We start from the raw sequence: 137,512 nt of genomic DNA, 5'->3' as shown, positions 1-137,512 counted from the left end.
AGGTTCATCAAGCGCCGCGGAGATTAGCATGACAGAGGAGCCGCCTGGCGGGGAGGGGGAGCGGGGCGAGGGGGGGCTCCTCGCGGCTCCAGCTTGTTGCATCTATTAACTGGAGAGCTCTCGAGCTGAGCTCCCGAAGCCCATCAATTATTGACTAATCAGAGGCTCCTTCGCGGCCTCCCGGCCGGCCTACCAAGGCTCTCTAAACAGGCGCTCCGGCGCTCTCTCTCCTTCCCCGGCCTCCCTTGCCTGCTCCGGCCTGCCTCGCCGCCCCCATTCCCCGCTCCCTGCGTTCCTTTCTGCCCCCCCCCCGTCCCTTCCCTTCCCTCCCTCCCGCCCATCGGGCCGTTCCTCGACCCCCATCTTTCCCCATTGCCCCCCACTCGCTCCACTTATCCCCCCCATATCCCTCTGGATCGCCTTCCCGCCGGCCACCCGCTCCCCCCCCATCTTTCCCCCTTGCACCCCATTCCTCCCCGCCCTTTGTCCCGGCCCTCCCCCTCCTCTGGCCCCCTCCCCCCTTTCCCGCCCCCAGGAGGATACATCAGCGAGTACATCACGCCGTCGTCGGTGTATGAGGGCGAGAGCGACAGCGGCCTCAAGGTGCCCTCGCCGTCGGGCGCCATCTACCCCGGGGCGCACGGCGACTACGGCGCGCCGGACTCGGACCAGCCCGACAGCCCGCACTCGGAGTTGGCCGGCGGCTACATCAACGGCGACGCGGCGGTGAGCGAGGGCTACGCCGTCGACGCCTTCTTCATCACCGACGGCCGTTCGCGCCGCAAGGCGGCGGCGGGCGGCGGCGGCGGCGGCGGCGGCGGCGCGGGGGCCCGCCTGGGCCCGCAGCAGCAGCGGCACACGTGCAGCGAGTGCGGCAAGACCTACGCCACCTCGTCCAACCTGAGCCGCCACAAGCAGACGCACCGCAGCCTCGACAGCAAGATGGCCAAGAAGTGCCCGACGTGCGGGAAGGTGTACGTCTCCATGCCGGCCATGGCCATGCACCTGCTCACGCACGACCTCAAGCACAAGTGCGACGTGTGCGGCAAGGCCTTCAGCCGGCCCTGGCTGCTGCAGGGCCACATGCGCTCGCACACGGGCGAGAAGCCCTTCGGCTGCGCGCACTGCGGCAAGGCCTTCGCCGACCGCTCCAACCTGCGCGCCCACATGCAGACGCACTCGGCCTTCAAGCACTTCAAGTGCAAGCGCTGCAGCAAGACCTTCGCCCTCAAGTCCTACCTGAACAAGCACCACGAGTCGGCCTGCTTCAAGGGCGCCGCGCCGCCGCCGCTCAGCCCCCTCCAGGCCTGACCCGCCCGCCCAGCACGGCCCCGGCCCCGGCCCCGGCCCCGGCCCCGGCCCCGGCCCCGGCCCCGGCCCCGGCCCCGGCCCCGGCCCCGGCCCCGGCCCCGGCCCCGGCCCCGGCGGGGGCGGCGGGGAGCGGGGCAGGGGGCCCGCTGCGGCCTTGGCGCGGAGGCCCGAGGGCGCCCCCTGCCCACCCCCTGCCCGCCCCCTGCCCGCCTCCTCCGGGCCTTCGAAAGGGTCGACTGTTTCCAAAAGGCGAAGAGAGATTTGCAAACTCCTCAGCCCAGAGCCACCAAGTGTTCACCTTGACAGGTAAACCGGCGCAGGGCCGGTGCCCGCCCTTGCTCCCGCCTCGAAGGGTCGGAAGGAGAGGAAGCTCACGGGACCCCCGAGGCTGCATTTTTCACCAGGAATTACGCCAGGCGAACGAGTCTCTTTTTTAGTTGGTTGAGTTTCCGAGGCGGTTTGTTTTTTTAACGCGTCTGATTTCTATTTTCTTAAGTATTTGGTTGATTATATATTTATTTCACGGTTTTTTTAAACAAAGGGAAATTAGAGGTATATATTTAAAGTGGAGGCTTTCTTATTTATTTGTGAATGCGCTGGGTTCTCTATTTATTTGTTTATTTATTCGAGGGGGAGCGCCCCCTTCCTTAATAAGTTTACGTTGCAATTTTTTAAAGAAAAGAGCCAACTCTTTTGCACCACTGTTGACTTCCAATCTGAACGATTGTTGCCAAGACCTGCTTTACTATGCCAAAGTCTACGTCACTTTTTGAGGGGGGGGGAACGAGGAAACAACCGCGAGGAAGAAGGACGGACCTTTTTTCCCCTTTCTTTTTCGGGTGGGGGGAGGGGTTGCTGTTGCCATCCTTTCTAACACTCTGGATTTTTTGCATGCAAGAACAAAACGTATTTAAAATCTATGCCAATTTGATGATGCTTTTTTAAATTATTATTATTATTATTATTATTGATTTTCATTTGTAAAACAATTTTACGTCACTTGTTTTATTTGCCAAACTTTTAGATAATAGTCTATTTGAGGGCAATATTCTCCTACTGAACTAATAGAAGCAATAATTAACGTAATGCATGTTATTTTTAAGACAATAGTATTACTGAGAAATCAGGTACATTTTAATCCAATATTCTTAATAGCAACGGATATCAGGGACTTTGCCAATGTAGTAAGCTAGAGTAATACGGCGATTCTTCCTTCTTTTCTCTTCTCTTCTAATGAATGCACACTGCCTGCCTTCTTCGACTTACTTCCGAGTAGCTTAGTCAACTCTCTAGGCTTGTAGCGCTTGCCTGGCCAGGAGAACTACGAGCAATCCCTTTCCCTTGTTTTCTAGAGAAGCTTGCAAGACCGTCCACTCCGGCTCCCACAGACGCCCTCTTCCTTTCCCGCAGAGAGAGAGAGAGAGAGCGAGCGAGCGAGCGAGAGAGAGAGAGCCCCGCCAGCCCCCAGCCCCAGGCGGAGCCCGGGTGGGGGAGGAGTGCGGCTGGAGGCGCTCCGGCGGGCGGGGGCGGGTCGCTTATGCCTCCCCCGCCCCCGCCCCCTCCCCCGGGGCAGCCCCACAAGAGTGCCTCGGGTGCCCAGCAGCGCCCCCTCTTTGCGGGCGGGGGCGTCCAGGTTCGGCCCGGCATCTCTCGGAAAGGTGCTCCGCGAGCAGGCAAGAAAGGGCTCCCTCGAGAGAGCCGGTCCGAGTCGGCCCGCGGGAGAACTGCGGACCGACGGGGTGGGGCTGGGTAACCCCTGAAGCGCGCTCCCCAGCATCCTGGGGTGTGTGTGTGTGTGTGTTGAGGCACACCTGCCGGACTGCCAAAAGCTACCTGGCGGGGCGGGGCGGGGCGGCCGTGCTTCCACCCCCTCCTCACCGCTGAAACTCTGGGGAGGGGGGAGGCGAGGCGGCTGCGCTCTCCAGGAGGCAAAGCCTCCCTCCGAAGGCCACGTGGACGGTCCTCCTCTTTACCTATAAGGCACTTCCTCCTCTTTTAGGTCTTTCCATTTTATGAATAACTTAAGAAAAATAAACAGCACAAAAGAATAAAAAAAACCTTAATAGAATTCAGGTAGAAGGAACTTGTACTAGCTAGGACCTCCTGTTTTGTACTTAAGATAATGAATGATGCTACTAGAACGGTGACTTCTAATACTAATACTGCTACGAATACTCCCGCAGCTAATACTGATTTTTTAAAAAGGGAAACGGACTGCTGTCTATTGCGAGAAACCTGCAAACACCGTTGGGGGATTTACACGCGTTTTTACAAGCTGTAAAGAATTCTAAGCCTGTTTTGTGGAGAACTTTTCCCGGGGAGGAAAGACGTCGGGATTCGCAGGGAGAGGGCGGCGAATCCTTTGAGCCAGTCTTTGAACGATGTACCAGTAAAGCACAAATGAGCACAAGGTGTCCTCGCGCACTTCACAATAAAAAAGAAAAGACGACCTTGCAATAGCCCTCGGCCTCGCCTGTCTTTCTCGCCTCTCAGGACGCGCCGTGGCCCGGGGAGCGCTCTGCACGCGCTCAGAGGATGGCGACGGGCGCCCTGGCAGGGTTGGCAGCCTCGCGTGCTAACGATCCCTGCCAGGGCAGCTCGTCCAGGAGGAGGGGGTGGGAGGTGGGGGTGGGGGTCCTCGCCTGTTGATCATTTCTCGGAGGGTGTGCGTGCGTGTGTGTGTGAAGCTGGCGCTCTGGGGGTGTCTCCTGTTTGTTTGCAAGAGTGCAAAGCCGCGAAAGGGCAGCAGAGGCGGAGAGGGAGGCGCGCGGCCTCCCCCTCCCTCTGCCCGGCTTGCATTCCGCTCACGTCGAGGCTCTCCCCTCCCCCTCCTCTGATTAAAGGCATCGGAGGAGGTACAAAAGGAAGCCCCTTCGCCTTTCATCCTAGTTAACCCGGAGCAGAAAAGCAATTTCCCACAAGACCAAGGAGGGAGGGGAGGGGAGGGGAGGGGAGCTGGGTGGGTGAGTGGAGGGAGGGAAGAAGGGGGGAGGGCGGCGAGCTGAAGCCGCCGGCAGGTCGGTCCCTTCGAGCCCCGCTGCCGCTTTGGAGCCGGTCGGCCTGAGCAGCCGCTGGGAGGCGAAGGAGAGGAATGGCGCGGCCAGGGACCTTCGCGCGGGGGCAGCTGGGGACGGCTGGTTGGGGCGGGCGATGACTGATTCCTTACAGGGGTAGTTTGGGGCTCCCCCACCTTCTAGTTCTGGCTGGAGCTCGAAAAGGAACTTTCTGCACTCGACAGACAGGAGTTGGTTACATCAGCGCTTAGTTCTCCTGGCCACTTCTTACCTGCCCAGGGGAAGGCCGATCGCCACCTTGGGGTCAGGTGGCAGTTTTCCCCAGGCCAGTTTGGCTAGGGGTCCTAATGGTGTTTTGCCATCTTCTGGGCATGGAGCAGGGATCTCTGAAGGAGTGTGTGTGGGGAAGGTAGTTGTGAATTGCCTGCATTTGCACGGGGTTGGACTAGATGACCCTGGATTCCTAGGATCCCTTCCAACCCTAGGATTCTATGAGTGAGAGCAAGTTCAAATCTTAGCAACCCTCAGCCCACCCCTCTATTGAAGTCAGATGCTGAAGCCTTCTACTATAATATAGGCCTATTGCTTTTTTTAAAAAAGGCCAATGAATTCTGGCTGGGATGCCTCCGCGTGCCAGGTTATTATTATTTTTCAAAACCTACCCCTCCTTTCCATGGTGTTCAAGAAGAGTCTGCTCTGGTTGGTGGCCTTCTCCCACAGTTCACTCTGACTGTGCAGTGCCTGTTGCATTGAACATGTGTGCCTGCCCTGCACACGGCTGGTGTGGACTTGTGCCAGTGGGGCCTGTGCAGTAAGGGCACGGCACTAGAAGTGGGAGGGCGAGCTGGTGCCCCCTTCCACTAACAGGTGTCCTTCCGAGCAACCCTCCCTACACCGAAGGGACCCTGCTCTTCTGTAGTCTTGGGCTGGGCACAGAAGGGTCTGCTGAATCGTGTCCCCAGCACAGCACAGACCCGCCTCCCTTAATGGAAACCTTTGAGCACCTTCCCACCTTGCCTCATGTGGCATTCGCTTCCAAAAATGCACACATCTCTCCTTCTGCTAGGCATCAGTGCCATAACAGTCTCTAAAATAGTAAAGATGTATCTGACGAAGAGAGCTGTGGTTCTCAAAATCTTATGCTACGATAAAGTTGGTTAGTCTTAAAGGTGCTACTGGACTCTTGACTATTTTGCAACTACAGACTAACACAGCTAACTCCTCTGGATCTATGAAAGTCTCTGGAGGGCCATTCTATGTGTCAGCAACACCCACCCCCAGGCCATCTTCTGTAGGAAGAAAAAAGCTGTTGGGGGTGGCAAAATCCACCCCAAAGCTCTCCTGAGCAAGCCCTGCTGAAATGAAGAAGGGCTGTGCATACAGTTCAGTGGGCTCACATAAGTGTATTTCCCAGAGCACTGGGGGCCTTTGGAGGCCTGGGCTAAATGGAGTGTTCTTCTCCCCTCAGTGGCTTACAGAGTCATTGGAAAAGAGGTCCATAAATTGGTGGTGGTGGAGAGTGCTATCAAGTCATAGCTGACTTATGGCGACCCACAGTGGAGTTTTCAAGGCATGAGACAAACAGAGCCCATCCAATTACTAACCAAGGTTGACCCTGCTTAGCTTCTGAGATCTAATGAGATCGGGCTTGCCTGGGCCATCCAGGTCAGGGTTGGTCCATAAAATAAAATAGTTCAAATCAATAAACATCTCTGAAGACTGAATAATTTCTTGCAGCATAAGCTAGAGCCCACTTCATCAGATGCATGAACTGTTACACTTTGTTGACAGAGAGATTTATGCCCAAATCAACCAACAGCAGAGGAGGCACAGAGGAGAGCGAGGGAGAGTTAAGACAACGGAAGACTGGAAGGCCCACTTTCCAAAGACTCAGGTGTGTGATGTGGCTTTGTAGAGCACAGTATTTTGACAGCAGGATAACGAAACTCCCTCTCCGGAACTCAAAAAAAGTTAGTGGGTGTCCTTCCATTTGTGGAGGTTTCCAGACTGTGCTACGGCTGTGGATCAAGGGGAAGTCACACCCCCTCTCGCCAGCCTTCCCTGCATTTGGCTGTTCTAGAAGTGCCTAGAGTAGGCTCAGTTACACCGTGAGAAAGACCACACGGGCTTCTCCCTCCGATGCATCCAATATTTGGCCTTGTTTGAAGTCCAGCCTTAGACAGACAAAAGAGAAAGCCAATAGAACGGACTGAACTGGGGCACTGCAGCCAAAGCACCTCTGGAGTAGGGCCACATCTCAGTGCTACCCCCAAACTACACTAGCCAAACAGGCAACCCCATTGCCCAGTGTTTGGGCTCAGTTCCTTTCTTCCTGGTTGAAGAAAACACCAGGCCAAAGGCCAGCAAGGGAACACGCTGATGGCTTGACCAGCTTCAGTTTGCTGGGTTTAAAATTTATGTCGAAGCGGGTAATGGTCTGCAGTGATGCAACCGGCTTGACAGCAAAGTTTGTCTGGGATTCATGAGACAACCCAGAGACATGGAAGGGGAAGGAGTGCCTTCCCATTTCCAGTGTGAAGCAGGTGCCCAAAACTGCAGAAGAGAGTGGACCCTCTTGGGAGTTAGGATGCCGAAAGGCAGCTTGGAAATTCCCGCCAGGCCTTCCAGTCCAGCACTGGTTCTGATGTGATAGAGTGAGTGTAAATAACGCAGCGGAATTACGCTGTGCTGATTAGAGAGGCAAAAAGTTTTATTTGAGGAAGTTACATACTTGATAGGAAAGAGGGGGAGAGATAGATCCTCGCTATCTGACTACATCTTGCAGAGAGAGAGAAGAAGTGTGGCAGGAGAGAGAAGAAGCAGGATATTGCCCTGTTTAGCCCAATAGGAGACAAGACAAGGAAATGACCCCCAGGAAACAAGAGAGGTGCTGCCCTCACTGTCCTGACTGAGTGACCCTTGCTGCCCCCCTGCACGGTAGGCTCTTCTTCCTTCTTGCTGCTGCAGAACACCAGACATTGCTATTTCCAACATGATGAAGATGGATGGGCCGCTGGTCCCATGCCTCCTCCCTTCCTTGCAAGGAGTGCAGAGAGGGGAGCAACAGCGGCTCGACCAGAGCAGCCCTTTCACTGACCGGAAAAGGTCCTGGTGGGCTACTACTTGGAGGGCCGCCACAGGTGGCCAGGAGCAAGAGGAATCAAGGGGCCCCTGCGGTGCCGGCTCTCGGCTTGCATTCAGTCTGCCCAGGGTTAGCAACAAGTGTGGCTCGCCCACAGGCACCCCTGCACCCCCTGGCGCCAAGGCCACGGCCTGGACCCATGTTCCCGGAGTGCTGCCACAGGACGGGACGGTCGGTCTTTTAGGCGCTGCAGGCTCCTGCGTGTCCTTTTGATGCATCCCAGATCTTTTTCGTGATCCAGCACCAGAATACATTTGATCCTCTTATACTTTGTTACATGATTCATGGTAGGAAACTGAAGCTGACTGCGGGGCGTGGGGGGGGGGAGAGAGAGAGCATTTCCTGGGCATGTGCCATTTTCTCCCTAACTCTTCTGATGCCTGCCAAAGAGCTCTGGGTGGGGAACAGGCACCCACCCAGCAGGTTCCCCCCCCCCGGGAAATAAGGGCCCAACGGGACCTTCGGCGGGGAGGTTTGGGGGGTCTGACGCCTGTAGGGGGAGAGTAGCAGCTCCTTGGGTCTGGTCCCGTGTGCCGTGGCATTCATGTCCACGGAGGATGCCAAAGGTCGTGCTGGTCTGCAGTGGAAGCTGAGCACAGAGTGACAGGCAGTGCCTGGGAAGGAAGCCCCTCCGCCCACTCAACACTCAACTGAACGCTCCCGAGATCAGGCCCAGCGCAAGCAATTGCGGATGCGTTTGCTGCGAAGCAAGGGTTTGTTCCCAAATTTAGTCTGAATCAAGGTTCAGTCCAAGAGCCTGTTTTCAGTGGCAGGGCTCAGAACCTGGGAGGCTGCAAAGAAGGGAGTGCTTCTGAGCATGCACAGATTGCAGTTCCCTCACTGCAAGGATTTGTGACCTGCCTCCTTCACTTCTCAATTATCAGGGACTGGGGAGAAGAGAAAGTGGGGCGGGGGGGGCAATCTTTAGGCTGGCTGAGCTCCAGGACTGCTCCTTTCAGAAACCGAGCCCGTGGAGACCCTACATGGATCCGCAAATCTATTTTGATACACAGCATTGTTTGTGGGGGGAGCGCAAGGAGCTGGGGCTGAGAGGGAAGAGACCCATTACTGCAAACCACCAGCAAAACTGCAAGCAAGTAGAACTGGGCGGGGGGCTGGGGACTGCCAAAAATGTAGTGGAAACTGGGTTACTATTAATCTGAACTCTATGGAGACACCAAGCAAATTTGCACATTCCTTTGCAAGGGCGCAATGTGCAGACGCAAGACCAAACAATGTGGAAAGAAGCCAGAAGCTAATGGGAGGGGTGTGGGGTCATCTGGGTTAAGGATTTTGACAGAGAAACCTGCCCCATTGCACTATTGAGCCAGAGGGGCTATCTTGGGCTCCTTGGCTGCTGGGGGAAGGGGAACTGGTGCCGGTCCAGAGAAAGAAAGAAATGGAGTTGAATGTCAGAGGGAGGGAGAGGAGGGGGGGAGAGAGGGAAGGGGCAGTGCAGTGGCCGAGTGTCCAGCCGATGCCAAATATCCCAGCATGATGAAAACCAAGGCGCATTGGGATGCTCCAGGAGGTGCTCTCTGAATTGGGAGAGGGGGCCACCGGGGGCACAGGGAGCAAATGACGTTCTGCCTTGGTACGTGTACTGGGACCAAAACTTTACCTTTAAAGATACTCTGATGGAGTCTGAATCAGCTGATTCCAAAACGGAAAGAGATCTTGGGGCTGTAGCGAACCTCTGAAGCCCAGTGCTGGGAGGCACTATCAGGGGAAGGCCTCTGCCGCTGAGCCCAGGGCAACCTTTTGGCCACGGAGGAAAACAACAAGATTTGAGATGCATCTGACGAAGAGAGCTGTGGTCCTCGAAAGCTTATGCTACAGTAAAGTTGGTTAGTCTTAAAGGTGCTACTGGACTCTTTACTGTTTTATAACTACAGACTAACACGGCTTATTTTTTATTTATTTATTTGTTAATTTGTATTATTGTTTGTATATTGATTTTAGTTCTTGTTTTTATCAATTTTAACTGTTCACCGCCCAGAGCCCCTGGGGATGGGCGGTATATAAATTGAAATATAAATATAAATAAATTTATTTCAAATTTGTATTCCGCCCTCCCCGCAAGCGGGCTCAGGGCGGATACCAACATATTAAAAATACAATTAAAGTACAATAACATGCATGTTCATTAAAACAACATATTTAAAACAAGATGGTGGACAGCCTTCACAGGGAGGGTTTTATACGCCCCTTTTTTCCAAGCTGGCGGAGGAGGCCCAGCCTCAGCCATATGCCTGGCGGAACAACTCTGTCTGGCAGGCCCAGCGATAGTAGGTCCTGCCGGGCCCTGATCTCAGCAGACAGAGCGTTCCACCAGGTGGGAGCCACAACCGAAAAGGCCCTGGCTGTAGTCGAGGCTAGGCCGGCCTCCTTGGGGCCAGGGAGCATCCTCTGGATCTGCGGGAAACAGGAGGCTGGACTGGATGAGCCGCAGGTCTGAGCCGGCAGGGCTCTTCTGCTGTGCTTATCTTTGTGCTGCCCCCCACCCCACCCCCCTGGCTCCAGTTTAAACGTGGGCCCTCCCCAGTGCCGAGTCTGCCCCCTGGGCGTGCCATCCCGTCTGGCACAAGCCACCACATCCCGCTAGGAGAGCCGAGCCCCGGAGGGCAGGGCCGGGCGCTTTATTTTCGCCTCAGCAACAGATGCCAAGGTGGGCCAGCAGCAACGCCGGCGAGCTCCGCCAGGACTTCCCCGGGCCCGGCCGCTCCCCCGCCGCCTCGGGCTTCCCCGTGCAGGACGGAGCCTGAGCGGCGCCCTCGGCCCCCTTCCCCCGGGCCTCTGCCGCGGCCCGCTGCTGGGCCTTTGTCTCTCCCCCCTCCCCTCCCCTCCCCGCCCGCCCAATCGCTGCGCCTGGCTCTGGCTGGCTGCAATCCGGCTGCAGTGGCAGCGAAGCGGCTTCGCCTCCTGCATCTCCGCAGCCGAGGCCAGCCGAGTCGGCACATTCCCTCCCGGGCTGCTGCTGCTGGTGATGATGATGATGATGAGCGCCGCTTTGACGTGCCGGGGGGGGGGGGGCACACACCGGCTCCGGCTTCCCAAGCGAAGGCGCAAACCTGCCTAACTAGTCAAAGTCAAAGCCTCGTCCTTGATCCTGCGGAAGCCTGCGCCAGGGTTGCGTGCTTGGGGGGCGCCCTGGAGCCCCTCGGCGCTGGGGGGCTCTGCTGACTCACGCTCAAGGGGGCAGGAGGGGGCAGCTTACTGCAGGCTGCGGGGAGGGACGAGGCGGACGGAGGGGGGCACCGCGGCCAATCAGCGAGCAGGGCCCCCCTGGAATGCTGCCACCACTGCAGGGCCGCTGTCCTTGGGGCGCAGCACGGGGAGCAGCGCGCAGGGAGGGGCGAGGCGGCACGGGCGGCGGGCGCCAGGCCAGGCCTGGCAGCAGGGGCAGCCTCCCGCTCCCCCCCCCCTGGCTGCAGCGGCCGTCCCGCAGCGGGAGGCGACGCCAGAGCGCGGGGAAGGGCGCGAGCACGCGGGGCAGCCCGGAGCGGGCCCAGGAGCCGGGCCAGGCCTGCTGGGGCTCCGGGGACTACAAGTCCCAGAATGCCTCGTGGGCCGTCGAGCCCCGCCGGCTCGCAACCGACCCACGTTCTGCAGTGGGCCGGATCGGGCCCTCCCGCCGTCGGGCTTCGCGCAGGGGAAGCACGCCCTTTCGCGCCCTTGCCCCAGGACCTGCCCCGGGGCGACCCTGCGCAGCCAGCCGGGCCGAACGGGCTCCGAACCGTGTCCGGGACAGCGGCGGTGGGAGGCAGCCCCCAGGGCTCCGCCTGGGCAGGCCCCGCCCCCGGGGCGCAGGGTCCGGTCCTGTCTTGCAAAATCCACATCCTGCCGAGGGACGGACGGTCTCTGCCCCGCGGGGCTGGGCTTTGTCCCGCGGCGCTCTGCACGCGCCCCGAAGCTTCCTCGCGCCCGGCGCCGCCGGAGAACCCTGGCGCCGAGCGCGCCCCCGCAGCCGGCCCTGGCCCGCGAGCGCGCACTCGGCGGGGGTGAGACACGTCCGCCGCTCTGCCTCCTGCATTGGAGCGCGGGCGGTGGGGGGGGGGGGCTGGCGCGCTCTTTCAGCACTTTCTCCTGCAATCGATCTAACCAGCCCTGGAGGGAGAGCGAGGCGAGCTCAGCACAGGCTGTTCTCCGCAGCCGCGCGCCCCCGCCCCCGCCGCTGCGCCCGGCTGCAGCCGCTTCTCTCCGCCCCTCCGCTCCGCTCCGCTCCAGCCCGGCCGCGGCGGGGGCAGCTTACACGGGAAGGGCCCGGGGCAGGCGGCCGAGCAGCCCCCACCCCACCCCGAGGGTCCCGGCCTGGAAGCCCCGGCGCCTCGCCTCCTTTCCGCAGCCCGGCCTGCCCGTGGCTGAGCAACAGAGGAGGCGCCCTCCTCTTGCCCACAGAGCCGGGTGGTGGGTCAGCGGAGGAGAGCCTGCAGAGGGCGCCTGAGCCCCAGAGACGGGGCGGGGGGGGGGGCGCCCTCTCTGCAGTGCAATTAAAGAACGCAGTTTGCGCTGAGCCGATGCTCTGGGGCAAGGAGCTGCGGGAGGTGACGCGCTCTCGCGGCGGGGCCGCTCCGTTGCATCTCCGTGCCAAACGCAGCGCCCGAGCTGCTGTGCTGCAGAGGACAAGCGAAGGACTCGGGGCCGGTTGCGTTTCCTTCGTCAGAGCCACAGAACCCGCTTTCCGCAGAGCGCGAGCCTGGCTGAAGAAGGTCCCGGTTCTGTGGCAGGTCTGGAGAAGGGAGCCGGTTCCTCCCGCTGCTAAGATCCTGACGATCAGCCACGGGCGACGTGGTAGTCGAGAGGGAGCAGCTCTGGGGGTCCCCTAGTGAGACTGCCGGGCAGCACCTTCAGGGCAGACGAAAGAAAAGTTCGCCACGTAACTGCACCACATAACTGCCATCATGAAATGCGCCGCCTCGGGATGTGCTGAAATGCCCGCGGCAGACTGAGACGTCTTTTAAAGGGATCGGTCAAGTCAGCGGAGGAGGGAGAGGTCTATCGCAGCCATGGTGGCGAACTGGAACCTCCACGTTCAGAGGCAGTGTATCTTGAAGCACTGGTTGCTGCGGGGGAAATGGGGGAGGGTGGCTGCTGGTTTGGTGTCTGGTTGGGAGCGCCCGGAAGTGTCTGAATAGCCCTTGTGGGAAATCGACTGCCGGACTAAAGGGACCCTCTTTGGCCCAGCCCTGTCCTTGGGCGATTATTATTACTATCTACAGTCCGCCTTTCTCACGGAGAACCAAGGCGGATTTCACCAGGGCAAGTGAAAATACAGTCTGATCAGCAGCCAGGACATTCACTAAGCAAGGTGCCATACTGAGCAGTCGGAGAAAGAGATGCAAGAGGGGATGGGAGCAGAAAATTTGAAAACAAGCATAAAGCCAAACACAGAGAAGAAATCCTTCTGAAACAAAGCATCACTACACGGCAAGTTTAGCACCCTGGAAACTCCCTAGAAGGCACATGTGCACATCAGCAGACAGTACCCAACAGCATAGCATACAGTCCCCACCCCTACCAAGGCATCTTTCTGAGCTACTTCTGATGACACAGGCCTATAATCTGGGCAGAAAGCCCTCCTGAATCATTCCGTTTTGCATAGTTGGTGGAAAGCCGGGAGAGAGGGACTTGTCCCGGTCTCATCAGCAGGCCATTCCATAAGGTGGGGGCCACCACAGAGAAAGCCCCTGTGCAGGCAGCTATTGTTTTTGCTCAGCTGCAAGGCAGTATCTGCAGAAGGCCATGCCCAGATAAGTGAAGCTGCCGTGACGGAACATGTACACAGGTCATATTCAGTAATTCCATTTATATATCCATTCTTTCTACAAGAAGCCCAAAATGGTGTATATAGGGCGGGGTAACATCCAGAAGTCCCCCAAGTTCACCCTGAAGCACTTGTGATCGAAAACAGTCCCACGGAAAAGGTGGGCTGTGCCTTTCCCACCAGAGCTATCCTTCCAAGGCAGCCCAGCAAAGAAACCAGGGCCTTCCTCAGTTGGGACTTCTTGCCAAAGTGGTGGTTTGTTGCACTAATGCACATAAATGTTTGTTGGTAAAATAATGAGGCAATATTATTATGACTAATAATAACTCAGACACCTGAAAAGTCATGAATCTGAGAAACTAGAAATCGAGGCAATGTTCTCCACCTGTTTTAAACCCCACCAACGAACGAAAGAATGCAAGAGTTGTGACAGCAAGTTCCTGCTCTAAGCAGAGGTTGGAGGTCATCTGTGACCATGTAAGGAACCCACCCGCTCCCAAGACACTTCCTGTGACGATAGTTTAGATGGCTGGCCGTGTTGGTCTGCAGTAGAACAGCCGGATTTGAGTCCAGTGGTACCTTAGAGACCTAGCTTTAAAGAGTGCAAGCTTTCGAGATTCAGAACTCCCTTTGTCAGACACAAGAGCAGACTCCTCGTGTCTGAAGAAGGGAGCTTTGACTCGCAAAAGCTTACCCTGAAAATCTTGTTGATCTGTAAGGGACCACCAGACTCAATCCTGCTGTCCCTGTGAGGGGAAATATCCCCACACAGGTGGAAACAATGAGGTTTTAGGTGTGCTCTTGGAATAAAGTTGCCAATAAACCAGGAAAAATGGCCAGCTCCGTCCCTCTGACATTAACAGTGGCTAGATATTCATTTATTCTGCTTGGATTTTTCTATTTGGACCCCGTGTGGCTGACCACATTGTTCCCCCCTCCTCCATTTTATCCCTGCAGGTTAGGCTGAGAGGGAGGGAGTCGTACAGGTCAGCCAGGGCGCCTCGATGGCCGAGTGCATTGGGCCTGGGTCTCCAGTACTCTGAGTACGCCACATCGGCTCTTGATAGGCAGAAATCACAAAGTGTGGTCTTTTGAGTGAAAAGAGGGGAGCGTTATCACCTGCTCAAGCTGCGCAAGAACACCGGCCCCTTTGAACGCTGGCAACCCATCTTGGAATCTCTTCTGGGACTCTGATTTGCCAGGGAATCCAGAGTAGACCTTCGAGTTGCCAACATAGTCCAGACTTTACATTTTCTGGCTGCAGCCGCTTGGCCTGGGTCTTGTGGTGTTCTCTAGCCGTTGTCACTGGGATCAACCGTCCACTGTGGCCTGAACGCTTGTGGATACAATGGGGGACCCATTCGGAGGAGGTTGTCACTTGTTCCTCAAACCAACCAGCCCCGTGTCATGTGGACCGGAAGAGAAAGAGTTCCCGGGAGTCCACCGTTGAAAGGGGGCACACCAGCATTCGGTGGCCACTGAAGTGTCCCCCACATCTGATCCCTGCGCCCTGACAGAGTCCTGGCCTTCTCTTGCTCCCCTTTGACGCTCCAAGCTGCAGGACCAAGCTGCTCCCCGGACCAGCAGGGGCCAGCCCCATGAGCCTGGGAATCCCTGCCCCGTCTTTGCCGTCTGGTTCAGTACAGTTCCTCACGGAGGGACCCTTATGAACCCGCAAGCCCCACAGAGCTTCTCCACCTCCTGACAGCACAAGCAGCATTGGACAGGGCCCACCTGGCAGGCCAAGAGAGCAGATGCACTCATGCCCTCTGCATGCTGCCCGGGCACTGTTGTGAGGCCCCCTGACCCCCCCCTGCCGAGTTCCTGGCTTAGTCACGAGAGCGCTCTAAAGCTAAAGCCACGAGGCCTCAGGACCTTGGGGTGTCACCTCCGTCCTCACCTCTTCAGGGGCTGTCCCTGCCACTGAGCTTGGCAGCTTCCTCCCCAGCCAGGCTGTTCAGGACAACCCACCTCTGTCCCTTCTTTGGGCCCTGAAGACTTTTCCCCTGTCTTGGAAGGATGCATGCCCTCCCACCCTCTTGAGGCCAGGACGGGGTCCTCCCCTCCTCTCTGGAGCACCCTGGAGAGGCTCAAGCCAGGGACGGGCTGCTGAGTGGTTTGGGTCTGTCCCGTCTCCACATCTTGGCACAGAAGAAACCTCTCTACAGGGCAAATTGGCTAGTGACCTCCAAAGAGGGGCTTTACCTCCCCCTCTGCCAACCTGAGCCTTCTGAAACCTTGCTGCATCTGTGTGCATGGGAGCGTGGGCGCCCTAGTGCAGTGGGCATTTGCCTCTGCAGTCGAAGTGTCCTTTAGGAAGCTCATGCGCCCCAGCTGGAGCATTTCGCTTTTCCAAAATCAGAGGAGGGGCGGAGCTCCTGCCTCCCATGCAGCAGCCAGGCAGGGAAAGCAGCTGCCAACCAGAGCACACACCACTGGGCTGGAGGAGCCAATCAGAGCACAGCGCATTTAGGCAGCACTTGCCCCGCACTGCTCAGTGAAGCACCTTGCCTCTGCATGGGGAGAGGATGGGGGGGAGGGGGGGTCCTGGCAGGGGCTCTCTTTTAGGGTAAAGGAACAGTGGCGCTTGCTCGGGTAGTGATGCAGTCCCAGGTGGCGGCAACGGCTGCTCCTTCTGTTGGTTTTAAAAGGGGACGGGGCAGAATGAGGAAGCACACGTCCACCGATGGCCACGAGCCGCAAGACCCAATGGAACCTCCCTGCTCAGAAGCAGTAACCCTCTGAACAGCCGGGCCAGGAGACTTCAGCCTTCCTTGTAGGCCTCTGGGGATTACCTGGTTGACCATTGCGTGAAATTGCTTGCCGGCCTAGATGCATTACTGGTTGTGGTTGCCCACAGATGTGAGGCCCATGCTAGGTGGGGGGCCCAGGCAGACCCTGGGCCTAGCACAGCCCTATGACATCATTCCCCTTGAGCTTCTCTCCAGCCGCTGCGGCAGCTGCCCTCCAGCCTGGCACTCGCTTCCTCTGCCGCCAGCACTACTGGGTGCACGAGGGCTCCTTGAAAAGCATTGGGTCTTTCCCATGCAGAAGTGCTAGGGGCAGACAAAAGATGCCGTAAGACCCAAGCCCGGGTCTCCTCTTGCCTCACTAGGCACGACACGTTCTGCCTCAGTTCTCCCATTTGTGATATGGAGAGAACAACACTGCCCTACCTTGCAAGGAGTACTGAAATATCACATGCAATGCTTCAAATACTCCAAGACCCAGGGCTTTTTTCCAGCTGGAACGTGGTGGAACGGAGTTCCGGAATGTCTTGAAAATGGTCACATGGCTGGTGGCCCCGCCCCCTGATCTCCAGACAGAAGGGAGTTGAGATGGCCCTCCGCGCTGCACTCCCCTCTGCCTGGAGATCAGGGGGCGGGGCCACCAGCCATGTGACCATTTTCTCCGAGGGCAACCCAGGGAGTTCCACCACCTCTTTTCCCAGAAAAAAGCCCTGCTGAGACCATTGGACAAGTGTTCAGTGCTGAGACGGGGACTGTGGCCAGCCAGACATGACTTCCTTTTCCTCCAAGGAGCTCTCAGCTTTTCTCCTCCCCTCCTGCCAACAACAAAGAGGGATGGGCCCAGGGCTTCATACCTGTGCAAGGATTTGATCCCAGGTTTCCTGGGTTCTTACCCCACAGCCTGCAGCCCTCTCTCCATTGATGGCTTCGCCTGTTTTAAGCCGTGGTCTGAAAAACAGGAGAGGAGGCCTGTCTCAGATAAAGCCTGGCCTAAAAGCATGAAAGGGAGGGAAGGCAGCAGGGCATAGCCCCATTTTCGCAGGGTGGGGACTTGGATGGGCGACCCCCAAGGAAGACTCCGCAGAGGAAGGCCATGGCAAACCACCTCTGCTTCTCCCTTGCCTTGCTGGGGCTGCCAAAAGACGGCTGTGAATTGAGAGCACATTATGTCCATAAAAACAGGAGAACCCAGAAATCTCGCCGCAGCGTTTGCATGCCCAGGGTTCTCTGCCCGCTCATCGACACCCCGGGGCCTGCCTCTGCCAGGGAAGGGTGGCTGCCCCTGTGCCCCCCTTTCCCTCTCACCAGTCTGTCTGGCCACCTCCAGCTGGTCTTTCCTCCTGGTCTAATGAGCAAACAGGATTACGCTTCTCCCTTTGCATCCATTGCAGATGCTTATTAACTGCCTTAGCCCCGTTACACTTAATCTTATTGCTGTGGCTGCAGAAGAGGAGATAAGACAGGCTTCCCCAGCCTGGGAAAGCCGTGCCACACGGGGAAGGGAGGGGGATGCACCAAGAAGGGGATTGCCAGTTCTAGGCTGGGTAATTCCTGGAGGTTTGGAGTACAGCCCGGGAAGGACAGGGTTTAGGAGGGGAGGGACCTCAGCAGGGTAGAATAAAGCATGCCCCCCCCCCCAGAGCTGCCACTTTGTCCAGGGGAGTTGCAATTCCAGGAATCTCCAGGCCCAACCTGGAGGTGGGCAAACCAAAGAGACATGAGTGGGGCATGGGCTGGCAACTGCATGGAATGGAAGCACATCAGCGAAGGAAGCCCAGCGCCCCTGAGCCAGGCATTGCCCTGCGGCTGCCTAGGAGTGGCAAAGGAGGCATTGCTTGGCTGTCTTCCTGCCCCCCCCAGGCCCCTCCTTGCTTTTTGCAGATGCCAGAGCACCCCTCCTCCCAGTCCCTCTTGAGCTCTCTAGCCAGACTTGTTCTTTGAGCTTGAGGCTGGTGGCAACGTGTCCAGTCCTACATCAAAACTAAAGCTGAATGGCAGCAGGAGAGCAAGTCCAAGGATCTGTCACTACATCATTATAACAACAACAACAACAACATTCGATTTCTATACCACCCTTCAGGATGACTTAACACCCCCTCAAAGCGGTTTACAAAGTATATCATTATTGATGTATTGTCGAAGGCTTTCACGGCCGGAGAACGATGGCTGTTGTGGGTTTTCCGGGCTGTATTGCCGTGGTCTTGGCATTGTAGTTCCTGACGTTTCGCCAGCAGCTGTGGCTGGCATCTTCAGAGGTGTAGCACCAAAAGACAGAGATCTCTCAGTGTCACAGTGAAAAAACAGAGATCTCTCAGTGTCACTGTGACACTGAGAGATCTCTGTCTTTTGGTGCTACACCTCTGAAGATGCCAGCCACAGCTGCTGGCGAAATGTCAGGAACTACAATGCCAAGACCACGGCAATACAGCCCGGAAAACCCACAACAGCCATATATCCTTATTATCCCCACAACAACACGCCCTGTGAGATGGGTGGGGCTGAGAGAGCTCTGAGAGAGCTGTGACTGCCCCAAGGCCACCCAGCTGGCTTCAAGCGGAGGAGTGGGGAATCAAACCCGGCTCTCCAGATGAGAGTCCTGCCACTCCTAACCGCGACACCAGAACACTACATAACAAGACACACAACTCCACCCCCACCCCGCCGAGGTTGCCACCTTTGTTCCCTAGCCCTGTTCCTGTGCTTTCAACTTCGCCAAACACGTGGCCATTCAGCAAGTGACGTTTTCCGCGGGTGCCACCTGCTTCATCGCGGCCTTCCCGGGTGTCGCTGAGAGCAGCGGGGCGTTGAAGCAAAGCCGGGCGGGCTCCTGGTCCCCGCGTCCCTTCCCGCAAGCAGGGCATCTCTCCCCCTTCTTGAGGAGGTGCCCTTGCCGGAAGCGCCCCCCCCCATCTGCTCCGCCTCCCTTTGCGCCCGGTGGCCCTGCGCTCGAGGCGTCCCAAGCCCCCGGAATGGCTGCCCCTCGCACCCCCCAGCCCCACCTTGGCCCTGGCGCCGGAGATCTGGGCTGGCGGCGCTGCCAGGGAGCCGCGTGAGTCAGGCCCGGCACTGCCTGTGCAACGGTGGCGAGCGGCCAGTCACCGCTCGTGGCCGCGGGCGATGCGCGGAGAGCGCAGCCTGCAGCGCCTTCGCAAACGCGCCCCCCCCCCTCCGGGACTCTTCAAGGTCGTCCACGCCACGCTGCAATCGCGTCTACGGCCACTAGATGGCGATGGTTCCCTTTCCGTGAAAGGAAGAGCTGAAAAGGGACGGGCGAGTGTGGTTCGTCGCCTGCGCTGTCTATGGCCCGCCTTTCTCCCGGAGAATCCAGGCGGATTGCACCGGGTCAGCTGGGACCGAGGGAGGCGAAAGGGTGGGGAGCACCTGGCGCGGGGGCGGGGCATCCCTAGGGCCACGTTGGCTCTGCCTGCCTGTGGCTCTCTGGAGTCTCCAGGGGAGAAAGGTGCTTCTCACCCCCTCCTGGCTGAGGGCAGGGCCCACTCCCTGCGTCGCGCTGTTGCGGGCTCGTCTGCTGTGTTTTCAAAAGGGTGGGTGCCCTACGCGGCAGGCAAGGAGAGAGACGGGGAAGTGCTTCATAGAGCGGCTGAAGGCAAAGAAGCGGGGTGTGTGTGTGTGTGCGTCTTGTTTGCTTGTTTGTTTGTTTGTTTAGAATGGCATCTTTCCGGCCAGCCCATCCCAAATGTTCGCGGCAGGGGCCTTCTTCCGTGCTGCCCGCAGACCAATCCGGTGGCCTCGTTTTGCCCTCCTTCCCCCCAATGGAAAGCTCTGCGCAGCCTTTGCAGAGTTCCTGGCTTTTGGGGGAAGGCCTGCTGGAGACTCACAAGGACTGTTTGGGATAGTGCTCGTGAAGCAGGTAGAGAGGAAGCATCAGCCGCCACGTGCCCAGCAACAGAGGCTGTCATTTCTCAACCCCCCACCCCCACCCCCACCCCCCAATGCAACCCAGCAAAAGCCAGCAGTTCTTGGGGGTTCCCAAATGAGAATGTGAAAAGGTTTGGGGCCTTCCCCTTGGGAGGTCGCCACGCATTCCAGGTAGTTTTGGCGACAGAGGTTTTAGACTCTGAAATGAATGACGTTTCCCCCATCCCCGCACTGTTCCAATGAGCTGGGTGTGGAGGAGCTCGCAAGAACTCCTTTGTCGTGGATGGACCATTACCTGGTTGGGTTTCAACTGGAGTAGATTTCTATCCCCTGCAGGGCTGCAGGAGTGCTTAAGATGGTCCCCTGCCCAGAGACTGATGGAGCCAGCGATGCCCTGACCGCTCCAAGAGAATTTCCTGCTTTTAGGCAGCAGCCTGGATTGGTCCCTCCCCCTTGCAAGAGCTCACTCGGCCTGAGAGCCGGGGAGGAAGAGTTACTCAGAGCCAAACTACAAGGGATGCCTGACACAGGTTGGACACTTGTCGGCTTCCCTCAAGTTTTGATGGGAAATGTAGGCAGCTTGGCGGAATGTTGGAAAAGTGACAGTTGAAAAGTCCATTGGACAGCCGTCGGAGAGCCAAGCTGCAAGACCAGGATGCCTACATTTCTCATCAAAACTTGAGGGAAGCTGACAAGCGTCCAACCTGTGTCAGGTGTCACTTGTAGCTTGGCCCTCAGTTACTCAGAAGTGGCCACATGGAGGTGATGGCAGCAGAGAATCTCCCTTCTCCACCAGGACTGCGTCTGCTCAGTGGCCTCCAGCGGTGAGTGCCGAAGGCCCCCAGGAGGAAACAGTGGAGCGCTCAGCGTACAAAATCAATGCTATCCCTTCCACATTAATTGCAGGCCTGATTCATGGTCTCTGCTGGTGCCCCCTGAGGAGGTGGGCAGACCACTGCTGAATGCGAGGCTTACAGTTAGATCCTTGCCTCGCACAAGCACACATTGGCCCTGCTGAGCCCCCGTCGCTTCTGCTTCAAACTGGAAGTGATGTCATCAAGAGACTGCGGAGCACACAGGTGCCATTTTGCTGCATACAATGGCCAGCCTCCCCAGCTGAGCGACAGCTGGAGGTGGCAGCTGGAGGTGGGGGGTCCTCTGCCCCCAGCAGGAGCCTGGCACGCCTATGTCCTGACATGTGACCTATGCCAGTCAGCTGCTGGGGGAGGGTTTCCTTGCTGATTCTCCTAAACCTTTCTACACCATAACGGGGATTGCAAAACAGTAAAGAGTCCAGTAGTACCTTTAAGACTAATCAACTTTATTGTAGCATAAGCTTTCGAGAACCACAGCTCTCTTTGTCAGATGCATCGTCTCATCAGACAAAAAGAGCTGTGGTTCTTGAAAGCTTATGCTACAATAAAGTTGATTAGTCTTAAAGGTACTACTGGACTCTTTACTGTTTTGCAACTACAGACTAACACAGCTGGTTCCTCTGGATAATGAGGGTTGTGGATGACGTGGCTTTGGGGTGGCGCTGAGCCTTCCTGGAGGGCAGGTCCCAGAAGGATGCCTCTGGGACAGATCATTTGGATAGTCAGAGTAAAGCGTTACCTGCACAGGTGCTGATGACACTCAGTTCTCTCTCTGTTTTCCATCAAACTCCAGAGAAGCGTTTGACGTCTCGGATGGGAGTCTGGAATCGGTGAAGGGCTGGACGAGTTTGAACAAACTGAAATGGGATTCAGACATGGGGCTGTGGACTGGGGCTTGAGATGATGTCATGTCTGCTCCCATCCCTGCATTCTCTGATCTGATATATTGATCTCATGCACTGCTCATATAATTGTGCTTTGTTCATATATACTTGTGCTTTGTAATGTAGTCACATAACCAAGATTGGCCTGCCTGAAAATGGAAGTGCCTGGCGCCCAGAGCAAGCAACTGTTATCTCTGAAAGTATACTCATAGACCTTGCAGCCGTAATGTAACTCTTCACAGGGGAGAGAGGGAGTTTGGATTCCTTGTAATCTTCTGCCTTTCTCTGCCCAGGCTAAGCTATTGTGTTCTCATGAAACTTTTTAGGGTTTTCGTGCCTAAATGCAAACTGCTCCAAGGGAGGGGGGAATAGTACTCCCTATATCAATAATGTCTTTGCTTGTATAGCCATTCCTGCCAACTTTCCTATCTATGGATGTACCCATGAACTTAATGGATCTCTGAATGAAAGCCTTTCAACCAATGCACTGGAGTGCTTCCTGTGAGGGGCTCGGGGTTCTATCTGCCATGGACTGCCGTCCCTAGAACAGACAGATGATCTGGGAATACCGTAGATGCAAACTTGCCCTGGGTGGGGTTGCCCCCGCCCCCGAAAGAGCTGCCACTTAGTGTGGAGGTTCATCTGGGCTCCATTACCTTTGACTGGACAGTGTCAAAGGCCGCCAGGAGTGCCTTTTCCCAACTTAGGCTGGTTTGCCAATTCTAGCCACTCCTCCAGAGAGCAATCCTGACCCCCTTCACACATGATCTGGTAGCATCCAGGTTAGATCGCTGTGATGCCTTCAGTATGGGATTGCCTTTGAAGATAGTTCAGAATGACCAATTAGTGCAAAATGCAGTTAGTGCAAAATTACTCTACATAATGAGCATCGAGGTCCCACGTTTCATGAACGGCGCTGGCTCCCAGTTGGTCTCTGGGCCCCCAGTGGCTTGAATCCAAGGACTTCCAGAACCATTTGCACTCACTTGCACAAACTTGCCCAAGATCAGAGGTCCGCAGGTGGGTTTTTGCTGGGAGAACCCATCCTTGGTGGGGGGAGATTAACACAGACCTGAAAAAGTGCTTTCTCTGCCGCTGTCCCTGGGTTGCAGAACTCTCTTGGCTGTCTCTGATGGCCTTCCAGAAAAGTTTTGAAAACTTTCATTAAAACTTATTCATTACCATGAAAACAAACTACTCTGACCTACCACTCCGTATCAGGTTTTTGGTGTATTCTGTGTTCTACCTGGAACTAAGCACGGGATCTCCAGATATCAGCTGAGGCTGGTCCAGGCCCTCCATGTAGGGGCAGGAAATGGCAAGCAGGGGGCTGGGCGGGATGAGCACAACGTAGCTTGTGGAGCAGTGGAACAAGCCAAGGTCAGAGCGCAAGGGGTGGGATCCGGGGACACTCAAGACGGAGTTTGCTGGCCTGCTTGTTCCACTGGCTCACGAGAAGGAATCTGCTCTGGGAGAGAAGGCAGGGGGCCTTCCTCCAGAGGGTGTGAGGTGCCGGGAGTCTCAGGCGGAGAGGGGACCGGAGTGGTGTAGTGGTTAGAGGGTCAGGCTACGGTCTGGGAGACCAGGTTCTAATCCTCCCCCACACACCGTGGAATTTTCTTGGGTGATTTCAGGCTAGTCCATATCCTTCAGCCCCATCTACCTCGCAGAGTTATTGAGAGGATAACATGGAGGGGGGGAGAACAGTGTTGTAAGCTACTTTGTAAGTTCCACTGAGGAGAAAAGCCTGAATGAATGAATGGATGGATGGATGGATGGATGGATGGATGGATGGACGGATGGACGGATGAACGAATGAACGAATGAACGAATGAACGAATGAGAGAGAGATCAGGTGGTGTGTGGACGTGCTCCTCGGCTGTTCTTGAGAAGGAATATTCTTCCAAAGTTGAGGCTAGGCCACTGCAGGTCCAGCCATTTGACTGACTTTCATGGCTGGTTTCTATCTGAGCTCCTGATGGTTCATGTTTTGTTGCCTCCTTATCGTGGTTGCTTTGCTGCTGCTGCTATATTTTTGAGTGGAGTTTTCTTCCTTTTCCTAGAGATTTATTTGTTGATAGATGTTTTCGTTAGTTAATTTGGGTGGAGCATACATGGGGGGGGAGGTGTAACGGGTCGGTTGCCCGTGTCTAAAACTAAGCTTCAACTAGCCAGGAGAAAGATGGATCTCTCTCCAGGGAAGCCGAAAGCAGTTAGTCTTTAGACCTGTCAAACAGATCAGTTCTTTGAACCAGCTGTTTATCAGTACATTTATTTATATAGGGTTTAATATTGCTTTGCAACTCCTTATCAAACACACAGACACCAATCTAGAGTTTATTTCACTTTATTGAAAATACACCCTAGTTTTTTAATGAAGCAAGTAATCAAAATATAAATGGCTATTAATATGAATCCTATAACAACAGAACACAGAAAGGCAATAAGAAATAAGTTCACTAACATTTCTTAATAAATCCTAAGTTTAACATTGCTCAAAGTTTCTATGAAATACATAGGTAGAATAAGTTCTCAGCTAGATTCTCCCAAGAGAGCTCTTCCATCAGTACCCTGCTTATTCTATCTGTGTTTGCAATTATATACCTAACATATGCAAACATTTAGGGTCTATTCACATGATAGCACAAACAAATAATGATTGGTTTGACACTTCACTGAATATTCATAATTTCATAGTACAGCCTTCCAATTAGTTAAAAAATTATGTCATAGTCAGTACTGCAAAAGAAAACTATAAATCTCTGACAAGTGTCAAGAAAAGTTAAGTTGGGCGATCACCATTGGTTGAATCTCTGATAGAGGAACATCAATCTCGGTAGAGCTCACTATTTTAATTGTCAAAGGATGAAAGCACACCTGCTGAATTACCTTACACATAGAAAAAATACGCTGAAAGTTCATGCAAAGTTTAAAAGTTCATCTAGAGAATACAGAAGCTAGGCCTAGGATTGTTCAGTATTGATTATTGACATATGATTTTAATCTATATTAGCATAACAGGGGGGGGGGGGCGGGATGCTCTTGATGACAGTCCCTTGCTAGTGACCTGGTGCCAAAGTTTCCAGTTTTGCTCTGCATGTAGAACACAATAACAGACTCTTAACTTGTTAGTTCGAGCTTTTGGGGCAGCCAGAGCCTGGGCAAAGAGTTGGAGCATACGTAGTTTTTAGTTTTGTTTTTAATGTGTTGTTTTAAAGTTTGTCTTATCTCATAGTTTTATATTGTTTTTGCTTTGTTGTTACCCACCTTGAGTCCTGGAAGACCCAGGAGAACGGTGGGTATATGAAGATTTTGAATAAATAAATAGAAATCTGGATGTTCTTGAAGTCCTCTTTCTCTAAGCAGTGGCACACCAGTTGAGGTTGGTGAAAATCACGTGAGCGCCCACTGAGAAGACATCAAATGCCACAGCGCTCCACATCTCTGTGTTTGCACCCATAGCTATGGATTCCTTCTCGACTACCCCACGCAGCCTACAGGATCCGTGCTTGACTGGATGCCCCTGAGAAGAGGGGCTGCTATCCAGAGCTATCGTGAAGAGGTGGGTTCTGTTGAGGGGCAGAGACAGAAAGATCCCCAGGGGCAGAGACAGGCTCCCCAGGGAAATACTTCTGCGCATACGCACACCCCGACCGGAGTGAACACAAGCTGCACAAGAACACGACAGTTCATTTTTACTATTCCCTGTACTGGTGCACGTGCAAGAGACTTCCCTGGTGGATTGGGCTCCATGCTAATTTGTGGGAGGGGGGAATGCCATTTGGAGTTCATTCCCCCTGTAGACAGCAAAACACATGGCAGCATCCCAAGGCCCTCTGAGTCCATCCGTCACAGCCAGTGCGTGGGGCAAAGACTTTCCATGGAGAAATCTATTTTTAATGCCCCCCCCCTTATCTGTGAGCAGCATCCATCATGGAAGGCTGTTGTCATCTGTGGCTCCAGCCCTGACAGGGCCTTGACACTCTCAAGGCTCAAGGGTGTTCCAGGCTGAATGAAATCCGGGCTGCCTATGTCCGACTTCTGCTCCAGGGCTTCCCGCTGCGGCCAGAAGGGGCTGTCTGCGGCTAAGCCCCTCCATCAGCTTGACTCCCCCTGCAGCCGGAAGCTGTATGGCTGGCCCTCAGCAAGCTCCTTTCTCTTTCTCTCAGCATCCCACCCCCAATATGAGGATTAAGACAATGGTCTGCTTTGCAGGTTGGTTGTAAGCATGATGGAGATAATGCGAGCAAAGGGCATCATGACGACCCCCCTTTTTAAAGTCATCTAAACCAGCAGCAGTGCTCACATCTTCCAGTTGTGACTTCTGTGGTTTGAAAAAGAACTTTCTTTTTCTGTCCTGAATCTAAGGGCAATAACAAATTGTATTAACCACTTATTCCTTTTCCTTCCCACAGCCCCAGTAACCCAAAGGGCCAATAATAAAGAAAACTACAGAGTCTAGCAAGTCTTTCCCCCCCCCCACCACCACCTCTCACTCCTCAAGGAAACCTGATCGGGCTGCAAGCTGATTTAGGGGGAGCTGCCAGGCCAAACGTAGCTGCTAGAGGTTGCTACGGCATTGTATCCCGGACACTGGTGTACATAGGGGCACAGTTTTGCTCTATGTTTTCGTTTTAGCAGGGACCCACCACCTTTGATAATAAACGTGCCAAAAGACATCAAAATTCAGAGCAAAAGATCAACAAAGAGCCACTGTAAGAAAACCCATTGATATAACTGAAGTGAAACTATTCAGCTTAACAGACACGTTGAGGAATGTTTCTGCAGTCCAAGCACCGGCTGTTCCAAGTCCTTTATCAGGAAGTGGCACACATGAGATCTTACCCAGCGTCATAAACATGCACAAAATCACCTTGCACAACTGGTTTGGGGCACAGGCAGAAGTCTGTGCATGGTTCCAGGGGAGGACGGAGTTCGTGAGGGGAGAGACCTCAGCAGGGAATGATCCTGTTAAGCCTGCCCTCCAAAGCTGCTATTTCCTCCAGCAGAACTGAACGCTGAGACCAGCTGTCATTCCAGGAGAACTCCAGGGCCCACCAGGAGGATGGCAGCCCCATACACACTCCCTCTATGGGGCCTGCAGTAGTTGCTCTAGCCCAGCCCACATGCTGGCCTCTTAGAGGGCTGAGGCAGGTGAGCACTAGGCCCCGTGTTCGGAGCTCCCAGCAATTTTTTGAATGGACGTTTTAGGCACATCGGAGCCCCTTGAAGTTTGAGATTGAGGCACATGAAGCGCGGAGAGGTCTGAGCCTTTCCTCTTGTACCTGGGCAGTGCGGCAGCATCCCAAGGCCCTCCGAGTCCATCCGTCACAGCTAGTGCATTGGACAAGGACTTCCCACAGAGAAACCTATTTTCATGCCTCCCCTCCGGTGGGAAGAGGGTCTGCCTTGTGCCCATTGGGCTAAGCTTCTGGGCACACCAGCCCCCGGCAGGACCCCTGTCAGGAACTGGCCAGGGGGGCTTCAAAGGCCACTCAGATGATGAGTGGCCAAGGAAGGAGGGAGGGGGCGTGAGTGATCTGTAGGAATCCTCTTGACTCCGAAATGTTGCATCCTCCTCCCGCTCTCATATCTTGGCCCAGCTGTCCAGTGCTCAGAGGCATGGAGCAGGGGTCACTGGGGATGTGGGAAGGGGAGGCAGTTGTGAGCTTCCTGCATTGTGCAGGGGGTTGGACTAGATGACCCTGGAGGCCCCTTCCAGCCCTGTGATTCTAGGATTCTAAGTGCTTGTGACTCGGCTTGGCTCCCCCCTTCTCGTCAGCCAGGACAGGCCAGCCTTGTTCTTAGCCCAGCTCTTGGCAGGGACGTGGCATTTGCCTGGCACCTGGCTTGCCACCGCTCTGCTAGAAATAGATCAGAGGGGAAAATGCCCTGAGTCCTTGCTCATGTGGGCTTTCAGGATATTTTTAGCTCAGAAGGAAGTTCAGAATGAATTGTGTGGCTGCGGCTGACGTCATTCGACATTCTGCTGATATCTCTGTTTCAAGCCCACCCCCAATGCTGGGCTCCTCCCCACACCGCCCCCCTCTGTCAAACGACAGCGCCTGCTGCAGGGGGTCCCTCTGGAGGAAGAGTTTAACATTAGTAAGCAGGAAGGGTGGCAGCACTGCCCCAATTTGTCCTTTGAGGAGGGCAGGCAGGGGGCACGCGCAAGGACCTGTCGGGTGGGCTAGTTACACTCAAGCACTGGGCATATCTTGGGAAGCTGGCATGCCTGGTGTTGGATGAGAACTGGGATTCAGAGGCCATTTTGGAAACTTGGTGGGATGGCTGCCTGGGGACAGAGACTGGGGAGGGGCCTGGTGGCAGAGCCTCGGCTTGGCATGCGGAAGGCCCCAGGTTCAATCCCCGGCACCTCCAGTGAATAAAGGACCAGGCAGCAGGTGGTGGGAAAGCCTGACCTTAGAGAGCCGCTGCCAGTCTGAGTAGACAAGACTGAACTTGATGGGCCAATGGGATGATGCGATAAAAGGTGGTTTCATGTGCTGCGTTCTTGCCAAGGGGGAGGCCGATCGCCGCTTTGGGATTAGGAAGCAATTTTCTCCAGGTCAGTTTGATCAGGGATCCTGGAGGTTTTTTGCCATCTTCTGGGCATGGAGCAAGTAGTTGTGACATGGTGGGGGAAGGGAAAATGAGACCCCCCCCCCCGCAAGGCCTTGCAGGTACCCACTTGTTTGCTTGGAGTTTCTGAGCTCTTATATAGTCGAAGGTATAGAGCCTAATGAGTTGGTGGGACTGCGGAATACCTGGTCAACAGCAGTTCCGGAGGGAGTGTTTTGCAGCAGGGGTTTCGAGGCGCGTGCTGTGGGCTTGCAGGCAGGGCAGATGCAATTTGGATCTGTTTTCCAGGCTTCCCCTCCCCTCTTTGCTGGTTAAACTCTTTTCTCTTTTTAGGCCAGAAGCTGGGTGGTGGGGCACATGCCCTGTCTTGGGCGGGGGTGGGGGAGCTCCAGCGGTGTCCTCCCATAGACGGCAGTGTGCGGGAATGTTTCCTGTGCTGCTGCTGGGAGGGGGTGGTGCCCTGCCTGGCTGGCCTTGGCTGGGGGCAGCACCAGCGGAGATATAAGAGCCATACCCCCCACTCCTCCTTTGCAGAGGGACGGACGGGCTGAAGCAGGAGATCGCCATGGGAGCCAGCAGTCGGCTGAGCCCCCGGGCGGCCCGCGGTAGCCTGTCTCGCTCCTTCTGGGCAGGGCCGTCCTGCCGCTCGGTGGCCCCGGTGGTGGCTGCTGAGCCAAGCCCGTCCAAGGTGCTGCCCTTCGAGGCCATTCCCCGCAGCGGCCACAATGCCTGGTTCAACCTCTACCGGTTCTGGAGAACCAACAGCTTCCAAAACCTCCACTACATCATGCAAAAGAATTTCCAGCACTTGGGACCCATCTACAGGTGAGCGCCTGCCGGTCGCAGGCTGCGTGTCGGCCCCCGGCTGACTTCTGGGACTCCTGCTCCAGGTGCTGCTCCAGGGAGCGGGGTGGAGCTTGTCCATGTCCAGAATACATGGGCTGGTTGATAGGGCAAGGGGTAGGTGGGTGGCCCGTCTTGGTCCAGATGGCCTTCTGTTCCCCTCTGTGAGCCCGTGAGCCCCAACTGGCAGCTCTGGCACTTCCAAGAGTTTACCTGGCAAAGCCAGAGCAGCTCAGCAGTGAAGAAAGGTGAGCACGGAAGCGCAGGTGCCCAGAAGCGTTCTCCTTTTCAGCCAGAGGGTGTCAAGTCGGGTGAGAGAGGGATGTCATAGATGCCTCCTGATCTTTGAATGGCAAATGACTGCTCTCTGGGCTATGATGCAAATGGGGGCCTGGTGAGGAAGAGAAAGGGGAGCTCAACACCCCACCCTGCACAGTTTAACCAACTGAAACAATAACAACACACTTTGTAAACCGCTCTGAGTGCGCATTCAGTTGTCCTGAAGGGCAGTACAGAAATCAAATGCTGTTGTTATTGAATTTCACAACTGAAACACTTGTTTCAGTTGTGGAATTCATTGCCCAGGGAGGAGACATAATGACAGTCACGAGCACAGATGGCTTTCAAAGAGGTCAAGACAGATTCCTGGAGAAGAGGTCCGTCAGTGGACACACTAGCTATGGGGGACAAATGGGACCCTCCACAATGGAGGAAATTCACAACATGTTCCGAGGCCGTCAACCTCAGGATGCCTGCGCTAAGGGAAGCCTCAAGAGGAATCAATTACGACGAAGGCTCAAACCAAGACAGTTTAACCAACTGAAAGTGGGAGCTCTGAGGTTGTGTAGGGAGAATTCAGCTAATAAAACTGGGTGGGTAGAATGGTTAAGACCCCTCTCCCCTCTGCCATGTATGGTTGAAACTACAGGCCACAGTCATGACTAGTTTGACCGTGTGTCTGTGTGTGTGTGCTTGGAGTGACAAAATAAACTAGCTCTATCTGAAACCACCGTTGTGCTTTCGCATTTGGGGCCCATCTAGGATGCCAAGCCTGATTTAATGTTGGCTCTTCCGCAGTGGGTCAAGGTTGATCCAATCTGGCAGGAAGATGCATTGCTGGAGGAAGGGTACGGCTGGGGCCTGACGAAAGGAGACAGCCTGGAAGGCGGTGAAGAGCTAAAGAGAGCTTTGCGGGATCCAGCTTCCTGTTTGCATTGCAGCAGTGGCCATGAGCCAGTTTAGATGGGAGGGCGTCCAAACCTCTCTACAGGAGACCTCTTACAGGATGACGCTCAAATAAAGGAAGACATAGTGTTAGCTGGGAAGAGTAGTTTAAAAAGACAGAACCAAAGGCTCTGTCAATTTCACCTCTCTACGGAAGGGTAGTTTAAAAAGACAGAGCTGGCGGAGATCGCTCCTCAGAGAGTTTTTGCATTTCTCTTTCGCCTCCCTGAAGGCTGTATCAATTTCACCTCCCCTTCACTATGCTTCCTGGTTAATATTGCTTCTCCCTACCCTTGAGTGTCCTTGTCTTGCATAGAGAAACGTGGATGCTGTCATCATTTTGAAGTAATTTTAAAATGCCAGGAGGGCCTGATCCTGATTGGGCCCATAGTGTGGAGCTTTTGACCCATCAGCCTTTCAAGTGCCAAAAGAGCCGTGTGTGTGTGTGTGTGTGTGTGTGTGCGCAGCTGTCTTGGCACTTGCAAAGGCTAGTTGGGTGCCTTTTCGGCCATGCCCTAAGGAGACAAAGGCCTTCCCCTGTTACCAGTCCCACATCCTGAGCCAATGAGGGTCATAAATGAATCGTGTACGGCATGAAGAAGCATTTTCGCTGTCCTGAAGCTGCTGTCTGTTAACTTCATCGGTTATCCCCAAGTTCTAACATCAGAAAAGAGACATTCCCTCTATCCATGTTCTCCGTGCCCTGCCCTGCCCTTGTTTGGCACTCTTTCGTAAACAGAAAAAACGTCCCGTTCTTTGGCCTTCCCTCAGACAGAAGGTGCGCCAACCCCTCGACGATCAGGTCTGCCCTCCTCGGCACTCTTTCCAGCTCCGCCAGATCCATTTTGAGATTCTGTGCACAGGATTCCAAATGCAGAGACTGGCACGGACTGTTCCAAGTGCACCTGCAGGGGCTGGATCCGGGCAGCTCTTCCTCCCAGTGTCACCCAGGTGTCTCATCCCACGTGGCTTTTGCGCAGGCAGGTCCCTTTATCCCCAACAGGTTGCATCCAACCCGGGGCAGAACTGTGCTGGTGGCTTTACTTGCAGCCTCTAGCACAGAGTTTGCCTTTTGCTTCGCTGCCAGACCTTTCCCCAGAGCTATCCTTCGTGACCCCCCCACCCCAGCCGCTTTCCCGGTTAGCCTCTGCTGGCTCAGATGCCATCAGAGTGTCTAAGGTGAGTTAGCTCGGGATATTTTTTTTTGGTCTCAGTGTCATTATATCACACTAGCCTGATAGCCGTACTTCGCTACAGCATTTAACTACTTTTAATCCAATTATAATACTTACGGGTATGTAACATTTTTTAGTTTCTAACTGTCTGGGGGGGGGTGAGATATGGAATGTTGTGAGCCCCAATCAGCCTGCATATGCAAATGACCTTGAAAGGCTGGCCCAATCAGGGAAGAGTGGCTGAGCTGGCAGTGGGCAGCAACCTGCCAGCCACACAAGGAAGCTGGATCCCTTTGGGAAAACACGTTACCCCTTTTGACCTCCTTAGGGGGCAAATTTCTTAAAATCCCTTCTTAGTGGGTGTTTACATCATGAAAGGAACATTCTCCCCAAATTTCATGTTCCTAGGTCCAGGAGTTTGGGCTGGACGATGATGAGTCAGTCAGGCCACTTGTCTTTATATATATAGATGATAGGAGATGCATCTAACCCTTTTTTGAGACCAACCCTTTGTTTCTGATGAGAGCCAAGCTACAAGTGACGCCTGACACAGGTAGGACACTTGTCAGCTTCCCTCAAGTTTTGATGGGAAATGTAGGCATCCTGGTCTTGCAGCTGTAATGGAGAGCCGAGCTGTAAAACGGTGGACGAGGAATCTTCCTGTTTGAGGCCTGAACTCTGGTCTTCTGCCTGTGACTGTTTCACAAATCCCAGAGCAGATTTCAAGGGCCACTCTTGCCAGGGCTGAAACGTGGCCAGGTTAGAGCCAGCCGTGGCCAGAGGCCCCTGCCGCCTGCCAGGCTTGCCTGTCCACTCAAGGGCTGGACTCTCTCCTCTCATTCGGCAGGGAGACTGTGGGCACCCACAGCAGCGTCAACGTGCTCCTCCCCCGGGACGCAGCCCAGCTCTTCCAGTCAGAGGGCATCTACCCACGCCGAATGGGCATCGATTCCTGGATTGCCCACCGTGCGCTACGGAACCACAAATGTGGCATCTTTCTATTGTAAGTGAGGGCAACGAAGGGGCAGAATGGAGGGTCGGCTTTTCCCATTCACAGCTCCGTGCTTTGCATTTACCTCTTCGTTACAATATTCATACCCTGCCTTTGATTTGTGGCTTAATGTGGTTAAGAATCCCGAGTACAATAAAACCCTATTAGCAACCCCCCACCCAAGAAAATGCCTGCAAATTCAAGGCCATGAAAAGTCCTGGCAATTTTACAGCCTTTCAGTGCCTCCTATAAACTTCTCTAGACGGTGCCCCTCTGCCCCTCCCTTGGGAGCCCATTCCACAAGGCGGGAGCCGCTGCGAAGAAGGCACGGCCTCTAGCAGATGCCAAGGCAGTCACCTTGAGCGTGGGAACAATCAGAAGGTGGCGACCTCAGGACTGTAGGAGGTGCACGAGGACGTTCGGGGGGAGGCGGAGCTTAGGGTACATGGGTCATAGTTTAAAGGTCACAGCCCACACTTTGAATTGAACTTGGAGACAAACCGGCAATCGAGGTGGCTGCTTTAAAATAGGCCAGATGGCCAACCCCGGACAAGAAATGGGCTCCACTGCACTCTGAAGCCGCTGAAGTTTCTGGGGTGTCTTCAAGGGCAGTCCCATGTAAAGTGTGTTGCAGAAGTCTAACTGTGAGGTTACCAAAGAACGTATTAGCAGGGCCAGACCACTTGAGTCTAAGATAGGAGACAGTTGGCAAACCAAATGTCCACAGAAAACACTCCCGGCCACCCCACCCACCTGCTTTTCCAACAATGAGGCAGGGTCTGTGAGTACCCCAGGCTCTTAACCCAGCATCACCTCCATCTTGTCTGGATTCAGCTTCTGCTTGTTTGGCCTTAGCCACTGGACCCCGTCCCAATCCCAGTATTTCCAGCTAAAGGTTCTCAGGGGCGAGTTCTGCTGGAAAGGCCCCCGGGGGGCAGTCAGCGCCCCCAGACGAGCCTTGTGTGATCAGCGGTCTGATTTAGCATTTCTGTCCCTTTTATAATGAAGCGGGGGACGGCTGCTGCCAGTCTGGTAGCTCCCCACCCCTGCCTTATACAGAGGAGGCCCTGGGCTCGCCCCTGCCATTTTTCGTTAAGCAGGGACTTTGGGGAGCCAGGCTGGGAAAGACCCGGGAAGGGGAGCTAAGGCAGCACCGGAAACGTCGGTGGGGGTATGGGAAACTGGGGGGTGGGGGGCTAGTGCAAGGTGGGCCCTTCAGGTTGCATCTTCCGGCCAGCAATGGCCCTCTGGTCCCCTGCCTCACCCTCGTGCTTGAATCATGCAGGAACGGGGAGGAGTGGCGCTCCGACCGGCTGGTTCTCAACAAGGAGGTGATCAGCCCCGCGGGCACCCACAAGTTCCTGCCCTTCCTCAACACGGTGGCGGAGGACTTTGTCGAGTTCATGCACCGGCGGGTGAGGAAGAACACCCGGCGCTTGCTCACAGTTGACCTCCGCCACGACCTCTTCTGCTTCACCTTGGAAGGTAGGGCAGTGCGTAGAGGCCCCTTGCCCTGCAGCCCCACCCCAAATGCAAGGCCCCCCCCACTGCTTCTCTCTGAAGCTCTTAGCAACTTCTCAACCAGACCAGGCCAGCCCCTCCCTCCTGGCATACCACATGGCTCAAATAGTGGCCCATGGACAGCCCCACCTTCTCCATCCATGCCATGGAGGGATATGCCACATCCCAGCCCACAGAGAAGGCCCCAGGAGGGCTGCCAGCCTCGCAGGAGGGGTTCCTGGAGACGGGGAGGGTCTAAGTGGACACTCCTTTTGCTCCTTCTTCTGACTCTGTGCTGGTGGCTGGGGTGGGGGCAGCAGTGTTTCTCTGGGGGTGGGCTAGGCCACCACTTTCTGTTCCCTTAATTGCAATATCTTTTCCGGGATATTTACACACCCTTGTGCAAGGGTGTGTGTGTAGCAGGATACAGTCGCACACACAAAGGAAAATAGCCATTATATTCTTGTTTGTGGGGAGAGAGATGGAGGACTTGAAAATTCTCTGTGTGGGACCCATTGCAAGTGACCTGGGGGTGCTCTTCGGCAGAGAAATGCTGCCAGGGGTTAAGTGGCCCAAAGAGAAAGAGACGGGCGGGAGGGCGGGCGGGCGGGCGGGCTTCTTGCCATTGCTCTGAGAAGGGGGAGTGGTGGCCGGTGGCTACGGTGACCAGCCTCCAGCCCCACGGCCTCGCCTGACTCTGTCCCCCCGTCCCCCCCCCCCGGCAGCCAGCTCCTATGCCTTGTACGGGGAGCGCCTGGGCCTGCTGGAGGAGAGCCCCAGCGCCGAGTCCCAGCGCTTCATCCAGGCCTTGGAGACAATGCTGCAGACCACCTTGCCCTTGCTGTTCATCCCGCCGGGCCTCATGCGCTGGGTCAACCACAAGCTCTGGCAAGACCACATGGACGCCTGGGACATCATCTTCAAGCACGGTCAGCCCTCTGGGTGTGAGCGGGGGGGGGGACGCATGGAGGCAGGGCGCCCCCTCCTTCCCATATGATGTGGCAGGACTGGGGGTGAGTGGGGGGTGGTGGTGGAAGTGGCCCAGCTGAAGGCAAAAGGAAGCTTTGCTATGGAATTAACTCAACAGTGGCCATAGTAGTCTGCCCATTCTGAGAGCTCAGCAGGGTCTAATGAGGAGTCCACCCTGCAAAGCTGACACTTTCTGCAGAGGAGCAGATGTTTGTAGCCTGGAGATCAGCTGTAATTCCAGGAGGACACCAGCTGCCACCTGGAGGTTGGCAACACTAGCTGTGCACATGATGCCTCCATCTCAAATCAAAATGCCTTCACTTTGGACCGGGGCAAGAGAGCTCAGCTTCTTCACTCCCCCAATAGCAGAGGTCGCTGGGAGTCATCTTGTTTCCAGGCCCAGAACAATTCTTGGCCTCCTGTTCTGCTCTAATTCTGCGGTCCCCTTCTCTGCATTCTGTAACACATCATGCCTCATCCTTCTTTGTGTGGTTTCTAAATTTTGTATTCCTAGTCCTATGGCACTCATTATTAGCACTCTCACACTATTGGATTGCCTTGTTTTAGACTATGTTACCCACCTTGAATCTCAGCGATAAAGGTGGGCTATTAATAAGTTTAAAAGAGCATGAAGTTTTAAAAAAAAAACGGGCTCAAGGCAAGCAGGGAGCCTCGCCAGGGCTAGCGGTGGCTTCATGGCCATCTTCTTGCTTCTCCAGCCGACAAATGCATTCAGAACATATACCAAGAATTCTGCCTCGGGAAGCCCCGCAAATACTCTGGCATCATGGCGGAGTTACTGCTGCAGGACGAACTCCCGCTGGACTCCATCAAGGCCAACATGACGGAGTTCACGGCTGGAGGTGTAGACACAGTGAGTTTGCCGCATAGCGATGCCTGGGCAGAAGCATGGTGGGACTAAATGTTGTCTGGAGGCAGGTTGTGGCTATTGCTTCCTAGGCAGTACAGCTGCCCACCACAGGCAACACTCCGTGTGCGGGAGGGGTTCAGAGCAGGGCTTCTTTTTCTGGGAAAAGAGGTGGTGGAACTCAGTGGGTTGCCAGCACGGGGGGCAACTCCTGGCAGGGGGTGGTGCCCCTGGTACCACGTGCACGTGCGCAAAGTGCGCGCATGCTCCCAGGACCGCACAATGATGTCACTTTGGGTCAGCTGGAACAAGGAGGGAGTTTTTAAAAGTTTAAATTGCCCTCAGTGAAAAGGGTCACATGGCCGGTGGCCCTGCCCCCTGATCTCCTGACAGAGGGGAGTTTAGATTGCCCTCTGCGCTGTTTGGCGACGCAGAGGGCCACCTAAACTCCCCTCTGTCTGGAGATCAGGGGGCGGGGCCACCAGCCATGTGACTATTTTCAAGAGGTGCTGGAACTCCGTTCCCCCGCGTCCCCCCTGAAAAAAAGCCCTGGTTCAGAGTGATCCCCGCCCAGTGTGCCTGTTTCAGCACACCCAAGCGCAGTGCGGCTTCCTTGTTTTGTATCAGCATCTCGGCCACCATTTGGAGCCAGAACTTCTGAAAACAGTGGCTTGGGACGTAGTTCGGAATCCCATCAGCCACAGTGGCAGTTCTGGCTGGCCTATGAAAGATGCCCCGTGGACAAGCCTCTCTCTGACTATGCCCTTTTTGCCTTCAGACAGCCATGCCTCTGCTCTTCACCCTCTTCGAACTGGCCCGCAACCCACACATCCAGACAGCGATTAGGGAAGAGATCACAGCTGTGGAGGCCAAGGGGCCCAAGGAGCTCTCCAAGCTCCTGAACTGCCTGCCCCTACTGAAGGCAGCCATCAAGGAGACTCTAAGGTAAGGAAGGGGAGGGGGACAGGGGTTCATCGCTCTCCACATCAAACACCCAGAAAATCCAGGATATTCACTCGCATTCGGTCAAATCCTTTGTATCTTCCTTTCCACCCTAGCAACAGGCCCTCAGGGCAGACTAAAAGCTGCCTGAGGCACAATATTACAATAAAAATGCTGCCCACCGTTAAGGCAGCGCCCCTGCTCCCCGTTTGGCCTTCTGTCAACAGCCTCAAAGGCAGCGCCATTCCGTGGCCCAGGCCTCCCCGTGGTCAACTGCAGAGGCCTGCCTAAAAGACCATCTTCAGTATGCGGCGTTGACACCAAGGGACCTTCTGCTCCTCAGGGGAGAACTCCAGAGCCGCAGGCCCCGTCTCGGAGCCACACGCCAACCTTTGGAAAAGGGAGGCTGTGCTGGCCTAGCTGGGGGTGTGGCTACAGTTGTGTGGTCCTGGGATTGGCTTCCTGCCCTCCACGTTCCACCTGCAATGGTCAGGAACAGAAGAAAGGGGAAAGGTGTTGGGTTTCCTTGCCCAGTCAATTGACTTCTGGTGCCAGGGTCCTTCCAGCATTGGTTTAATGAGAGGGTGTGGGGTGGCTTATCCAGAGAGACAACCGCAAGTTATTCCATGACCAGAGTTGTGAACCTGTGACAATTTCTCCTGGTATTGCTCCCCACCTCCCCGGAGGAGAATCCTGCTGCTGGGGGGGGCACCCAACTGAGAGCAGGTATACAAGCAAAGTGGTTTTCTCTTAGATCGTCTGTCCCGGCTTCAATACCATTGGCAAGCAAGTTTTTCCCCACCATTTGTGCATTTCTCAGGTTTCCCCAACGTTTCGACTTGCTTTTTTGTGATGTTTTGGGAACGACTGTAAGAAAGACTGGGTGGCTGCCGTATGAGTAGGAAAGTTCCGCATTTCCTGCTCACGTGGCAGCCATTTTCTCCGATCCTCTCCTGGCAGCAGCCATTTCCTACTCCTGCTATTGGTTTGTTTGTTTCATTCAGCAATTGAATATCATTACAGCGATGTTCATAGATCCAGAGGAGTTAGCTGTGCTAGTTTGCAGTAGCAAAATAGCAAAGAGTCCAGCAGCACCTTTAAGACTAACCAGCTTTATTGCCGCATAAGCTTTCGAGAGCCACAGCTCTCTTCATCAGATGCATCTGACGAAGAGAGCTGTAGCTCTCGAAAGCTTATGCTGCAATAAAGCTGGTTAGTCTTAAAGGTGCTACTGGATTACGCTGTGTAATCCACCTTGCAAAGATCAAACAGCAGCCAAGGGTACCATTTCTGTTGCAGGCTCTACCCTGTGGGCATTACAGTACAGCGCTACCCAACACAAGATGTGGTGATTCAGAATTACTGCGTGCCGGCTGGGGTGAGTATTCACTGGCTTGTATGGTCACCCCTCCACCCCACCCTAAAGGGCCTGAGCATTTCGTATGCCTCTCACATCTTTGGCTGTCCTGAGACACAAGGATCGAGGGGGGCAAATTGGGGGCCTGCAGGCTGGGTGCACCTTTGAGGCCTCCTCACCTGCCCCCACCTCTGGACGCTGCCAATTTGTTTTTAAGCTCTTTTAAGTTTCTCAAGTTGTCCAATGATACCTACGTCCCGCAGACCCCATGCAAGAGATTCTAGTACAGCTGCAGAAGCAGAATCTCATGCAGTCGATCCAATGTAGCAAGAACCGGCTCACACGCAATGTATTATTTGTACCACCAAGTTTGTGTTTTGTGTAACTTTTATGAAGACTAGAGGGAGGTGGTAATCTCTTAGGGCACGTGCCGGCTCACTTTTGTGCGCCTGCAAACTGTAAAAGGGAATTTTGTGTGGCTTTAATTTGCATACTTCTAGTCAGCTATTAAGATTTCCCATGCAATCATTCAGAGTTGCTCAGTTTCATTTCTAACCATTGTGAGAAAGCCAACAGAGTTCTGTTGCGTCTTTCCTGGTATTGAATGTAATATCTGTAGCTGCTCAATGAAGTAGAAATGCACCGCTGTTTGTTCCATGTAAGAACATCACAACAGGGCCTCCCTCACATGTCCTGGACGGGGGGAAGGGAGGGGGGAGATGGGAATATAAAAGCTGGCCACCCTTGCTGTAGATTACCCTCTGGACGTATTAGGGGGTACAGTCAGTCTGCACTTCGAAAGGATCTCAGACATCTGGGCAAGAATCGCCTCTGCTGGAGCCTTTGCAGGGCTGTTGTGAAAGGACAGTCAGGGTGGGTCACATCTCCTGCTTTCTTCTTAGTCCTCAGGCTCCTTAGTCACTTGCTGGGAGCCTCAGCCTGTTGACAAGGGGGCAGCTCCGAGGCTGCGGCCTTCCAAGAGCCATTAAGATCACCACGGGGCAGAGGGGTTCTTGGCCCACTTCTGCAGGCTCTGGGATGGACTGACAAGCAGAGCTGCCCTTCCCCTCAGGGCCCTCAAAAGTGGGCAGAGGGGGCCCCTCCACTGGAAAAGAAGAGAGTCCTGGGCCACGGGGACCAACGCTCTGATCTGGTGTAGGGACGCTTTAGATATATTACTCCCAGAAGAGGTGGAATCCCCAAAGGAAGGGAAGGATGCGATGGCTAATGATGGTGGAGAAGTGGATCTCAAGCCGTATGAAGGAGCCAGGTGCTTTGGCTCAAAGATCAGGGCCAGAGGGGGCACCCCACCCGCTTAGGTGCTTGGCCAATCCCCTTTTTGCTTGCCAAGGAGGCACTGGGCAGGTAGGATGAGACAAGGCCTACGAGGAGGAAAGGGGGGGGCACTGGGCATGATTATCCAGGAGAAGGCGGAGGGAAACTGCCATCCACCCCCCTTCAAATCCCTCTCCCAGGAAGAGCCCGATGGCTGAGGATTTTGACTGATCATTCGAAGAATCTTGTGCTGGCAGAGGGTCACTTGGGATTTCCTGCACTGAGCTGGGGGAACGGGGAATCCGGCCGGCTCTAAGGATCTCAGGCGCTCTCTCCCTCCTGACAGACCTTATGCCAGGTGGGGTTGTACGCGATGGGGCGCAGCCCAGAAGTCTTCAGTGACCCCGAGCTCTACAGCCCCAAGCGCTGGCTGGGAAAGGAGGACAACAGCTTCAAGGCCCTGGCCTTTGGGTTCGGCTCACGCCAGTGCATTGGAAGGCGTTTGGCTGAAGCAGAGATGACGCTCTTTCTCTTCCATGTGAGTTCAGGGGAAGGGCAGGCATCGGGAATGGGGGAGGATCCGTCTTCTGGCCCCACAGAGGCTGGCTCGACCCGCCCAGTGCAATCCTATGCAGTGCTACTCAAGTCCAAGCCCACTGAAATCAAGGGGTTTGGACTAGAGGGCGTGCACAGGTTCACGCTGCCAAGCAATGCCGACGGGGCCACTGCCAGCCAGCGATTCTGAGCTGCTGCTGCTTTGCTTGGCGTGGCACATTCAGCTCTTACTGCCCTTTCTAAAGGCAAGAACGATGAGGGGGAAAGGCCCCGTGATCCTGGCAGTTCCCACCACCGCTTCATTCACGCCCCAAACTCCTTTCGCCTCACCTCAAGCGTGCTTTTTGTTCCAGGTCCTGCGGAACTTCAAGATTGACACCGTTTCCAAGGCAGACATTAAAACTGTTTTTGGCTTCATTCTCATGCCAGAGAAGCCCCCGCTGCTCACCTTCCGGCCCCTTGACTAGGCTAGGGGGCTTGGAGCCCCTGCATCATTTGTCCTCCCCCCTCCTTTGCCATATGACCACCGGGACTGGCCGTTAGCAGAAATCCGCCCCCCCCCCCAGCTCGACTGAAGCTTCAAACCAGGGTGTCTTGGAGGGGAGACTTGGGGATTTAATATTTTCACTCCCGCATAGTTTTGCAAATGAAAACCAGGCTCTCCATATTGACATTCTTTAAAGGAAGAGGGGGGGGGACTTGCCTCAGCTTTCTACTTAAGTAATATGTTTAACAATCACACGTGGGCCCCTGGAATTAGTCAAAAGTATTTATTTTCTGTTACGTAGCTTCCCGTTGCTTCACAAGGTTCTGCTCCGCCGGCTCCTTAAACCTGAGCCTGACTTTCATTTTTGCCAAGGCAAGAGGCGTGACTGGGGCACAGGAAAAGACGATCTCGGGCAGGAGAGCTGGCCTCCCCGCCTCCCCGCCTCCCCGACTGCACACCATTTCACCCGGCAATAGTTGAAATGTCCAACAGGGAAGGAGGTAATCAGTTCAGCAGCTGTGTTCAGGAGGGGCAACCAAAACACGGATTTCAGTCCAGTGGCAACTTAGAGACCAAAAAGATTTTCGGGGTATAAGCTTTTAAGAGTCAAAGCTCCCTTTTTCAGATACAGGGAGCAGGGCTGATCCCTGAGCCTTTGTATCCCAGTAAGGAGGTGAGGGGTGAACCAAAGAAGAGATTCAGGATGGAAAGGTCCAATGCAACTTCACTGGAGCAGAAATCAGCATCTGGAGTGATCTAACCCCATCCACCTCCCTGTATCTGAAGAAGGGAGTTTTGACTCGCAAAAGCTTACACCCTGAAAATCTTACCGGTCTCCAAAGTGCCAATGGACCCAAATCCTGCTGTTCTACTGCAGACCAACACAGCTACCTACCTGGAACAAACAAAAATTGGATCACACTCACACCTTCTAGCCCACTCAGGCAAACTCAGGAATCTTTGCTGCTGCCGCGGCCGCCACCACCTCGGCACGTGACCACATTCAGCGTCCTTGCACACGGAGAACCCAATCAAGTCATTGGGGTCCAAGCTGGCAGGTGCTGTAGCAGAATGAAGGGGCACCCCAAAAAGACTGTCTTAGAATCCAGGACCACAGCTGAGAACTGAGCAGGCCTGAGAGCAGCAAAGGATTCCAAACCCATTCCTCAAAGCATGTTCCAGGCAGCTTAGGGCACATTTCAGTAACCAGCAGATCAATGCTGTTTATTTTGCTTATGCAGTAGTGTGCCTGTTGTCAGCCATTCCCTAATAAATATTGATTTATAAAGAAGTCCTGGTTTTGCTTGGACATCAGAGGTTCTGTCCCTGGAACGTGGTGGGTGTCATTGCTCCAAGAGATCCAGAGGAGTTAGCCATGTTAGTCTGTAGTCGCAAAATAGTAAAGAGTCCAGTAGCACCTTGAAGACTAACCCGCTTTATTGTAGCATAAGCTTTTGAGAACCACAGCTCTCTTCGTCAGATGCATCGCTAGCTTTCAAGAACCACAGCTCTCTTCATCAGCCCCATCTTGCCCCGGCCAACGCTTTCCTGCCATAGAGCCTTCTACTGTGGGGCACGAGAAATCTGCTGTCTTACAAGCTGGCCAAGACCTCACCTAGGAGGAAGCTGCCTGGGTGACCATCAGTTTGGGGTGGGTTAAGTTCTGGGCAATGTTCAGACCGAAGCAGTTTACCACCTGTAGCCCATGCGAAGCCATGCATGCGCATGCACACACACACACAAGGAAGGGGCGTGGCAGTGCTGCTCTGGGAGCAAATGCTCCTGGCAGTGACAGCTCTGTGCAGGCAGGAAGCCCACTCCTCTTCCTGGAATTCTCGGCTCTGGAGTTGGGCTTCAGTGCCACCGAAGCAGGCGCGCACGGCTGGCCCACGGGTCTCACTTGGCAGCAGCCAGGATGGGCCGTGGGCCTGCGTTCAGTCTGCCTTGCATCCGTCAGAGCATTCCAGGGAATCTGGACTCTTTGGTGCTGTTTGTTCATTGCGGAAATCGCGCCCGATGCTAGAAGAGCTGCAGGAGGAATTCCGGGGCCCACTCCAAGGCAGTTTGTGTGACAGCCAGCGCTGCCGCCCCCAGGGTGGCTGTGATCCCCCAGACGGCTGCCTTCACCAGGGGGCTGTGCTCTGCTGGGGGGAGGAGCGGGCCTGTCTCTGCCCTGCTGGGTGCCAAGTGCTCTTGCTGCTGTCGAAGGACGGTGTCTGGGCGCTGGCAGGAGGCGGCCTGCTGGAATGCCAAGAACGAGCCGATGGCGATGCTGGAGGGGGGGAGGGGAGGGGAGGGGAGGGGAAGAAAGAGGCAGAGAGAGCGCATGATATCATCTGCGTAGCTGGAAACCGCTGTGAGTGCATGCCTGGGAAGCGCATATGAATATCTTGAATCAACCAATGGCAAAGACTCCTTTCAGGCTGGCCTGGCACAGCTGGCACACACCTGCACAGACCACCCACCCCAGCATGCCATCCTGCGCTCGCTGCCTGCTGGGCCGTGGAGGGCAGGAATTCTGGCTGCTGAGCCACATCTGCTCTTTGCTCTACCTTCTCCTCTCCCTTGGTTCTAAAAAGGCTGTTGGGTGTCGCTTCACGGCCTCCTGCTTCCTTCTCTGTACTCTCTGCATGAACCGGCTTATTCCACTCCCAGGTGGTTTTCCAGGGACTGCTCGGGGCAGCAACAAGAGGAGGGCACTGTTGAATGGCAGGGGTGGGTGGGAGCTGGCATGAGATGTCGGCCCCCACCAGCCCCACCAGGGATTGCTCCTCTTTCTCCAAGGACAAGCTTTGGCACAGATCTGCCCTAGAGAACAAGAGGTGCGGTGCAGGTTGCAGCCCCGTCCGTGTGAAAATTTCCCTGGTAGGCTGCGAAAAAATGCACACGTGACCCAGCCCCCAGCTTTGGGGGGCTTTCAACTCAGCGCCTGCCGCTCTTCCCCTTCTGTCCTCTTTGGGGGCTGCATCAGCCTCCTGGAGTGGGATGGACCGGTGAGCTGGCTGAGGAGGAGGCAAGGTAGAACATGCCATCGCTGGTGACGTCATGGAGGGCGGGGCAAAGCTGCAGTCTGGAGAGCGACACCAGCATCATCCTTCCCCCCCCCGCCCCACAAAATCCTCCACTGACCCCCCTCACCTCTTGTGGTGCTGAAGGGCTGCTTGCTTGGCCAGCTCAGTGTGGGGCAGCCGCTGGAAGAGCTGGTGGGCTCGGACGACGAGGGTCTCATAAGGCAGGTCCGGAGGGATCTGGGACAGGAGCTGATGGACACTGGGCATGTCACAGTCGCAGGCCAGCACCTCCTCTTCCCGGTACAGGACGATCTGGGGGGAGGGATACTTATGACTGAAGCCTCTTTTTTCTGCTTGGCCCCCCTCCCCCAAGCTGAGCCCCAGGGAAGGATCCCGAACACACTGTACAAGACTCGTTCTTTTTATTTTAGAAGTCGGAGCTCTCAGGCTTCTGAGATAGATTCCGTACCGAAATGAGCGCAACCCCACCAAATAGCCATAAGTAAATACACACCTGCACAGGCAGGCCCCTGTCTCTAGCACAGCGCTCCCTGCTGCCCGCTATTTGACATACCGCAGCGGCAAAGTAGACAGCCATGAGTGGGTGGGAGGCCAGGAAGAAGTCATAGAGGCGCAGGATGTGGTGAAAGTCGGACAGGACGTGGCCGTACCAAGTGATCAACCAGCTCAGGGCAAAGATTGTCCCCACCTCCGCTCTGCAACGAAAGATGCCGCTAAGGAGAAGCCGCCCGCCTCCATGGTCAGGGCTGCCCTCGACACCCAGGCAAGCCTTGTCCTCCCCCAGCACTGCTGCTCTCTTCGGCACGCATGAGATCATAGGCACACGCAAGCCCATCTGGCAAAGCGAGCCGTGACTCACGAAAGCTCACCCCGTGGAGTGCCCTGCCCAAGTAAGCTCCCACACAGCTGCCATTCTGCAAACTTATATAGAACAGAATTATTCAGGAGGACATTTTTATAAAGGTCATTATAACATAGTAAAGAGTCCAGGAGCACCTTTAAGACTAACCAGCTTTACTGTAGCACAAACTTTCTGACGACACATCTGACGGAGAGAGCTGTGGTTCTCGAAAGCTTATGCTACAATAGAGTTGGTTAGTCTTAAAGGTGCTATTGGACTCTTTACTATTTTGCAACTACAGATTAACATGGCTCCTCTGGATCTATATTATAACAGAATGAGTCAAGAAGGTGCTTTTATAAAGGGGTGTATACTATGTATTGTCTGCTGTACTTATTATCCTACTGCTTTGTTTCTCTACTTGCGTAATATTTTCTGCGTTGTGGAACGTATATATGTAATACTGTTATGGACTCTGATTGTTAAAAGTTATGCAACCACATGTTTGTTTCTCGCTATGTCCGCATGGCTCACTGTTCCATCCTTGAGAAAGATCATTAATTAATGAATATATGACCTCATGCCCAGATTAAATCTTTGAAAGAGCCGAATGAGCAGAACACAGTTTTGAAATACGTATTTCTGGGAACATGTTTATCAGTGCTCAGAGGTTTCTACATAACACCTTCAGAGGAAATGAATTAGATGGTTTTATAGAGTCATGTGTGGTCATTTAATTGAGTATCAGGTAGCCACACCCTAAAACTCCCTGAATCTCTCAGATCCGGGTTGTAGGAGACTAGTTATCTTTTGGAAAGCACTTTGGTGAGAATCTTAGACATTGTACATAATCACATTAAATTTAAGATAGATGGGGTAAGAGATGACAGGCATGCTTTTCTATTTTTATTTTCGTTGACATAGGCTAGCATTTTTGTATCATTGTGATTAATGACTTCAAGTGATTAGACTGACTTCAAATAAAAATCCTAAAAGACAACATTGCGTGATCTTTGGTTGAGATACAAGGTTTTCTCTTGAAACCTGGAATAAACTTCTCACCTAGCTTCAGTCAGAGGGCTGATTAGCTTAAGGGATCGGTTAGAGATTAGACTTGGAGAGGAGTGACAAGAGGAGTGCCTCAGGGATCCGTCCTGGGCCCTGCATTGTTCAACACCCTAAGCTTTGTCTCATTCTTCTGTAATCCTAGTCCTAATACATTGCTTATCGGATGCCTCACCGTGTTGATTGCCTTGATTTACACTGCGTAATCCACCTTGACTCTCAGGGAGAAAGGCGGACGATAAATAAAGTAAATGAAATAAATATTGAAATAAAGGTGGTTAGTTTTTAAGGTGGTTTCATTTCGCTACAACGGACTAATGCGGCTGACCCTTCGCAATCAACAGGCATGCAAAACACACACAGACGCAAACGCCACGAGGAGGGGTACCTCTGCATGAAGTCGTGGAGCCGAGGGCTCTCGCGCTGCAAGATGGGCATCAGATAGTTGAGGATGTGCTTGGTGCTGTCCATGGTGGGGTCCATGAAGTCCCTAGAAAGGCAGGAGGGTGCGACGCATCACCCACGCATAGAGGGCAGTGACTCCGGGCAAGACTTCGCCTCGTGCAAAGGGAGCCTGCAGGAACTGGTGCTCACACCCCAGCAAGGAGGTGTTCAATCTATCTGGGAGGTTCCAAGAGGACTTCCTGCCCCAGTCCAGACCAAGGAAATCTCGTCTCCCTTACCAGACCCGCTTTGCTATCATTAGCAGTGCCTGGCATATAAAGCTTGCCACACCGGCTCCAATCCAAGACACCCTTTAAGACTGAATTCTGTCTCTTGAGCGTGACCTGCCAGGTACGGGGCAGGAATTAGTAATCAAGGCACAGTTCACAAGCACAGCACCCAGCCTAGATTATTCTTTGGGGAGGCAAAGATAATTTCTCTCCAAACAGGGAAGGTGCACCCATGTTTATCGAGGCTGTGAGTTTAAACTGTACATATCCTACATTTATTTTAGCGAACATTTCTTTTTTACAAGCCATTTTAATTGCCCACTGTTGGTCTACAATACCAGGCTGGAATTTATGTATAAGTTACCGAACGAGTGGCTTTAAAAAAAAAAGGTAACCATGGAGATTAGATCCTGGTTGATGGATGACATGAACCTTACGTGTACAACGTTATACATTATTTGACTCAATGGCTGTATTGTATGGCAAGAAGTCAATGGATCACCAATAAAGAGAATAACCAAACTGCAGCCCTTTTTGCACGTGGAGGGCAACCCCTCTTGACACTGAAATGAGCGGCCCTGTGCCTTAGCAGAAAGGGTCAGCCTCAGATCAGGCTGGAGTTTCCGCATCCCCTGGGACTCCCCAACTAGGCAGAAAAATATTGGTGTGAGGTTTGTTTTGAAGGAAGGCGAAGAGGAGGCACGGTACCTGAGGTGCAGCGTAGAGAGCCTCTCCAGCAAAGCGACGGCCATGCGCTCGCTGGACACCAGCAGCAGCGTCACAGCGATGTCGTGGTACCCTTGGTAATAGTGCAGCTCTGGGTGGGCCTTCAGGACGTGCAGGATGACATCGGTCAATTGCTGCTGCAGAACCTGCCGCTGGTCTGAGCGCATGCCTGCAGTGGGGGGGGGGAGACAGGGGGCCACAGTCACAAACCACACACCCCACAGCGGGCACCTCCAACGTTCTGCCCACTTCCTGTTTCAGCACCGCAACAAAACCCAACCGGAACAGCCCTCTTCCTAGAAAGAGACGTGCAGGCGCTGGTCCGGCTGTTAAGCAAATGCCAGTGAGAACCCATGACTTATGGCACTTGTGCACGCACACTCTGCACTATGTCTGTCTGTCTGTCTGTCTAGTACTGCTCATACAGCTACTGCCTGAAGCAGAAATTAAAATGGGAAGAACCGTACTTGATATCATGCCTCTTAGGTGCTCTTTGCACATCATGGGGCAAAGCCTAGCACTGAAACTACTTAGAGGGCACCAGCCTCAAAGAAACTGCTTCAGGGTCTCCCTATCCGTCCCTCCGGTCCCTTCACCCTTTATCCAAGCAGCACGGGGCTCCCCTGCTTCTGTGTTATCCTCTTAATGAGATAAATACAGCTGAAGGAGAGGGGCGGGTCCAAGCTTCATGGCAGAGTGGGATTGGAACTCAGGTCTTCCTTGTCCTCATGTGGCACTTTAAGAACATACACCGCTGGCCTGTCTCCTGTGGCAACCCAGTCGTGGACTTGCTGTCTGCCAGGCTGGCAGTCCTACCTGTAACTTTGGGTGCAGGGCTGTAATCTGGAGGCGCCTCAGGAAGGAGCAGCTCTCTGGGCAGGGGAGCAGGGGCTGGTGGGAAACTGAGCCTTGCCCCATAAGTTATCCCCATGGAGAGTGTGAAAGACCCAGGCAGGATGAGACAGGCTGAAGGACCCATGGAGATTCAGTACTGACGGGCCCAAGAGTCCGTCGGCTGTTCAAAGTGCTTTACAATATCCAAGAGATTTGACCTTACAAGCCCCCCCCCCCTCTTTCCCTCAGGCTTGACTCCCCTCCAGGTGGGCAAACTCCCTCAAGCCCCCACCCCTGATTCTGAGCTGCATGGCAACAGCACCAGGCCGGTACCAACCGCTTCAGGCCCAAACTGCCAGGGACTCACAATGCCCGGGGAACGTCCCATGTGCTGCTTGCCAAGGCTCACAAGGAGCACGCACAGAAAGCCGCCTTCTGCTGAAACACACTCCGCGGCCCCTCAAGGTCAGCACTGTCCACTCAAGAGGGGCGGCGGCAGCTCTCCAGAGCCTCAGTCAGAGAGATCTCTCGCGTCACCTCCGCCGGGTCCTTTTTGAAATGGAAGGTGATGGGGATTGAACTCGGGACCTTCTGGAAGCCAAGCAGAGGCTCTTCCAGTGAGCCGTGGACCCACGTATTTGTGAGCCGAGTCCACACATGCCAGGGGCTGTCAAGACTGCAATGGGCTCAGGCCGGTGCCTGTGTGCTGCCCGGTCCCCTGAGAGCAACAGGTGCAGCAGAGAATGACAGAAAAGCAAGGAAGGGACTCAGAGCTGCGAGTGATTGCTACGCAGGGGGGACGGCCACACGGCTAAGGTTGGGCAACGGTACTTTGCAGGGGAGCAGGCAGCTCCCCCGAGACAGCACAGAGAGGGGCGGCAAAGTGCAAGGAGGGAAGAAAGAAAAAGGAAGAGTTACCAGAATGGTTCAGGCCGGGACGTCGTGACACCCTCTGCCTGGCCTGCCATGGAAATGGGGCACAAATTGGGGGGGGGCACAAGGCACCAAGGCGAGGAGGCCTTCACCTTGGCTCCAAAGCGCTTGGTGCTCACAGCAACCCTGGGGCCCAGCACATGCTGGGCTTTGCAGCCCCCAGTGCCCACGGGCTGTTTGGAGGTGCTGGCCAAGAGATGCCAGAGCAGGCACAGGCCTGGGGCCGGCATGCCTTAAGGACTGCACTCTCCCATAGGAACGTCCCCATTGACTCCAGTGATCTTCAGGGGCTGTCATGACCCCCCTCTGGCCAGCCCAGTGATTCCGACTCGTAAGACTCAAAGGAAGAGCCTGAGGAGGCCAGGCCAGGGAACAGGAGAACCGGAGGGCTCGGGGAGGGCCTGATGCTGCAAGGCACCTGCAGCCCCAGAGGCCACCCTGCCAGAGACCCCTCAAAGATAACCACTAGGCCTCTGCCAGCTAGGACACACACTCGGGCCTGTAGCCCCTCAGGACCCACTCCCACTCCATGTCGGCAGAAGACCTGGGCTGAGATAGAACAAAGGCGGTGAAGTGCCAGAAGGGCAGAACACAGTCCTGGCCTGGACCCAGAAGAGGGCTCCAAGGGCAGTGCTGCTTTTGTTACCAGAACTGCTTTTTATAATGGGGAAATTAGCTTTAGCAGTCTGTAACTAACCCTAACCTGTGTTTACGGATGTCCCGATTCCAGACACTCTAGCGATAAAGAGGCAGACTACAAATAGGTTCAACAAACATGTGTCTTTACTAGTAGTGTGGCGTAAGCCTGAACTTGCACATACACACAAGAAAGCATACAAGGACTAGGAAACACAGAGTAAGAAATATAGAGACGTTCGCATTAGCAGGTTCCCAATGATGGTAAGGGAAACACTCACTTATCCTGAAGCGGAGCAGAGACACAACAGCGAGGTGGTCCAATGCCAGCAATGGATCCACAGACAGACAGCAAGGGGGTCTGGATAGGGAATGGCCTAAGCACCATGCGGTCTGAGAGACCGACTTAAATACCCCAAAACGTACCCTGGGGCTGGTGCTGTACTTGGTGGTTCTCACAGATTAAAACAAAGGTTCTAACGGGTTACTGAATGGCTTGGATGGGCCACTTTGGTAATCTGATTGTGATAAGTGACACCTCAGGAAGAAGGGACAAAGGAGGGAGGGGGAAATCCGAGTGGGCTGAATGGATGTTCCAGCGGACAGGGCTTGCCCTGATGTCATCAGCTCTGGAATGCGGAGGTTTCTTTGAGATGCATTCTCTAAGTGCTTGGGATGGTCGGCACTTAGTTCCTTCTCCGGGGCGGCTCCTAAGATATGCAGAGCGGGGCGAGGTACTCTCGCTGCGGACGTGGTGTGCCCGCTTCGCCGAAATGGCTTCCCAAAGCAGTCTTCTTCCCTGGGTCTTCTGGCTGCCTGAGAACATGGATGCCGGCTGGGCATAGCTGGGGCTGGATAGCAGGCTGCCCAGTAGCGAGGGCAAGCTCGGGGACCGGCCCGCAGGAGGCTCCAGGCGGGAACTGACCAGGGAGTGCCTAGCCAGGCTCGCTGGAGGTTTCCCCGGCAGGCGCCCGGCTGCTAGCAGCGGCTTGGGCCCAGATGAGGCAGGCTTCCATGGAGGCAGGGGGAACAGCACATAAAACACAGTCCAAAGCAGGGAACAGGCACGGTCCGTGGCAGATGGCAATGCAGGCACGGGGCACACTTGTACTAAAGTCCAAACACACACTGGGAAGTCCAGATACAGGTCTGGGCAGGGCTGCCCAGGAAGAGAGTCCTTTGTGAAGTTATCCAAACATGGAGGCAGGGAACTGCACAGTCTATTGCAGCAGCAAGGCAATTAACAAGCAGGCAGGAAACTGACACGTGTACCAGAACACACACGTGCAGGGCAATCTTTGTGTAGCAGTAAACAGTAATGCAGGAAACTTTAACACAGTCCATGGCAGGCCTTAAAGCAGGAGAGGGGGCCTACTTGGCAACAATTCCCCCCCTCGGAGACCACGTGACGTCAGGCGCGTGGGTCTCCGAACTTGGCTTCAAAGGCAGGATGAGCGGCATATCGGGTGGTCGAGCTTCGAGCGAAGAAGGAGTGGGAAGGGAAGGAGGGGGAGGCGTCACTCAAAAATTTAGTTTGGAGAACCACCTAACCGAATAAGTGAATTTGGATCAGCCAATGGGCTGCAGGTCTCTGGGTCCACACCAGGAGGTGTGCTAAGTGCAACTGTTAGCATACATAGCAGTAATTCATAGTTATATAAGCAGTAAGGAGCCATTCATGTATATAAGCAGCAATAATTCATATTTGTATACATAGATCAATTCATAAATGGAGGTAATTCATACGCAATTCATGGTGGATTAAAAACACTAAAAACCAGGAGCAATTCATATGCATGGATTAATTCATCAGCATAAGATTAAAAGCAAAGGCAATTCATGGGTCAATTCATGAATGCAGGATTACAAGGCGAAGGTAATTCATAGATGTGAAATAAAAGCAAGGAATAATTCATACCAGATAAAAGTGAAAAGTGCAAGCCAGGCATAGACCAATTCATGGATACAATATTGAAGTAATTCATGAGTGATTAAAACAATAAATATATATGTATATATGGATTAAAAGCAATTCATAGAATATTAGGTAAGGGACTAAAAGCTATATATATATATATATATATATATATATATATATATATATATATATATATATATATATATATATATATGAGATTAAAACCAATAATGTAGGAGATTAAAACAATTCATAGGTGAAAGCAGCAATAATAAAAGCAAGTGCGTGGAAACAATTCATGAGGGGAGGCGGCGGAAGGGCTCATGGGGGCAGAAAAATAAAATTTGCAATTAAAAGACCAATTCATACGGCCAGATTAAAACCAAATTCATAAAGTTTAAAATCACTAATTAAATAACCTTTAAAAGAGACCGTTCAGGAGGGGTCCCGGTTAAAACCAAATTCATAAAATGATAAATAGGCTAAAATCACTTCGGCGGAGGAAGTCAGGTTAAAAGGCAATTCATAAGGTTAAAAGAAAATTCATAGGAATATAATTGATAGGGGGTGATTAAAAGATCCCAGTTCATGGGAGGATTATAGGCGCACTTGCAATAGATAGAGTGAGGGGTTAGTTCGGGGCTAAATTCATAGGGGCGAAATTCATAGAAGGCAATGGAAAGAAATTCATGGGTCCAGACTGGTACCGTGTAGGTGAAGTCGCAGGCTGCCACCGAAGAAAGGTTGCAGAAGCAGCGGTTGACTCCCGGGATCACAGGCTTAAGCTGGAACGAGTTCAGGATCACAAAATTGCAGGCCGTTCGCACGCAGGCACATCCTTTCCCAAGGTAGACCACGGCGGAGCTGTTCTCCCAGACGACCTTGAAGGAGCACTCGTTGAAGGCGTCGACTTGCGGGGCTACACAGGGATGATGCGGTGCAAAGGCTTGGTCTTGGCAAATGAAGCCGGTCTGGTCTCGATGCTGGCACCCTTGGAGGCTGACGAGCTGCCATCCAGTCGGGGTGAAGCGGGCCCAATGGTCGGGGTGGCGGGCGTAGAGAACTTCGGTGTCGCTGACTTGGAGTCCCAGAGGCACCACTGGATACACATGGAATGACTCATGCGCACTGGCCATTAATAAAAATAATTTAAGCTCCTGGGTGGTCGGTGAGAATGAGGAATTTACGAGAGACCACCAGGATTCAAGCTCCAGTTCAATGGGTGACAATTTGGGCATAATCAATCTTTTAATTTCCAGGGGCAGGTGCCCGTCCGTGGCTTGCCGAATTAGCCCCATGGCCACAGCCTGGTTTAATTGTTGGGCTTGCATACATGCCATGGCTATTGACACGTTGCGTTCAAAAGACTGCGTTCCTTTGAGCAGCAGAGAAAACTCTCTTTCAATTTGACTCTCTCGGTTAACTAAAATGGAGCTGATCTCGTGTTGCCCATTTGAAATGGAATTTAGGGACTGCACCACCGGTTTACCTAAGTCGGAGATGATAGTCGTGACTAGGGATGTGCGTTTCGGCATTCAGAATGCCGAAAGAATGCCGAAACAAAAGTGTTTCGGCTTCTTTCGGGGAATGCTGAAACGTTTCGGGGAATGCCGAAACGTTTCGGGTAGCCGAAAGAAAAAAGCCGAAACGTTTCGGGATTCTTTCGGCTTTCTTTCGGCTTTTCAATGGGAAAATGCCTCCGTCTTCCCGGACGTCTGGGGGAGGCATTTTCCCACCGAATAAGCCCAAAATTGGTGGGGACCTTCCTCTAACCCTTCTCTAACAACCACCCAAGTGTCAGACAGATTGGACTTTGGAGGGCCATGTTATGGCCCCCCAAAGCAGGTCCCCCCATCCTCCCATAAGAAGGCGAAGGAGCAGCATATTGTTAGCATGCTGCTACTCATCTTCTTCATTATTTCCTATGGGGAAAAATGAAGAAGCAGGCTTCCTTTGCCAGGGGTGGCATTTTGCATGCAAAATGCCCCCTCACCCTCAGGGGCCCTTCTCCCACCCCTCCTCCCACCCCCCACCAAGGCTCAGCCTGCTCCCACTTGGGAGGGCCATTTCATGGCCTCCCCAAGTCGGTGCTCTAATCTCTACCACTGACAGCTGGGGGAGGCTTGTGTTGCCAGGGGTGGCATTTTGCATGCAAAATGCCCCCAAGCCCTCTGGGGCCCTTCTCCCACCCTTCCCCCCACCCCCCACCAAGGCTCAGACTGCTCCCACTTGGGGGGGGCATTTCATGGCCTCCCCAAGTAGGTCCTCTCAGCCCCTAAAGTCCACCCCTTACAGCCCCACACAAACCCAATTCCCCCCCAGCTGCCACACACAGACCCAAATCCCCACATTAGCCCCTCACAGACCCAAATCCACTCCCACCTGCCCCACACCCATAACCCCAGGAACAGGCTGGCAAAAGCCAGCCCTCTCCCTTTGTTCCCTATGCTGGGAACTTCTAAACTCTCTTTCCCTGGGCAATTCTGCACAGCCCAGGGGTGCCACAATGGTGGGCACACTTCTGAGTGCCAGCTGGTCCCTGTGAAAGAGCACCTGAACCACAGACACCCTCCCTCAAATTCCCCCACCACCTACAGAGATGGCTGGCCAGCCAGCCCCATTGTTCCCTATGATGGGAACCAACTGCACAACAAAGAATAAAACAAGAACAACACAAAATAAAGTTTTTAAAAAAATTATATTCTCCCTTCCAAAGTACAAGTAGGCAAAGCATTATGACACATTACACCAGCAGTCCCCCACACAGAAAAATTAAAACAAAACTCACTTAACATCAGAGAATCACAAAGCATGATTCCTGTCAAAAACACTTTATTTCTTGAACAGCTTTAGGTTACACAGCAGGGGGGAACACCAAAGGGCATGGCAGCACTATCTTACACAAAAATAACACAACTCGCTTCACATTAAAGAATCACCCCAAAAAAATGCTGTCAAAAGCACTTTATTTCTGTAACTGCTTTAGGAAGGCACCACAGAGCAGGAAAGCAGTGTACTACACAAAAATAACACAACACAAGTTGTTCCTTTAAGCGATGTATGTCTGCCATTTGGTACGATATGTTATTCTGAAGCTTGACCTTGCTCTCCTCACACTTCCTGATTTGCCCATCCTTGGTTTGCAGCTGGCTGCTCAGCTGACTGTAGTCGGCTTCCTTCTGCTCCAGCTGTTTCTTCTGTGACTCCATCTGGAGCAAGAGCTCCGAGTTCCTCTTCTCCAGGCGCCCGCGGGCAACATCGCTGCGCTTGACCTGGCCCTGCAGCTCAGCCACCTCCTCCTGCAGAACAGCTTGGCGGGATGAAGCGCTCCAATAGTTGAAGACAAGGATGGCAATGACAAGCAGCCGGGCCACAAAAAGGAAGGAAGGGAGCCGGCCACCCCTCCGGTTGGCCCCAAACCCCATCATGGGGGAGGCTGGAGAGGGGGGAGCGACACCCTCTCCTCACCTCTCCGCGCTCCTCCTCCTCCTCCCTCAGCCGCTTCGCCTCCTAAGGCGCCGCCACTTCCGCGTTCGCGTGACCGTCGCCCTCAAGAGTCTTCCTTAAAACTCTTAAGCACGGTGCGGCCGGCTGCCGCGGGGCTTCAGGAACCTGGCTTTAGATTCCCAAAGCTAAACTAAACGAACGGACTATCGATCCCTTCACGTTTCCTCCGGAGCGGAGATTGAAGCCTAAGTGCTGGCAGGAACGGGGTTTGGACGGACTTAGGAGAGACGGGGGAGGGCGGAAGAGAGTTTTATATGTGCTGCTTCAGGATATATATAGAGAGAGAGAGCCTACTTCTGGGATCCCACCCACATAGACGCGTTTAGGCGGCCCGGAAGGTGGCCAGGGACTTCACCAGTTCAGAGGTCCTCACCCACAGATACACCGGTTATAACGGCCGTAAAGCCTCGCAGTGCACAAAATAAGGCGAGTAGTCCAAAGCTGGCTGAAGGAGGAAACGGGGAAAAGCCAACCCACAAGATAGAATTGCTCGCTAGAGCCACACACACTCACACTTTTAATTCCCTGAGCTAAATTGCGCTCTTTACACAGAGGTCTGGAAAATTTTCCTCTACGGCAGTTCGCTGAAAACACGTGTGTCGACTCACGTGGATTCACACGAACCGGGTTATGCCCACATTCTCCACCAGTAAATTGTTACCAGAACTGCTTTTTATAATGGGGAAATTAGCTTTAGCAGTCTGTAACTAAAATTAGCGCGGATCTAACCTGTGTTTACGGAGGTCCCGATTCCAGACACTCTAGCGATAAAGAGGCAGACTACAAATAGGTTCAACAAACATGTGTCTTTACTAGTAGTGTGGCGTAAGCCTGAACTTGCACATGTCATCAGCTTCTGGAATGCGGAGGTTTCTTTGAGATGCATTCTCTAAGTGCTTGGGATGGTCGGCACTTAGTTCCTTCTCCGGGGCGGCTCCTAAGATATGCAGAGCGGGGCGAGGTACTCTCACTGCGGACGTGGTGTACCCGCTTCGCCGAAATGGCTTCCCAAAGCAGTCTTCTTCCCTGGGTCTTCTGGCTGCCTGAGAACATGGATGCCGGCTGGGCATAGCTGGGGCTGGATAGCAGGCTGCCCGGTAGCGAGGGCAAGCTTGGGGACCGGCCCGCAGGAGGCTCCAGGCGGGAACTGACCAGGGAGTGCCTAGCCAGGCTCGCTGGAGGTTTCCCCGGCAGGCGCCCGGCTGCTAGCAGCGGCTTGGGCCCAGATGAGGCAGGCTTCCATGGAGGCAGGGGGAACAGCACGTAAAACACAGTCCAAAGCAGGGAACAGGCACGGTCCGTGGCAGATGGCAATGCAGGCACGGGGCACACTTGTACTAAAGTCCAAACACACACTGGGAAGTCCACATACAGGTCTGGGCAGGGCTGCCCAGGAAGAGAGTCCTTTGTGCAGTTATCCAAACATGGAGGCAGGGAACTGCACAGTCTATTGCAGCAGCAAGGTAATTAACACGCAGGCAGGAAACTGACACGTGTACCAGAACACACACGTGCAGGGCAATCTTTGTGTAGCAGTAAACAGTAATGCAGGAAACTTTAACACAGTCCATGGCAGGCCTTAAAGCAGGAGAGGGGGCCTACTTGGCAACACTTTGCAGGATCCTGGCCAAGGCACACCTTAGTCTCAGGAGCCTCAGCACCAACACCTCCCAGCCTGTTTAGGCTGAAGCTGGGGAGGGCGGCATTGTTGGCTCAGCCTGTCTGCTCAGTTCAAACCCATCAAGCTCCAGGCTTCTAGCTCCTAACTCCAGGCCCTTGGCTGCTCTATGCTCCTCAGCCTAGCCAGCTAAGCCAGTGGCTCTACTCCAGAGGAGTTCAGACCTGGCCAGCCTGCAGAGCACTGGAGGTCTTGCTTTTGGCTACCCCTGCCACCTGCCACCATATGGGTGGCAACCCGAGAAAGAGCCTTCAGAGTGTCTCTACACAAGACATCTGGCACACGTCCTTCAAGTGTTGGGAGATGCAATGTTTCCTGGGAACTGTAGTTTTAAAAGAGTCGCTTCGGATAACTGAGGAGAGGAAGGTTGAAAATAAAAGCAAAATTAGATTAGAAGCATTTTTCTAGAGTAGCCTATGAGTGCAAGCCTTTAGTCTCACTCTGGGTGGAATCTGCCAGGTCTTCAAATAAAAGTTTTCAAAGATTGCTGGGGGAGGGGAACTTTGCCATTCTCACCCACCCCCGCACTCTGGGTATAATTGCAAAGTTCCTCTCCTCCAGAGATCTTGCGCCCACCGCGATCTTGCGCCTACAGTTCCCAGGAAACATTGCATCACCCAGCACTTGAAGAACGCGTGCCAGACATCTTGTGCAGAGAGACTCTTAGTTGTGGCACCGGCGCTTCTGAACTCCCTTCCCAGGGAGATTCACCTGTTTCCCTCTGTCATTTTCTTCTGCCAACGAGTGAAGAATTTTTTGTTTTGTTTGGCATACCTCCAGTAAATGGTTACTGGTCCTCCTCCCCGGTTGAGTACGTGTGTTTGTTTTTTACCGTATTTATATATGTATTTTAAATGTAATTGTTTGTTGTCGATCACCTTGAGGACCCTATTTTGGGTGGAAAGGTGGCATACGAATATTTAAATAAATAAAATAACCATGCTGCATTTCTGGAGAGGGGCCTCAAGGCTCTTGGGAAAGCTTCCTCCGCAGTTCTGGTTGCGTGCATCCAGAAACTGCTCCGTGGCAATGAAAATGCCAGCCGTGCATACTCCCATACGTCCACACAGCTCACCTGGGGGGAAGCGGCGGGAGGAACGATGCACGTCCAGAAGGACCTGGTTATAATCTTTGTGGTTGTGACGCACTTCCCTCCCTGGGGGAGAAAGAAAGAAGTGAATTGGGGGAAGCCACACCCACAATCATGGGGGGGGGGCTCAGCAAAGGGTATTGACAGCTGCTACTGAGCCCCCCTTTCCGCCATGCCAGATGACCAGCCTCTTGGCTTGTGACAGGAGAGTGCCACAACAAGAAATAGATCCAGAGGAGTTAGCCGTGCATCTGACAAAGAGAGCTGTGGTTCCCTAAAGCTTATGATACAATAAGCTTTGAGCCAGTTTGGTGTAGTGGTTAAGAGCGCAGGACTCTAATCTGGAGAACCAGGTTTGATTCCCCACTCCTCCACTTGAAGCCAGCTGGGTGACCTTGGGTCAGTCACTTAAGAACAGCAGGACTCTCATCTGGAGAGCCGGGTTTGATTCCCCACTCCTCCCCTTGAAGCCAGCTGGGTGACCGTGGGTCAGTCACTTAAGAGCGCAGGACTCTAATCTGGAGAACCAGGTTTGATTCCCCACTCTTCCACTTGAAGCCAGCTGGGTGACCTTGGGTCAGTCACTTAAGAACAGCAGGACTCTAATCTGGAGAGGCAGTTTGATTTCCCACACCTCCACTTGAAGCCAGCTGGGTGACCTTGGGTTAGTCATGGCTCTCTGGTGCTCTCTCAGCCCTACCCACCTCATAGGGTGTTTTGTTGTGCTAAACAGAGCATAAGCAGTTCTGGGACTGACTTGTTGTGCTGTTCTGTGATTCCCAGGCACATGTGGGTCCAATTTGGGTCATGGCCCTGGTGCATGGAGGGAGGGGGCTCAGACCTTTCTTCTGTGCCATTGTCTTGGGGGCTCCAAGGATATTGATGGGGCTACACATCTAACGGGTCTAGGGTGAAGCTTACACGCTTATGCCACCTGGGGTCTGAATGTTATTATTCAGAATTCCAAGATGCTCTCAACATAAAAAGACCCTAGCGGGAGCGAACCAAATAGTCCATCTAGCCCAGGACCCAGGTTACAACTGTGGTCTGTTACGTGTCACCACCTCCCCTCTTGGACCCCTCAAGGAGGATGCAGAAGTAACAGCCCTTCATTGTTCTTTATCTCTAGCATCTGGAATTTAGAGGTAGACTGCCATTGACAAAGGATGCTTGTAGGTTTAGCCAAGGTGGGTTTGGATTGGATTCCTGCTGGTTTTAAAGCTTTGCAAATGTGTGTTTATGGACCCTATTACATTGTCTATTGAAATGTCTTTGAAATGGACTGTACTGATTTTCACTGCGTAACCTGTCTTGGGTCTCAGTGAGAAAGGCGAACAATAAAGAACATAAATAAATAAAGTTATGCGTATTTTTATATATTTATCCCACTTTTCTCCCTAAGGGGACTCAAAGCAATCTATTACATTGCTCTCCTTCACCTTATCCTCACAACAGCCAACTTGTGAAGTAGGAAAGGCTTAGCAGAGGCCCAAAGTCACCAACCAAGCTTCCATAGCAGAGTGTGAATTCGAACCCAGTTGTCCTAGGCCCTAAATTGAATGCTCTAACCACTAGACTGTACCAGCTCTCAGAACTGAGAACTGGACCCTTCAGTCCAAGTTTCCAGCTCCACCCTGTCCCTCCACCTTTCAGAAAACTGCTTCATGAGTCTCTAGCAACTCACCAAAGGCAGCCCATCAGCCATGCACTGCAGTCTGCTAGAGGCTTGCCGAGTTCTGCAGCATCAGGCAGAAGATCCATTGAGCCATGCCTTCAATTGCCGGGCAGCTGCCTTTAGCTTGGGGGACTGCACATTTTGCGCATGCACATGCTCACACACCCCTCCCTTCAGATCTGGGCAGTGTCTTCTTAGCAGCCATACCTGGCTTGGGTGGGAGGCTGTACACATTCACACCAAGCAGTTTGGGCCAGACCTTCCTGCGGATCTCATCTGTAAGCAGACCCCCCTGGCTGAGCGCTGCCTCCCGCAGGCTCTCCACGTCCACGGGGTCTTTCGTGAGGGCTTGGTGGATCAGCAGCCTCTTCTCCTTCTTCTGTGACCCAAGCAGCTCTGCAGAGAGGGGGGTGGGGTCAGCAGGGGTGGGATGGGGGCGGGACTGACCTCACATCTGGGAAGCAGCACCAAGCTCCTCCTCCCCACCCACCAAAGATCAAGCAGAAGAACCATTCCCGCAGCCTGGTCCCTGCCTCCTCAGTGTTTCTGGGACGCTGAGCAGAAGGGGGCCAGGAAGCCACCAGAGCCAGGGAGACGCCCTGCCCACCAGCACGTGTGCACAAAGCTACTTTGCACGTAACATGATCCAGGGGCAACTGGAAAGGTATTTGTGCCTCGTCGGGATCTGAGACGCTGCTGCGCCGCAGAGCCGGGTGGCCCGGGGCGCGCGTGGGCCAGCGCAACTATTTGATCGCCACAGGGAGGACCACCCGATGCCCGCTCTGCGCTCTCGCACAGCCAGCCGCCGGAGCCCATGGCATTGCCCCAGGCGCTTGCCTCACCCGGACCAGAGGTGGGGCAGGTCCCCAGGGCCAGCACCCCTCCGAGCCGCCCGAATCAGCCGGACCACCAGCCCTGCCTGGACTGACCGGGGAGCGGAGCTGAACAGTCCCGACAAGGCAGCCCGGGGCCCAGCGGCTCTCCAGCGGCGCGCTCCGGGTCCCGGGCTGGCCGGGTCTGGCTCAGGCAGTCCCCGAGCACGGGGCTCCGCGCGCCCTGCTCGTGCCCAGCGCTGCCCAGCTCGCTGCTCCGCCAAGGGCAAGGAGGGCGGCTGGGGCGGCGCAGCCCAACCTCTGCACCGCCGAGCTCGGCTCCCGGGGAAAGAGGCTGCCGGCCTTCCCCCGCGCACCAGCCGAGGCGTGCACTCGCGGGCAGGCTGCGCTTTGCAATATGCCCGGGATCGAGCCCGGCGAGCACCGGTGCCTCCTGCAAGTTGCAACGGGGTGCCCGGCGCCCCTCCCCGTCCCTCCCTGCCCGGCCGCCCCCTCACCTCCGCGGGCCACGCAGCCCGGGCTCTGCCGCCGGCTCCTGCTCATCCCCCCCGAAGCAGCTGGGCAGCAGCGGCGTGGTCCCCGGGGAGGAGTCCCCGCCTCCAGCCGTCCTCATTGGAGAAGCTGACACCGTGCCAGGAGCCCAATGGATCAAAGCCCCGTCAATCCAAACCGGGAAGCGAGAGTGGGCGGGTGGCGGCGCAAGCTCTCTTGGGAGTTGTAGTTCTTGCGGGTGCCGAGCCGGCCGGAGTCATTGCGGCAAGCCTGCGAGTGCCACGAACGCCGGGCCGGGCCGGGAGGAGAGAGCCTGCCCTGGAGAGGGGTCGTGGGGCGCAGCGGGCCTCCAGGCAAGACCCGAACTGCTTCTGCACGCCGAAGACTTGCAACAAAACCGTTGATTTGTGGGGCTGATGGTCTGTTCATTGATCTCAGCGTTGCTGTCGAAGGGGCTCTCTTCTCACATCGACCCAGCGGGGTAGGCTCGGCTCGGCTCGGCTGCCATTGCTCGGCTGCAGACACCTGGCGAGAGCTCCGCGGCCAGGTCAGTTTCGGAGGGGGAGCCGTGCTGGTCTGTAGTGGAAGGGCGAGATTCCAGTCCAGAAAGACCTTGAAGACCAACTCGCTTTCCAGGGTAGGAGCTTCCCAGAGTCAGAGATTCAGGCTCCGAACTCGGCTGTCTCCACTACGTGCCACCCCGACTTATAAAAACCCCTAAACCCAAGACCACCTCCCCTCCCCGCAGGTTAAAGCATTCTTGGCCTGTCCCAGGTGGCTGAATTGGACAACTACCCCTTCTTTCCCCCCCAAGGTCCTTTAAAAGTTGACATAATGGCACAAATAAAAAAATAATAAAAGATGGGCAATGGCTTGTTCCTTTGGTCTTTTCGTAGGCCCTAGATGCCTGTGTGTGTGTGTCAGCATTTCTCTACATTTGTTAGCTGCAATTTCAAACCAAGCCCGGATTACTTCCAGGGCACTTCTCTTGTGTGGAGGCACAGCCCCTCTGGCATCTTTCCAGCTGTCAGGTGTGTGCGAGCTTAATAGTCTACTAGCTGCAGGCACCAGCATCAGCTCCCAGTGCCGGGTGGTGTAAGCAGAGAGAGGCAGTGGGGAGAGCCGGGCCTGTCATGTCGGAGAGCAAACTCTGTGTTACTTTTCCAGTTATTCATTTTCAAGAACAATCGATGTGGCTGGGTTAGCTCAGCCCTGGGCCAGGTGGTGGAGGTGGAAAGTGCCCTCAAGTCATAGTTGACTAATGGTGACACCCCTCTCCCCCCGCCCCCCGGGGTTGGGTTGCCATCGCTGCCTCTGCAACCCTGGTCAAAGATGCAGAGGAGTTAGCCGTGTTAGTCTGTAGTAGCAAAATCAAAAAGAGTCCAGTAGCACCTTCAAGAATAACCAACTTTATTGTAGCATAAGCTTTTGAGAATCATAGTTCTCGAAAGCTTATGCTACAATAAAGTTGGTTAGTCTTAAAGGTGCTACTGGACTCTTTTTTGATTCTGCAACCCTGGTCTTTGTTGGGGGTCTCCTATCCAATTACTAACCAGGCCAACCCTGCTTAGCTTCTGAGAGCTGATGAGATCAGGCTCACCTGGGCTATCCAGGTCAGGGCCCTGGGCCTGGTAGCAACACCTGATTTCCTTCCTTCCTACCCCACCTTTCTCCATAATGGGAACCTAATGCTGCTTATGTAGTTCTGTTCTCCGTTTTATCCTCACAGCAACCCTGTGAGGTAGATCCAGAGGAGATCCTATGAGGTAGGTTAGGCTGAGAGGGTGCGGCTTCCACTGCAGAGAGGGGATTTGAACTTGGATCTCCCAGGTCCTAACCTGACACTCTAACCACTACACCACACTGGCTTTTGTCTGTCTGCTTGTCATCTTTAGTGTATTCTGTGCAATTTTATTTTTTTTAAAAAAAATTATTGGTGAGTACATAATTAATACACACATTCCCCATCTTACCTAATTTATATCAACCACCACCCTTTCCCTCCCCCCTCCTTGTAGACTTCCAACAGCTTTCCAACCCTTAACCTATCTTATTACTTAACTTATTTTCAACTATATTCTTCTAAATCATATATATATTATATCTCTTACTCTAAGCATATTCAAATTCTTTTATATATACTATATCAAATCCACGAATATATCCATTCTCTACGTCACAATTTAAACTGTATATTTTTAATAAAATCTCCTTACTAATAATACTATCTTAGGTTAATTAATAACTAAATTTTCCATTAATGGTAAAGTTACTTCTCTCTTCTCTTTATAAAATCACAAATTAATAGTTCTCAAACTGCCACAGTCCTCCCTTCACATCCCATTTTTTTTATTCTGTGCAACTTTAAAGGTGGATCCCAGCATCTGAACTCTAGTGAAAGGGATTTGCTCCATATGACTTTTAAAACATCCCTTAAAAATGCATATCCTGTCTTTCCACAGTTCAAGCCAACTAAAACATTAATAAATAGTAAAGAGACTAACCAACTTTATTGTAGCATAAGCTTTCTAGAACCACAGCTCTCTTCATCAGATGCATCTAACACAGCTAACTCCTCTGGATCTAAAACATTAAGAAATTGTTACTGCCTAAACTCAAACACATGAGAGTACAGAATGCTCGAGTAAAACTAAGTGGTCATGATGATTGCTCGAAAGCCGAAGAAACAAGCCTGAGGGCCTTCTGAACCCCTTCAGGTAATCCGTTCAGGAGCCCAGGAGCCCCGCCCACTCTCCCAGGCCCTTAGACGACATGGTCAGAAGGGTCAGCTTGGAGCTCCAGATTGGCAATGTGGGTTTCCCAGGGGAAGAGGCAGCCCTGTGGGTATGTGGATCCTACCTGATGAGGGGACTGAAAGGTGAGCAGCCCTAGAAATGTACTTTCTTGATACTGATTGTATTAACCTCATACTGTGTAATCCGCCGTGAGTCTCAGTGAGAAAGGCGGTCGCAAACTGGAAGCACGTGGAGTTCCTTTGAAGGGGTTCCAGGTGACTAACATGGTCTGGTGCTCTTTCTTGCCGTGAGCCCTAGTGAGGAAAGATCCTGGCACGGTTGTTGTTGTGGAGCATTTAGTAGCGGGCTCGGAAGCATCCTGGATCCCCAAAGGTTCGCCTGTGAGCCTCCCCCCCCCACACTGGCCCCACCCGCTCCAGTGATTATCCTCTGCGGATTGCTTTGTTTCTTCTGCTGCTTGTGACACTTCCTTGCCATAGGAGAAAGCCCTCTGAAGACACCCACAGAGCTGTTCTCTCCACAAATGTGGGATAACAAAGGACTTCCTCAAGTTGTCAACCAAACTGAAAATTAACACATCAATGTCTTTCATTTCCTCCTTTGCAAAACACTGAGTTTCAGCACTGTGGGGGTGGAGGCAAGGAAGGGAACGGTTTCCTCTGAGTCCCGGCGGTGCTGGCACTGAAGTCCCACACTGGCATGAAACAAAATTTTGGTTGCCAAGGTGTATGTCAGAAAAAGATACTGGTGCCCTTGAGGCTGCAGCCGTGTGTACACTTGCTAGGGATTAAGTCCCACTAAAGGGAGCAGGACTTACGGTTTAGATCACAGTGCACAAGACATTAAAAGAAGAAATCCAGTGGGTGTAACATTTCTTCTTTGGAAAAAAATGTGCTGGTAGCAGAATGGCTAGACCCATGAAGGGGCCTGGGGGGGGGGTGTCTCTGAATTGCAGGGATCTCTGGGAGAAAAAGTCAGTAATGTCGGTAATGGGCTCCTTTGCATCCTAGGAAGGGGGCCAGATGAATTGCATTGCATTGCATTGCATTGCATTGCATTGCATTGCATTGCATTAAAGAAAGAAAGAAAGAAAGAAAGAAAGAAAGAAAGAAAGAAAGAAAGAAAGAAAGAAAGAAAGAAAGAAAGAAAGAAAGAAAGAAAGAAAGAAAGAAAGAAAGAAAGAAAGAAAGAAAGAAAGAAAGACCGACCACTCGCCCGCCCGCCCGCCCGCCCCTGGGCCAGGGCTTCTCCTAGAAGGTTGGGCCTAGCAGCCTAACCTTAACCTTGGGACAGGCATCTCTAGCAGAGTTTGTAGATACCAAAAGACCCAAAAAGGTCTCTCCCAAGAGGGTGGACGGAAAACAAAATAGCTAGTGACGTTCAGAGCCACCAAGTGTAAAGCAGGCTTTGACACACTTTCTTTGGCTCCAAGAATCAGCCTCAAATTTTAGGTTCCCTTTTCATACTTCCGGTTTTGCGTTTGAATGGCGGTATTTTCTCGTTATTGTTACCACAAACCCTGATCTCCAGGGCTTTACTGTTTCTTGTCATTTATGACCAAAGGCCCGCAGTATATGGGGTAACCCGAATCATTAGAACCAGGGCTTTTTTGCTGGGAAAAGAGATGGTGGAGCTCAGAGCAGCACAATGACGCCACTTTGGCTCAGTTGGAACAAAGGGGGAGTTTTTTTAAAGTTTAAATGGCCCTTGGTGAAAATGGTCACGTGGCTGCTGGCCCCAGGGCAATCTCAACTCCCCTCTGTCTGGAGATCAGGGGGCGGGGCCACCAGCCAGGGGACCATTTTCAAGCGGTGCCATAGAACTCCGTTCTGTGTGTTCCAGCTGAAAAAAAGCCCCGATAAGAACCAAAACCAAATCTGAGACTTGTTGAGCCCCAGCCTAAAGTCAGGCATACTGGGGCTGAAAAAAACTCCCGACAAAACTGTGCCGCGGAGGTCTGGCGTGGCGCAATCTTGCGCCAGGCGTTCCGAAGGCAGCGGGCTCGGGCCGGCCTTGCACTGACCGTCCGGAGACGGATGGCCAAGCCGCGCTGGCTGCTCAAGAGCGACCTGGGCGCAGCCTGGGAAAGGTGACGGGCGAGTGACAGCACTGGGGCCGGCCCGCTTCCCTCGGACGGCAAAGCGAAACGGAAGCGGCTCCGGGGCGCCCCAGAGGCCGATGCAGTTACGCGAGGCGCAGAGAAAGGGCGCAGAGCCTGGCTTGGGTCCCACCTCGAGTGTCTGCAGGCGCAAAGGACAGGCTCCCTCCGCCGGGCCCGCTCCGTTCGTTCGCCGGGGATAAGCGAAAAGGTGATTGACCAACAGAGCCGGCCGGGCCGCCAGCTCAACCCCTCTAACGAGCGATTATGTTACGCGGTCTATTATTATTGTTGTTGTTGTTATCATCACCATTATCAATATCATCATTATCTGTCCGCATTTCTCACTGAGACTCAAGGCGGATTACATAATGTACACACTTTACTTTCCATCAGGCTACTGCTGCCCATTTAAAACTCTTTTCAAGTTGCAAGCAAGATGGGTAGAAGGCCAAGCACGACTGTCTACGCGAATGCGTTTCATTCACACGCGTTGGAAGAACCACGTGTCAAGCCGGAGTAGGCTAGTTTCGCACGCTGTTTGCACTCGGTACCGGCCCTGTCAACTTTCGGCTTCTCAAGGGCATTCCTCGGCCCTCGCTCACCTCTGGTGCCTACAACCTCCACCATCCCCTGCGCGAAACTCGAGGGAGGTCGGAAGGACTACATCTCCCGGCAGGCCCAGCGGCGCTCCCGTCCGCACAAAAGGGCGTCCTTGGCCCGCCCGCCCCTCTCTCTGCGGCCGGGACTCCATTTCCCGTGGTGCCGAGCGCGGGAAGCGGCTGCTACGGCGTCCGCGCGGGGCCATGGCAGCTTCCGAGGGGGCGGGGTCCGGGGCGCTGGTGGCAACGGAGGCGGCGCCCGGCAGAAGCGCGGAGCGGCCGGAGGCTGCGGGCGCCGACGGGATGGCCGAGCGCGGCGGGGCCCCGCGGCGGAGGCGGCAGGAGGAGCCCCGCGGCGGAGGGCGAGGCGAGCCCAGCCAGAGCCGGAGGGGCGCCGGCGACGCTGCCCAGCCCGAGCCCGACGGCGCCCCCGCCACCCCCGACTTCAGGTACCGCCGCGCCCGGGAGGGAGGGAGGGAGGGAGGGGGCCTGCCGGCCGGCCCCTTTCGCACGTTCCGACGTGCGCCTTTGACGCGTGTCACGGGCGGCGCTTCTGCGGGCGTCCCGTTGGAGACATCCCGGGGCCGGACTTCGACCCGGGCTGCGCCGCCGCCTCCCTGCGGGACCTTTGGCCGCCCCGGCGGCTGGGGCGGGAGGCTGTGCTTCAGCGAGGGGCAGGGGCGGCCGGGCCGGGCCCGGAGGGCTTCTCGCCTGTGTCACGGGCCGGCGGCGCCCGCCCACCCGCCCGCCTTCCTTCCTTCCCTCCCGCTACGACGGCGGCTCTGCTGGAGGCTTGAGCTGGGGAAGCGGAGCGCGGCTCTGGGGCGCCCGGGCCGCTTGCAGGGCTTGTCCCGTGAGGCCCGGCAAGAGACCCCCGTCCCTGGCCGGGCTCCCCCCGCAGCGGCGCACGGGCTGCCTCTTGGGCCGGCGGCTCTTTCCCGCTCGCCCGCCCGGGTTGAACTCCTGACCGCGCCCGCCGCCGGCCCTCTGGTCCCCGGGGCGCGATCCCTGCTCAGCCGCTTCGCGCCCCTCCTGCTCCTCTCGCCTCCGCGAGTGCGCCAGGCAGGCCGCCCGCCCCCTCGCCTGGGTTACCAACTCCAGGTTGAGCTTTGGGGCTGGATCCTGGAGGCGGTGGCGTCTGAGGGGGGTAGAATGCCATGGAGCCCACTCTGCAAAGCAGATCTTCCTCCCCAGGAACAGACCTCTGGGGCCTGGAGATCAGTGGTCATTCCAGGAGATCTCCAGCCACCACCTGGAAGTTGGCAACCCTCGTGGCCTATCCCGCCCTGAAGGTCCTTTTTTGGGGTGCCTTGATCCCCTGGCCCCTGGGAGTGATGGGCATGGCACAGCCATACTGGCCCAAAGCTGTAAAGCCTCTACGGGACATCCCCAGCCACCCTTGCCAGTGCAGGAACAGGCGTGCCCCGGTGCAAGGTAAAGGTTGCTGTGGGTTTTACCGGATGGCACTTCTGAGTGCCAGGCAGACACTCCCTGGCCTGCAGAACTTGAAATCTAAAATAGGGGCAGGTGGTGGAGATGAGCAGGGGAAGAACGTGCGTTCACACCAGTACCACGTTGGCGGCATGCAACAGCCTCCCATGACAGAGCTGAGGCGGGGGGTGGCATGTGAACCCATTCATACATGCAGCTGCCTGAAGTGGAACTGGACCCCTGGTCTAGCAAGGCCAGCCTTGTCAGCTCAGACGGGCAGCAGCCCTCCAGGTCTTTCACATCACCTGCTGCCCGTAACTGGGGACTGAACATGGAACCCTCTGCGTGCCAAGCAGGTGCTCTACCACTGAGCCACGCCCCTCGCTCTGCGTGCTGCCTGGACCTTGTTCAGAAGGGCGAGGGAAGCTGGGTCCATGCAGGGCTTGCAGCAGAACGCAAGGGGTGCTGGCCAAAGATCTTGAGCCATGCCAGGGCACGGGGTGGAGGGCGAGAAGGCTGCTTCTGCCCTCCCTGGTGCCCGGGGAGCCAGCGCAGACCCTGCGCGCGCTGTGGAATGGCTTGTAGTTGGGGGCTTCTGCTTCTTCCCTCCTCTTGAGGCAGCTGCAATGCAGCGCCCAGAGGACATGCTGGTTGGGGCAGGGAAACCAAAGGGTCACCCCCTATTATGCCAAGGCCTTTTCTAGCACAAGGGAAGGCAGGCCTTACCCAGCACCTCAGTGTTTCTGAAGTCGGGCCTCCGGGTTCCCTGCCTCCCCACGGCTCCTCGGTCCTGGATCTTGCATGTCCACTAACTTGCCGTTGCTGGCCTCTCGTGTGTTGGGATTCCCGTTTCGGGAAGACCTCCGTCCTTCCTTGGTGGAGCTCGAAATAGGTTGTGGGTGGCAGCAGCTGGAAGCGCAACCATGTGGAGCTCCTTGAGGGGCTTGTGCTAGTCTGGGGCAGAGTGCATGCTTGCGCTGTGACCGCTTCCTCTCGTCTGCCTGTGACTCACTCTCCTGCCACTCGTGCTCTGCCAGGTGGAGCTGCCTGTGCCTCATGCTGCTTGTTCATCTCGACACATTCGACGTTCACGGGGGAGTCTTCAGCAGGCAACAGCTCTTCCTGCAGCCAGTGACCACAGGACGAGTCTTTCCTGGACAGCGGCTGCTCTGGCATCCTGCGGTGCCCGTTGCTTCTGCAGCAATTATCCCCGATGCTGCTCCAGTGTAGACAAAGCGGTGCCCCTTGCAGGGCATGCTCTGGGGGCCTCCAGGGGCCTGATGCTGAGGCACTGGGTGCTGCGCCATCACAGAGGCCATCTGTGGTTAGAAGATTGTTCCCTGAGGCAGCTGCAGTTCCTGCCACGGGGTTGAAAGGGTGACTGGCTCAAGCTCACCTGGTGATCTTCGTGGCAGGGCCAGGGTTTGAACCGGCCCTCTCTCCTCCTGGTTAGCACTCTAACCATTGGGAAATGCTGGGGCAGGCGCTGTAAAAGTACCCCCTCCTGGCTTCTTCCTGAGGCAGAAAATGAGGTTCTGTTCTTGGATTGGTAACTTATCTAAAAAGTGGACAGTAAGTGGGTCACCATAGTGGAACAGCAGGATTTGAGTCCAGTGGCACCTTAGAGACTGACACGATTTTCAGGGTGTGAGCTTTGAGAGCCAGAGCCCCTTTCTTCAGACACCCTGTCTGCTCTGACTCTTCTCACACTCTGCAAATCTTGTCGGTCTCTTATGGTGCCACTGGGCTCAAATCCTGTTATATAAGCCGGTCTTTGTGTGCCTCGCTGAACTTAAGCAGGGCAGGCAGGCAACAACCAGAGCGCAGCTGCATCCAACCTGGGGTATTGCACGAAGGCAGCCAGTGTGGGGTGTAGTGGTTAGAGTGCCAGACTAAGATCTGGGAGAACCAGGCTCTGTTCCCCACTCCGTCATGGGAGCTTGCTGCGTGACCTTGGGCCAGTCACACACTCTCAGCCTTTCTCTTTTGCCTTACCTTACAGGGTTGTTGTGAGGGGGGAAATGGAGGGAAGGAAAATGATGCAAGCTGCTTTGGATCCCCATTGCGGAGAAAGGTGGGGTATGCTGGAAGTAAAATAAATAAATAAATGAAGGCTATTGGTGGGGGGTGGGGCTTACCAGGGGGATGCTGAAGCATAGAGAGGGGGCCTGGGCAGATGGAGCTGCAGGGTGAGTGGCAGTGCCCATGTGGTCTTCAGTGCCAAGGTGCTTGGCTGTGCCTGGTAGTGCAAAGGAGGGTAGATTCTCTGCCCCGTGGAGAGCAAGTGTCTGTTCCGGCCTTGGCCCAGGGGAGCCCACATTGAACGGGTGCTGCCCATAAAGTGGCACTTGGAGGCGTGGCGATTCCAGGGGGTCTCAGCAAGCAGGCTCCCTCCCTGCTTCTGGCTCCTGACCCCGATGGCTGCCTTGCCACTCGGAGAGTCTGGGCCAGTGCAGGTCTGGGCTAGCCTCTGGCTTCAGCCGCCTGGGCCTCGCCTCCTCTGCAAACAGAAGGGGTGTTTCCTCTTTCTTTTTGCCGGAGCTTGGCTTAGGCGCTCTTTGTCTCCTCCTGTGGAAGCCAGGACAGAGTTGTGGGTCGTGTGTGAAGCCTCGGACCCTGGCCGCCTGTAAAGGGAGGGAACGGGGGCAGGGCTGCCGAAGGAGGCAGTGGGAACAGCGCAGGCTTCAATCTCGCGGTTCTTGACCAGGCGCTGCGTCTGCACGTGTGGGGCCTTCAAGGCTGTTAACGTCACTCTGGAATGGCTACAGTTGTTGACAATGTTGTTTGCCTGATAACAGGAGTGAAACCAAAGCCTGTGCGGCTGCTGGAGGGCACGAGAGCCCCAGAAGCATCCCATCGCTGCCCAAGTCAGTGGCACGAAGTGCAGTGTAGTCCAGTGGTCAGAGTGGCAGGTGAGGACCGCCAGCCCTGGTTCAGATCCCGGCTAGACCAGGAAGCTCCTTGGATGACTTCCAGCCGGTCGTTTTTTCTGCTTAACTTGCCGATGGGGCTGCTGGGGCAGACGCGGCACAGGAAGGGAGAACTAGGCGCGCTGCTACTTGAAGGGCGAGATTCGTTTCCAGAAGCGGAGCAAGGCTGTCTCGAGATGCTGTTATCTGAAGGAGAGGGCAGAGGGCAGGCCAGCTGCTTTTGAGGCTGAAGAGTGCAGAGGGCGCCTCCATCCCCACGAAGCCCCCCTTCCCCAGGCGCACCTCAGAGCAACCAGACCCCACCGCGTGGCCTGTGCTGCGGTCATAAGCGCAGAGGTGCTGAGAGAGCCAGTCCCAGGCGGTTGAAAACCAGCAACTGGGGTTGGGCTCAGGTGAAGTAGGGCCCAATGAAGACAGACAGCAAGCAGACCCCACGTATTGCAGTGACCTCAACTGGATGCAACCCAGGCGCATGCATACCTTCGTATCTGCCCCAGGGATGGGTGCAGCTGCTGCCCCCAAAGCACTGCTGCTTAGCCACCCCTGGTGCCCCAGAGTCGCTCCCAAGACATGCCTGGGGGAGATTGCCACCTGAACCCAGGGTGGCGATCGGACTTGACACAAGAACTAAGCACTGATGTAACCAGCAGTCAGTAGCATCCAGAACTGCCAGGGATGCCTTCCCCTTGTCTGGTGCCTGCTGGTGGTCGTCTGCCAGGGCCGCTGTGATGTCTCGTAGCGTGAAAGATATGCAGAGATCAGTGAAGCCAGGCAGTTTGTATCACACCCAACAGACTTGCGCTGAATTTTCATTCCCGTTTTCAGGGTGAAAAGTGACATCTCCCCCAGCCCCGTGGGGAGCCCTGTGGCGCATGCAGAGTGGTAAGCGGCAGCACTGCAGCCCAAGCTCTGCTCATGACCTGAGTTCGATCCTGGCGGAAGCCGGGTTCAGGTAGCCAGCTCAAGGTCGACTCGGCCTTCCATCCTTCTGAGGTCGGAAAAATGAGTCCCCAGTTTCCTGGGGGTAAAGTGTTGATGACTGGGGAAGGCAATGGCAAACCACCCCGTAACAAAAAATCTGCCAAGAAAATGTTGTGATGCATCGCTTTCTCCTGAGTTTAACCCCCCCAGTCAGGCATCACAGAAAACGGACGTGTGACATTAATATTCGCCATCATGTCAGCTGCATGAATCCTAATATGAGCACAGGCAATGCTTCCATCCCTCGCTCTGAAAGGGTGCGCAATTTGTGCACCTTGTGCAGGCCCCTGAAGCAGTGTTGGCAAGAAGAGGGGGCAAAGCTCCTTGAGGATTGTGCCCCTTTCCCCATCCCACAGTTTAGGCCGCCTCCTAGCTGCATGCTGTCCCCAGAGGTGGCTGTTGGCGACTGGGCTGCTTCCTGAGAGAGGCTAGGAAGGCGCCCATGCCAGGCAGCGGTGTAGAGGCCAACGGGTTCTGTGGAGCTGGGCAGGGAATGCCATCGTTGCCGCTGCTTCACCGGCATTGGAGGACAGTGGCGAAGCTCTGCAGGGCTGGCGGTTGCTGGAGTCTCCTGTGGCCCTGCCAGGCACTCTGGCTGCTCCCGCAGGGCGAGTTCGTTCAGCTGCCTTGGCTTTGGGGGTCGCCTGCATCCCACTTGCTGAGCTGGTTACTTCCCAAAGATGGCCTCTTTGGCTCTGGGGGCCTGGGATCCTGCGGCTTGCACTGGGGTGTGGGCTGGGGGCCTCTGTTCTCCGTCTCAGAAGGGTGATTGAGCAACACTTCAGCAGCTCCAGGCGGATGCTGAGCGGCCCCTCTTTCCTCGGAGAGCAGATGGGACGTGCGCTAGGAAGGCCTGGGGCCCTGTGGTGTTCGCACAGCAGCCGAAGGTTGTTGCCTGGCTGGGAAGCTCTCTGCTGAGTGATCTGATCAAAAGAGTGCGGCGCCTGAGATCAAACGGCCCGGCTGCTGTGCTCCCGAGGACGGTGCGGGGACTGTGTTGCAACTCCAGGGCAGCGCCTCTCTTCAAGCAGCAGCAGAGCTTGCTGTGCACTAGTGACTTGGTTCAAAGGGGCCTGAGAAGCAGGAGCCGGTTCTGAGCTGCCTCTGATCCGTGGCCCTTCTGTGCCCGGTCTGGGCCAGCCCCTCTGACTTTGCCCCAGCCGTGCCGAGTTCTCGGGTTCTGCCTGGGTGTGCTCGGGTGACAGCACAGCTCCTAAATGCGAAGGCAGTATTTTGTCGTTATCAATGACGTTTCTACTCTTCCTTCTTTCGTGCCTCCTGAGTCCAGAAGAGCAGTGCGGGTGTGTACATTTGAAGACTGCCTGCCGGGTGTGCTGTGCCCCCTGCAGGCATCCCCCATGCATTGGCGCTGGGTGAGGGGCGTTCCCGCATTCATCGAGGTGGGCTGCTTCTTCCACAGAAATGGTTCCTTGTGTGGGAGGGGAGTTCATGGATCTGTGCTGTGGTGGCTCCCATAGCCTTGTATGTCTGGGGAGTTTGTGAATCTGGACAAGCTCCCCCACCCCACCCCGCCCTGAGCAGGTTGTGATCCTGAGCTACTCTTGAGCTGAGTCGTGGCTGCTGCTTTGGAGGCAAGGGCAGCACCCCCCCCCTTAGGAGCCAATTGGCTGGGCTGGGCTGGGCTAATCAGGAAGGGGGATATGTGGATATCACAGCAGGGGCAGGCGGGGGTCTTGCACGTCCCTTCCTTCTGCAGCCCCCCCCCCCAGCTAACACGGCTGATGCTCACCCAGTCCCCTTGTGGAGCTGGTCTTCGGCCTCTCTTGGGCCGACTGTCCTGCACCTCCTTTATCAAGGCCATCTGGGGCCTGGCTTTTTAAATAGACGCTCCACTTGCAGAGCTCCTCTCTTGCTTTCTCTTCTGCGGAGGGTTGTGGGAAGAAGTCACCTTATGCAGGAGACTTGAAGTTTGGGGCAGGAGGAAGTGATGGGTAGGGCTCATGCCTGATGGGGTGTGGGCCACGCTGTGCTCTTATGCGGGAGGAATAGAGGCTCTTCCTCAGTATCGAGCACAGAAAATGTGGGACTCCTGAGAAGGTACTGTGCGTGGTGCTCTGTGGCCATGATAGCATATGTGCGCGCACTCAGATCTGAGTTACGCATGCTCTTTCGGAAAAGTTCTTTTGCCTGCGACTGTCTTGCGTGTCCTGGCTTTGTCCCCTGCTTACTCAAGTGTCTACTCTTGGACCGTCTGTCGATAATGGGAGGCCGAGCTTCAGTTGACGAAATTATCCTCTGCCACTTGCGAGCTTTGCCAGGTGGGCTGTAGTGGTGCAGGCTTCCCAAAGGAAATGAACCATTTTTTAAAACTTTATTTGTACCCTGCCTTCCGCCCCAGTTGGGACCCAAAGCAGCTCACATCATTCTCCCCGCTTCTCTCCACTGAAAAAATCCCAGACTCTTCCCCTGTCCTCCTAGGAAAGGTGCCCCAACCCCGTAATCGTCTTGGTTGCCCTCTTCTGTCCTTTCTCCAGCTCTGCAGCAGACCAGCAAGGTTTCAGGGTATAAGCTGAGATACAAGTAGGAATGGAGATCCCGGAGCCCTCAGACCCTGGAAATCTCGTTGGGCTTTATAGTACGACTGGAATTGAATCTCGCTCTTTTGTTGTCATAGATCCAGAGGAGTTAGCCGTGTTAGTCTGTAGTTGCAAAATAGTAAAAAGTCCAGTAGCACCTTTAAGACTAGCCAACTTTAATGTAGCCTAAGCTTTCGAGAACCACAGCTCTCTTCATCAGATGCAACTTTATTGTATTATATAAGCTTTTGAGAACCACAGCTCTCTTCGTCAGCTGCAACTTTATTGTAGTATAAGCTTTCGAGAACCATAGCTCTCTTTGTCAGATACAACTTTATTGTATTATATAAGCTTTTGAGAACCACAGCTCTCTTCGTCAGCTGCAACTTTATTGTAGTATAAGCTTTCGAGAACCATAGCTCTCTTTGTCAGATACAACTTTATTGTAGTATAAGCTTGCATGATCCACAGCTCTCTTCGTCAGATGCAGCTTTATTGTAGCATAAGCTTTCGAGAACCACAGCTCTCTTCATCAGATGCAACTTTATTGTAGTATAAGCTTTTGAGAAGCAACGTTCTCTTCGTCAGATCTGACAAAAAAACTTATGCTACCATAAAGTTGGTTAAAGGTGCTACTGGACTCTTTGCTATTTTGCTCTTCTATTGCAGACTGCCACGGCAGCCCACCCAAAACTAAAATTCTGAAAATTATACTGGGGGTGTGATGGTGGCTGGGCCTTTCATTCTCTTCTCCTGACAATTGTTGCAGGTTGTGCCTGTTTGGGGAATCCCCCTCCCCCTTGGATGCGCAGTGCCCGTAACCCCTTCCTTCTTCCCCTCTTCAGGTGCCACAGGCTTCAGGATTCCCTCCTCAGCTCGGCCAGCGGCTACAGCAACTACCGGGGGATCCTGAATTGGTGCGTCGTCATGCTGGTAAGTTCCACGCGTGGCATTTGCGTCTGGCGCCCCCCCCCTTCTTCTCTGACCAGCCTGCCATGTGGTTTTGAGGCCGCAGTCGGGTCAGGTTGAGACCTTCAGCTGTCCACACATCTTGACTTGACTTTGGATATGTGTGTGTGTGTGTGGGGGGGGTGCTTTTAGTTTCTAAGCCACTTGGGACGTTGAAGAAACGGCACCAAGGAACACGTGGTTTACGTCCTGCTTCTTTAAAACATGCTGAACGTGGTTAAAATACATTAAACGGCATCCACAAAAGAATGAGAACTCACAGGCCCAAGTGGCAGTCTCGATGGTGCTGGGCAGACCACCTGGGGAAGCCTTGGTGTCCTCGACACAAAAGGCCCCCATCTCTGGTCATCACTGAACTGCAGGGAAGGAATCCAGGGGAGGGCCTGTATGGGGAATCTCTGAACGACTGGAAAGCTGTGCTGATTTGCAGCCCTTCTCAAACAGGGCTGCAAACAGGCTCCTCTCTGAAAGGTATGGGCGATGGTTGTCTCTCTAGTGGCCTGCTTGTGAACTTCTGGAGGCATCTGGCCTTTGGGGGCTGAAAACGGGAGGGCTAGCTATATGAATGCTTGGCCTCAATCCCGCGAGCGCCTGGGGGCCCAGAACAGGAGGGAAGGGCCTCTGGACCTGAATGGCCCAGCTTGGGCCGCCTTGATGCAAACTGGGCACATGTCTCGGGACTCAAAGCGGCATCTCCCCAGTGGAAAGGAGGTGGGGGTGCTGGTCTCCCCGTGTGGCTCATAGAAGTAGAGCCGGGGTGCAAAACTGGAGGGTCCGGAGGGAATGTCCTGCTGCCAGGGGTTGGGCAGACGGCCTGCCCAGGGTCTCTCTGCCCTGGCTGTGCGCAGAGTTCCTTGGGCAGAGGGCTTCTGCAGCAGGGCCCTTGCCAGAGGCTGGGATGCCAGTGGCGCCTCTCGTGCCACCCAGTAGACAGGCTCCTCCATGTTGGGGCTGGAAGGCATTGGGACTGAGGCTGTGCGGGGCAAGGAGGCACCCGCTGGCCTGGGCAGGAAGGAGAATCTCTGGAAGGAGATTCTCTCGGTGGTTGTTGGTGGGGCTTGCATAAGCTAGCTGAGCTCTGCCCATGGACTGTGCAAGAGAGCACAGGCTGCCCAGCTTCCTTCCTTCCTTCCTTGCTTGCTTGCTTGTAGCAGGGTGGTGCCACTAGCAAACAGTGTGGTTGCGGAGAGAGAACCTCACATGCTGTGGCCACTGGGGCGTGTGGGCACAGGAGAGCTGGGGTGGAGTTCTTGTGACAGCACGCCAGGCTACCCAGCGAGTGAGTTCACCTTGAGAGCGCTGGGTGCAAGCTTCGAGCTCACACAGAACTCTTCCAGCTTTGGTGTCTAGTGCAAACGTGTGTGTGAATATAGGGGAGAACAGGAGGAGAAACGGGCATATTCCGTTCTGGCCTTGAAAGCTTAGGAACGAGAACACTGGCAAACACTGTCAACGTACAACGAGGGCTTGCAGGTCAGCTTTGGGTTACAGAGTCGCCTTTAGCGACGCAGCCCTTGAGCAAGGTGCTCCCCAAGCAGCGGTTTGCAGCCCTTGTCCTGCCTGCCCTTCCCTGCAGGGGTCTGGCTGAGGCAGGCAGAAGTGGTGGCCTGTGGAGCGGAGCGGAGGAGCCCTCTGCCTCCTGTGGCGGGCTGGCTGGCTGGAATCATGGGGTTGGAAGGGGCTCCCAAGGTCATGAAGTGCATGGGTAAAAATAGGTTCTCACCTAAATTCTCTCAAGAGATTTCTTCCATCAGAGCTCTGCCATTCTATCTGAGTTTGCAATGTTATAAGTCATCATATGCAAATATTTAAGGTCTATTCACATGATAGCACAAACAAACGATAATTGGTCTGATGCTTCACTGAATATTCATAGTTTCTATTGTACAACCTTCCAATTAGTAAAAAATGATGTTATACTCAAACTTGCAAAACAAAACTATAAATCTCTGAGAAGTGTCAGAAAAAGCTAAGTTGAGAGATCACTACTGGTTGAATCTCTGATATAGGAACATTAATCTCGATAGAGTCCACTATTTTAATTAACTGTCAAAAGATTAAAGCACACCTGTTAGAATTACCTAACACTTAGAAAAAACACAGAGACGGTTCATGCAAAGTCTGAAAGTTCATCTAGAATACAAGTGCTTGGCCTAGTATTGCTCAGTACTGATTATTGTCATGTGCTTTTATCTATATTAGTGCAACACAAAGACTCTGCCTTTTCCTGTCTTGTACAGTTGGCAGGTGGAGTGTGTGTGTTCGTGTGGGCCAACAGCTTTTGCTTTGCGCTGGTGGGGGGTACTTTGGCTGTGACGCTAGCGCCCATCCCCTTGGTCCATTGCCTGGCCCTTGAGATGTGGGGGGCTTAGTTTCTCCCCCAAATCACCCTCGCCGTGGAATGCCCTTCCTCGTGAGCCTTCACACTAGCGTTGCTCTCCGCTGGACAGAAGCCCGCCTTGCCAGGTTCCGGTGCAGCAGTGAGTTGCATCAGGGGTTGAGCAGGAGGAGCAAGGCTGCTCTTGTCAGCTGGCCGTAGGGCAGACCTTTTGCGTTAATAGGGACTGCCATTGCAGGCCCCTTGACCTCTGGAGGCCGGGATGGGTCACTGTGGCAGAGGCACCTGGGTGGGGCAGGGCAGGGCAGGAGGCGGCAGTGGTTGCCTCTTCCTCTTTCGCCCTGTAACCTTTACCCTGACAGTGAGCCCTTGGTTGGGAAAGCAACGGGGATTGAGAAACACTGCCCTCCTCCCCTGCTGCTCCTGCTCTCGTGTGACACCAGCTGGGCAAATCTTTATTCTCTGGGCTGGACCCCCTTGGGGAAGGTGGGGGGGGCAGCCTGCAGCCTGCAGCGCCATTGCACCACCTTCAGGAATCAGCACAAAATATTGCGTAGTGGCTTCCTTAAAAGCATCCCTGCGTTTTAGTCGGTAAAGCAGCCGGAAACCCTGGGGAGGAGCTAGGCCAGTGTAGCAGAATGCGGAGAGCACAGAGCGGTTGATCTGCCCCCCTGCATCCCCTGGGAATTACTAGGCACACGCTTTCCCTGCCGGAAGTACTGGGAGCTGAGCCATTCCTTTGGGCTGCTTGTTTTCTTTCTCGGGACTTGTCTGCGTGGAGACCTGCAATGCCCTCAAGCAGCAGAAATCCGGAATGTGCCTTTGAGGTGGCAGAATGTCGCTCGGTCCCCTGTGAATCAGGAGGACACACAAGCAGCAGCCTGTATTGTGCAAACCAGCCCCCATGGGTCTCGCTTGAAGATCCCTGAGCCCTGAGGCGGTGCTCTTACCTGCCCAAGGAGACAGCTGGGCTGCCGATGGAGCGGGGCGTGGAGCAGAACCGTGGGTCTTTTGCAGGAAGAGAGGCCTGGTTCTGTCTGGCTCTCAAGAGGGACGGGGGAGGCCCTTGCTAAAGAGCCGCGTGGGCTGTGAAGCAGCCGCTGCCTTCTGGCTCCAGCAACTCAAGCGGTGCCTTGCGTGGCGCAGCTGGAGACCTGGCATGCATGCCCTTGGGTGCTGCCCCACACAAAGGGCAAGTGGAAGGTGTTGGCTTGATAGTAATCTTGCGTGGCTGTCTGGTTGCGCCCCAGGGTGCGGGATGGGAGCCGTATGTGCTGAGCGCAGAAGCAGAGGCTGCCACCTCCCAGGCTAAGGAGAGAGAGGCTTGGCAGGCTTCTGGGAGCTGCCATAGCACAGCAGACGAGAGTGCACCCACTGTGGTGGTTCCCTCTGCCAACTCTCCTGGTGACCTCAGATAAGCCGCTTTCTCTGCCTCCGCCTCCAGGCCCCCTTCTGCACTATGGGGGTCATAGCCCCTGCTTGGCCTTTCAGGGCACCCTACGAAGCTAACAGCGGCAGCATTTTCCTCTTGCACTGGAAGCAAGCGCTTCTGTTATCGGCGCAGGGCTGCAGGATTCCACACACACACACACACGGTCAAAGCAGTGGCAGCTCTATCCACCCGGCTGGACTATCTTCTACCTGCCCAAACCGCAGATGCTTCATCATCATCTCCTGCGCTGGGCTCATTGCGGCTTTCAGTGGGGGTGGAGAGGGTGGCACGGGGTGGGGGAAGCCCTGGTCTGGTGGTCTCCGAGCTTGTGCCGCTTTTGCTGCTTCTAACTCTGCCCCTCTGCTTCCAGGTCTTGAGCAATGCCCGCCTCTTCCTGGAGAATCTTATCAAGTAAGTGCTGGCTTGGACTGGTGCTTGGTAGATAGTTTTGGGAGAGCATTGCCGGTGCTCCTGGGCACAGCAACTGGGGCGGGGTGCGTGTGTGGCTGTTCAGCACCTCATCTCTGCTTACTCTTGGCCATTCCTTGGGAGCCTTGCCTGGAAGCCCCTGTCCCCACTCGGTGGTGAGGACTGCAGTCATGGCTGGGTGGCTTTCCTGTGCTGACCTGCAAGGACTGAAGTCTGCAGACTATAGTTTTGTTCCATGGCCACTGGTTCCTGCCGGGGGGCTGATGGCTGAAGCTCTGAGGCGGCTGTGGCCCTCTGAAGCTCCTCCGAGCCAGGCCTGAAGTTGTGGCTGAAGCCTCCCGCCTCTGCTGTTGTCGTGGAATAGCCCAGAAAGCCCTCTGCTCAGGCGCTTGGCACACCTGGGTCTCTTTGACTTGAGCCACGAAGGTGTCGGAGCGTTTCCTTGTGCAGCTGTTGGAGATGTGACTGGGGTGCTGCCATCACATGGCTCAAAAAGGCACTGCAATTCACGTGCATAGTCTGGCTTTTTTTTACTACAAGCGTAAGGTTCGGGTCTGGTGGCTCCTTAAAGACCAACTAGATTTCCAGGGTAGGAGTTTTTGAGAATCAAAGCTCCCCTTGTCAGGTATCTGATGATACTTGGGAAATCTAGCTCGTCTTTAAGGTGCCACTAGACCTGGAGCTTGCTCTTTTACTACAGGCCTACACGGCTACCCACCTGAAGCTATCTTTTTGACCACAGTCTCCAAAGAAGCTGGTAACATTCGTAAAATAGGATTTCATTTGAATAGTAACACCAGTAATTTAGTGTGTGTGTGTGTTATGTGCTGTCAAGTCGCCTCTGACCTATTGCGACCCTACAAAAGAAAGACCTCCAAAACGTCCCGTCATTAACAGACTTGCTCAGATCCTGCAAACTGGAGGGCGTGGCTTCTTTGGTTGAGTCCAGCCATCTCGTTTTAGGTCTTCCACTTTTCTTAGCATATTTTCCAGAGAATCTTGTGTTCTCATGACGTGACCAAAATACAATAATTTAATAACTTTTCAGACCATCAAACAAATACACCCCCAAGGAGACAGAGGTGTGGAGTTGAGTCAGAGTAGATTTCTCTTATCTCTCTTCCCCCTCCTCCCCTGTTAAGAAGGGCACACTTGGGCCCTTTGTCTGCAGAAGGCAGCAGTAGCCTGGCCAGAATGGTCAAGAGCAGCCCCGTCCTGGGCAAGGCTTCGGTAGGTGGGGAGGGGAGGGGAGGAGGGAGAGCATCTTGGCTACAGGGCAGCCTCGCAACGCTGAGTCCCTTCCCCTGCAGGTACGGCATCTTGGTGGATCCCATCCAGGTCATCTCCTTGTTCCTGAAGGACCCCTATAGCTGGCCCTCCCTGTGCCTTGTTATTGGTGAGTCAAGGGCTTTGAGCCTCTTGGCCGAGGCTGAGCAGGGCTGTGGGCTGTGTAGAGCCCTGCCTGCCCCATCGTGCTGAGTGACTGTCCGTCTTTGTTCTTGCCTTCAGTGGCCAATGTGTTTGCACTGGCAGCTCTGCACACAGAGAAGAGGCTGGCCACGGTAAGTGCCGTTGCACGACCCTTTCAGCACTGGGACTGCCTGCCGTGGCCGTTGGGGCAGCGGTGCTTCTGCGAGTCCACATGGGACTTTTCCCGGGATAAAGGGGGCATGGCGGGCTTCTGGCTGGGGCGGTGCCAAGCGTCCCTTTGCTTCTTGCAGGGCTCCTTGTCGGAGCGCAGTGGGACCGTTCTCCACACCATCAACCTGCTGACAATCTTGTGCTTCCCGGCACTTGTGGTGCTGGCCGTGAACTCAATCACTCCAGGTGAGAGCTCCCCCGTGTGAGCTCTGGGGTGAGCCGGAGGGCCCTGCCAGTCTGAGGGTGGGCCTTGTTCGCCTCTCCAATGGGCGGAAGGATGCCTGCTGAGAGCAAGCGGCCACCGGCCCCTGATTCTAAGGCTGAAGGCCGCCTGCCGCTGGCCGCCTGTGGACCGCTAAGCCACCTTTCCTGTCTCCTCAGTTGGGGCTGTGTTTACTTTGGCCGTTCACACCATCCTCTTCCTCAAGCTCTTCTCATTCAAGGATGTGAACAAGTGGTGCCGTGAGAGAAGGCGAGCCAAGGGAGTCCCGGCACACTCTGGCGCTGGTGAGCAATGCCTTCTGGGAGGGAGGCTCCGACGAGGAGGGGGCTGTGGCCTCCTGGAGACCCTGGTGGTGCCCAGCTAGAGCAGGTGGGGTGAGTCGGGGGGAGGCTACGAAGTCTCGATCTGCAGAGGTGGTGCAGGGAAGACCCTTCTGGCAGTGGCGAGGGCACCGGGGGACTCTGCAGAGGGCTGTGTCTGGATGCCCCTCAGACCCAAGGTGGGTGGGGGAAGTTCTTGTGGGGTCCTCTGGCACATGTGATAGGAGGATCAGTGCTATAATAATAGTAATAGTAATAACAACAACATTCGATTTATATACCGCCCTTCAGGATGACTTAACACCCACTCAGAGCGGTTTACAAAGTATGTCATTATTATCCCCACAACAACAAACACCCTGTGAGGTGGGTAGGGCTGAGAGAGCTCTGAGAAGCTGTGACTGCCCCAAGGCCACCCAGCTGGCTTCAAGCGGAGGAGTGGGGTATCGAACTCCGTTCTCCAGATTAGAGTCCTGCGCTCTTAACCACTACACCAAACTGGCTCAAAGTCAGGCTCCCAGCTTGGTGGGAGAAACTTGGGGCCTAGTTATAAATGATGATGCGCAGAATCGGACCCTGAGCCCCGTCTGTCTCTGGGGCACCTACCCCTTCCTGCTCTCGTCACCTCCCAGGCACAACCGCAGGACTGCTTGGGCTTTCAGCGCGTTCTGAATCCTGGGCCTGGGTCCTTGCTCATGCCAGACTTCCCTCGCACCCTCTCTTTGTGTGTCTGGGGGGAGACGAGCCTGTGGGCCACAAAGGTGGACGCAGTTTCTTTCTTTTCCAGCTTCTGGGCTGCAGAGAGCCAACGGAGACGTGCCCCCAAGTGGAGGAGTGTCTTACCCAGCAAACCTGACCTACCGAGGTATTGTGTCCAGGGCAGCTGCCTGTGGTTGGGTGGTGGGGCAGTGAGCGGTGGAATGTCTGGGTGGATCTGTGCCACGCCCTTGGGGGGAGACCAGATTGAGGCTCGTGAGCGGCTTCAGGGTTAGGGTCCATTTGGTCTTCAGGTCCCAAGGGTGCCCTTTCTCTCTCTGCCGAGTGACCCATCCCTCGCTTTATTCCATCTTATTGCAGATATGTACTACTTCCTGTTTGCCCCAACCCTGTGCTATGAGCTGAATTTCCCTCGTTCCCCCCGGATCCGGAAGCGCTTCTTGCTGCGCAGGCTCTTCGAGATGGTGAGACCCTCCTGCTCCTTCGATGGGGGTGTTTTTCCCCAGCGGCTGAGGGCCACAGAAGGAGGGCTTGCCCATCTGTGCAGCTGTCATTGCTGGCTTTGCAGCAAGCAGGGAAAGGATTCATTTCACTCTTGTGAGCCACAGCCAAGAGACGAGAAACGTTGGCTGCTCAGCTGAAATGGGCTTATACTCTGCCCTTCCTGCAAATAAACACAAGAAAGCTGCCTTCTGCCTTGCCCTGCAGACGCCAGCGGCCTCAAGTGGCTGAGCCTGTCGGCTTGGAGCTGCGCTGTTGTCGCTGGCAGAAGCAGATGTGGGTGCCGCAGTGTTTCTCTGCCAGCTGCCTGCGTGCTTAGCGGTGCTCCCCCCTTCTTTGCTGGCTGGTGGGGAGGGACACTGTGGCTGAAGAGGCTCGGGCATGAGTTTTGGGAAGCGAGCATTCCTGGCTTGCCCACCGGACTGGCACATCCCAGGGCTGCCTGTCCCTGATTCCTGGCATTTCTCGTTCCAGCTCTTCTTCCTGCAGCTGCTTGTGGGGCTGATTCAGCAAGTAAGTGTGGGGCAAGGATGAATGGGAGGGAGAGAAGTGGCTCGCTGGGTGTGTGTGGGTGTGTGTGTGATGCTGCCGTAAGGATGGGGCTGCTTGGCTCGTGGGAGGGGGCCAGCAGGGGGTGATGGAGTGGCCTGGCCAGAAGCAGGACGCTCGGCAAGCTTCCAGGGCGCCTTCAGCCCTTGCTTGGGGGCAAGCGGCCTCCTAAACAGTCTGTGCCTCCCCACTCCCTACCCCAGTGGGATCATGACAGCCGCCGTGGGGAGCATGGAGCAGGTGGCTTCTCCCCCCTTCCCCTTCCCCTTCCTCCTGGCGCTTGTCTGGCACAGTGAGGTGCCTCGGCTCCTTTGCTGTGTGGGGGATGCATTTCCAGGGGGCTGAAGTGGATCATCGGGGGGGGGGAGGCCTGGGAAGGAACTGCAAGTTGGAGCTTCCAAGGGAAGGAAGGGCAGGAGCAGCAGCTCTTTCTATGGCTCCCTGGGCACAGGGTGGCAAGCGGGCCGTTGGGCTGTGCAAGGAACTTGGCATATTGCAAAGGCACAGGAGGAGAGCAAAGAGCCTTGAAAGCTGGTGCCTCTGGTGGCTGGGGCATCAGTGGTCCTTGACTGCCCAGGTGGGGGACATGAAGTGCTTGGCAGAGATGCTGGTGACAGAAGAGTCTGTCCCAGGCCTGGATCAAAGGAGGGAGGGGTGCTGTGCTCTGGGCCCAGGGGGGTCCCCTTGTGTGGGTGGGGGTGGCTTGCAAGGGAGCAGGTGGCAGGGGGTCCCCCTGTTCCGGGCTTCCGAGGGTGCTTGAGCCACAGCAAAACCCCGGGCAGGAGGTGTTTGGGAAGTGCCCGTGGTGCCAGAGGGCTAGACTAGATCCCCTGCCAGGCTGATGGGCTGGCGTGTGTTCTTGTTTCAGTGGATGGTCCCCACAATTCAGAACTCCATGAAGCCTTTCCGGGTGAGCTGGTCTCTTGGTGCTCCCTTCCCCCTAACAATCAGCACTTGGAAGCTCTCTGCGGGCCCTTCCCAGCCTGGGGGTGGCCTGTGCCTTATACTAGTAGGGGTGGGGATGGAGGCGCCTGGAGCTCTGGCATGGGTGAGGCGGGGGAGCTTCAGAGAGGAGCTACCTAGGAATTCTTCCTGGGGAAGAGTGCCCATAGCCTGTTCCTCAGAAGCCTGACTGCAGGAGAATCATGGGGTTAGAAGGGACCTCCAGGGTCATCTAGTCCAACCCCATGCTTAATGCAGGAAATTCACAACTATCCCCCCCCCCTCACACACACACAGCCAGTGACCTTTACTCCGTGCCCAGAAGATGGCAAAACACCGTCAGGATCCCCAGCCCAAACAGGCCTGGGGAAAATTGCTATCCGGCCTTAAGGTGGCGCTCGGCCTTACCCTGGGGATGTAAGAAGGGGCCACGAGAACTAAGCACTGACGTGACCCTTCCTGCCCCTCCCCCTCATGATCTGCCCAGGTTCATAGTCTTGGTCCCGTGGGGAGAGGTGCCTGAGCCGGACTCCCGGACCCCTTTGCGATAAGGGCCCAAGAAGGGTCCTGGTCTGTCCCCACAGGGTTTCACCCACATTTCCTTTCTGCCCATATGTTAGTCTTGACTCTTCCTCTGCCAGTCTGGGAGGGTGACATGAGCTTAGAAGCAGCTGGAGAAGAGCAGCCCCCCCTGCCCCACCCCGCCCCGCCCCGCCCATTCACCCCTTAAGCTGTCCGGCTGAGAATGCCGAATTCTGTTTCACAGGACATGGACTACTCCAGGATCATTGAGCGCCTCCTGAAGCTGGCCGTGAGTACTGCAAGCTGGGGCCAAGCCTTTGAGGGAGGGGCTGTGGCTCGGTGGCAGGGCCTCTGCTTGGCATTCAGGAGGTCCCCAGTTCAATCCTGGACAGGACCAGGCAGGAGGTGATGGGAAAGAGCCTTACTTTGAGGCCATGGAGAGCCACTGCCTGTCGGAGTAGACAAGACTGGCCCTGCTGGACCGGGGGTCTGATTCAGCATAAGGCAGCTGTGTGTGTTCATGCACCTGCGTCAAACTGGGTGGAGTGCCCCTTCATCTGATGCAACAGCCCAGCCCCCCAAGCACAGGGCCGTTGCTGCCAGGCTGGCTGTGACTGATGCAGGGGCAGCCTGTGTGCCTGGGGGAGGTCTTCCCCTGGGGAAGACTTGGGAGCTGGCTCCGTGGAGGTCCGTCCTGTTCAGCAGGCGCTCCGCCAGTGGCCAGCCAGACACCCAAGGCATGCTGTCTAGTGTGAGCTAGTCTGCCTCCAGAGGAGTTAGCCGTGTTAGTCTGTAGTTGCAAAATAGAAGAGAGTCCAGTAGCCCCTTAAAGACTAACTTACTTTATTGTAGCATAAGCTTTTGAGAACCACAGCTCTCTTCGTCAGATGCATCTGTCGAAGAGAGCTGTGGTTCTTGAAAGTTTATGCTACAATAAAGTTGGTTAGTCTTAAAGGTGTCAGCAGATGGAGGCTACGATCGTGTCCTGAAAGGCCAAGCAGCCTGTTGCTCCCGCACCGTCTCCCCACTTCTCTGACTGGTGGAAGCGAAGCAAGCGTGCTGATCTCTGCCTTGTGGCTCCCGACAGGTCCCCAACCACCTGATCTGGCTCATCTTCTTCTACTGGTTCTTCCACTCCAGCCTGAATGTCATAGCGGAAGTCATGCAGTTCGGAGACCGGGAGTTCTACCGGGACTGGTGGTGAGTCTCGGCTTGGAACGCTTCGGTCCTGCTTTTGGACCCAGGGCAGTCCCCGGTGCGGGTAGAAGCCAGTTAAATGGAGCACCGGAGTGAGGGGGAAAGAGCACGGAAGCAGAATCCGGTATTTCAGCCCCCACAGCTTTCTGAGGTGGGAAAGGAGCAGAGGCAGAACGTGCTGCCAGGGGGGAGGGGGGAGGGAAGGGGTTGTGGTGCCAGCACTCACAAGGCCACGGGAGGGTGGGAAAGCTGAAGACCTGTGGCTGGGGTCATGTGGGAAGTCTGAATATCCAGACTGTCCAGAGGCCCAGATCAGCGCTCTGATGTGAGTCTAGAGATCCCACATTCAGGGTGCTGGGAGTTCAAGTCCAAGCTCTGCCACAGAGCTTCCCGGGTGACCTTGGGCCAGTCACTCACTCTCAGTATAACCTACCTCACAGAGTCGTTGTGAGGAAAAAGAGGGTGCTGCCCAGAGCTGCTTAGTGAATAGACGTGGCGGGTAGATACCAAGTGGAAGCTGTGAAGACCTTTCGGGCTGGGTGTTCTGTGGGAGCCACCCAGAAGTGGAAGAGCCGCCTCGGGTCGCTGGAGGAGGTTTTCTCCTCTTCTTCCCCATCAGCGGCAACGGCTGTGCCCCTGCCCAGTGTCCTTGGGGCTGTAGCGCCCATATTGAGGGCCCGGCGTCCAAAGGCCAAGGGGGTACGTTCAGCGGGAAAAGACGCCAGCACTTCAAGGGGCTGTTTGCATTGCTGCTCTTCCGCAGGAACTCTGAGACGGTGACCTATTTTTGGCAGAACTGGAACATTCCCGTCCACAAGTGGTGCCTGAGGTACGTCTTCGCAAGCTGTGGAGATCCTGCATGTCTTGGGGAGGCGTGGGCAAGGGGCGGGAGCCTGTCTGGCCAGCAGGTCCAAATCTGTTGGGAAGGAGCAGGGAGTGGCTCTCTGTGCGCACAAGGTTGGGGGCTGGCACGATGGCAGCGTGCTGTTGGCCAGCCCCTGAACCTTCCCTGCTGCACCGAATGACACGGGAGCTCGACTCCTCCAGCAGGCCACGCAGTGCTCGGCCGTATGCCTCAGAAGGGCTGGACTGGCCACCTCCTGCGCTGGTCTCCACCATCAACCAAAGCTTTATGCTGCCTTGGAGCATCCCAGCCACCAGGCTTTGCCTTGCCCTTTAAGAAGAGATCTGGGGCCCTTTGGTCATGCCAGCTTTGTAACCCCGCCACTGCCCTCCCCTTACTTCCTGCATTTGGACCGGCACGTGGCTGCTTTGGTCCCAGGTTGGCCGAAAAGTGGCCATTGGGGTGGATGCTAGCCCCAGTTTTGAGCCAGGTTCCATTAAGCTGCTACCCTTTGCGGGGAGAAGGTCTCATGTCTGGAGGTGCTGGAAGGAAGGCAGCCAGTTTGGGGACGTGGCCCTGTCTCAGTGGCAAAGAAAGATCAGGTGGTGGGCAGCAGGAAAGAGCTGAACCAGTTGGATGAGGAGGGAATCTTGCCCTTGCTCGACCAAGGGCCTGACTCAGCAGCTCGGTGGGTTGAGTGATGTGCTCTGGTGTGTCTCAGGACTGACGGCAGCGGTGGGCCCTGAGTGCAGCTGCTGCCTGCTCTTCCAACAGGAGCTGGGTAACAAACACGTCTCTTTTGTGCTCCTAGGCACTTCTACAAGCCTATGATCAAGAGGGGTATGGGGAAATGGACAGCTCAAACGGCCGTGTTCTTGGCTTCTGCCTTCTTCCATGAGGTCAGTCTCCACCCCACCCTCCACCAGAGTGCCCGGGGATGCTGGCATGTCCTGGGCTTCTTCTGGGTAGATGTTTTGCACGGCTAAGTCTAAAAGTTACAGGAGAGCAGTAAAACAGAGAAGCAAACCCCCGAGTTTCAGAGGATTAAACTTGGTGTGGAGAGGATGTTGACTTGGTCATAGATGCAGAGGAGTTAGCCGTGTCAGTCTGTGGTAGCAAAATCAAAAAGAGTCCAGTAGCACCTTTAAGACTAACCAATTTTATTGTAGCATAAGCTTTCGAGAATCAAGTTCTCTTCGTCAGATGCATGATACAGAGACTGGTCAAATATAGGAGGGAGGAGGAGGGGAGGAGAGAGAAGATGCAGTTGGGGGGGAGAGAGGGAGGGTGCAACGAAAACATTCCTTTGCTAGTAAATGTAAACATCTCCTTTTGGTGTTGGGGTCAGTTGGAGTTTGCCCTGTTAGTTTGTAGCAGCAAAACCAATTCCAATGCAGTATAAGCCTTCGATAACCACAGCTCTCCCCGTCAGATGCATCTGACAAAGAGAACTGTGGTCCCTGAAAGCCCACGCCAGGTGTCACTGGGCTCCCCCAGACCCCACCTCTGTAAAGGAAATCTGTTACCTGTGATAATGTGATAACCATTCATAGTCCCTATTCAGTCCCAGCTTGACTGACCACAGTTCTCTTTGTCAAATGTATCTGACGGGGAGAGCTGTGGTTATCGAAGGCTTATACAGCATTGGAATTGGTTTTGCTGCTACAAACTAACAGGGAAAACTCCAACTGACCCCAACACCAAAAGGAGATGTTTACATTTACTAGCAAAGGAATATTTTGGTTGCACCCTCCCCTCTCACGCCCTAATTGCCTCTTCTCTCTCCTCCCCTCCTCCTCCCTCCTCTTCTGTATTTGACCAGTTTCTGTGCCATGCATCTGACGAAGAGAACTTGATTCTCGAAAGCTTATGCTACAATAAAATTGGTTAGTCTTAAAGGTGCTACTGGACTCTTTTTGATGTTGACTTGGGCTACTAAGTGTGGTTAAGGGACCTTCCCAGAGGCCCTGGGCAGAAGCCTTCATTGGGCCGGAGGGAATATCAGAAGGGCAACAAACAGTTGTTTTTACACGAGATGGTATAATGGTTTTTAGACATCCAGCTTTAATTACATGGGCTTTTGGGTTTAGAAACAACTGAGATTTAGCAAAAGCAGCCAATAAATGATCATGCCCCAGGTGAAAATAGAGCGTATCTCCCTCCTCCCCTTTTCCTGGTGAGTAAGGAAGAGCCCCCTGGGCTTGGGGCAGGAGTAGCAGCAGAATGCCCCCTGGTCGTGCACTGAGCAAGCGGCTTGGAAGCTTTGCTCAGCAGGATGAAGAGCGTGGCGTGTGTCCGCTGCCTTGCCCTTCAGTGCCCAGGCAGCTCTCGTACTCATGGCGGTCCTACGTGTGTTATCGCTACAAATGTAGAGCCCGGAAATCTAAACCAGGCCCTGTGAAAATCTTTGCCTGGGGTCAGGCTGCATACAGCCAGTCGGTTCCTGGGAGAGGGAGTTCTGGAGCCGAGGGGCAGCCCCCCAAGGGCCCTGGCAACGTTGCCTCTGCAGCTGTGGGGCCTCACAGTGGAGCCGCCTCTGGGTGCTGCTTCAATCTGAACGCCCTGGAAGGAGCCTGACCCTCCTGCCTCCTCTCCTCTCCTCTCCTCTCCCCCAGTACCTGGTGAGCGTGCCCTTGAAGATGTTCCGCCTCTGGGCTTTCATGGGGATGATGGCTCAGGTGAGCATCCCGAGTGCGCGGTATGTTTTTCCTGCTGGGTGGCTTGTCCGTGCGTCCTTCACTAGCCAGCTGTGGCAAAGAGGGCTGCCTTGCCTCGAGCCCAAGGCGAAGAGCTGCTCGTGCTGCTGTCCAGGCTCCTTGCCTCAAGCTCCTGCTGCTCCACGGGAGGGCCAGGCGGGCCCCTGACTCTCCCACAAGCATTCCTGGAGGGCTGCTGTTGGCTGGCAGTGCCCAAAGGGATGCCAGCATGGATCTGGCTGCTTCCACGGGCTGACCTTGCTCGGAACAGCCCAGCCTCCCCCTCCTCCAGGCTAAAGTGCGCTCTTTCTCTCCCCCCCTCCCCCCCAAGATCCCCCTGGCCTGGTTTGTCAGCCGGTTTCTCCGAGGCAACTACGGGAACGCCGCGGTGTGGATGTCCCTGATCATCGGGCAGCCCATTGCTGTCCTCATGTACGTGCACGACTACTATGTGCTGAACTACGAAGGAAGGCAGTGACGGGGGCCACAGCTGGTGCCGGTGGCTCTCCTTCGCCAAGGGCAGGACAGCTCCGTCTTTTTGTTCTTCTGCGGAAGCCCACAACTCACCAGCATGGGCAGAGATGTCGCTGTAGCCATCTTTGTTCTGGGAAGTTGCCTTGAGCGGTCTTTTGTACGTGTGTATGTGTGTGCGAGAGGTGGCTGCTTGCCAGCCCCTGAGTGTGAATGCTGGATCAATGCAATAGCCTTCAAGCATTTCTGCCAGAGCCTGGGGGCCTGTTTTTGGCTGGCATCTGCCGGGTCACCCCTTGGGGCCTGGGAGCTAGTCATGGGGGCGGGGGGGGGGGGCAGAAAGGTGTCTTTCCACCTTCTGAATCTGAAGGGAGGGTGGGATTTTGCTCTGTGAAGTGGGGCGGTTGGGGTGTATTTCCTCCCAGAGAGCATGTAAATTGCAGCCGGGGACTGCTCCCCCCACCTGGTTCTGTCCCCAAAGCACTTTAAAGGCCCCAGCGTTCTCACTGGGTTTTCTGCCCTCTTTGGACACCCTGTCCTGTTAAGAGGTTTGCCAGCAGCCATTCTGGCATTGAAAAGGATACTTCTTCTCTATACTTCTCTTTAGCCTTGTGGGAATGGAGATTGCCGGCCTGTGGGCTTCCCGTGGCGTTGCTCAAGGCTCGGCTCCAGCAGGCCTTGTTTGTATTCTGTCCCGGGCCTGGAGAGCTGCCTTGGTTCCGAGCACTACCTGCAGTCCGTCCGTGTCCCATGGCAGCTGAGCTCAGCGGTCTCTGGGCCCCTCCCCACGTAGCTGCCATCATTTTGTGGTCCTTGCGTTGGCGGCTGTTCGACTTGGCCCAGGATCATCCTGGCTGTGTGTGCCCATCCCATGTCTGGTCACCTAAGCAACTTTTTAGACTTTGCAGGCTGTATCTGCCCGGTACTAAGTGATTAAAGCATATTTTCCGAAACGGCCTGTGCCTCTGCCTCTGCTTTGGAGTATCATCCTAAATGGAGCCTATGGCTGCGGTCCCCCAGAGATCCCCCTGGGAATACATCATTTGTTTAGAGCCAAAGAACAGCCGGGTACCTTCTGTGTCCTGGGGAGGACTTCCCCACCCCCTTACCCCTGGCTGCTTGACCTCCTTCAGCTCCAGTTCTGGCGGGCACCAAAGGGCCCGGGACAATGGCGCTGCAGGAGCCCAGGGACTGCCATGGCTGCCCCTCCAACGGATGCGGAGATGGTCTCTTTCGACAGCAAGGGCCTAACAGGAGCAGAAAGTATCCGCCTCCCTGCAGCATCTCCCTGAAAAGCCAAAGGGATGCAGAGGAGGCTGTTTAGTGGCCGGCTCCGTGACAGTCGGGAGAAAAACTTGCTCCCCAGCAGGAACTGTTGAGTCGGCCACGTGCTGGCAGCTAGCAGTCCTCAATCCCCCCCCCACATTAGAGGAGGCAACAGCAGGGTCTGCAAGTGAGTATCAGCTGTGAGCTGACACAGGAACGAGGAGATGCGGAAACAAAGTGGCTCGAGAGTAGTGACCACCCACTGCTGTTTGCACCTGGGAGGCTGCTGACTTCTGTGGTCGCCGTGCTCTTTCTGGCATCCAGGCCTCTCCCTGCTGTTACGAGCAACTCCCATACAAGGAGGTAACAGAAGCCCAGGTCCTCTCCCCAGCCGCCTATGGGCATGGCTCCTGCTTCAGCATTTCCTGGGTGGAGCATGCTAAGCGTGGTGGTGGCGGCCAGCTCTCCCTTCATTTTTAACCTGGGGATTCTTCTAGGTTCCCACTTACTGTAGGTGTTTCCAGTTAAGTTTGGTGCAATGTGTGTGTGTTCTCAAGCCCCTTCTGTTCTTTGGGCTGGATGCTTGCACTGTGATTCCGGAGGGGGGAGGCAGGGCCGTGGGCCCAGGCTGCCTAGTTCAGGGTCTGCCCTCATATGGCAAATACAACGAATACTTGCCTTGAATAGTTCTGCAAAGGAAATGCTCTCAAACTCCATTCCCTCTTGGTTCCAAGAGCTTGGCTAGCCCTGCAGCTAGTTCAGCTTGGTGCTGCCACCTGCCCTTTCCCTTACTCCTGGGGGCACCGGAGGACCAGCCCTAGCCGTTTCCTGTTGATCAGCGTTTCTCAGATGGAGGTTCATGATCTTACCGGCTGGGTCTGCAAGGGTACAATTCCATTACAGCTGATGTGAATAAAGCCGCCTCGTGCGTGCAGGAATGGGGCCAGGGTCTCTGGGCTTGTGTGCGAGGGTCAGAATTGGCTTCCCTCTCCTTTGGAAGGGCAGCCGTGTGGCATCCAGATCGCTTCAGAGTACCAGTCGGAAAAAATGCTGATACTATTTTCCAGTGCAAAGGATGTCAGCAGGGAGAGATGCCGCTCTGCATCCATTATTGATTTGTTTACTTTATTTATATCCCACCAAAGCAGCGCACGTCATTCCCCTTTCCTCCATTTTATCCTCCCAACCACTCAGTGAGAGAGTTTCAGCGAATGGGGTGTGGCTGCCAAATGTCACCCAGCGAGCTTCTGTGGCAGAGCAGGGATTCGAACCCGGGTCTCCCAGATCCTAGTCGCTAACCACTACACAATACTAGCAAACAGTGATTTTTCAACCAAATACCGTTTGGGTTGTGTGTGATACCGGCCTTTTCCCATTCCTATGGGCCACTCTGAAGGTTTCTCCAGGCCCCTTCCCAACTCCCTCCCCGTTCTTTCTGGAAGTTCTTAACCCAGAAGAAGGTTTCTTTCCCGTGGAAATCCCCTTCCTGTTGAGGGGAGAAAGGCAAGATTAGAACCTGAGTCAGGGTGTTCTCCGTTGATGACTGAAAGTACAAGTCACCCACGGGAACCAGACCTCATTTGATGTGGACGGATGAGGCACAGGTTTTACTTAACCTGTCAAATGTAGTAGTTAAGAGCTTCGCCACATTATTCAGAGGCTACGAGGAGGAGGCCTCTGGGGGGCCGTGTGTGTCTTGCCAGGTCAGCTTTGACAAGGTGCTGTTGAAAATGTGGGGAGTGCCTGTCAGGTTGGACTTGGGACAGTCTTTAAAATCAAAAAGAGGGGGCCTTGGGTTGCCAATATGTGAAAACCATGTGAAACAACAGAATGGATCAGATGGGTCAAAGTTAAATCTTACGCATTTTATATAAAGATACAGTATTTAACCGTGGCATTATATCAGCATAAGTGTAAGACGCAGAACACAATAATGGCATGGATACTTGCATACATGACAAGCCCTGAGGTAGCCCAGGGGCCAGTGAGCCGAGGCCAGAGCAGGAGCCCTGAGCGCACACAGCCTTACCCCTGCAGGACGGACTGGGGGTGGGATGGGGGGGCTCTGCCTCCTCAACCTGCCAGAGCCTGGGAAATGGCTCAGGGATCTCTGTTCGTGTCTGAAGAAGGGAGCCCTCGACTCTGGAAAGCTTATTCCCCAAAACTCTGGTTGGTTTCTAGGCTACCCCTGGACTCAAAGCCCCAGGCACGTTTAAGCAATACGCATATCCTTGGACACATGTTGTAGATGTCTACAGAAGATGCTGTTACTCCAGTTGTTGGTAATGATAAGGGTATTATTAAAAACAACAACATTAATCATATCGAAAGAGCTTCATGAGCATAGCTCTTCTAGACAGATCAGTGCTCCACTCAGACAGATCCAGAGGAGTTAGCTGTGTTAGTCTGTAGTAGCAAGATCAAAAAGAGTCCAGTAGCACCTTTAAGACTAACCAATTTTATTGTAGCATAAGCTTTCGAGAATCACGTTCTCTTCGTCAGATGCATGGAGGGCAGAAGGAAACTGGCCAAATATAGAGGAGGAGAGGGGAGGGGAGGAGGGATGTAAACAACTCCTTTGATATGGAGATGCGGACAGCTCCTTTTGGTGTGGGGATCACTTTGCTTGTGTAAAGGTTCAAAGGAGTTTGCCGTGTTAGTCTGTAGTAGCAAAATCAAAAAGAGTTCAGCAGCACCACACAGACTATCCAATTCCACCGCAGCACAAGCCTTCGACAGGTGTGAACAGGTCAGTGTTATTCTTATCTCCACAATGCCGCTGGGTAGCTGGGGTTGAGCGGAGCGGCTGACCCCAAGCCACCTGCTAAGCTCACGGCAGCAGTGGGATTCAAACCGGTAAACTACTGATTCGCAGCCTAACCACTTGACCGCTGTGCTACAGCGGCAGAAATCAACTCCGTCTCCGCGGCCTTCGGGTCTTCCGCGGGCCAACCGCCTCCCGCGGTGCCTGTTAAAGGGCGGGGCGGGGGGCGGGGCCTGCCTCTCTATGGCCGCGCCGCGCTAGAGCGGCCGAGGGCCCGGGCGGCGGAAGCGGCTCGGCGCTGGGGCGGCCCCTGGCGGCGGGCGGCGCCCCTCCGCTCGGCTCCCTCCCCTCAGCGCCGCGGCCGCCGCCATCTTGTCGCCCCCAGCGGAGCGCGGAGAGGCCGCCCCGCCCTTCCGCCCCCTCCCCGGCGCGCTCCGGCCCGGCCCGGCCTGGCCCGGCCCTCCCTGGCGCCGCCGCCGCCGCCGCCGCTGTCGCCGCCGCCCCAGCGGCCCGGCGAGGTAGGGCCAGGGCGGGGCGGGGGGCGGAGGGGGGAGGCCGGCCGGGCCCAGGCCTGGCCGCAGGGGGCCCGCCTCGGCCCGTCCCCCCGCCGCGAAGCGGGCCCCGCTGGCTGGGGGAAGCAGGCCTGAGGGGGGGGGCGCAGCTGCCGGGCCGGCACTGAGGCGTGGGGGGCGGGGGGTCTGGGCTCTCCTTGCCCCCCGACCCCCTGCTGGAGGGGCGCTGCCCCCCCCCACCGCTGGCTGAGTGGGGCGGGGGGCTCGTGGCTGGTCCCGCGCGTCTCCCTCGAGCGACTCCTGAGCTCCCCTGGCCGGTCCAGACCCAGAGAACCGCCTCCTCCTGGGGGTGTCCGGCCCGGCCTCTCGGGGGGGGGGGGTCTGGGGGGGCTCGACTGGGAGAGGGGCCCCCTGGGCTGCTGGGGGGGGTTGCTGTGGCCTCCCCTCGTAGCCCTGTTCACACGTTACAGGGCAGGCGCGTGCACCCTGCCTGCAGGTGCTTCTCCCTGTTTGCATCATAGAATCGTAGGGTTGGAAGGGACCCGTAAGGTCATCTAATCCAACCCCCTGCACAGTGCAGGGAATACCTACCCTCTCCCTACCTCCTCAGTGACCGACTCGAAGAAAGAGCCAGCCTGACATTGGGAACTGGCCCCTGGATACGCCGGGGGTTTCACCTCTAGCTGTGCATGTGTTGTATGTAACATGAGAATTATTCAGTGTGTGTATGAAGAGCAACCAAGTGCACACAGATTGTCTCTGCATTTGCTGTGACTTGTGAACAGGGCTTTTCCCTCGCCTTGTACAGATGCTCTTTGCTTTAGGGCTGGAAACAGGAATGGGCTAACTTCGGTCACTTCTCCCTGCAGCAAGATCCGGGTCCAAGACATGTTGGTCTTTAAGGTGCTCTTGGACCTGGATCTTGCTGTTTGACTGCAGATCAACGTGGCTTCCACCTTCCCTAAAATCCTTGGGGTCCACCAGTGCACTCTCCAGCTCTCCCCAGTAAAGCTAGAGGCCTTGAATCTTTGCTCTTGCAGGAGAGTAGAAGAAGGGCCTTGCTAGATTTGATGCAAGATTTTTCAGTATTTAAAAGGCTGTCCCTAAGGGAAAGGAGCTGTTCCTGTTGGCGACAGAGGATAGGACTCAGAACAATGCCTTTAAACTGCAGGAGGGAAGATATGGCTGGCCATTAGGAAAAACTTCTTCACATTAAGAGCAATTCAACAGTGGAATCGGCTGCCCAGGGATGCGGTGGGTTCCACTTTATTGGCTGCCTTCAAGGAGCGGCTGGAGGAATCCTTGCCGGGGATGCTTTAGGCTGTTCCTGCATTGGGCAGGGGGCTGGCCTAGATGGTCTGTAAGGCCCTTTCCAACTCTTGGGTTCTATGCTCTTTGCAAGAATCCCTGGAACCAGCAGGTGCTGGTGAGCCTCTGGAAGCGGATCCCTGGTCCATCAGTGACCTGTCGTTCCCTTCCTGCCCATCAGTGGTTTAGACTGCTCTGCTCACTTTTCCAAGCTGAATTTTTATTTGTTGTGTCTGAAGTCATTTCACAGTGCAAAACCTTGATAGGCAAAGAGAGGATGTTTTTCGGAAGGGGCATGTTTATCCTTCAGCTTCCAGTGATTGAAAACCCATGACTGGGTGTGGATTTGAGGCTTGCTCACCTGCCTGAGGGCTTTGCTGCTGTGGACACATTTCAAGGAAGCTTTTGAACTGGCGGCAAGTTTGTGTATTGATACAGTTTCAGCAGGCAGGTTTTGCATCCTTTGTGAATGGTGCCTGGCCTTCCATCTGTTTCCATTGTTGTGTTTGTTTTTGTAAGCCGCAGCAAGGGACCTGCAGGATCAAGTTATAAATAAATAAAGGTGGAAAGGAAGAAAGAAAAGTCGGTGTATGACAGAGATATTTGCTGTTCTTTCAGGGACAGGGCCGTGCTGTGAAGGCCCTCCTGTCTTCTCGGAAGCCCCCCTTCGCGTTTTCTCTTTCTCTGCTGGATGGAAACCTGCTGACGACGTGGGAGCCTTCCCCCCCCCGCCCCCAGCTCTGCCCGTCCACTTTCTCTCGCCCCCTCCCAACTCCTCCCTGCCTGGAATGCTGTACGTGCCTTCCTCTGCATCTTGTGGGACAGCTCCAGGTTGCTTTTGGGCTACTGATTAACCATCGCTCAAGGTAGTAATCTTTTGATGCTGGGTCTATTGAAATCTGGCCTGCCGGCCTTTCCACAATGGAAGTGCTCAAGAGGGGGCTTGGGTGCTGATTGAGGGTGGGGTTTCGGAGCTGGCCCCACACTTGTGTCCCTGCACTTGCGTCCCTTTGATTGGCTGTATCTCCGGCTTGACCTGGGGCTTGCCCGTGGCTTCTGGTTGCCACTGTCAGAATGCTGAGCGCCATTTCCAAGAACCGAGGTGTGTGTGTGTGCTGTCCCTGTGCCACGGCCTGTATCTGGCCAGGTGCTGCCGTTGGCTCCTTCGCTGTGCGTCTGCACACTGAGAGACACAGACATCAAGCAAGCCACACTGAGTGCACTGGGATACTCCAAGTACTCTTGTTCATGCGTCTCAAATGGGAAACTGCTTGCCTGAAATTCCTGTTGCCTTTTGAAAATGCAGAGAATCCTGTCTAGGTAGGCCTTTAAGTAGCGTTTAATATCACCTTGCAGTAGATGTGAGGCGCTAGTTCATGTCAACAAATCCAGACAATATACCTGTTCTGCAAAAGCGGGTGCTTTATTTGTACAGCCTGTTTGTTTTGTTTTTGTACAGTCATACAAAGAACCTGAAATACTTTGGCCAGGAAATATTGCTGATAAGAAAAGAATGCATGGGAAGAGAACAGGATTAGAATATGTTGGGAAACGTGGGGTATGGTAGTTCCTGTCCCCACCTGTAGTCACTGGAAGCTTTTCCAAGCTTTGGATCCATGTTCATTCTTTTTCTCTGTCACAGTGAAGATTGGCATTTTTTTTCTAAAATGGGAGCTGAAATGTTGTACGCGAGGGCCTTTTTTTGTACCAGAACCATAACTATATGGAAGTGCTTCAGCTCCTGTAGTGACAAGTGATGGGCAGTCAAGGTGAGCTTGACAAGAATCCAGTTCATTTTTTCTCTGACTGTTGTAAAATCCCAAGAGCGTTCCTTCTCTTAGAGTTTTCATCCATACGTTACTGTTTCTACTTAAAGTCTGATAGTTTTCCATGAGATCAAGATATGTATAGAGATCTCAGAGGATCACTTCTGCTTTGGTGGAGGTACACTAAAAAACGGGGGGGGGGGGGCGCTTAAGAGGGAATTACAAATTAGCATTGCTTTGTTAGGCTATGCACATTTTTAGCATGGCTTCTACGTCTCTGGGTGTGTGTGTGTGCGCAAATGAATGGTTTTTCTTTTCAAAGAATTAATTGCCATTTCTTCTTCCAAGTCTCAGTAGACGGAAGCAGGAACCATGGGGGCTGGGCGGCTGTGCAGCTTTGTTGTGTACTTCGGAGAAATGAGCCTCGTGCAAACATGTTACGCTCTGGCAGTGGTAGGGGCCTCATAGATGGTGGCTGAACTGGAGGTAGTAGTGGAGGGGGAATGCTGTGTGCCTTCAGAGAGGGCTAGTTTTAACCCTTCCTGGCCAGAACACTTCTGCACTGCTGCAGTGTGCTCACCTACCGTGTTTCAGGCCATGTTCTTTACGAACGATAAGAACCCAAGAGCTGCTTTGCTGGATCAGACCCCTGGTCCATCTGCACCAGCCCTCTCTTTTCACACAGTGGCCCACCAGTTGCCCCGGAGGGCCAACGAACAGGGCACAGAGGCCAAGGCCTCCCCCAATGTCACCTCCTATCACGTTTAATTCCTCTGGATGTGGAGCCTTCCTGTAATCATTAGGGCTAGTAGCTGCAGATGAACTCCTCAATTGTCACTGACAGCTACAATTTAATCATTTGTTGAATGAGTGAAGAGAAGAGAAGTGCTTCCTCTTTCACGGCTGGGTTAGATATTCTTAGTTTTTGTTCAGTGGCCAGGCAATAAATTGGCTTTTTGAGGGTTCTCTATGACCTTATAGTGCAGTGAAAGACTCTTGCAAGGTCTGCTTTTCTTACTGTCTCTTAAATCTGTTTGCGTCCTTAGGATTGATTCACATTCTGTTCTGTGCACCTTGCTGTGTCTCATAGCAGTTTGCTTGGCAGTGAAGGTCTGACACTTATTCAAGTGTGCCTGTGTGTGGGGGGGGGGAGATCAATTTTCATTGGTAAAAAAAATTAAGCTGCTTGTATTTGGCCTCCAGGCATGGCCGTCTGTGTCCGCTGCAGGTGGCGGGAGATCTGTGCTTTGAGCAGGTACCTTTGACCTGTGAGTTACCTGGGGCTGATGCTTCCAAGTGAAAGGAAACCTCGGTGCTGGCAATCTCAGCTAGATCAGTGTTGTACTCATTTGCCAAGTCAAGAGAGGGCAGCCAGAGATACTACCATGGCTCAGTTTCCATGCCATGTTTTCTGAGTTCCCTATCGGGTCTGGGGAGTGTGGAGTCCCAAGGGGTGGATGCTAGAGGGAACCTTTAGCATGCAGATAGCTAGATCCTCAGCACATTCCTGGAACCATGTGAAACTAGCTGCACAAGGAGCTTTCTGCCGTAATCCATCCAAAGGGCACCACATTCTTTGCCTTAGAAATAAGCGGGTGTCTGAACCTGAAAAGACATTTTATCGAGAAGCTTCATCTATTGCTGCTGAAGCAGGTGACAGTCCTTTAAGGGCAGGAGAGAAGTTCTGCTTGGTTAAAGCAGTTGAGCATTCTGTTTTCTGGAAGCCCCCAAGTAGAGCATGAATGCAACAGCCGTCTCAGGCTATTTACCTACAGTGGCTGGCATGCAGAAGTGTGCTGCCTCTGAACATGGAGGTTACACATAGCTATCATGTCCAGTAGTGGTGGATATCCCTACCTTCCATCATTTCCCCAACCCTTTTTAAGTCAGCCAAGCCGGTTGCTGTTACCATACCCCCTGGCAGTGAATTCCATAAATGCTCCTTCCTTTTCACTGCCCTCAGTCTAACGCCGGTCATCAACCCTGAGTTCTAGTCTTGTGCAGGGAGGGCAAACAACTTACTTGGTCTCTCTGTATGGAGCTGCTTCCAGGAGGGGTTTCATCATCAGTCAAAGCCATCATTGTGCTCAGATGTGTCGGGTGGATCAGGCCATTTGCGAAAGAGCTGAAGGACTCCACTCCTGTGGGAAGTGTCGTGGAGAAGGTTTTCTCTTGGTGTGCAGCGGGCAGCTCATGATCACAGAGAGGGAGGAATCTCTCCCGCCTCCCGAGGCAGGCTGACAGGTGTTCTTTGGGCCTTTTCACCTTTCTGTCTGCTATGTCTGGGCCCTCTTGGGCACCTGCTTTGCTTATGACCATCAGGCTCTTTGGACCGACCTGTCAGATGTCTTTTGAGCACAGCGTGGTCAAGAATCCTGAGCTACTGGAAAGGAAATCATGAGACTGGAAAAAGTGAAGCTTCTTATCCCCCCACCTTCTTTCCCCAAACATACATCTCATGCAGTTCTCTATTTTTTTTTTTGCACGATTCTCACAAGAATCCGCAGTCCCACACTAATGCATGAATGCAAAGGAGGGTGGGTCTCCTCTGAGATTTAGCAACTATGCAGAGAAATAAAACTTAACTCTTTTAATTAGGCAAGAACTTAGAAAATATATACCTAAGCTAATTAATCCTTCCATGAAGATAATTTCAGGTGGGTAGCCATGTTGGTCTGCAGTCTGGGTCCTTGGAAATCCAGTTGGTCTTTAAGGTGCTGTTGGACCCAGATCTTGCCTTCGTTAATCGTGTGATTGTTGAAAAAAATGCATGCAGTAAAAATCAGATCTCCAGTTTCACACACAGAAATATCTCTCCTCGAACTCCTTTGCGACTACAGACTAACGGCTAACTCCTCCGGATCTCAGACAAACAATGTTGTGTTTTCATCCTGATCAGTTGATGAATTGACACAGAGGTTAACAAAGTACATAGAAACATACATGTTTAATATGAATAGCTATGATTTAAATCAAGCGTACACTCTTTGGCGTGAGGGTGCCTGGCACACATCTAGATGTTTCACTTCTAGCATTGCTTAGGAGTGGAATAAATCTCAAGCTCCTGGTTCTCCTAAATTCTTAAAATTTTATGCTGGCACTTGATGATTTAGATAATCCCACCCCCCTTTCGTGGGGAAGATGAGCTGAAACCCAAATTTTAATAGAGGCTCTTGAAAAATGCATTTCCAGCCCTCTGATTCCCCCATTATGGACACTGCTGTATTTGCTCTGCCCTTGTGTATCTCAGGACTTTGCAGTGCAAAGGAGCTGGTGGGCGCTGGCTTGGTCAATAGCACTTTCTGTGTTATATTATTCTTCCTGGTTTTATTTCATTTTTATTTATATCTTAGTTTTCTACCTCATGGTTGACCCAAAGCAGCTTGTCACAGTGTCCTCCTCTTTTCCAATATTTCCTCAGAGCAACAACCCTGTGAGGTGGGTTGGGTTGACAGATTGTGATGGGCCCAAGGTCACCCGGCAAGCTTCCATGGCCTGGGGGGGGGCGGGATTAAAAAGTCCCAGATCCCATCCTGGCCATCTGACCACTGCACTGTGTCAGCTGTCAGTGTATTGCCTTGTAATCCCTACAGCCACCCTGCAGAGTAGGCCTTCCAGTTGCAATGGGGGAGGGGCTTGCATTGTAGCAGGAATATGGATTCAGTCACAATATACTGTAGTTATACACATGGACTCTAGTGAACTTTGCATGACTTCAGTGTATTTTGTTACCTTTGTATAATACACAGCTGTTCATTTTATGTTTTGTCAACCAATTTAAGGTAGTTTTATGATTATGACAGTGGTAGCTTAATGATTCTTTAATTGTTAGAATGGACCACGAATAATCTCTTATTTTAACTTTTTGACAACCATTAATAATTTAATAGAGTTTATCATGTGCCTGCACCATAACATCGCACTTGGCCTTGGTGGAATGTCACATGATTGAAAATCTGAAGAATCAGCTATCAGATCAATCATATTTTTCTATTACTGTCACATGTGAAAGATCTTAGTGATGTCTTTATAGATCGCACGTGTCAATTATTATAAAAGATGTCACCCAGAAAAGAAGTTAGGATTTTAATGAAGGAAATCTCGGGAAGATGGTTTAGGGGAGAGATATACGTGTCTGTGTGTTTGAGGATGCAGTGCATTTCATAGTAGACTGAGATGATCTGATTTTAAATAATTTCTTTGCTTAATTGAGAAATGTTAAGAGATTTATTTTTATTGCATGTATAAGTTCATCAATTATTGGTTTCATTTTAATAAGCTTTTATATTTTAATATCTTGCTTTATTAAAAAGATTAGTTTATTTCAGTAAAGCATAAAGATTAAACTCTGAAGGAAGCTTCTGTGTACCTTGATGGAAGGAGCTAAACAAGAAGAACTCACACAAAATAAACTGTACTTAGAAGCAGATTCTTTAAAGAGAAAACTTTGCTTTTAGGCCTTACTTGAACTTTCAGAGCTTAACTGGAATATGAGAGAGAAGTCTCAGGGAATGGGCAGTTTAGAACTTTAATGAGGCATGGATAAATCATTCTTTTACAATATAAGTTCGTCTTGGGAGATCACAACTCGGTTCCTCCGCCAGTGCTCTGCCTGTTCTAACTAAGGTGGTAAATTTGTGCCTGGATTTTGGAGGAAATGGGACACTCCCTCCATGCACGTAGAAATGGAGTGTGTCTGGGAGCAAGCTGTGCTAGAGTCAGTGTCTCTGATGTGGCGGTTTTCTGGGTGCAGAGAATAAATACTCATCTTCCATTCCGAAGCACTCTTGTGAGCAGCCCGGCGTTTAGTCCCGCCTAGCACTTTTCATCAGGCTGAGGTTTTTGAGAGAGGAGCTTACAGCTTCTCAGCCTTTGGAGAAATCCTCCCCCGCCTCCTTCTGCTTCTTGCATCCTAATGAGGGCCTGGGAGGGGCAGGCTGGCAGTTCCCAGCTGCCTGCCTGCCTGCCTGCCTGCCGCTGTGAGTTGGCTGTTCCTGTTCCATACAGCGAACAGGAACTAGCTGCGGGGCGGGGGGGGGGGGATAGTTTTCCAGAGCTGCCTCTCAGCAGGCTTCCTGGGAACCAAAGATTCCTCTGCTTCCTCCTCGCCCAGAGTCTAAGCTCGTCTGCCTGGCCCCATTGCTTACTCCCAGCTGCAGGTGTCCTGAGGGGGGCAATTTGGGCTGCAGGTGCCTGCTGCAGTCTCCGTCCGTTCCTCAGAGCATCGTCAGGGATGTTCTTCGCTTGAAGGCTGCGGGCAGTGCCTGTGGCTCCAGGGTCCAGGAGGTCCAGGCTTGCAGTCAGAAAGAGCCATGCGCACATTCGGAGGCGAAAAGGAGGCACCAGTGGAAGATGCCCTCTCCCCAGTCTTCCAAGGAGAATCTTTGTGTCTGCTTGACGGACACATCCTTGGCATAGAGCTTTTGAAGAAAGGCCTGAGTCTGTGCCTTCCTGCTAGGTGTCAGCTGCCCTCAGGCTGTTCCCTGCTCAAAAGCAGAGAAGTGTGGTCCGAGGGGGGCTGGGCTGGGGGCTGTGATGTCCTCCTGCTTGGCAAGGGGATAGGAGCTTTCTAGAATTGTTTTGTGCGCACATGCTGCTTGATAGACCGCTTGCATTTTGAATCTTTGGTCTGCGCACATGCTTTCCTTGCGCAGTGGCACACTCCCATGGAAGGGCGGTCTTGGTGGCTGGCAGCACTCTCCTTGTGAGGCCGTCTTTGTAATGGAAGAGGCCAGTTTCGAAGAAGTTCTGCAGTCCAGCTAGCAGGAGATGTCTGTGTGCAGAGGTGACAGAACAGGTTGGATGAAGTCTTCATTTTCATTGTGTTCATTTTGCCAATTTTTTACTGTCCCTGTGGGTGTGTGAAATATGCCCCATCTTCACTCATTCACTGACTTCATTTATACCCTACTTTTCTTCCCCATGGTAACCGAGGTGGTTCACGTTGTTTCCTCCCCCCCCCCCCCCCCGTCGTGTTTAGAGGATGTGACTGGCCCAGCGTCACCCAGCAGGTTTCCCTGGCCGACTGGGCTTTCACGCCTGGACCTCCCAGAGTCTAGTCCAGCCCTCTAACCATTGCACCACGCTGTCTCAGACTGGGTACTGTTAGTTTGCTGGCCTCTGCCTTCAAGGTGAAGGGAGCTCTTGGGCACCAGTATCCTAAATTTGGAAGGAGCCCATGGCCAGCTCCTGCTCCACATCATCGGCCCTTTTGTGCTGTCATCCCATAGAATCCGTGCCACATTTTTGTTTTGCTTCTTGAAGTGCCTCAGTTGGGCTAGGTGCCTGATATTCCCCCCACCTGTAGAGAGAGCAAGAGCCAGCAGCTCCTTGGTGAATCCCGGGTTGACTGCAAACTTCTTTGGGAAGAGTCCTCCCTGGTGGCGCTGGTGGAGTGAAGGGCCCTTCCTGCGCACACCTCTAGCATCCCCTTTGTGGATTCTGCTGGCTCAGGGTCATCATCGGCTGTCGTGATTGGCCATTCCATTTCTGACCTCACTTGTTGCATCTTAAGAACGGGGGCTCTGCAGGTCCTCCTGTCATGCCCCCCCCCCCCCAGCCAGCCGATCCTCGGCACGGGGACCTGCTTCTTGGCTAGGTGATGGCACTGATCTCTGTTTTTTCCTCTAAACTGCCTGTCAGCAACTTTTAGCGAGTAGGGGGGCTCGGTTGCTGGTGGAAGGAGGCTTTCTGCCCATGCTGAACAGGCGCTTAGAGAGCCTGGGGTGTCTGCTGGCAGAGAGCATGGTATGCCCCAGAGGCCTCCGCACTGAGTAATCCCTGCTACATTTCCGGTCTAACATTGGTTCATGTGCTGGCAGCTCTGACCTTGGGAGGCGGTGCGTATAGTTTCCTCCTGGGCTCTTTAGCCAGGCCCTGACTAGATGAGCTACCCAGGCAGTGACTGCAGGTGGAAGAAGGGCTGGGATCACCCACCAGGTGACCCAGAACGACCCCTTGTGGAGGATGCTAGGGCATCACTTGGATTCTCAACCGATCCTTTCAACCTGCTGCTGACTGAGGTTCACTGGGCTCGTGGCTGCCGGAGAGTGTGTGTGTGGCTGAGCCCCACCCCCAGCACCTGCTGTTTTCCGAATGGAAGCCCATCCCGCTGAGGCTGGCAGCACGTAGAGGAACACGTACAGCTGCCCTGTATAGAGACAGTTCAGTGGTCCGTTCTGCTTAGTTCTACTTAGTTCTGTCTGCCAGCAGCTCTGCTGCTGAGCGGCTGGGGGTTAAAGTGGGGATCAGCACAGAAGCTACCGCTGGTAACAGATGCTGCAGCTGGAATGCTGACCGGAAGGGCCAGATTGTTCCAGTCTTGTTCCACCTACGCTGGCTCCCAGTTTGCTTTTGGACCCTATTCAGGGTCCAGAGGCTGACTTTTAAATCCCTTTATGGCTAAACTTCAGTTGATGCAGAATGCTGCAGCTTGGTCGTTATCAGGAGCTACTGGGAGTAAGCCTGTTACTTGTATTTTGCAGGAATCCCATTGGCTACCCATTCGTTACCTTGCTCAGTTGGTGGTTTTGGCTGTCACGTACAAAGCCTTTTGTGGTTTTGGTCCTTCATATCTATGGGACTGCCTCTCTGCCTGTCCACCAAGGCAGCTTTGCTTATCTGAATAGAGCCTTCTGTTGGTGCCTCCTTGCACATAGGCAAAATCAACAACTGCCCTTACGTGTTCTCAGTAGTGGCCCCCACGTTATGGGATGGCCTGCCTGAAGAGGTCAGGGAAGCTCCCACTCTCCTGGCTTTCCGTATGCAGTGCAAAACTGAATTATTCAAGAGGGCCTTAGGTCTGTCCTTTAAGGAAGTAGTTTCAAAGAGAAGCACTGGTAAAGGGATGGGAACTATAGACTATACTACTGTGTAGTGAGTGTTGCTGTAAGTATGAGCCTCTTGAGAAGTTTCTGCCTTGTTTAATATGTCAGGTTTAGAATTGCTTATGCTTCTTTCAGCGCTATGTCAGATCTCTACTTGTTTTCAAATCTCTGCAAACTTGCATTTGTATACCCTGTTGTATTGTTTCTTGAATGTCCCACTGTCAGCTATATTGACTTGCACTGTGTAGTCCCCCTTGAGTCTCAGAGAGAAAGGCGGACTATAAATAATATAAATAGATAAACACCTTCAGGACTGCTTACTTCCATATGAGCTTGCCAGATTGCTCTGGTCATCATTGGGTGCCCCTGCCTTCATGCGTGCAACCTGAGAGAGGGTCTTTTTGGCTGTGGCACCAAAATTATGGAATTCTGTCCCCAGAGTTGATTCGTCTGCCGTTTTCCATCAGCCGGTGAAGAGTTCCCCGTTTCTTTTGGCATTCCCTCACTACTCTTCTCCTCGTCGATGTGTTTCATTAATTGTGGTGTTATTTGTGTAAATGTGGTTTTAATGTTTTTGATTGTTTGCTACATTGAGGACCCTAAGCTAGTTGTGAAGGTGGCATAAAAATGTTTTAAATGTTTTCAACAGGAGGGGCTGCCTGCCGGAAGCCCTCTTCTGGCTCTGCATTGGGGCGTGTTGCTGCTCTCCTCCTCCCAGTGGAGGTGGGGGGGGGAGCACAAAAGGTGAGAAATGCTGGGAAAGGCACAAGCCCCCCCCCCCGTCTGCTTCCGCCTGCCTCCCTGTTGCTTTCTGTATGGGCCCCTGCTGCGTGTGCTCTGGGTGACCTTTTCCTGTGGCACCAGGCTGGCCTGTGACTCCATAAAGCATTGCCTGGTTTGGGCTGCAGAATTCCCACCTGTTTCCTTTTGAGGCAGCGAATGCCACCACACCAGCAGCCAGGTCGTTGGTGTTTAAGGCTGCCATGCGCTATCCAGCCTTGGAGGCAGACTGGTCAGGTGCCCCAACTTGCCCTGCAGAGGAGCGTGCCTGCGTAGTTGCATTTTGGCTCTCTCCCTGCTCAGATGAGGCAGCTCTGCTCTTCCCCTTCTGCAAAGATGTGTGTGCGCATTAGCTGGTCTCTTTATTGGCCATGCTGGGGTAGAAAATGTGGCCCTGAGGCACTGGGCAGGCGTCCAAAGGAGAGGGTTATGGGGTGTGGTCCCCGTTCTGCTCCTGCTGCCTGGGGCCAAGGTGACTTTCCAGCCTGCAGCCCTTGGCTCTGACTCCGCTTGTCAGGGCAGCCTCTTAGGAAGAAGGTCTTTCCTGGCACAGTCCGCAGCCGGCTGGTTCAGGAAGGGCTCTTCGGGGCCTGCTCTTAATTGCTGCAGAGCTCTGGAAAAGCTGGAGAGCTGGCGCCTGTTGTTTGCCTTAACTGGCCTCCAGAGCAGGCAGGGCAGGGGTTTGGTGCAACGGGGAGAGAGTGTTTGCGCTGCAAAGAGGAGCAAAGAGGTGGTTGCATCGGCAGGCCCCAACACACTCGGCAGGTGTTGCCAGGCCTCCTCGCCAGTAAGCTCACAGCTCTAGCACAGGCTGACTTCCCCCAGCCTGACGGGGAGCGGCTGCCAGACCCAAAGGTGATGTGCTGAGGGTGAGACGAGCCTGGGGTGGAGGCCTGGGAGGGAAAGGAACAAGTGGCGCACTTCCAGCTAGAGAGGCGCAGGGGTCAAGCGTGCTCATACCCTTTTCAGCAATTGCTCAGCCGTGGGTTAATAGTAGGAAGTCTTCTCTCCTCCTCTGGGGTGCTATGCCTCAGCTCAGACGCATGGGGAACCCCATGAGACGTGCTCTTGCGATGGCAGGAGGCTGCCTCTCTTCTTTTTGTTCCCATGATTCCCGGGCCTTTACAAAGCCCCCACACTGAAACAGGCTCCAGCTCCCCGGGGTCTTCGGGATGCAGCATTGCGCTGGTGGCGTAAATGCCTTCTAGCCTTGAGGGTTTGGGCTCAGAGGCTCAGATGGGGGCGAGGGGGAGGCCTTCCATGAGTCCAGGTGCCTCTTCCCAGACTCACCTCTCCTTCTTGGCTCAACTATAGGTGCCAAATAGACAGGAGAAAGAAAATCCTATATGGTGTCTTGGTTGTTGTTGTTGTTGTTCTGAATACCAGGTTTGGGGTAAGATTGCTTAGTTCATGCCTGAGACAGAGTTTCTTCCCCTCTTGCCAACCTCTGTTTTTGTGCTCAAGTCGTGTCCATCATCTGATCCCTCTCTCTCCCCCTCTCTCTTTTCTGTGGGCTTGTATTTCTAGAGCCATCAAGGTGCTGACCACCCCACGGGGACAGCATGTCGAGCCCAGTGCCAAGTCGAGCAAGGGTCTACGCGGATGTGAACACCCAGAGACCCCGCGAGTATTGGGACTATGAGTCGCATGTTGTGGAGTGGGGGTACGATCCTTGGGGGCTCTGCCGTGGGATGGGGAGTTGGTGCTCTTCAGCATGTGAGGTGGGCTCCTGGGAGAGGGATAACCAGTTGCTAAGGGAAGTTCCAGCTTCTCCATGAGCCTTACTGTGCCAGGAGTCGCAGTGCCGGCCCCTGCCCCTCCCAGTCAGTCCACATGAGGGCAGCACGGAGACCAGAGGACTGCTCTCTCCACCAGCACTGCTGTTCATGCACCTGTTGTCTGAAATGTCAGCTGAGCACTGCGGAGGACTCTCTCCTAGCAGACCATGGGTACCCCCAGTCTTTCTCAGGGACCCACTTAACCACCAGCCGCATCAAAGCAAAACATTTGGACTGTTGCAAGGGCTGCAGGCCACAGACCTCAGGCTAGGAGGGTGCTTGGGCCAAAGGTGGCCCATCTGAGCATGGTCCTCTCTCCAGCATCCAGCAGAGTTCAGAAGCAGGAACGTGGCTCACGTCCTGAGCTTTGGTGATGGAAGGGAATGCCTGCCTCTCGGCCCTGCTGCCACTGAGGGGTTTGGGGGCAAGGGCAGTGTGGATGGGACAGAACTGTTTTGGAATCACCAGAATTACTTCCAAGCCAGGTCTAAAACATTTTTGTTGCCTAGGAAGTTTTGGACAGCTGTACTAAGCTGTAACACCTCACAGTATAAATAGCAGCAGTTTGGTGTGGTTAAGAAGAGCGCGGGACTCTAATCTGGAGAACAGGGTTTGGTTCCCCACTCCTCTGCTTGAAGCCAGCTGGGTGACCTTGGGTCAGTCACAGCTTCTAGGAGCTCTCTCAGCCCCACCCACCTCACAAGGGTGTTTTGTTGTGGGGATAATAAGAACATACTTTGTAAGACACTCTGAGTGGGTGTTAAGTCATCCTGAAGGGCAGTATATAAGTCTAATGTTGTTGTTGTTGTTAGAATGGAGGCAGAATTTTCCCTTAGGGCAGGCAGACAACTACGCGTGGAAGGGAGGGCAGATTGTAGGCCCAGGGCTGCTGGGGGGACCACTGGCCCGTTTCTGGTGAACCTGCTAGAGTGTGCTGGTTGCTGGGACTCTTGCCCGGGGTGAAGCAATAGTTGGGCCTCGGTCTGAATTAGCAATCAGGAGCACAGACCTGGGAATCCTTGGCACAGCTCAGTGGTCTCCTGATCCTTCAGTAATCCTGAGCGAGGGCTCTTCCTTTGACCATCAAGCACACAACGAGGGATTGCAGGCTGCCCAGTAAACCACAACCTCAGACTACCCAAGGCAGCTCATACCTTCCAGCATAGAGAACAAGGCTCCCCTCCCCCTCCCCCCGACGGTGCTGCAGTGAGAGCTTGGAGTATTGGCAGCAGAGGCTTCGGTGCAAAGGGTAGGGCTCTTGTGTCCAGCGGGTGAGGCCCCCAGGATTCAAACCAGCAGAGCCCCAACAGCTGAGGCCAAGGGCTCAGAACAGCAGTTGCTTCCTGGCCCCGTGCCTTTGCCTGGGTGGTCCATGGAAATGTCTTGCAGTTGGGGGTGAGCCTTGGGGGGCCCAGTGGGGGAGAGGGGACGAAGCAGCAGGAATCCTGAAGGTGGGCGCATCCTCCCGGCTCCTCAAGCCCCCCTCCTTTTTCCATCTAAGTAATTGAGGGGCAATTACTGCTTCTGATTTCTTGCGATTTCACTATTTCTTGCTGATTACAACTAAAGCCTCAAGTTACCGGGTTGAGTTTTTGACAGTTGAGGGTGAGACTGGCTGGCTGCTGGTGGGCCAGGGGTGCATAAGTCACAGGACAGACACTAGCGAAGGGGGGCAGCCAGCCTGAGGCTTGGTCTCCCAGGAAATGTGAAGGGGGGGGATTGTTGACACCAGGAAGCCTCCAGTAGCCTCATTTTCTTCTCTCCCCTCCTCTTCACTCCTCTCCCCAGCAACCAAGATGATTACCAGCTTGTGCGGAAACTTGGACGTGGGAAATACAGCGAGGTCTTCGAAGCCATTAATATCACCAACAACGAGAAAGTGGTGGTGAAAATCCTCAAGGTGAGTGAGCACAGTGGAGAAAGAGAGCGGTCCCTTCCTGCCCTTTCCACCCCCCCCCCCCTCAGCCATACAGCGAAGGGCATTGCGTTCTGGTGGCAGCGACGGCCAAAACAGCATTTTCAAAGACCTGCACAGCAGATCAGAACTCCAGTGGCCAACCAGAAGCCCTGCTGGGCACAGGCCCCAATTGGACCTGGCCAGTTTCTAAAAACATTTAATGGAGATCCAGGAAGTGTATCAGTGGGCACTGTGGTGTGTTGCTCCTGAAACCATCCAAACTGATGGCTGTGGACTCAGAAGTTTTTGGTTCAAATCCCACCTGAGACTTGAACTCACTAAGTGACTTTGGGCAAGCCACTCACTCTTACCTGTTGCCCACAGTATGAGGGTGATAATGCTGGCCTGCCTTACAGGGCTGTTGTAGTGAATGCTTAAGTGATGTTTGTAAAGCACTTTGAGTGCTTGTGTGCTGTAGATGGAGGGGGCTGTGCCCTTTGCAGAATGGAGCGCACAAGTGAGACAGCAGCAGGGAAGAATGCTTGTTCATTCCCGTTACCCAGGAGCAAAGGGAGGCTGAGGGGCAAGGAGCTTGTTCGGGAGTGGGCAAGAAGCCAGCATAAGTATGGGGGGGGATTCCATGGACCAGAGCCGTCGGAGGTGAATGCCTTTGGTGGCAGAGTGGGAGAGTCAGTGTGCAAACCCAAGGACCAGAGTGGAGGAGGAAGAGGAAGGGTTGGCTACATTAACGAAGACAAGAGCCAGGAGCCTGAGGCTTCTTCCAGCCCTGTGGCTTGGGGACCGGCTGCTCAAATGGCCCCACAGGGCAGAGCAGGGTCAAGGAGGAAGTCCAGGCCTCGTGTCTGCCCTGCAGGGTGTGTGTTGGCTGAGGGAAGCTGCCATCATTGCTGTGCATGGCCCACGGTGGATCTCTGCCTGAAACTCTGTCGTCAGGCTGTGCCTCTTGGCGCTTTTGTGACTCATGTCCTTGAGGCCCGTCACTGCTGCCTTCATCATTCAGTCCTCACCATAAAATTGCACAGGCTGTCATCTAAACAAGTGATGACTTGGCAGCAAGTTTTCTGCAGTCCTGATATCCTCCCTCCTCACAACAGCCCTGTAATGTGGGCTCCTCACATTCCCTTGGACAGGTCCTGCCTTGCTAAAGTCTCCCCGGGGAGCCTGCGACTGATGCTCTTTTAAGGCCCTCTTTGTGACCTGGCAAGACCTTGGCAGCGCACCCCATCCCCAAATGCCTTCTCCCTTGGTGGCTGCTGAGGGCCAGAGCAATTAACAGACTGCCTGAGGTGCAGCTCCCTGCTAGGGAAACCATTGTGGGCCTTCTCTAGGGCCAGACAACAGGTGCCGCCTACTGCATTGCCTTGTTAGGGACACTGCCTCTTGGCTTTGGGGAGGGTCTAATTTTTAATCTCAAAGGCAGTATACTGGGGAGGGAAGCGGGACCTTCCATTCTCCTTTGTCCTAGACACTTCTCTCCCCCCCCCCCTTGCAAGGTGCTTGAGGGATAGAGCGTGGTGGTGTGATGAAACCAGGGGTCTGTGCCCCCCTGCCACCCTGTGCACACCTTTTGTTGTAGAACTGGTGCATATCCCACCCATTGTATGTGTGAAGAGGCTAGGGGGCTGCCCCCCACCCCATATCTCCTTTGTCGGCAAACGAAATTAATTTTGTTGAGGCTTTTGGAAGAGGTGGAGGAGCAGTAGGTTTAAGAAGTGTCTTTATATTTCTGGAATTAAGTGGAATTTTAGCATGATGGTTGCTGGTTGCAGCTGATTGATCTTTTAGAAAATGGAGGAAGGGTGTAACTATTTTTTAACAAGTGAAAATGAACGCACTGAAAATGTGTGTGGATTCCTTTTAGGAGTCATTGAGGAGAAATGAAAGTGTTGTGGTTTTCTACCTGTGTTCCTTGGCTGTGCTTTAGTACTTCATCCTTCTTTCTGGGGGGGGGGGGGGGTTCCAGGCAGGCAGGCAGGGGCAAGGGAGGGGCCCTGATCTCAAGCTGCTCCTTCTTGGGTGAAGCTGCCACCTCCAGCCAGATGCTTGACCCACCCACCCAGCCAGAGTCGCAGGCGAGAGGGGCTTTCCAAGTTCTGCTCCCCGAAATCCTCTTGGCCAGAAATGCCAGGGACTGAGTGAGAAGGAGCCCCACAGGCCTTTCCCATCTCCACGTAGTCTCAAGTGCAGCTGGCAGATCTGCTGGCAGCTCCTTGCAGGGAAAACCCACAAGGTGCCTTGCCCCGGAGGGCTCCTGCAGCTCCAGCTGCCTGGGATGACTGTTGGGTTCTCTTTCTCAGCCAGTCAAAAAGAAGAAGATCAAGCGTGAAATCAAGATCCTGGAAAATCTCCGAGGGGGCCCCAATATTATCAGCCTTCTGGACATAGTCAAGGATCCAGTGGTAAGGAAAGGTCTGGTTGAAAACTGGTCCTTGGGGGCAGGGAGAGCACTGAAGGTTCCGTTGTAAGCCTCTATTGGTCCCCCTCCCTTCCCATTTCTTCCACTTTAAAGACCTAAAGCAACTGACAGTAAAAATTGGCACCATGCTCAGTCCCTGAGCCAGACAAACCAGGCTGATGAACAGCTGGCCCTCTGAAGCTCTCCTGCTTCTCTGTTTGGCTTTCCCAAAGAGCCGCCACCCCCCTTATCCTCAGCCTGGGCACAGGGACCCCCCAGGAGCACGAGCTGTAAAGCCAAGGATTCCCCCAAGAATGGCTGCACTTTTGGCCAGGAAGGAAATCCCCCTCCCTACCCTGTCTGGCTGGGGTTGGGGTGTGGCTGCCCCCTAGAGCCTGTGAGCCGCCTCACCTGGGCTCCCTCCTCTGCTTGTGCCCTTCGGGTGTCCCCCTGTGCCTTTTTCTGGGAGGCTGTTGCCAGGAATGGGGGCTGCTGGAAAATGCCTGGGTGGTGCCTCCTTTTGTACAAGAGTAAGGGCAAGAGTTAATCATAGGAGCATAGAGTTGGAAGGGAGCCCAAGGACCATCTAGTCCAACCCCCTTCACAATGCAGTAAAGTCAGAACTGTCCCCCCCTCACCTCCCCCAGTGACGCCGCCCACTGTGTGCCCAGAGGAAGGCATGATCAGTAGGCTGCTGTGCCCTAACGTCTCAGGGCCTTGGCTGTGGTGGCTCTTCTGAGAGGGGTTCTGGAGGCCCTGCTCTAGTTCCCTGCATCAGCCATCAATACAGCTCTCCTGTTCACATCATTTGAGTGGTAGCTGTGAAGAGCCTGCCCACATGCTGTGCCGTGTCCCTGCCGTGTCCCTTGCTTGGATCGTAGCTTCAGGCGTTTCATTCTCCAGAAGGAGCTGAGGAATTGTCCTCGACCTGCCTGCTTAGCCCAGGGTAGACAGCTGTCACTCCTCCGTGATCTCTTTTTCCCTTTCCAAGAATCAGCTAATTATGTTTTAAATTAACAAAGCAAGATCTCTTCAGGCACCTGTGACGTGATCCCTAGTCTGTGCTCCCCGTTAGTATCTTGGAGAGTCAGACCTGGATTTGCACATCTCAGCAAGCTGTGCCAGAATCCCAGTAGCCCGCAGGCACCAGGTGGCCTGCCAGAAATTGACCAGTCGACCAGTGGACCACTGTCTCCCGTTTGTTTGACATGCGGGGAGGGGGTTGACCAATCACCTTTCCCTGGGTCTATCTACACTGTTGCCCAGAGTGAGGCTAAAACATTGTTTCCTTCTCTCTCCCTGCCTTGGAACATGTGCTGCCGCAGTCACGGACACCCGCCCTGGTCTTTGAGCATGTCAATAACACAGATTTTAAGGTGAGTGGGCTCCAGTTCAGAATCTGCATCCTTTCCTCTCCTGTTCTCCTCCCGCTTCAAAAGGGGAAAGACATAAAATGATCCAGTGCCCAGCTGAGATGCCAAGCTTTGCTTTTTTGGTTCAGAATGGCTGGGAAGCCTCTCTGTCTCCAGTCACTGCTGGCTCATTGTTTGAACAGAAGGACCTCAAGTACCCCAAAGTGGTGCCTTGCATTCAGCCGGCCCCTCGACTGCCGGTGCCCCTCCATGTCCCACTCTACTATGAAAGAGAGCCCCAGAAAGCAGATCAACCACTAGCCCTGCTGCCCTCCTGCCTTCCCTTCTGTCCATTTTATTCTCCTATCAAGGTTCAGGTCTTGTACTGGCGTTGCTCAGGCCTGGAGCTGTGAAATAGGAATGTCACACCAGGCAGGCCTGTCCCGCCTGTGTGTGTGTGTGTGATCCAAGTATATCCTTCCTGGCCATTGTGCCTGGGAAGCAGCGTGATGGCAGGTTTGCCTCTGCGGTTGATGGTCTTCCTGGTTCCTTTTCCTGTTGAGGAGGTGGCTCTGGAGCGGGAGGCGCGTGCAAAGGGGGCGTCAGGACTGTGTCCAGACAGGCTCCATGGCTGCTGCCTCCTCTACGGTTCTAGCAAAGAAGCGGGATTCTTGGGAAGATTCGAGGTGGCGGGGAGGGAGTGGTCTAGCTTTTACCTGGGGGGGGGGGACAGACCAGCCATGCACATAACCTGCCCTTGGAGTCCTTCATGAAGCTCCAGAGGCATGCTTTGGTTGTGGTTATTTGCCAGTACAGAGAGGTGCTCTCCGTGGCTGCTTTCCATAACCCAGAGCAGCACCCACCCAATAAGAACCAGTTGAGCAGTGCCCTTGGTTAGTCTCGTTATTAACCTCCGTTCTACAACCCTTCTCTCCCCAGCAATTGTATCAGACGCTGTCGGACTTCGACATTCGATTCTACATGTATGAAATCCTGAAGGTATGGACTGGGGGAAGGGGGGTGGTCCTGGCTTGCCCTGAGCATTGGCTAGCCCTGTGCAGCGGGAAGCAAGAGGAGGGGAGGTTCTTTCCAGTGGAGGCATCTTTGTCCCAGGAGGTCTTAGGGGGGCAGTCTTTACAGTTCAGCTCTGACAGCAGCATGGCTTTCCTCCCCTTGCCACACTGTGATGGGAATCCTGGCCTGCCCCTCAGAGTTTTTGTAAGGGTTACAGCAAGAGCCCCGTGGCGCAGAGTGGTAAGCGGCAGTACTGCAGCCCAAGCTCTGCTCACGACCTGAGTTCGATCCTGGCGGAAGCCGGGTTCAGGTAGCCTGCTCAAGGTCAACTCAGCCTTCCATCCTTCCGAGGTTGGTGAAATGAGTACCCAGTTTCCTGGGGGTAAAGTGTAGATGACTGGGGAAGGCCATGGCAAACCACCTCGAAACAAAAAATCTGCCAAGAAAACATTGTGATGCGACGTCCCCCCATGGGTCAGTCATGACTCGGTGCTTGCACAGGGGACCACCTTTACCTTTACCTACAGCAAGATCCTCTCTGTAAGATGCCGTGAGCACTCCGAAGCTGCTATAGACACGTTGAGTGGCGTTGGCCTTCAGTCTGGCCTGTGAAATGCTCGAACGTGGTCCTGTTGGGCATTGCCCTGCCTGTCGGCTCACTTTGCTTATCCTCACTTTGGAGGCAAGGCTGCGCTTGCCCCCCGCCCTCTGCGTGACTGTCTGTGCCCTCCTAACCCCACAGGCGCTGGATTACTGCCACAGCATGGGGGTCATGCATCGGGATGTCAAGCCACACAACGTCATGATTGACCACGAGCACAGGAAGGTAATAATAATAATAACAACAGGGTGCTTCTGTACCAGCCTCCTGGAGAGATGGAGGCCACACTCAGAGCGGGGAACAAGTTCAGTGTTGTCATCCCCACAATACAGCTGGGGAGCTGGGCTGAGAGGAGTGGGGCTGACCCGAGGCCGCCTGCTGTGCCCAAGGCTGGAGTGGGGGTCAGACCAGCAGGGTGCTGATTGGCAGCCTGGCCACTTGAGCAAGACCGTGTCCTTTGCCCGCAGTCACACATCCATCTGCTATGGCCAGAGTGCCATAGCAGAGTTGAGGAGACCTGGCCTCCACTGGGCTGCCGTTTGGGGGTTCCTTGGGTGTGGGTGCGAGGTCTCCACATGGTTGTAGAGAGGAAAGGACCTCTCTTCCCTGCTCCGTTTTTAAAAACTGAGCAGGGAAGAGAGGTTTCTCCCTAAAGGGACTGGGTGGATCTCTTCCTCTAGAGGAATTGTTTCCTCTGATACAAAGAGCCCAAGCCCCGTGCATCCGGGGACAGCTCCGTGCAGCACCGGAAGTGGCCTCCTCTCGCAGAACAGATTTGCAGGGTCCGCCCTGTTGATTCTGAGTAGTCCAGCGTAGCATTTCTGCTCTGTGTTGCTCCAAGTGCTTCAGAGGACACGAGGCAGCCCTGCCCACCTCTTGGGAGGCTCCAGGCAAGAGCTGTTCCTCCGGCCCCTCTGAATGTGATTCCGGGGTCCTATGTTGTGATGAGGTTTCTAGGGCAGAGCACAGGGTTGAGGGTGGGAAAGTTCCTCACTGGGGAATCGTTACAAAGAGCTGTTGGCCAGAAATGTTGCACTCAGATACTTACAGATCACCAGAAAAGGCTGCTGATGAGACAGATTCACACCTGCTAATAGAACAAGGGGTTGACCTTGTACAGGAGGCAAGCCGCAAACAGGCTGTGCTGCCCCCAGGCCCAGGCGTGGGGCTCTGGAGGGTCTCTTCCCTACTCCGCCTCGGGTTCGGGGGCAAGGGCTGCTTCCGGTGCCCGCTGGAACTGGAGGTCTCCGCTGCAGTCCCTAGCTTCACTTGCTGGTGTCTGAGCATCCCCTGGTGTTGGCTGTATTGATGCTTATTTGTGCTCGTCTTTTCTCCTGGGACCCAGCGCTGCTTTGCCTGCCCCTGTTCTATACATGAGGAACTAACGTTTTTTTAGTGGGTCTCTCTCTGCCTGGTCTCCTTTGGCCTTGCCTTCCAAATACGTCTCCAGCAAGGAATGATGAGTCCTGCAAAATGCGCTTTTGTGCTGTCTGTGGGCCTTGGGGTGGGGGGATGGCGAGACTGGATGGCTGGACTTGGAGGGGTGTCATCAGGAAGGAGCTGCTGTACAAAAGCACCCTAGCGACACCCAGAACGAGAGGTACAGGGTGAGAAAGTCCATCCAGCGCCCCCGTTGGGGAGCTGCCATTGCAGTCGGTGTTCGGCCCCAGCCGTGCTACGTACAGAGGAAGCATCCCGTTTGCGTTGGGATTATTGCTTACGCTTCTGGCCTGTCATAGGAAGCTGCTCTCAGAGCGTGCCTGCCGACTTGTAGCTGACTTGTGAGCCAGGCTGTCAAGCCCACCCCACCCCACCCTTTTTTTTGTAGGGAGCTCCACACACCCCTTGAATGTGTTTTCAGGAGTGTCCAGTCTTGGACCAGTGGTTCCCAGCTCCCTGGGCGCGCTAAGATCAGCCAGTCTGTACTGCCTGCTGGAGTGGGGATGGGGGGGTGGTCCCCCATCGCATTCTTTCCAGAAGGCTTCCTTTGGTGCTTAGAGGTGGTCTGTCTCTCCCCCCCCTCCCTTCTTGCTGCAGCTGCGTCTGATCGACTGGGGCCTGGCTGAGTTCTACCACCCTGGTCAAGAGTACAACGTGCGGGTGGCCTCGCGGTACTTCAAAGGGCCGGAGCTTCTTGTGGACTACCAGGTAACTACAGCCACCCCTCCGGCCCGGCCCCTTGGATGGATGCGCTTGCATTTCCATGGCAGTGAAGGAGGCGGAGTTGTAGTGTGCGATCCCACAGTGGGCCTCCTAGGCTGGGGAAACCTGTGCAGAACCCCCTGGGAGACCTGCTGCCGGACCCTGAAACACGTCCTGCCCTAAGCCAGTGTGCCGCTTGACTCTGCACGGAGGGACCCTTTCTGCCCAGAAATGACGCTTCCAGGATGGGGGTGGTGGTGGGGGCCCTGTGGAAAGGCTGCGGGAGGGTTTCTCTGGGCGACGTGCAAATTAAAATCTGTTCCACTGGGGGGGGGGGCTGGGATGGCTGAGGGCTGGCAGCTGGTGGAGAGAGCAGCGTGGTAGGGGGCTTCTGGCCAGGCAAGCGGAGAGGCTCCTACCCCAAAGCTGGTGGAGGGAGACTCGGATGCCTGAGGACAGGAGAGGTGGGTGGGGCTGAGGCTGCTGCTTTGGGCTCTTTGAGCTCTTCACCAGCCCATCCTGCGGCTTCCGTACCGCACAGCTGCGTGTGTGCCTCTCCCCTCTCCTGCAGATGTATGACTACAGCCTGGACATGTGGAGCCTGGGCTGCATGCTGGCCAGTATGATCTTCCGCAAGGAGCCCTTCTTCCACGGCCATGACAACTACGACCAGGTGAGCCGGCCGGCCAGCCATCGTCTCCGGTCCCCGCAGTTTTTCTTGCAAGGGTCACAGCCCTCGATATTGTTGCTCTTGGCTGCTTTGGAAGGGGAGTCGAAAACCCCTTGGCCTTCCTCCTCCGCAGCCTGTTTTCTTTCCCTCCACTGCCCAGACGTTGCTTAAATGCCTTCGTCCTCCTCTGCGCTTTCCCTTTCTGGAGGAAGCTGTTCCTGCATCCCTTTGGGTGGCTCTTGGCCTTGCCTGGGCCGCGGGGCAGTGTTCTGCCTTCCCCACTCCTGCTTCCCCAGCCAGCTGCCCCTCTTTCCCCACCCAAGAGGGGCACTTTCACTGGCTCTGTCCCTCCCCAGCTGGTGCGGATTGCCAAGGTGCTGGGCACAGAGGACCTCTACGATTACATCGACAAGTACAACATCGAGCTGGACCCCCGCTTCAACGACATCCTCGGCAGGTGAGAGCCCCGCCCGGGCTGCCCTGTTGCTGCTGCTTAACCTCAGTCGTGAGGGACTGGGTGGCCGCAGCTGCTGCGCCTTTTGGCCAGTTGCTCCTTGGAGGGAGGTCGCGGCCTCCCGGACCTCCTGCCTGGAAGCCCAGCGTGGTCAGCTTCTGCATGGCGCCTTCTGGGGTGGAGAAAGGAGGGGGCCTGGGAGCAGCACGAGCCTCCAGTGCCCGCCTCTTTGTTTTCTTGTGCAGACACTCGCGCAAGCGATGGGAGCGCTTCGTGCACAGCGAGAACCAGCACCTGGTCAGCACGGAGGCCTTGGACTTCCTGGACAAGCTGTTGCGCTACGACCACCAGACGCGGCTCACAGCCCGTGAGGCCATGGAGCACCCCTACTTCTGTACGTGGTCCTCTCTGACTCTTCCCCCTTGCTGTTCTCCTCTGTGGTCTAGACCAAGCCAGCCTGCCAGTCACTGGTTCATATGGGCCTGTAGAATCCCCAGCGCGCATACAGGGTCTGAGTTGTGCTTCTCTCGGCTGCCTTGCACTTTGGGCAGCAGGTTGGTCTTGAGAGCAAGTGCTCTGGGTCTGCCCGGGTGCGGCTGATATCTCAGGGCTCTGTGAAGAGAGGAATAGTGGAGCGGAGCCACTGAGCAGCTGGTCTCCTGGAGCCCCTTGCAGGGCAGCTGCCTTGCTGGCTCTGGCTGCTGGGCCATGTGCGTACCAGAGGCCCAAGTTCTCCTGGAGCCTCTCTGCTCTGCTGATCAAAGGGTTGCACCTCTGCTTTGGCCAGATGACTTCCTCAGCCCCCCCACCCTGGCCTCTGGGGGCCCAGCTGCAACTGGCCCTTGGCTGCCCCCCCCCCACCGCCACCTATGTAGAGCCTGCGGTGGCTCTCTGTGCAGCTGCGGCCCAACTTGTTAGCTGAGTCCCAAATGAGAGAGCCTTTTGTCTCCTGCGTGCTGCTGGGGCAGGCAGAAGGGGAGCCCCCCCCCACGCTTCTCTCTGGGCCCTTCAGTTGACTGATGTGTGGGGCCGCGGGGCTTTTCTGATGTTCTCCTCCCTTGCAGATCCAATAGTGAAAGATCCAGCCAGGTTGGGCTCCACTGGGATTTCATCCGCTAACACCCCTGTCAGCTCCTCCAGCATGTTGGCAGGTGGGTTTTCAGACCCAGAGCAGCCCTGGTGCTTGCCCAGGCAGGCCTGGAGCTTCACGGGTTCTGCATTGACGTGGAGGGAGGGCTGCCTCGCCTTCACCATCCTGGCTCATCCTGGCTCTCTCCTTCTTCCCCGCGTGCCCAGGGATTGCCTCCATGGCTGCCTCTCAGCCCATCGGCAGTTTGGCCGCCTCGCCCGTCATCTCCTCTCCAAACGCTCTGGGCTCGCCAGTCCCTGCTACTGCCGGAGCACAGCCTTGAATTCGCCACCATCGCCACCTCTGGCTTCCAGCACCGCCAAGGCTGCCGCCTCGCCTCTCCCGCCGGCCCCTGCAAGGCAGGAGGAGGGAGGGCGGAGGGGGGGTGTCTCTGGAATGATTTTTTTTCTGTTATGTTGAAGAGCATCGCCCAGCTGCTGCTCCGCCACTTCCTCCTCTCCGTGCAGCAGCAAGCGCGAACTCTGGCTACAGACAGAGGCGTCTCTGTGTCTGTGTCGCGTGATGGTAGCTGCATTCTTCCCAGGAGGCTTGGGGCTAGTGATGCAACTGCAGTGTAGACACTGAAATGGAGAATAAAATTTATTTTCTATGTCCCTAACAGGCCTGCCTGGCCGTTGGCTCATTCCGGGGGGCAGTGGGAGGGTACGCAAGAGCTGAAGCTCAGGGTGATCCTGGCTGGGGGACTCAGTCCTGGCCGGGAGTGCTGCTCCTGTAACCTCCTGCTCTGTGGAAAGCTTGTTGTCTACCTCCTCTGGACCCCCCACTCGTTTGTCAAAGGGGGAAGGAACAGGGGCTCTGGTGACCTGCCAGAAAAATGCCGCTGGGTTAGCGCTGTCCAAAACAGCCTCTGTTGCCAGGGCGGAAGGGTGGGCTTGCTGGTGTGTGGAGGGTACAGGGAAGCTCCTGTCCTTCTGGGCTTAGGAAATGTTTAAATGTTGCACTTAGGAAAGACACCTCCGTGAGCTGGGATAACTAGCCATGCTACTAGTTTTACTTGAGAGCAACTGAAATTGCAGACCGAAGGTGTGTGGATTTTTCACAGGACTGGCAAGGGTTACTCCAGCCGCTACCAAAATAAGCGGAAACCCTTGGTTTCCAGGCGCATCATATCGGCCTTACCATTTTGGACAAAAATGTCATAGGCATCGGCTACCGGAGCATAACACCCCACCTGAACACACAAAGGATCCTTTGGTTACATTCGGAGCAAGAAAAAGAATCAGAAAGCAGTAGGCCCACTGTGGGGGAGGGAAGAGTGAAATTTTAACGCATCATAAAGAGAGGGCAGAACTGTCCAGTTCCTACTTTGCCCTGGTGTTCTCTTGCAAGGGAAACTCTGCTCCGCTTTGTAAAAAGAGGACGCCTGAAGAAGGAAGGGAGTTGCAGCCTGGGATAGGCATAGAGGTGGCATGTGAACCCCTAGCTGCTTTAGATGAAATCAAGTCCTCAGGGCCAGTTGAATTGCATCCTGAGGCACTAAAGGAACTCGCTGATGGCATTGCAGAGCCGCTGTCTGTTTTCTTGGAGAATTCTTAGAAAACGGGTGAGGTGCCGGAAGATTGGAGGCAGGCAAATGTTGCCCCCATCTTCAAGAAGGAAAAAGGAGGATCTCAGTAACTGCCAACCCATCCGTTTGACATCCGTACCTGGAAAGGTTTTAAAACAAATCAGTCAGTCGTTGAGAATTTAGAAAAGATAGCTGTGATTGCTAAAAGCCAGTAAAGGTTCCTCAAGAATAAGCCGTATCAGCCTAACCTTGTCTCGTTTTTTGACAGAGTTACCCCTTGGGTGAATCAGGGGGATGCTGTGGGTCTTGATTTCAGTAAGGCTTTTTGATAAGATTCCACATAATATTCTTGTTGACAAGTTGGTAAAATGTGGTTTGGATCCTTTTACAGTTAGGTGGATTTGTAACTGGTCAGCAGATCGCACCCAAAGAGTGCTTGCGAACGGTTTCTCCGCTCCTTGGAGAGGAGTGGCAAGTGGAGTGCCTCTGGGCTCTCTCCTGGGCCCTGTGCTGTTCAGCATCTTCTTCATACTTGATTTGGTTGAAGGAGTAGGAAGAATGCTCATTATTTTTGCAGATGATGTTAAAGTGGGAGGGGCTGCAAACACAGTAGAAGACAGAGGCAAGGTTCAAGGTGATCTTGACAGGCCGGAAAACTGGGCTAAAACGAACAAAATGGAATTTCAACAAATGTAAACTGCATTTAGGTAGAAAAAAAATCAAATGCATAATTATAGGATGGGGGAGACTTGTCTTGGCAGTAGTACATGTGAAAAGCATCTAAGGGTCTTCCTAGACTGAACATGAGTCAGCGGTGTGATGTGGGTGGTTAAAAAGGCAAATGCGATTTGGGGCTGTATCAACAGAAGTAGAGTGTTCAGATCTCGTGAAGTGATGGTATCACTTTGCTCTAGTTACATTTTGGGCACCACATTTAAGAAGGATGTTGACAAGCTGGAACGTCTCCAAAGGAGGGCAACCAAGATGGTGGGTCTGGAGACCAAGTCCTAGGAGGAAAGGTTGAGGGAGCTCGGTATTTTTAGCCTGGAGAGGAGACAACTGAGAGGTGGTATGATAGCCATCTTCAAGTATTAGAAAGGCTGTCACATAAAGGATGTAGAGTTTTCTGTTGCCCCAGAGGTTCAAACCAGAATCAACGGGTTAAAATTAAATGAAACATTTTTGGCTAAACATTAAAAAGAACATCCTGACAGCGCAGTTTGTCAGTGGAATAGGCCTCCTTGGGAGGTGGTGGACTTCTCCTTTGGAGGTATTTAAAAAGAGGTTAGATGGCCACCTGTCAGCAGTGATGATTCTATGACTCAGTATGAATATACACAGATTGGAAGAGGGGGAGGGCATGAAGGGATGAGCCAGTGCTCGGCTCTCGTGGCCCTTTCTTTATGCCCAAGGTAATGCCAACCACCACTTTTGGGTCAGGAAAGAATTTCTCTCCAGACCAGCTTGACCAGGGATCCTGGAGGTTTTTAGCTTTCCTCAAGGCATAGAGCAGGGCTCACTGAGGGAGATGAGAGAGGGAGGTAGCTGTGAATTTCCTGCATTGTGCAGGTGGTTGGACTAGATGAGCCTTGGGGCCCCTTCCAGTTCTGTTTCTAAGCTCTTCCCTGAGATACCAAAGCTGTACCAAAACGTGCTTGCTTGGGCAGAGCAAGGGCTGCAGAGAAGCCTCATTCACCACATCTTTGGTCATCCCAGTTTGCCACATTTTAAACAATGGCTCCTGAGACCACACGCCCTAAAGTGATGGTTGGGGGCTCCCTGTTTTAATTTGGATCATCTCACAAAGGGCAGACGCTGCAGTAGCCCAACTCCTTCAGCAGAGGGCAGCAAAGCACTGTGCAGTGTGGAGTGGCTTCCTGTTCAGGTAGGTGGTCCACTAGAGTTACAGGTAAGTCTTTCCTGGCAAAGGCCACCCACAAGTGATCACAGACATGTCCTCTAACCTTGGTGGTGCGCATGGGGGTGGGTCCCTTCTCCATGTCCTCAGTCACCAGCTGTTGTATAGTAGCAGGAACTATTTTGTGTACATGTCTCACTTTTGTGCCAAGAATATCCAAATTTTGCCTTCAGAATAAATCTGCACAGATGATAGTGTAGCTTGTGAATATTCAGTGTTTTGGCCAGGCCTGGAATAAGGAAGCAAGGAATGAGGGGGCAGAGGGACGCGAACACCTGAGAATCCAGGTCTTCCAGCACCAGCCTCCTTTTTGACTGGAGGTCCCTGCGGTGTCACCTTTGCCGACTTGGAAAGGAAACTTAGAAGTGATTATATTGATGAAGCCAAAGAATCCAGAGATGTTAGACTGGAGAGAGGCTGGAACACTCGCGGGAGGTTCTTCCCTGTCCCAGAACCTTGGTGCGGTTCGGCATCTGGAATGCCAATCCAAAGGGAGTCTCCAGAGTCAAGAAAAAAGATCACCTTTGGCATTTCTAAATGATTTTACTAAAGAAATGAATTAAAAAACGTCGTCCCAAAGCTCAAAACATGATTCCAGGAGATACATGACAGTCTCTTTACACAAGAATAAGTCTTAAAAATAAATTGGGGTTCACTGTAGTTTTAAGATACCCCAGTGTGTTATATGGCCAGGCAATGATTTATATATAAGGCAGGGGCGCTGAGAGCAGGACTTGGTGTGGGGGGGGGGGGCTGGAACTCCCTCCCATGGTTTCTCAGCCTTGCTAGTTCATTCTGCATCTGCATATCTGGACTGCAGTCCCATCTCGCAACCCCCTGCTGCAGTGATTGGCTCCAGCACCTTCCGTTTTCACAGTAGATGGGTTTTCTTTGGGGAAATGCCTGGAGAGGGAAGCATGCGGGGCGTGGCAGGTGCTGAAGTGGTCTGAGTCCTTATTGAGGGCCCAAATGCAAAAAAGTGGCTGTTGGGAATGAGCAGCCAGAGGAATGGGGCTCGGAAGAGAAGGTCCCTCCTGTGCCATTTAATAGCTTTGCAAAACCCCTAACTCGGCTCTCCCACAGCTTTGGAGCTGGACTTTGTCAGTATGCTGCCAGTACCCCCACCTCCATCATTTAAATGCTCTTTCAAGTTCTGCCAACTCAGACCTGGGCCAGGGTTTGTCTGCTGTGGTCGGGTACCCAAAGGCGACCAAGCTGGCGTTGAATCCTCAGGAGACAGATGCGATGCCAGCCAGAAAGCTGCTTTGGACAGGATTTTGCTTCCCAAAATTGATGGAGAGCAGCTGTCCTCAACAAACTCTGGAATTCTTTATTTGCTTCTTTTATAGTCTGCCTTTCTCACCGGGGCTTTTTGAAAACAACACTATCGGAGGAGTTGACACACACACACCAAGGCAATAAAACGGGATTCCCAAATTAGGCTAGTATATTAAAGAACGAAGGGCTTACAATAAAATATAATACATCTAGCAAATAATGAAACAAAACTGAATTACAAAATCAGAGGAACGGTGTTAACAAACACTGGAAGCTGTCTGAAATTTTACAGATGTTAACTTATATGGGTTCTCTGCCCTTTTTAGAAAGGCCCTCTTGACCCATCAGGAAAACAGGCCAGTAGTATGTAAACGAAGCAGTGGAAGGTCCCAGCATTTCACAGACGTGCTCCCTTTCTAAACCTTGACCCTCTTCCCAGCAATTCTGGATTGCGCTGAATGATAGACGGGAGCCTTTCTGGCTTCTTCAGGCCAGATGAAGGCCACAATGGAGAAAGCTCAGGTGGTTAACCATTAATTTTATTTATTTATTTACTGTAGTTACACCCTAAGTGTTAGGATCCCTAGAGATCTCCTCACTGCCTGTTGATCAGCTTCTGGATCCAGTGCGAGGTGTTGGTGCCCACCTTTAAAGCACTTCACGGCATTCTTGAAGGTCCACCTCTCTCTGCATGTACCTGTGTGGCAACTCCGTTCCACTGATCTATTCCATTCCTTCCCTGGCTAGGATGCGACCGGATGCTGCCAGGACATGTTTCATTTGTTTTTTAAAATGGTGCCCTCTGCTGCTGGTTTGAGTGTCAGATTAGGGTCTGGGAGCCCCAGGTTCGAATCCTCACTCTGCCATGGAAGCTTACAGGGTGACCTTGGGCCAGGCACACATTCCCAGCCTAACCTACCTCACTGGGTTGTTGTGGCAATAAAACAAGGGGAGGAGAGCATAAGCTGCTTTGGGTCCCCAATGGGAGAAAGATGTGGTATAAATGAAGAATATAAATAAATAAAACAACTTGCTTTTCTGTTGACCAAGACTCACTCTAGCCTGGGCCTCCCTACTCTGGAGAAGTGAGCAGGTCGGGCATAAAAACACACTTCGCAGAATCTTCCACACCCCTGCAATTTAAAATCATCCTTGTCCAAGTAGAATTACTGCACTGCTTAGAGCCACAGCTGGGCAAGGTGACGTTGCAAGACTTCCATTCACAGGAGGTTCTTATGCCAAAATGCACAGGCAAGAGCAGAATTAGGACTAAAATCTGATCTTTGGTCTCCAAGTCAGGGGATGTGCCCAGTGGAAGGCAGGGGCTTCCCAAAGTACAGATATGGCTGGGCTGGCTTTATTCAGAGGGTGCCGCTGTGGAGGAGACGGCGCACCCCTTTCTGAGTCTCCGGCATCAGTTCAGAATACATAAGACGGCATTCAGGTTACACGTGACAATGACATCTGTAAACTTGCAGGAAGGCAACAGTCAACTCAAAAGACTGTCAAATACACTTGATTTGCTTGCACACAGTTTTTCCAAGAAATGTACACACTCATATTGATCCAAGCTCCTTTTGTTTACACCGTAGTTCAAAAGGCGAGAGAGAAGTTTTCCCTTACCCTTTAGCAACCTCTTAGAGGTTTAGTAGCTTCCCAGAAAATGTGTCTGTTCTTCAACTTCTTGTTTCAATAGCTCTGCCAGGACAACCAGTCATGTCCCTCAAAGGCAAAGGATAAATCTTGTTTGACAAACACTGTCTGGATTAAAGGATTCTTGGATTATAGCAGACAATAGGCCTTGCACGTTGCATAGACACCTCCAGTATCCTGGCAGGCTTTTGCACACAAGACCGGGAACTTCTGGCTTTAGGGTATACCAGTTGGGAGGAGGTTGCAGCCCTTCAGGAGCAAGCACAGTATGGATTCATGGCAAAGATCCACAACCCTACATGGGGCATTATCCCACTGGTGCGTGCGATGCTTGTGCAAGCACAGCACTCTTTCCAGCAACCGAAATATTGGCAGGACTCTCATCAGGAGAGCCGGGTTTGATTCCCCACTCCTCCGCTTGAAGCCAGCTGGGTGACCTTGGGTCAGTCACAGCTCTCTCAGTGCTCTCTCAGCCCCACCCACCTCACACGGTGATTGTCATGAGGATAATAATAATAATACACTTTGTAAATGGCTCTGAGTAGGCATGAAGTTGTCCTGAAGGGCAGTATATAAACTGAATGTTGTTGTTATTTTACAGGTCTGAACTGACTTCAGGGAGCTGTTATTTGCCCCACAGAGCTAAAACTACAAGTAATTAGCACTGCTACCCCGGGGGGGGGGCAGGTTGCAGCTCTCTATTAACCCCAAGCTGGAGGGTGAGGCGAGGAGTGATTTTCCAGGCCTTGTTCTTCTTTTATAAAATGCTGAAGAGAACAATTGCTGGCCTTAATTGTATGCAGCTTGTTGTGGGTGTCAAGAATAACTTGGGTCTCCGACTGCGGTACTTGCTCTCCACCTAGATTATCCACTGGGGTCCAAGCTGAGCTTGTGTAACCCTTGCCCACTAGAGGGGGAGAGACGGCTGGGGTCTTCCTTATAAGGGAAAAAAGGCGCCATTTTCCCTGAGAGACGGGAGGGCCTGAAGCGGCTGGGGGAAGCCCTCTCTCCTCAGAAACACTCCTTTCTATGAACTCTGTGTTAATGTGATAGGTATGAGAATTTCTTATACTTATTATTGGAAGGGAGGATTGTGTTTATATTAATTGGCTGTTAGTTTGTAATTTGATTATTGTTGGGACTATTTGAAATGGATATTATATGTATAATTTCCCTGAGAGACGGGAGGGCCTGAAGCCGCAGGGAGAAGCCCTCTCTCCTCAGAAACACTCCTTACTAGTAGTATTTCAAACACTTTCTGAGGCCTACAACTCAGCCTTTAAGTTAACCCTAGCTTCGATATAACAACAACAACAACATTTGATTTATGTACCACCCTTCAGGCTGACTTAACACCCACTCAGAGCAGTTTACAAAGAATGTCATTATTATCCCCACAACAACAATCACCCTGTGAGGTGGGTGGGGCTGAGAGAGCTCCGAGAGCTGTGACTGACCCAAAGTCACCCAGCTGGCTTCAAGTGGAGGAGTGGGGAATCAAACCCAGTTCTCCAGATTAGAGTCCCACGCTCTTAACCACTACGCCGAACTGGCTCTACATCTAGCAGCAGCGGAACTGAGAGCTCAAGGTGGGAATTGCTGAAGGTTCACCTCCTCGTTTTTCAGCTTTGTCCTCTGTTCTACCCTTAGCTTAGAATAAACAGTATGAATAGAATGTAAATATCAGGCTACATTTACTTCCTCCTTGTGCAGCCGCTTAACTCTCCCCCTTGTCAGACGCTCCGGGGCTCTCAAAGAACTGTTCACCTTTGCAATCTCTGCTAAAAGGCTCGTCCAGTTTGACTTGAATTTCTCACTGAAAGCCAAGTATTGTATGGCCCGGTCAACACATAGAATCATAGAGTTGGAAGGGGCCATACAGACCATCTAGCCCAGTGCAGGATCAGCCTAAAGCATCTCTGACAAGTATTCATCCAGCCTCTTCTTGAAAACTGCCAGTGAAGGGGAGCTCACCACCTCCCTAGGCAGCTGATTCCACTTTTGAATTACTCTGACCGTGAAAACGTTTTTCCTAATAACCAGCCGGTACCTTTGTGCATGTAATTTAAGCCCATTGCTTCGGGTCCTACCCTCTGCTGCCAACTGGAACAGCTCCTTGCCCTCCTCCAAATGACAGCCTTTCAAATATTTAAAGAGAGCAATCACGTCCCCCCTCAACCTCCTCTTCTCCAAACTAAACATTCCCAAGGCCCTCAGCCTTTCCTCGTAGGGCTCAGTCTCCAGACCCCTGAACATCCTCGTTGCTGTCCTCTGCTCTCTCTCAATTTTGTCCACATCCTTTTTGAAGTGAGGCCTCCAGAACTGCACACAATACTCCAGGTGTGGCCTGACCAAGGCAGTATAGAGAGGGCCTATGAGTGACCTCCTGCGATTTTGACGCTTTGGCCCCTTTGATACTACCCATGATAGAATTAGCCTTTTTTGCCACCGCATCACACTGACTGCTCATATTTAGTTTACAGTCCACTCTTACCCCAAGATCCCTTTCACATATACTACTGCCCAGAAGTGTATCCCCCATCCAGTATTTGTGTTTCCCATTCTTGTGGCCCAGATGTAATACTGTGCACTTGTCTTTGTTGAATTGCATCCTATTCACAGCTGCCCACTTCTCCAGAGTATTCAGGTCTTGTTGAATTTTAATTCTGTCTTCTTGGGTGTTTGCTACTCCTCCCAATTTGGTATCATCAGCAAATAAAATGAGCAGCCCTTCCACTCCTTCATCCAGATCATTGATAAAAATATTGAAAAGTACCGGGCCCAAAACCGAGCCATGCAGCACCCCACTGGACACCTCCCTCCAATCTGATGAAACGCCATTGACCACCACTCTTTGGGTGCGGTCCTCTAACCAGTTCCCTATCCACCGAACTGTCCTATAGTCCAGTCCACATTCTTCCAGTTTGCCCATCAGAATGTCATGGGGGACCTTAACTTAACATCCAGCAGAAGGAAGTGGTACAACTCTGAGTGAGCAGAACCGGATGATCCACTTCCGGCTGTGGGAAGGTTAATGTACTTAATACGCGTATATTTCAAAACTCCCTGCAAACAAACAAACATGCATATCAGGGAGAATGGCTGTTGCACAGCCCTTTGCACGCTGTACAAGTTTTTCACTTACAGGGAGTTTATTTATTTATTTATTGTATTTGATTTATTTATTCATTTTATTCGATTTATACTCCACCCTCCCTGCACCAGCAGGCTCAGGTCAGATTACAACCATATACAATTAAAACACATTAAATAATTAATACCCATTAAACTCATAAAACAATTCAGATTTATGCAGTTAAAAATACATATATATATATATATATATATATATATATATATATATATATATATATATATATATATATATATATATATATATATATATATATATATACAGATTGATAACGGCAACAGCAGCCAGCCAACCAACCTTCTCCCATCACCAGAGCATCATCGTGGGGACTGTTTATTTGATGGAGGTACTGCCAGTAGGGAGGGCATATTCTGTAATCTACTGGCCAGGGGGCTTTGCCTAGCACCACCCAAATGCCTGAGCCCTGATGTAAGCTGCGTGGCAAGAAATACTAACAGTGAGTTTATGTACCAGAACGCTTTCTGAGAAGAAACCCCTGGTATGTCACCACAGCCTACTGGGAGATGAAACTTGTCTGGAGATGCACCAATAGAGGGTGGCTGTGTTGGTAGAAGTGATTATCGGAGGTTCTCCTACGATCGAGGTTTCTAGTATGGCTTTGACATCTCAAATGCCAGTCTTTCTCTCCAAAGGGGGCCTCCAGAGTCAGAAAGAAGATCATTTCTAAATGTTCTTACCAATGAAATGAATCAAATTTAATGGCCCCAAAGCTCAAGGAGACAGAGTAAAGGCAATCTTAAGAATAAATCTTTGTAATGAAGAATTACCGTTCCATGAGTGTTAAGATACAACTCGCAAACTTTAACCGTACTTTTAGTCCGCCACATAAACTAGCATCTGGAGGTTAGTCCTGGGGTTGGATAGCCCCTAGCATCACAGACTCTTCTTATGGTGGGCAGCTGTAACACTGCAGAAATACTTCACCTCTTTCCCCTGAGTCTGTTTGTGAGCACGGGCAGCCCAAGGGTGCCTTGCAGTCGAGAGTGTGTAATGGGGTGAGGAATGTCAAGGAAATGGGACAATGCCTCATCCCCCACCCCCAGAAGTCTCCCATTTGTCACTCTACAAACAATTTAACATTCAGTCCATGTTATTCATGTATAAAGGAATTGCCAAGATGGGTCTCTCCTGTCTGTCTTCGGCATCTGTGCCCTGTGTTCATCCTGGGGAAAAGACAGGGTCCTTAGCAAGTTTTGCTTGGATCTTCCTTAGGTTTTTATTCCACCCCTCTTCTAAAGAAGCTCAAGGTGATGTATGTAGCTTCTCTCCCCACCCCACCCCCCTCCTACCCTGGCCTGGCTGCCCAATTTATCCTTCTAGCAATTCTACAGAGATGGGGACTGGCACAAAGTTACCCAAGAAGGTTTCATGGCAAAACGGGCATTTAAGCAAAGATTATGCCTGTCCTGGTTTGGCACACTAACCCTTGTGTCTGTGTGTGTTGTGTGCTGTCAAGTTGCCTCTGACTTATGGCAACCCTGTGAATGAAAGACCTCCAGAACGTCCTATCATTAACAGACTTGCTCAGATCCTGCAAACGGGAGGACGTGGCTTCTTTGATTGAGTCAAGCTATCTCATTTTAGGTTTTCTTTTTTTCCTACCACCTTCCACTTTTCCTAGCATTAATTGACCTTTCCAGAAAGTCTTGTCTTCTCGTGATGTGACCAAAGTATGATAGCCTCAGTTTTGTCATTTTAGCTTCTAGGGAGAATTCAGGCTGGATTTGATCTAGGACCCACTTCTTTCTCTTTTTGGCCATCCGTGGTATCCACGAAACATTCCTCCAGCACCACATTTCAAATGAATCCATTTTCTTCCTGTCAGTTTTCTCCAACTTTCACATCTATACATAGGAATGGGGAATAAATACCATATTTTGCATTGGTCTTGGCTCCCAGAGAGACATCTTTATCTTTGAAACGCTATGATGAGATCCTTGTGTCACTTCCTCACTAATTTATGATTTTTGCCCTGAGGTTCCAAAGCCACATTCTTGACCATTAACGTAAGATGTCCAAAAGGCAACCTTGCTAGACTCAAGGTAACGTTTCAAATGCAAAACTACCAGTTTGGCTCTATTTGATTTTATATCTCATGCGCCACCAAAAACTTTTCTCCAAAATTGTAACTCTAGACTGTCAAGTAATTCCTTTATTCTCTGCCCTACAAGGGACCTTTCAATCTTGCTTGGCATTAGAGAGGTGCAAGGAAGACTGCTGGCCTTTGTAATTCCAGCCTGAGGAAGAGCTATGGTGAACTCAAAGGCTTGCATACTGTCCTGTGCCCTTGTGACTGGTTCTGGTACTGCACAGATTGCAGCTGGTTTGATAATGAATTAAAGCCCTGCTGCGCCATCCACGAGAAACCCCCATGCCCTGTCAAATCAGGACAGACCCCTGGAAACTAGCAAAATACCCATTGCGCAAACAAGAGCAAAGCGTGTATCTTGTGTTCCTTGTTTTTGTTTTGAGGAGGATCTGGAAGTGGAAGCATGGGTAGAACGTGACTTGGGCGTGGTGGATTCTGAATCAACTGCCAGTCAGCAGAACTAAGGTTGGGAGTTCTTGTCTAGCCTGGGAGTGTTCTATTCTTGGCGGCAAGCGACCGGGGTGTTCTTTCTGCTTTCCCATCTGTCCTCTTGAGCCCACCAGTTCTCATCCCGCCCCCATGCTGGAAGAGGACTATATTTTTTAACAATGGAGTGCTGGTGGTATGTTGCTACAGTACTGTAGGTCAGCAGAAAGTCCATTGATGGATAAAGATGGGTCTGGAGAGGTAAGCAGGGGAAATGGCACCTGGAAGCTATACCCTCTTCTCTGTGGGGAGACCTGCTTTGGCTCAGATATTTCTGGAAACATCAGAGCAAGGTAGTAAAAAGTCCAGCAGCACCTTTAAAACTAACCAACTTTATTGTCGCATATGCTTTTGAGAATCATAGCTCTCTTTGTCAGATGCATCTTGAAAGCTTATGCCTCAACAGAGTTGGTTAGTCTTAAAGGTGCTACTGGACTTTTTATTATTTTGCAACTACAGACTAACACAGCTAACTCCTCTAGGTCTGGTTCTGCAAACTATGAGAAACCGTGGAAGGCAACACAAGGAACATGAATAGAAGATGGCATTGTGTAGATATTTCTTTTGAGGGCTGCGGCAGAACAAATCCTCCATATAGAAACAGTCCTGGTTAGCAGCCACAGAAATCCAAAGACGTTTGCTCAGAGAGAGAGAGGATCCATGAAGATGATTGAAGAGCCATCATTAGATCCCGTACACAAAACGCAGTGCTGTTATCAAAAACATTGGCGTGGTGGATTGGTGCCGTGGACCTCCACTTCACCTAGAGACAAGATGGTTTCCCGGTCAGGGATGGCGATGGTTATGTAACGGCCCAGGGCTCCATTGCACAGAATGGTACTGAGGGATCCGTCCTGGAGGTCTGTAATGGTGCCACAGCTGTAGGGGGACAAAAAGGGTCAGCCGTGCAGTGGCATGAATTCGGAATGAATCAGTCTTCAGGAATGGGGGACTGTAAAGCTAGAAATTTCTCCTGATGTAGCCCCTGTGACTAGGAGTTGTTTCTTGTGTAGCTGTTCATCAATGTGCTAGAACTTCTCATTGGATGCTCTGTCGGTTGACACACAGACACCTGGTCTGGAATGGATCGAGACACCTATCACTCACTGACACATCCCCTGTTCACAGCACCTAATGTGGACTAGAACCTCCTTTCCTCTTAAAAGTATGCCTTGAAAGGACATTAGAAGACTTCCAAATTATGTATCTGAGCTAAAATTGTTGTGGGAAGGGGTAGGGGAGTAAATGAGAAATATGTGCGACTTACATGAAGCTGCTTTTGCTAAAGTCACCCATGTGATCTCCCACATGGATCGTGGCCCCCTGGGTTCTGTCTCCGCAGCAGTCTTGCCGGATTTTCACCACCACGAGGGAGATGGCGTATTCTCTGCCCAAGTCCACTGACCACCACGGATTGATCTCATGATTGGTGTGAGTGCAGGAGTGGGCTATCCACCGCCCGTCACAGTTCCCATCCACTGCATAGCCTGATATCCCAGCGATCCCATCAACATGTGTGTATGTGGAGGATTGTGAGGTTGGCCGCCCTCTGGCCAAGTTGGGACCTAGAGTCGGAGCATGAGAAAAGGAGGGGAGCGAAGTGGTCAGGGTCCATTGCTTTTGCTAGGCAAGAACGGGGGACACCTGTGCCTTTAGGTGAACCTGCAAAGCAACAGAGACACCCCCTTTCGAAGGAGCTTGACCCTTGAAATCTTGGTGGTCTTTAAGGTGCTACTGGGCTTGATTCTTGCTCTTCCACTGCAAACCAACATAACGACCCATCTGAAACTTTGCTAGGCAAGAACGGGGGGGCCTGTACCTTTGGGGGCTATGCAAAACAGCAGAGGCACTCCCTTTCTGGGGAGTCACGGGGCGAGGGGAGGGTTAGAGCATGGAAGAGGGCATGAGAGGCCAACCTGAGTGGTGGGCCAGTCTCCTTCCTGCATCACTGGGGGGAACACACAAGAGCCCGTAAGCTCAGCCTTTGCAAAGCAGGAGGGGCTGAGGACAGGAATGGGGAAGAATGGAGGGGCAGAAACCTCGAGGAAAACACAGGCAGACACTTCTCAAGGGGCAACGTATCACAATGTGCATCTGACCACTTGGGAAGCTGGTCATCTCCCTACCAACCTATATGCTTTACCCCCTTCGGTACCTGGTCAGAAATTAGGGGAGCCGTGTGGGGTGGGGGTTCGGGATCTCCCAGGGGTTAACTTCCAGTGCTTGGTGGTGATCATGACAGAACATGTCATGTCCCTTTTGCCTTGCTGTTGGGGCTTTAATAGCTCTGGTGGGGCACGGGATGGGGCAGACGGCCAGAGCTTGTCAGTTCTCAGGTTGGGCCTTGGGCCACTCGAACTTTCTGCAGGTGATTGTGGAGAAAATGGGGTATTCATCCTCAGGAGTTCCCTTTGTGACAACAGCAGTGAGCAGCGCAGCTCAGAACACCAATTCAGAGGAGGGAGAAGCGTTCGAGCGCAGGGGCCCCTTTGGATGGCCGGAGCCCAGCCCTCATCCCCGCCCCTTGTCCCGTTGCTTACCTCCATATGCTTGCGTGCAGCTCTGAGCCTCCCCATGCCCTGCCAGCAGCCCCAGGGCCAAGATCCAGGACCAGGTGACCAGCATCCTGCAAGGAGGCAGCAGGGGAGGCAAGGGATGGCGTCAGGCACTGGGCCGAGGCTGGGCACTGTGCTGGAGTGTGCCCCCTCCTCCCTCCATAGAGATGGATCCCAAACGACTTGTTTTCATAAGCCCCCAACTCACTGTGCCTTTCAGACGCGGGAGCCTGGGCGGACTGCAGTGTGCTTAGCCCTTAAAACTCGATGCTGGCTAGACCTTTTGGATCCCAGTTGGGGAGGAGTAAACATATTTCCGTTTGCCAGGGCAGCCGCACTCAGACACGCAGCTTCCATCAACCCAAGAAGTTCTCAATCTAGCTCTGCTGGCATGAAGGGGCGGAGGAAGGGGAGCAGGCAAGCTGGCAGCAAGCTGTGTTCCTGCCCAGACTCACAGCTGCCTGAATGCAGCCACTGAGGCAGATCAACCGCTTGGAGTCCCGGGGTCCGGCTCCCCTTCGCAGCTTGAAGAGAAACCTGGCAGTGCTCCCTTAGGAAAGATGGTCTGTGGTACTCAAGAGTCATGTGGAGGAAGATGGCGTCAGAGTCCAGAGCTGACCATGTCTCCAAAGCGGCCTGTTCTCTAGTGAGTTAGATACAAACAGCTTTCCCGCCACTTCTTCCTTTATTCCCCTCCTCCCCGCAGCCCCATCCCATGTAAGGTTTGTCCAGCTGAGTGCCACAGCACAAGGAAGGAGTCTGTGACCCCGAAACGAGCCAGGCTGACTGTGTTGGCAGAGGTCTCCGAAGGAAGAGGGCCATAGGAGGTTAAAGATGTCTATCCAGTTGGGAAAGGAATCCAGGATTTTGGCTGCAGGGAGGCAGATTTAAGGAACTCTTAAGCCAGACTTCTGGCATGTCTGTGCTACCAATGAAAATTGGGTTTGCTCTTGTTAAACTGCTGTGACTCCCAGGTGAGGTAGTAGAGTTTTCCAGAGGGCTGGAGGCCCACAATAGGTTCCTTCACGAAACCACAATTCATGGGATGCTTTGGACAAAACCTGGATACTCACCTTGATTTGAGCTGGTGCAGTGTAACTGCACCCACTTGTGGTTGCAGGACCTTCTTTGTGGCAAGTTGTCTTGGCGAGGGTTGGGGTCAGGAGGTTTTCTCGGCTTTACATAGAACACGAGACCCAGCCCCTCCTCGCTTGGCTCCCCCGGCCTGCAGCTCGCTGCACTCACAATATTATTTTATAGGAGCTCTGCCACTGCACACTCTGTCAACTAACCCCAAAGGTTTGGCCAGCTTGGTCATTGTACATTTCAGTACAATTTGACTATTCTGTAAAAGACAGTAATCAGGACATCAGGATGGAAACAGCCGGCTTCATCTATTTATGCACTGCATTTATACTCCACCTTTCTGCCCAGGAGGGACCCAAGGTGGCTTGCATAATTCTCTTCTCCTCCATTTCATCCCGGCAACAACCCTGCGAGGTAGGTTAAGCTGCCTTCTGTGTAGCTGTGGCCAAGGCTTTCCTTCAGCTTCCAGGGAGGCTGATCTCAGCTGACATCTCTGAAAACAGTGTTTTGAAGGGTTTCAGTGGTTGCCAGAACAGCTGTTGACTAAGGAAGCACACAGCTATAGAGAAAGGAGTTGGGGCTGTGCAAACCCCCTTTGTTTGGTGAAGTTGGGGCTTTATTTTCTGATGAGTTATGCCTGGCATAGGCAGCCAGGCACACCCATCCTCTTATTATTGTAGACACCATGCCCACCATCTGACGAAGAGAGCTGCGGTTCTCGAAAGCTTATGCTACAATAAAGTTGGTTAGTCTTAAAGGTGCTACTGGACTCTGCTATTTTGCTACTGCAGACTAACACGGCTAACTCTGGATCCGTGCCCACCATGTTCCTCAAACTCACCTTGATTTGACTGCCAGTTCTCTTTCTTGGCAAACTGGCAGTCTCTGCTTGGCGTGAAGCCCCGTGCTGCCAGCTGACTCTTGGGTCTCCTTCCAGCAGTCCTGGTTTTATCCTCTTCCCAGTGGGCAGGTCCTGCCAGGCTCAGAAAAGCCAGCCAATCACAGCCACGTTCGCAGCTCAAGACCCAATCAAGATCAAGTGGCTGCCTTCTCATATGGCTTCTTTTATGGACCTGGTCCATGCCCATGGGTGGGTCTGTTTGCACAAAGCCTCTTGAGGAAGGACCCTCCCATTCTCCATCTGAATGCTGCTTCTGTGTGTATGTGTAGGAGCTTCCCATATTCTTCACAACCTACCTGTAAGAGAAGAAAAGGGAAAGCAGCTTTACACTAAAGCATTTTTGGGACAATTAATTTTGAACTTATCTCTCTCCTGAGACTCGTGGAAGGAGGGCAATGCAGGGGAGCCCCTCAGGAGCTTCAATTTGTTATTCCACCTGAAAGAGAAGAAAAAAGAAAGCACCTTTATACAAGAAAGGACAGTTTCTTTCGATTCTTTCACTGGAGGATTCATTTTTTCTTTCAAAAATTAATAGATCACTTGTGATATAGATTGTTGGAAATATTGACTGTATTTCATGTTGTTACATTTGTTGTATTTAATTTTGATTGTAAATATGAAGATTACTGATTAGAAAAAACTATATCTTGTTTTGGTTCTATGCCTAGTACTGGTGCTTTTAAGTGACTTGATTTTCATTCCTGGGACCTTGTTTCTTTTCTACTGTTTCCTTCCCAAGGAATACCTCTTGTTTGTTTGTTTCTGTGTGTATGTGTGCATGCGTGTGTATGACACCACAGCTTCTTAGTGAATGCCCAATAGTTTGAAAAAGAGCCTCAACTCTCCTGACCTTTCACAAACAATGCAAAACTAAATTATTCAAAGGGGCTTTTTACACAGATAGGAGGGCTGTATTGTAGGGCGATGATCTCAAAGAGGTGCTTCACTAACGAGTTATGGACCATAGACTTCCCCACTATGTTGCCATACATACGCTCTGTTGCTTTAAGTATGTGCTCCTATGTACTACCTATTACTTTAAGTAGGACCCTACTGGGTAGTTCTATGTTGTCTAATTGCTTATGCTCGGTTTCAGCATTTTTGCTAATGCTACGTCTTTGTAAACTTGCTTTTATTTATCCTAAGGCGTTGTTTATTGAAATGTCCTTGATACTGACTGTGCTAATCTCACTCTATGTAATCCGCCTTGAGTCTTTTTAGTGCAAAAGGTGGACTATAAATAACACAAATAAATTAAAAAATGAATGAATGAATGAATGAATGAATGAATGAATCAATGAATCAATCAATCAATCAATCAATCAATCAATCAATCAATCAATCAATGAAAATGTGCATTGATTCTGGCCAGGTACCACCCAGGTACTTTCAGAAAAGGAAAAGGCATTATAGATCACATTGAAAATCTGAGATGGCTAATGGAGCATTCCAAAGAACTTCAGAAGAAAATCAGCCTGTGTTTCATAGATTACAAAAAAGTTTTCAGCTGTGTGAATCATGAAAACATATGGACAGTTTTAAAAGAAATGGGTGTGCCGCAACGTCTGATTGTGTTGATACGCAACCTGTGCTTGGGACGAGAGGCTACGGTTCGGACAAAACTCTGGGAAACAGAAATAATTGGCAAAGGTGCTCTTGCTGCTGGGCCCAGGCAGGTTCCCGTCACTTCCTGGAATGTCCAACACCAGAACGAGACAAAA

General features: G+C 53.6%; 6 protein-coding genes across 12 annotated transcripts in view; 4 read left to right on the top strand and 2 right to left on the bottom strand.

The window, feature by feature from the left end:
• The window catches only part of SCRT1 (scratch family transcriptional repressor 1), a 2,468-nt gene extending 1,157 nt beyond the window's left edge, over nucleotides 1-1,311 (top strand). Inside the window, exon 2 of the mRNA XM_054985950.1 lies at nucleotides 536-1,311. Coding sequence (XP_054841925.1) covers nucleotides 536-1,311 — 776 coding nt within the window. The remainder of the gene's footprint in view (nucleotides 1-535) is intronic.
• Nucleotides 1,312-28,766: 27,455 nt separating this feature from the next.
• LOC129333751 (cytochrome P450 11B, mitochondrial-like) lies at nucleotides 28,767-40,367 on the top strand. The gene is made up of 9 exons (XM_054985626.1): nucleotides 28,767-29,026; nucleotides 32,291-32,446; nucleotides 33,720-33,919; nucleotides 34,660-34,863; nucleotides 35,623-35,777; nucleotides 36,550-36,716; nucleotides 38,013-38,091; nucleotides 39,692-39,883; nucleotides 40,254-40,367. The coding sequence occupies exons 1-9, from the start codon at nucleotides 28,767-28,769 to the stop codon at nucleotides 40,365-40,367; spliced, it is 1,527 nt and encodes a 508-aa protein (XP_054841601.1).
• A 1,435-nt stretch (nucleotides 40,368-41,802) lies between these two features.
• LOC129333402 (TBC1 domain family member 20-like) lies at nucleotides 41,803-60,396 on the bottom strand. 2 transcript variants are annotated; one of them, XM_054985028.1, is made up of 8 exons: nucleotides 60,327-60,396; nucleotides 59,204-59,392; nucleotides 57,307-57,387; nucleotides 46,708-46,894; nucleotides 45,714-45,815; nucleotides 43,973-44,114; nucleotides 43,526-43,710; nucleotides 41,803-42,659 (listed from the first exon to the last, which is right to left on the bottom strand). In XM_054985028.1, exons 1-8 carry the CDS (start codon nucleotides 60,370-60,372, stop codon nucleotides 42,407-42,409), a joined length of 1,185 nt encoding a protein of 394 aa, XP_054841003.1. In that variant the 5' UTR covers nucleotides 60,373-60,396; the 3' UTR covers nucleotides 41,803-42,406. The 2 variants fall into 2 exon arrangements, with proteins under 2 accessions (XP_054841003.1, XP_054841004.1); XM_054985029.1 differs by lacking the exon at nucleotides 57,307-57,387.
• Nucleotides 60,397-66,048: 5,652 nt separating this feature from the next.
• DGAT1 (diacylglycerol O-acyltransferase 1) lies at nucleotides 66,049-90,400 on the top strand. Its single transcript, XM_054985984.1, has 17 exons — nucleotides 66,049-66,226; nucleotides 74,502-74,589; nucleotides 78,766-78,806; nucleotides 80,135-80,220; nucleotides 80,334-80,386; nucleotides 80,546-80,651; nucleotides 80,847-80,972; nucleotides 81,796-81,873; nucleotides 82,086-82,189; nucleotides 82,701-82,739; nucleotides 83,644-83,685; nucleotides 84,484-84,528; nucleotides 85,327-85,439; nucleotides 86,200-86,265; nucleotides 87,092-87,179; nucleotides 88,896-88,958; nucleotides 89,308-90,400. The coding sequence occupies exons 1-17, from the start codon at nucleotides 66,081-66,083 to the stop codon at nucleotides 89,452-89,454; spliced, it is 1,431 nt and encodes a 476-aa protein (XP_054841959.1). The 5' UTR covers nucleotides 66,049-66,080; the 3' UTR covers nucleotides 89,455-90,400.
• A 3,415-nt stretch (nucleotides 90,401-93,815) lies between these two features.
• Nucleotides 93,816-119,741, top strand: LOC129333182 (casein kinase II subunit alpha-like). Of its 6 annotated transcripts, none has more exons than XM_054984665.1 (15): nucleotides 93,817-93,995; nucleotides 95,916-96,163; nucleotides 105,539-105,633; nucleotides 107,197-107,332; nucleotides 109,236-109,347; nucleotides 111,663-111,764; nucleotides 113,086-113,136; nucleotides 114,052-114,111; nucleotides 114,869-114,952; nucleotides 116,765-116,875; nucleotides 117,411-117,542; nucleotides 117,896-117,996; nucleotides 118,239-118,387; nucleotides 119,067-119,144; nucleotides 119,290-119,741. In XM_054984665.1, the coding sequence occupies exons 4-15, from the start codon at nucleotides 107,232-107,234 to the stop codon at nucleotides 119,403-119,405; spliced, it is 1,197 nt and encodes a 398-aa protein (XP_054840640.1). In that variant the 5' UTR covers nucleotides 93,817-93,995; nucleotides 95,916-96,163; nucleotides 105,539-105,633; nucleotides 107,197-107,231; the 3' UTR covers nucleotides 119,406-119,741. The 6 variants fall into 6 exon arrangements, with proteins under 6 accessions (XP_054840643.1, XP_054840640.1, XP_054840637.1 ...); XM_054984662.1 differs by having other exon boundaries at nucleotides 119,058-119,144; XM_054984666.1 differs by having other exon boundaries at nucleotides 93,820-93,995; nucleotides 117,441-117,542; nucleotides 119,058-119,144.
• Nucleotides 119,742-131,682: 11,941 nt separating this feature from the next.
• LOC129334043 (fucolectin-1-like) lies at nucleotides 131,683-135,795 on the bottom strand. The gene is made up of 4 exons (XM_054985968.1): nucleotides 135,732-135,795; nucleotides 133,790-133,875; nucleotides 132,517-132,814; nucleotides 131,683-132,128 (listed from the first exon to the last, which is right to left on the bottom strand). Exons 2-4 carry the CDS (start codon nucleotides 133,872-133,874, stop codon nucleotides 131,966-131,968), a joined length of 546 nt encoding a protein of 181 aa, XP_054841943.1. The 5' UTR covers nucleotide 133,875; nucleotides 135,732-135,795; the 3' UTR covers nucleotides 131,683-131,965.
• Between the last annotated feature and the right edge of the window lie 1,717 nt (nucleotides 135,796-137,512).

Source organism: Eublepharis macularius, chromosome 7 (genome assembly GCF_028583425.1).
Source record: "Eublepharis macularius isolate TG4126 chromosome 7, MPM_Emac_v1.0, whole genome shotgun sequence".
NCBI lineage: Eukaryota > Metazoa > Chordata > Lepidosauria > Squamata > Eublepharidae > Eublepharis > Eublepharis macularius.
The sequence above is the reverse complement of the archived record's forward strand: the minus strand, read 5'-3'. Positions and strand labels throughout refer to the sequence as shown.

Coding starts and splice junctions, on each gene's coding strand:
- LOC129333751 (XM_054985626.1), top strand. CDS start 28,767: ATGGGAGCCAGCAGTCGGCTGAGCCCCCGGGCGGCCCGCGGTAGCCTG. Junction 33,920..34,659: donor CTTCTGCTTCACCTTGGAAG/GTAGGGCAGTGC, acceptor CCCCCCCGGCAG/CCAGCTCCTATGCCTTGTAC. Junction 36,717..38,012: donor GCCATCAAGGAGACTCTAAG/GTAAGGAAGGGG, acceptor TTTCTGTTGCAG/GCTCTACCCTGTGGGCATTA.
- LOC129333402 (XM_054985028.1), bottom strand. CDS start 60,372: ATGAGCAGGAGCCGGCGGCAGAGCCCGGGCTGCGTGGCCCGCGGAG. Junction 57,388..59,203: donor CAGCCTCCCACCCAAGCCAG/GTATGGCTGCTA, acceptor TTTCTCCCCCAG/GGAGGGAAGTGCGTCACAAC. Junction 46,895..57,306: donor CTCCCGCCGCTTCCCCCCAG/GTGAGCTGTGTG, acceptor CCCCCACTGCAG/GCATGCGCTCAGACCAGCGG.
- DGAT1 (XM_054985984.1), top strand. CDS start 66,081: ATGGCCGAGCGCGGCGGGGCCCCGCGGCGGAGGCGGCAGGAGGAGCCC. Junction 66,227..74,501: donor CCCGCCACCCCCGACTTCAG/GTACCGCCGCGC, acceptor TCCCCTCTTCAG/GTGCCACAGGCTTCAGGATT. Junction 80,973..81,795: donor CCCGGCACACTCTGGCGCTG/GTGAGCAATGCC, acceptor TTTCTTTTCCAG/CTTCTGGGCTGCAGAGAGCC.
- LOC129333182 (XM_054984664.1), top strand. CDS start 107,232: ATGTCGAGCCCAGTGCCAAGTCGAGCAAGGGTCTACGCGGATGTGAAC. Junction 117,543..117,895: donor GCCATGACAACTACGACCAG/GTGAGCCGGCCG, acceptor GTCCCTCCCCAG/CTGGTGCGGATTGCCAAGGT. Junction 118,388..119,057: donor CATGGAGCACCCCTACTTCT/GTACGTGGTCCT, acceptor CCTCCCTTGCAG/ATCCAATAGTGAAAGATCCA.
- LOC129334043 (XM_054985968.1), bottom strand. CDS start 133,874: ATGCTGGTCACCTGGTCCTGGATCTTGGCCCTGGGGCTGCTGGCAGGG. Junction 132,815..133,789: donor CTGCACGCAAGCATATGGAG/GTAAGCAACGGG, acceptor CTCCGACTCTAG/GTCCCAACTTGGCCAGAGGG. Junction 132,129..132,516: donor TTTAGCAAAAGCAGCTTCAT/GTAAGTCGCACA, acceptor GTCCCCCTACAG/CTGTGGCACCATTACAGACC.